Source organism: Sceloporus occidentalis, unplaced genomic scaffold, assembly GCF_023333645.1.
Source record: "Sceloporus occidentalis isolate IW3139 unplaced genomic scaffold, rSceOcc1.0.p SCAF_4, whole genome shotgun sequence".
Taxonomy (NCBI): domain Eukaryota; kingdom Metazoa; phylum Chordata; class Lepidosauria; order Squamata; family Phrynosomatidae; genus Sceloporus; species Sceloporus occidentalis.
The window spans coordinates 79,063,367-79,170,132 of record NW_028316984.1 but is presented as its reverse complement, the minus strand read 5'-3'; the positions used below and the strand labels follow the sequence as shown (position 1 = coordinate 79,170,132).

The 106,766-nt window shown below is 42.4% G+C and overlaps 1 protein-coding gene across 1 annotated transcript; it reads right to left on the bottom strand.

Moving 5' to 3' along the window:
• Window positions 1-10,743: 10,743 nt before the first annotated feature.
• On the bottom strand, window positions 10,744-85,559 carry LOC149314053 (protein Wnt-10a-like). Its single transcript, XM_089523367.1, has 4 exons — window positions 85,313-85,559; window positions 61,452-61,714; window positions 34,986-35,362; window positions 10,744-11,876 (listed from the first exon to the last, which is right to left on the bottom strand). The coding sequence occupies exons 1-4, from the start codon at window positions 85,372-85,374 to the stop codon at window positions 11,409-11,411; spliced, it is 1,170 nt and encodes a 389-aa protein (XP_089379493.1). The 5' UTR covers window positions 85,375-85,559; the 3' UTR covers window positions 10,744-11,408.
• Between the last annotated feature and the right edge of the window lie 21,207 nt (window positions 85,560-106,766).

Genomic DNA, 106,766 nt, shown 5'->3' with positions numbered 1-106,766 from the left:
TGGTGGTCTCTATGTAGATTTGTCTGCAGCTGCATGGTATGCGGTAAACTCCTGCGGCTGTGAGAGGGTCTGTCCTGTCCTTTGCTGAGTGCAGCATTTGCTGGATTTTCTTGGTCAGTTTGTAAACCATTTGGAGGTTGTGTTTCTTCACCACTTTGCCTATTCTTTCTGTGACTCGTTTGATGTATGGTAGAAATATCTTCCCTTTGAGTGGTTGTTTGTCTTCACTCCTCTGGGTTTTTCTGGGTCTGGCAGCCCTTCTGATGCCTGAGCTGGAATAACCATTCACCTGTAGATCCCAGTTTAGGTGCTTCAGTTCATCTTCCAAGAAATGGGCTTTGCAGATGTATTTTGCCTGGTCTACCAGTGTTTTGATTGGGCTTCTTTTTTGTCCTGGGTGATTGTTGGAATTCTTGTACTGGTATCTGTCTGTATGTGTAGGTTTTCTGTATACTGTGTGACCCAAATGTTGGTTCAATTTGCGGATGACTAGGACATCCAAGAACTCAGGTGATATTTGGCCCATGGATGGTTTCTCCCACCTTAGAGGCAGGTCCCTCCAGTTCCTTCAGAGTCACCATTGGCCTCTTGGTTACTTCTCTGACAAATGCCCTTCTTATCCAGCCAATGACTTTTAATGGATGGTCTTTTTCTCCAAGCAGTAATGGCTGAACCCTATCCATTCCATTTTGTAATAAACTATTTAACATAGCTAATTTAGAATATTTACCCAAGCTTGACAGGTGCTTCTCTGCGACTTTATCTCATACTTCTTTTGATAGCTCCTTCGTCTTCATGATGCGGTTTGTTTAGATATGCTCTCCAACAAACTCTTGCACTGCTCAGAAATAGGTGCATTTAACCTGAGATCATGTGGAAGTGAACTGATGTTGATTTCAATCAACAATGCATGTGACTTATGGAAACAGTGGGTAGCATCAGGGCTTATTTATGTATGTCACAGCAAAGGACATGAAATACTTATGCAACCAACAAATCTGTTTTTGTTTACATTACTTTTGTGCCAAAATACACAATATTTTTCACCATCACAAAGTTGATTATCTTGTGCAAATCAAATGGTAACATTGTAAGTTAAATCTATTTGAATTCAAAATAATAACATGACAAAATATGGAGACATCAAAGGGAGGGTGACATAGCCTCCAACTGTCCTGATTTTCAGGGGCAGTCCCAATTCTCTGTCATTTTGCTTTTTCAGATGCTTTAAAATGTTCCACTTTCCCCCTTTGTCCTCAGCTTGCTCAACTGCTACACACTGAGTTCAGAGTGCAAAAGTAGTTTGCATTCAGTTAACTCAGCAGGGGGATAGGAGAGAAGGGGGAAAGAATCTTGCCTTTCCCAGTAGGCCCAACCAACAGCAAAGTGCTGCAGCCTTTCCTATCTTGTATATTCTTCCTCATTAATAGATTTTGCCATTTTGACCACACTCTGATGTGGACTACATGCATCCCACTTTCTAAATGTGAAATGTTGGAGGGTATGGGGTGAATAATTTTTCAACATATTGTAGATTTTATGTATCTATTTGTTGAAATATTTAAAGATAAAAACATAATGAACGCAAATAAGCCCACCTGTATGTTGATGAAATGCAAAGGAAAAGAGTAGAAGGGCAATTTGTTCAAGTTTTTTGTATGTGTATTTTTAAGTGAGGGGGTTGATGGTATTCATTGTTGGGTGCCTTTAACTCATTTTTGACTTATGACAACCCTAATGCAAACCTATCATGGGGATTTCTTGTGACTGTCAAGAGTTGTTCAGAGGAGGTTTGCCATTGCTTTCCCCTGTGACTGAGAGTATATGAATGACTTGCTCAAAGTCACCCAGCAGGTTCACATGGCCAAGTGGGGAATCATACCCTGGTCCCCAGAGTTGTACTTCAACACTCAAACCACTATGCCACACTGGCTTTCTTTATCACCAGAAAAACAACAATATTGCAGTATGAATATGCTCAGGTGAGCATATGAGCATATGAAAGGAGGGGCTCTCCCTCACAAGTTTATTGAATAGCTTTGGTGAGTGTTCCTTTGCTGGACAGTTGTCACAGGAGGCAAGTGCAGAGGGATTAATAGCTAGAACAAGGGGCAGGGCTGCTTTGGGAATGTGCATATCATCTGCGGTGGCCCAGGGAGATCACACGCTCCCAGCCAAAGCTTTTTGCTTTGAGCCTGCAAGTGGATGCTGAGTTCAAAGGGCTGAGGTGTGATTGATGTGTCAGGACAATTCTTCTCCCCCTTCTCCACCACACACACACACCATCCTGGGGAATGAGTGGCTGCCTGTGTAGCATGCTGGTGGAACTGAGGGTTGCCAAGAGACTTTGGGAATTAAGGCAAAAGAGGCTGCACTGTTATGGCCTGCAACAGGGATCACAAGGATATGCTCTCTAGACCACATTTTCTCTCTCTCTCTCTCTCTCTCTCTCTGTGTGTATGTTGTGGTGGTAGAGGAGAGGGGCAAACAACTTGCCTTGCCAGTATTTTCTGAGTTATGGAGACTGTAAGGCAAACCTAAGGCGAACCTGTCATGGGGCTTTCCTGGTCAAGATTTGTTTAGCAGAGGTTTGCCATTGCCTTTCCCTGAGAATGGGAGCATGTGGCTTGCCTAAGATAGGAAGGGATCACAAGGATTTTCTCGCTAGACCACATTTAATAGAGAGGAACATAAGACATTTGCTTCCACAGTGCAGAACAATGACTTACTCCACCATTAGGCTTAGAAAGGCAGCAGATGCTGTTGGGCAGTGAAGGCAGTTCCCAGCTGTTGCTTTTGAACTCCTAACTCTTTCCTACTGCTGGAGGTCAGAACTTGTCCTGAGCCCTCGAAACTAGGATGCTACTCTTAAGCATTAGTTTGTAGTGGTGAAAGTAAATTTCAATTGCCCATCCAGTCAACTTCTGTACATGGGCATGAGAAAAGATACCAGCTTGTCGGTTGTCTCTGGTAACAAGATGTCTCAGGCTTGCCCTTTCTCCCAAGACCACTGGTATGCCCTCAGTTCTGCTGCTCATACTTAATAAAAGAACAAGACATATCCAAAAGCTGGTACTAGAAAAGTGGCATATTCTACCTGCGGCAGCAGCCTGCTAGGCTTGCGTCTGTGAATAAAGGGTGGGGAAGCAGCAAACACAGGGAAAGGCTCACTGAAAGGCAAGGACCATGGGTGGCTTGTAGACAGGCCCGCCTAAAAGAGGTTGGAATCTGTTTCTGCAAGGGAACAAGCAATGAGCAGTAGTACCTGGTGCTGTAAGGAGGTGCCAGGAAAACTAGAAATCTGAGCAGAGATTGGCAACATTGCTTTATTGGTGCTGGCTGGGGAATTCTGTGTGGAGATATAGCCCCTAAAATTATTTTTCCCCAAGCACTGGACAAGTGGGAGAGATTATGTATCTTAATATTTCAGCTGCAGCAAACATTCAAGTTCAGAAAGAGTCTGTGTATAAACACAGAAATAGGTTGGAAAGGGGGAAAGAATAAGACTGCAGTGTCATCATCATCATCATCAGCATCATCATCATCATCATCATCATCATCTTATTCATTTATATCCCGCCTTTCTCCTGATATACGGACTCAAATCCACAGCTTAAATCACAACAAAACCCTAGTGGACAGAATCATTTCCAAGGATTTCCTCTCCACCATCTCTCAGTCTTAAAGGGAAGGGGGGACAGACACATAATACACAGTGCCTGCACCTAGACAGACAATTTATGACCAAATTATCCTGGCTGATTAGTCTGTGCCCAGTTTATACAGACCTACAAGCAGGGAGCCAAAGGCACTAAAAAACATTATGTCCAAGATCATTAAGGCTAAGCTGAAAAAATTTACAAAGAACTCCAGCAAGAACTACAGAGGAGGAGATTTAGAGGCATTTAAAAAAACAACCCAGAAATAACAGCAGTTTGATTTTATAGTAAGGAAGAGTCTGTACCTGATGCTGACTGCTCTAGCACTGCAGAGTTACTGTAGTTTGACACTGCTTTGTCATAGCACCATTCTATGGAATCCTGGGAGTTGTAGTTTGTTGTGCTCTCTGACAGAGACAGAGCTCTTTAACAGAAAAGGTTAAATATCTCACAAAACTACAAGTCCCAGAATTCCATAGCACTGAGTCATGGCAGTTAAAGCGGTATCAAACTGCATCAATTCTGTAATGTAGATGTAGCCTCATTTTCTTGACAAAGGCTCCATGTATTTACAGACTGCATTACAACTGTGTACTTAAGTGTGTTATATTCTTCATTTATATCTGAAAATAAAACAGTTTTTTTTAAAGTTAGCAGATGCAGCTTTCTCAGTCTAGACCAGAGGCAGGGATCTTTCCCAGAAAAAAAAAGGTTTACTGCGCACTGTGATAAAAAGACAGGAGTCCTGTGCTAAAGGAACAGAAGTTCCGTGAAAGGAAGGAAAGATGAAGGGATAGATGGACAACTCAGTTTTTCACTTCTTTCACAACTCCAGTATATGAATACTCTCCAACATTTCACAGATCAAAACAAGAACACAGGTATCCAAGCAGCACTGGGGTGTGGTCAGGATGGCAGAGGTTATTTAATGTGGAGGTGTCCCTAGGGGTGCATATCATACCTGGTGCCCACTGGTGGGACTGAGCTGGATCTGGCTGATCTGTGGGCCAAATGATAAAGAGAGTCTCCTCCCCCTTCTGCCCAACAAGCAGCTGTGCCAGACCTGGAAAAGGTTGTTGAATAAAGGAGGGAGATACTAAAAATGATCTGCACTGTGTGTCAAACATACTAGGTATGCCACTGATTTAATGATGAAGTTCACACAAGGTTGGGGAGATTGCAACAGATTGCTTTTGTCAGAGCCTGGGAAGAGTAAGATTCTGTCTCTTTCTGTCCTCTCCCCATTGCTGACGACAAACCATTATTCCACTTTGAATTTAGGTTTCAGCAGTGGAAGGAGAAGGAGAGAAAAAAGGGACATTTTAAAAAGAGTTGAAAAAGTGGAATGACAGAGGAGTAATTGGGACCTGCCAAATCAGACATTTGGAAGGTATATATACAGGCAGAATTAGGCCTTACTAGTATTGGCCTAAATCCTATTTTAGTTTTGGCAAGAGTAATCTCATTGAATCCTTTAGATTTTTCTATGTGTTGACTCACCTGTTAACAGTGAGTTGAATGGGTCTCCTCTAGTTGGGACACCATCAGGACACCAAGCTAGGAGTGTCATAAAAGTGCAGCATAATTGTTAGTTTATTAAAAATGTAGGCTTGCATTTTTATTGCAGCATAATAGGAGGGCGCTTGTGGCATTTTTTTGGTGTCTCATTCCAAAATAACTCGACAGGACCTGAGTATTATGTACTTTGATATCTATATGTGTATGGATGTGCATATGTGTGAAGCAAGGGACACCATTTGGTCTTAGGCAGCAAAATGTCTTTGGTAAAGCTGTGTGGGGAGCTGGACTTTCTAGGCCAGGAAGAGTCAATTCAACAAACCTATCTGTTCTTGAGCTGTCATTCCCTCTTTTAAAGAAACTGATCTATTAGTTCTTCCAGGTGCTACAAAATAGCAGTAAAAATGTCATTGGGTTACCTACCCAGCCACCTAACTATTTTGACTGAAGTCCCAGAGAAGCCCAGCTTAGACCTTTTCCCAGCTAGAAGGGCCTTCTGGATGATGACATCTCACCCCCCACACAACCCCATTCTCCATCCCTTGACTGACTTCCAGTTGAAAAGAAGCTGACAGCTCAGAATGTGACAAGAAAATACAAACCACCACTACCAACCTGCAGCACCTTAGAGCCTTATGAAACACCATTGCAGGCAGTGCTGCCTTGGCGAGGCCTGCGTGCCCTGCCCACTCTTTCCTTCCCTGTCTGGTGTTCCCTTTGTGTAGCCTCGGGGCCAACATTATAGGCAGGGTGGGGATTTATCAGACAGCACAAGATACCAATAGGATGATTCATCCCCACCCAGCCCATGTAGGGCAAAAGCGGGCAACTAGTCTTGCTTAGTAGGACACAGGCAGCCACTTGCCAGAGGTTTGGAAAATGACTATTTTAGATGGCAGCTCTCAGAATCCTGCAACCAGCATGTCCAGTGTGGGACTCTGGGAGGTGCTTTTCAGAGCCCTACTCCATGGGCTGAGATCCTACATGTGTGAGTAGCTCCACACCCACAACTTCCCCCTCCCCTCTTCTTGGCAGATGTCAAGCCCTACAGGGGCCCCTTCTGCTGTTGCTTATTAGTGGGGAAGGTAAGGGAGGCAATTCAGACCATGGAGAAACATCTAGTCTCAGTCCATAGTGTGTGTGTGTGTAGGAAATAAGGGGCACCCTTTCAAATGGAGTATACCCACATTTTTCTCCCCCCAGGAGCTGAGATTTTCATGGTCTGAATCACCTCCTCCTCCCTCCACTGCAGTAAAAAGGTCCAGTAGGTTCCATATGGGGTCTTGACAGCTGCCAGGTGCACATCTGTTGACATTTCACAGATGAGAAACAGGATACATATGGCCAAGCAACACTAGAGTGTGGTCAGGATTGCAAAGGTTGTGAATGATGAAGAATACACAATCTAGGACATTCTGCAGCAGTTTGCTTTTGCCTGAGTCTACTGGGAAGGGCAAGGTCCCATCCCTTCCTGTCCCCACCTTTTCCTCTCCCCACCTCCTGCTGAATTAATTGAATGCAAATTATTTTTGCATTTTGAACTCAGTTTGACACAATGGATCTGATGAAGGGGAAAAGTGCGAGGAGAGAGGAAGCTGGAACATTTTAAAATAAGTTTTTAAAAAATGAGATGGAGTATTGATGGGAACTCTTCCTGCCAAAGTGGGACAGTTGTAGTACAAGGTCAAGAGAATAGCCCTCTGTCCCCATCCTAAAAGGGACTTATCCAAGTAAGCTGCATTTATATGAACATAAGTCACTAACAGTATGCTGGCCATTCACGGACTCCAAATATTATGCAAGACCTGTCCATTATTTGTGACTCCAAGCTTTCCCATCAAGAGCGACTGTGACTATTCTTAGTAACTGACAGGCAGGGGGCTCCAATTCTTGTCTTGGAAAGAAGGAACTTGGGGGGATATTCTGCACCTTTGTTTTTGCTTCATTTGTATGTGAGCAGTCTTCCCCTTCTGTTAATTGCAGATTTGCTCTCTTCTTGCTCTTTTGTAATAGGGAATTGTTTAAGTTTTCACTTTATGCCACCTTTGTTTCCTAAGAACAACCAGATTCTTGGGCAAGATTGTTGTTGTTAGCTGCCCTCGAGTTGGTTCCGACTCATGGTGAACCCATAAAATCCCTATTCTCCACTGCCTTGCCCAGATCCTGCATGCCCTTACCCACAACCCCCCTCATTGAGTCTATCCATCTGGTTTGTGGTCTTCCTCTCTTTCTTCCAGCCTCCACCTTTCCTAGCATTAGTGTTTTTTGCTAGTGTTCCGTGCCTTCTTATTATGTGGCTAAAATACGATAGTCTCAACTGGATCATCTTTGCTTCCAAGCAGAGCCCTAGTCTGATCTGTTCAAGAACCCATTTGTTTGTCTTCTTGGCTGTCCATGGTATCCTAAGTACTCCAGCAGCACATTTCAAATGAGTTGATTTTCTTTCCGTCTCCTTCTTTTACTATCCTGCTCTCACATCCATACATGGTAACTGGAAATACAATGGCCTGAACGATTCTGACTTTAGTGCTCAGTTGTATGTCTTTGGTCTTTGTTATATTTTCCAGTTCTTTCACAGCTGCCTTTCCCATTCCCAGTCGTCTTCTTATTTCTTGACTGCAGTCTCCATTCTGGTCAATGTTTGATCCTGGGAATTGTTTAACTATTTCAATTTCCTCTTTGTCTAGATTGAATTTGTGTATTTCTTCTGTGGTCATTATTTTTGTTTTCTTTATGTTCAGCCAGAGGATATTTATGAAAAAAATGGATTCAGGGTATAAGTGGATCTCTAATCTGTTAGAGATCCATTTATACCTTAAATCCAACAATTTTGTGAATATCTGCTGGCTCCTGTAATGATCAAGTGAATTCACAAGAAAAGTGACAAGGACTCTAAGAAAGTTATTTTGATGTACATGCTTGGAGACCATCATCTAATGAAATGCATGAAGTGTTATTGCAGGTGTCAAAACATGGTTGATGAAACAAACAATTATTTAATACAGTAGTGAATCCAAAGAGATATAAGAATGCAGGAAATTGCAGCTATAACTGTGATCACATGATTAACAGTGGCCAGTATAGATGATAACAACCACATATCAGTGAAGTCGAAGGCTTTCATGGCCGGCATCCATAGTTTTTTGTGGGTTTTTCGGGCTATGTGGCCATGTTCTAGAAGAGTTTATTCCTGATGTTTCACCAGCATCTGTGGCTGGCATAATAATAAAAATAAAAATAGTATTTATTTATATTCCAAAATATAAAATATTTTTCTCAAAATAATCAAAGTAGATTAAAGGAATATCAAGATAAAATCACATACAATTTTTAAATACAATTAAACCTCCCAACCCAACCCTTCTCCCAATCATAAAATCATTAATCAATCCCTAAAAAGAAATTAAACATTCCAGGACCAATAAAGTAAAAAAAAAAAAAGTTCTGTACTTTCTACATATCACCTCACTGTTTACAATCCCTCCCCCAACTCTCTGTATATATAACTCAGGATAATACTTTGTGCATCTGATGGAGTGGACTGCATTATTTTATGGAAGCTTATGGCATAATAATGTATTTTTAAAAGATGCCAAAATACTTTCCATTACATTTGCCACAACAGACGGACACAGCTATCTCTCTGAGAACCTATGCTCTGCTATGCATTGATGTTAAATTTTTCACAGTCCTTCTATTCTCACTTGGATGTTCATTTTCAAAAGGTTGTGCTGAAGGATTACTGTTCCATGAAGCCTATATCACAGGATTCTGAAGATCTGAAAAGCTGGTCAACATCTCTATGAAGCTACTGGAAGAGAGAGCAAATCCAGGGATGTGGGTTAAAGTGCCTTTAATAGCCTAGGCTGATACACCAGCTGCAGCTCTATCTGGACAGTCACCAACAGCCTCTTGACAGTTGTCCATGCTTTGCTACAACAGTTGTCCATGCTTTGGCTTGATTATTGTAATGCACTGTATGTGAAATGCTCCTTTCAAAATGGTTCAGTAACTTTTATCAATCCTCAGTGGAGGTGCTAGGCTATTAACTGGGACTGATCAGTTTGACTACATGTAATATCAAGGCTTTTTCAGTTTTCAACCTATTTATGGTCCCAATGGAAGAGTTGCTATTCACTTTTAGTTCTCTAAAAAGCTTGGGGCAAAACACCTACAGAAATGTTCCTCTCATACATACCTTCCTGACTTTGTAGGTTATTTTCAGAGGCCCTCTTTCAGGGCTCCCCACTCTTGAAGTTAGGCAGGTGGCTTTGGCTGTGGTGCCTCATTCATAAGGTGTCCTGCCAAGGAGGTCCACCTGGCAAACAGAGAGTTCTCTTTTTGGTGACAAGCAAAACATGACTTCCAGCAACCATGTGTGCATTAATTTGTCATGCTTCTAATAGATAACAGTCCATTAACTATGACCTATGCCATAACTTAATTTGCTGTCAACTCTCCAGGCATTTTAGAATCTAGATTTTGATATTTAGACTAATCTGCAGCATACTAGAACGCTACATTTACATATCTTCTATTGCTTTTCTTTTGTTGATCTTTGTTGTTATTGAGTATGAAAGAATTTTATGGTACTGTGCAGATGAAAATACAGACCAAGATTTTGGAAGGGAGTTGTAGTAGCTATGATCTGTCTCCCAATCCAACTCCCTAAAACGGAGTTTAAAATCCAGGATGTTCTGCACACCAAAGGAGTTCTGGGGCACTGGTAAGTGTGGTTCTGAAGGATAATGTGTCAAGCCCCTTCCCATCAGTAAGCTGAAGTGTAACAAGCAGCACCAGGGATCCCTGTGCAGTCCTGTCTTAACTGTTTGCCACAATACGGTTGGCTGGTGGAGGGGGGCTGGATGCATCATCCTTCAGCATTTTGCTCATGAATGAAGCAGAACTCCTTCAGTTAATGTGGCTGCCGGGTTTTAGGAGCATTTGTGATCACATCAATGGTGCCATGATTGTAAATACCAAAAATTACAAGGTTATAAGTTTGCCTTATGACATTGTAAATACTGAACTGGATTCCACCAGTACTAATAACAAAAAAATGCATATTTATTTCATATTGTGAAGGGTACATAGTCACCCTTATGGACCACCCATCAGAACCCTCTGTACACCTCTCATGGTTAATGTAATGCAAATTGACTGCTGAGCTTGAACTGGGGATGGTCACTCCTGCATTCCCAGGCTCACATAGTATATATACACTCAATTTTTCCAGCCAAAGCATTCTCTGAAGATGCCAGCCACAGATGCTGGCGAAACATCAGAAAGAAACTCTGCTAGAACATGGCCACATAGCCCGAAAAATCCACAAAAAACTGGGGATGGTTTTCTTCAAGAAAGCTCACATCTTACTGGTGCGCTATTCTGTCATTTCTGTATAAATCAAAGTGCCCCCATGAGCTTCAGTGAGTTGCTGTTCAAAGGAAACACCTCACACTTCACCCAAAAAACCTCATGTTTCCAGCAGCCCAACCTCAAACACACACACACACACACACACACGCACAGAATATGTTCATCTCTGTTTCACTTTTATTCTCACAATAATAAAATAACTTAACCACAGTAACTGCTCAAAGTGCCAAAGTGGCACCTGCGTGGGACTCTAGAGACAGTGACTTCTCCACTCCCACACATCAACTGCTTTCTAAGAAATCTGTCTTTCAATAAATTCTGCATTTTAGAAAAATTCCTGAGTAACAGATTTATTCATGACAGCCCAGAATGGTCTGGGGTTCCTCTAATTTGCAACAGGGCAGCTTCTAGCCAGGTGTTTAAAAAGGGGAATTTGGTCTATTGAGTTGTCTGTCACTTAAGGAATTTCACAGTGGAATTTAAACATCATATTAAGGGTCTGCTGCTGAGTGAATTTCAGCATGAGGAACCTCCAGAGGTGGCTCATAGGCCTTGAAACCACAGGGAGAGATGTTAACTGTCAGGAGTGATCAGAGCAAATATCATAGATTTCAGTCAGCCCATCAGTACACAGTTTTTTGTGCTTTTGAGGTGCCAGGCCCACCTCTCTGGAATTGCTCATACACAGGTCAGGCAGGAGGACTGGAAGTGTGAAGGAGATGTGAAACACTATGGTGCTCCAGGCTGCCCAGTCTGTGCCTGCTGCTGGCGCAAGGCTCTGTCCTGTAGTGCCACATGGTCAAAGTGGTGAAGTCATTGGCATGTTCAGTGGGGGAGGGGCGAAAGGGTGGACCATCACTTGCATACACTGACCCACTCTGTCAACCGGCACTCTTCGCAAGCCACGAAGCAGCACCAATGGAACTTGCAATTGCAGCGCTCACTGCGTGTCTGTCGCAGGATATTGTGTCCTCGCCCACAGCACAGGCTCTCACAGTTGTCCATGCCTGGGCTGGTCTTGTTGCAGAGCCGTCCCTGTGTCCCCATGGAGTCCAGCGTTGGTTCCCTCTCACAGAAATCTGGTGATTTCTCAAAGTAGATCAAGTCGCTGACACCAGCCCGACGCCGGTGGCGGCCATGGTTCTGCTCCATCTGTCCTGTGTTCCTGTTGTGGGGACGCATCATCATGGCCCCATAGAAGCGCTCCTTCAGCAGCGATCCTACTAACCGGAACTCAGGGGTTACCTGCCAACATGTCTTCAGCTGACAGCTGCCAGACGTGCCGTGGCACTTGCATTTCCTCCGCATGTTTTCCATCACCACCTGTCCAGGGCATACAGACAGATACTGGTTAATCAAAGTTGCCTGATAATAGAAGAGGCTGGCAAATACAATGGTTTCTTTGTACCTGAGTTTGCAACTTGCTCTCAGTGGGCTACTTGGCTTTGCCATTCCTTGGCAATTAACAGGACTATGCTAGAATAAACTGGGCAATCTTGTCTAGATAAATGGGAGGAGGAGAAGTGTTACACAATTTTTAGATTTGTTTATTTGATTTATTGTCTCCCTGGGGCTCAAGGTGGCTCAGAAGAAGATTTTTAAAAAGATATAAATAAAAACAAAAAAGTTATGATAGTAAAACACAATTAAACAAATTATAATATTAAACCATATTTAACTCAAAAACTAAAAGCCTTGTCATTTTAAAAGAGTACAGCACCCACACATAAAATGCTCTTTGACAGCCAGTGAGGTCAGATGCCAAGAGCCTGTTTGAATGGAAAGGACTTAAGGACAATGGGAAGTAGGGATAGTTCTTGGAAAGTAGTTCCATAGATTGTGAGCTATCTCCAAGAAGACTCTAGTGGCTTGCTCATATTGCTGGGCAACAGAGAGTAACAGCAAAACTCAAACTCTGGCTGCAATCCAACATCCTCTTAGCATTGCATAAAAATCCACATACAGAGATATTCTGTGTTAGCACTCTTCAACCCCCATGCAGACATATGATGGGGTGCTGTTCTGCAATGCACAACCACTGCTGGTACAGCGGCCCCCTGGTATCCACTGGAGTTTGGTTCAAGGGCCACCATCCACAAGGACACCAAAATCCATGGACGCTCAAGTCCTATTAAATACAATTGATAGTAAAATGGTGTCCCTTACATAAAATGGCAAAATCAAGAGGTTTCTTTAATTTTTTTTCACACCATGGGTGCTTTAATCCTATGTCTCCTCTACCTGAATTTGCATACATGATAGTGATTGATTTATGACTATAATATGATTGATTTATGGTGGCATTATGACTGGTTTATGGTGGCATTAAGATTGATTTATGACTGCATTATCATTTGTTTATGATGGTATAAGGATGGATTTATGACCTCTGTATTAATAATTAAAGTAGTGGTAACCCATATATTGGTGTCCAGCCCCCCTCTTTTGTTCTTGTGCAACATCCCAACTTCTAGGGTTGAACCTGAATGTAAGAGCTGGCAGCTCGCACAATTGCCTACATCTCTACTCCAATGTGGCATGCTAATCCAGGTTGGAACAAATACCCATAGCCTAGGGGAATGAAAACTGCTCTGAGATGGGCTGATCCAGGACAGTTTGCAAAGATTTTGGGCCAGGGAGGCGAATGCTGCTGCATTAATGTACACCTGGATTTCAATCAGATCAGTAATCATCACCTATAATGGAGAGAGGAGGGGTCCTTGCTGTGCCCATGGGGTGACAGTGCAAGTTGCCTTTGCCCTTCCCATGATTCAACATAAATAGATACAAATTGTTCCCAGTTGCTATGGTATTTGGTAAGCAGAGGGAGTGGGATAAGGCTAGTTTGTGCAAGGCTGAGTGGGTGCAGCTGCTGTACTACTTGGTTGCATGCAGCAACGTGTGGACAAGGATTATACGGCTGCAAACCCTTCAGGTTGTTGTTTTCAGACTTGCAGAGTGAGCATAAACTTGTTTTTCCCAAAATGTTATGTGTCAGATTTAGAGAAATAAAATGGGGTGTTTTTGTTTAAATAAAAAAGTAGCTTTTAAATTTTAAATATTCTTGTCTTCCCCAATTTCTGTTTTCATGGTGCCTGGCTATAAAACACACTATGGGATAAGAGTTCTTTCTACAACTACAAAGTCAAGACAAAGTGAAGAAACCAAAGTCATGATTTCAGAGAAAGTAACTAGAGCTATAGGACTCTTTAAAAAAAAGGGAGAGGGGGAGAGAGAGAGAGAGAGAGAGAGAGAGAGAGAGAGAGAGAGAGAGAGGAAACTGCAATATGAAGAGCATACTGTAAAATCGTCCCCCTACCCTAAGTAGAAAGATATATGTTTTTAACTTTTAATGTCAAATATCTTTATCACTGATTATATTGCCAAACACAGACAGACAGACAGTAAGTCTGATTTTTCTTTTGAATTCTGAATTCCGAATTTCTGATTCTATGAGAAGAAATATGTGTTTCCAAATCCTGCCTTTCACCAGGGGATTGCCTACTTGTGCTTGACGTTTCTGTTGATCTGAAGTCACTAAATTTGTTTTGGAGTTGGATAGCAAGGTGGATTCACAAAGAGACAGCTCCTCGGATGAATAAAGCATTCATTAGAATTGCAACTGAATTTCCACATAAGTAGGATATTGTGCCTATTCTGTATGTACAACCCTGATCCACACCATTGCCTCTAGTGATAGTCTTCTTATTATATTCAGGGGTAGGCAAGTTGGCCACGTAGCAAAGTAAAATAACATCCAAAACACACAGAACAGTGATACTTTTAGGGCACCAACCAAAATGCACAAGATACATGTTGCAAGTTTTAAAAGCTTCATATGGATTTGCCTGATGAAGAAGCCAATGCTTTGAAAGCTTGCAACATGGATTAGTTGAGGATATGGTGCATGTCATACATATTATATCATGTTTGTTTTTTGTTTTTTAAAATATTACACTCTTGCCATGAGAAGGTGGATCACTAAGTTAATAGAGAAAGGAGATCAACAAATAGGAGCCAAAACAAAGGAAAAATTGAAAGTACACACAAGAAGCATAAGAAAAGTGTAGCCAGTGAATAGAACTGGGGAACAGATTTATATGATGTGAGTGGCCTGTGGAAAAATATCTCCTTCTCTGTTGGGAAGAAAAACCTATGTGTGGCTTGGATGTAGATGCCTCAGCCTCAGCCTAGGGTTTTTTTTTTTAACTTTCTCACTGTAAGAGACTGAACATGATTTTTTTCCATCCACCTGTTACTATGTGCACCATGTGTATGAGCTTTCTGTGCCAGAAAAAAAACCACACCTTCTGGTGCCAAAATTCATCAGAAACATTCCTAAACAGGACAGGGGATAGGCCAGAGGTGGGCAAAATGTGGCTCCATGCAGCACTCTAGATCCACTTTCAGGCCCCCCAGGGTTAAATACCCCCCAATTTTGTTTTTTGCTCCATACAGCTTCTAGGAAGGCATGTGAGGCAATTTTGCCACATTTTTCATCCTCCCTGGGGCATTTTGGGCCCATGAAAGACTTTGTTTAAAGTAGGAAGTGACCCAGAAGATATTTCTGAGTCACTTCTTGTTATAAAAAAAATGCCCTAGACATAATATGGCTTGAGGGACAAAAATGTGACAAAAATTCCCCCGCACCCCCTAGAGAGATTGAAGGCATTTTTGAGGGCAAAATAAAGTTTGGTACTTTTACCGGTTGAGGGTGCAGTTATGGGCTGCGACCCTTCCAAATTTCCTGGAGTGCTAGTGTGGTCCCCTGCGTGCCCCCCCACCCCGAGGTGCACTCCTGGGACAGGAAATGTGTGGTCTTCCAGGTGTTGTTGGAATTTGTAATATGTGTCATGGTACATTAAAGGTAACTGCTCTCTTGCCTTACGTGTATTTTACAGGTACTGAGAAGAGAAAGTCTTTAAAAAGAATACACACACCACAAGAACAAACAAAACAAAAGGGAAGGAAAGCCATGAGTTTTTCTACCCATAAAAATGGATAAGGGAACAAGATCCCTAGACATGGCTCCCTGCATGGGATTATTTTAAGTAGATAATGTAAATCTCTACCTGGGATAGCTTAATGTTTAATTTATCCTAACTCCATTATGTGAGCATTTGATGGGCTGTAAAAGCTTTCTTTCAAGCTTCCATAGTCATATACTCTAAATAGTTTCTTTCCAAGAAAAAGTCTGTGTGTGATGTTGATGGGCCAGGGTTAACTGTGTGGAGACTGGTCAGCAGGGGGTGTATGGCCCTCCACATGTTGCTGGACTTTAGCTCCTATCATTCCTGACTTTTTGTTATGTTGGTTGCAGCTCATGGGACTTGGAGTCCCACAACATCTGGAGGGCGATATAAGCTATCCAGCCCTGTTGGAAGGATTGCCCCTTGTTTAGGCCTAGTGTAGCCTTCGGGTATCCACAGACAATTTTGGTAATGGTAGACCTCATCTGACTGATGATCTCCCAGCGGGATCACAAGTGTGTCCCTTTCCTCTCTAGGACCCGAAAAAGGAAAAGGCTCTTGGCCACCTGAATTTTTATATGAATGGAGGCCCCAGAACAGTGGAAGAGTGTGCTGTTAGCCAAATGTCCTAATCCTATCTAGTTGGTATGTTCCACCTAGCAGAGTATGGATAGCCTATTCTGAATTGGTGGGGAAGAACTGGGGGCCAATCAGACTACCTTTTACCCCGGATCAGGAACCGAATTATGTACGTGAAGTTCATATTCTCCCCGAATCTCCCACAAGCAAATTTGAGTTTTGCATACCTGTTCCAGAGCAAATGCTCCTTAGTGCGGGTCTTTTGGAAGTGGAATAAAAGCTGTATCTTTTGGGGGGGGGGAGAAACGGGTCGGGCAAATATGAACTTGTCCCTGATCATGATCGGGTCAAGTTCAGGGGCATTCAGGGTTAAAATATCCTGAGTGAGGTAGTGAGCACTTGCTTCCAGAGGGATTTGGGTGGGGGGACTGAATCTGCCCAGTTCCATCCAGTGCAAAAAGGTGAGTCTGAATGGGGCCTGAATTTAACTAAGTACCATATATACTTGACTATAAGTTGACCACATATATAAGTCAAGGACAAGTTTGGGGGCCAAAATTATGGATTTTGATATGACCCATGGATAAGTCAAGGGTAAAACTTAGGGACATGTAATGAAGGATGTTAAGAATGAAGCAAAGGAAAACAATGCCAAAGAACTTAAAAAATTCTAGCAGGCATAACTATTTGTACTCATATTAAAGGATGGATGAGAGAGTACAGGGGATCAGTGCTTCCAGGGCAGATTAAACTATTGCCTTTCACCAGGGTTATAGATAGATAGAGAGATAGATGAGTTGAAGTACAGTACTTACATTGACCCGTGAATAAGTCGATTCGAGTTTTTGGGTCAATTTTTAAGCCTAAATTTCTAGACTTCTACATGAGTATATACAGTAAATTGACAACACCAAGCCCAGACACCACACTCAAGGTTGTAGTACAATCTTTGGGCTAGATTAGAGAAATAATGAGGCTCTATAGTCTTGTGCATGCTGCATGACATACAGAGGCTCAGCTACAACTGTAAGATTTCTGTTTTCCCTACAGCTATTCAAAACACAGCAGGAAATCAGTGGCAACCCTAAGTGTACTTACTTAGACCCATTCTTTGAACAACAGATGAGAATCAATAATGAGAGCATAGATTTGGGGAATCTAGTTGTAAAATTCAGGCCTGGAAAATTACTTTTAAAAATAAATTTGTTTCTGTTACACATTACGTTTGTACAATGTCCAAAAAGCAGCTGCTTACATTACTTGTTGCACTGCTCCTTGCTTTTCTGTTAGTTTCTTCTAGAGGAGAAAAACTCATGGGATTGATCAGAGAAAAGAATAAATTTTCTGTCAATAGGCCTCAAGAAGTAGCTTTGGAAAGTAACTGGAAAACACTAATTGTTACAGTACACCAACAAAGTACTGTTATATTACTTTTAAAATATAACTTCACTGCACTCCCTCCTTACCCTCAAATGTAACTCTGTTGCTCATCACTCATTGCCACAAACTCTGGCAACCTTCTGCCCAGACAAGTCACCATTGTCAACCTAATGTGGACCATACTGTAAACTACATTCCAGAGGAAAGCAATGACAAGCCACCTCTAAGTGTTCCTTGCCTAAGAAAATCCTATGAAATTCAGGGAGTCACCATAAACTGACATGCAACTTGTACACACATACACACACATACATGGTTCACTGAACTGCATAAGACAAATGGAGTAAGTATTGCAAAATGCTTAATACACTGAACTTGTAACAGCCTGTATTTATGGCAGTCTTTTCTGTTTGCAAACAAATAATTGTTAATGTCAGGGTGTGAGAGGGAGGTGTTGAATGCACTGTGGACTAGAGCCAAAAGAGGAGCAGACATTATTTTATTTAGCAAATTAAATTTGAGCCACTAATCCTTAAAATTTATATCGTTGGAATAGCTTGGGACCCACCAAGCTGAATCCACACTATCAGCTTGCCAGGTGCTTAACCACCACCTTGTTCTTGCAGTCCCAGTGGTAAATGTCAAGCTCCTGGCAGGACACAGAATAGTGCTTGCTCTGGCAGGTTCCAAAATGTGTAGGCTTGTTTCATGTATCTATTTGCAGACTGTTCCTGTATACAGGTGTATTTCTACATGGCTCCTCTGCATGTTAGATAAGTAAGAGAGCCAGTGTGACATAGTACAGTACTTTGAGCACAGGTCTACCGCTCTGGAGACGAGGGTTTGAATCTCCACTTGGCCATGGAAAACCACTGGGTGAACTTACACAAGTCACATTCTTTCAGCCTCAGCCTAGGTAAGGGCAACCACCCCAACAAATCTTGCCAAGAAAACCCCATGATATGCTCATCTTAGGGTCTCTGTAAATTGAAAACAACTTAAAAGTGAAAATGAATATTTATGTATCTTCTCCATTATCAGTTGTGTTTGACTCTTATCCAAAAGACAGCTGCTCTTCCTGTACCTGAAGCCACACTTCCATAAGATGCAATTTTAAATGTGATGAGACTGAGCTAGATTGACTTCAGGCCACATATGCTTAGCACAGAAATCACATCCATGGTCTTCTACTCTTAATCCAAATGATGACTGCAGGTACTTGCTAATTAACCCCCCCCCCCCATGCTTATTATGTGTTAGTTCAGGGTTGGTTGGTTGGTTTTTATTGTGCAGTTGGACACAAAATGTGTAGTTGGACCCAAAATGGTACAAATGGAAAGTAATCAATATGGAATTAATAATAATAATAATAATAATAATAATAATAATAATAATAATGTTTATTTATATACTGCTTTTCCAAATTAGATCAAAGCGGTGTACAACAGGAAGTACAATACAAGGTAAAACAAACAAACAAACAAACATAACAGGCCTCTCTCCCCCTCAAGATGGTGGTCGGAAGAGGGCTCTTAGTCTTTCAGGCCAGGCCTCTCTCCCCCTCAAGATGGTGGTCGGAAGAGGGCTCTTAGTCTTTCAGGCCCTGGCCTCTCTCTCCCCAAAATGGTGGTTGGAAGGAGGGCTTTTCTTCTTCCAGGCAGGCAGTTGGAGCTAGCCTGCCTCTCTTCCCCCAAGATGGTGGCTGAAGGGAGGGATTGAAATAATGGGGGTCAATAAGACACAAATGCAGTGGAGATAGAGAGATAGGCTGGAATTTTGTGACAGCATGAATATGCAAAACCCCTTTCAGAAGTTGTAAAAGCACTCAGGAGTAATGTAGGCTAAAGTAGTGGTGGAGGCGGGGGAGGTTGTGAGGTCTCAGTTTTGGCAGCTCCTGGCTGCAGGAATAAATGGATAATTTTGTTACTGAACAAATGCAGATTCATAAATTAATAATCACTGCATGGTAGATAGGGAACCAGTGAGGTATAGTGGTTTATGTGTTGAATAGGGCTCTGGGAGACCAGGGTTAAAATCCCTGCTCAATTGTGGAAAGCCAGTAGGTGAGCTTGAGCAAGTCATGGACTCTCACCCTCAAAGGAAGGCCATGGTAACCCCCTTCTGAAAAATCTTACTAAGAAAACCCTGTGATACGTTCACTTTAGAGTCTCCTTAAGTCAGAAATGATTTGAAGATACACAACAACAACAACAACAACAACAACAACAGCGGCAACAATGGCAAATAAGAATGACTGATTCCTAAAAGAACTCACCACTTATATAAAGTGTAAGCAAGGAGCAAAGAAAAGCACATCTTTTATTTAGCTTCTTATTGTGGAGGTGTCTCATGGAACTGTTGGACCAGTTGGAAAATTTTCCTAAATTGCTCAGTCCACCAACTACCTGTGGCTTACATTTTCTTTAAAATACTCTGGGTTTAAATATGTAGAAGTAGCATATATGGAGGGCATTTTGAACTATACCACTTCACATTGGAGATGAAGTTGTAATCTTCACCTTCACAGAAAAATCAATCATCTCAAAAGCAGATTGACTAGATGCTCCATGGCAGAGTATAGGATCCCCCAAGTGATATGGCTACCATGCGTGTTGGGGATTCTGGGAATTGTAGCCCCAAAGTGAAACTTTGCCATGCCTGAGCGGTGTAGCCCAACATTTTGCATGCCAGTAGCAAAAAAAGAAGGGATGTCTATAACTCTCAGAAGCTCCCAAGGGGCAGCTGATTGGTGCCACAGAATGCTGCACAACACAGATTACTGGGATGATTGGGAATATCTATTTGGATGCTGCTCTCTCATCTCGCAGCTGAGAGCTTTCCTAGGGCCACTGCTTGCCAGCTGCCACAGCTGAACAGCATGGATTAACACAGCTGCAACATGCATGACATCTGTTGAACAAGCTCTTTGTACCTTTTGTAAAGGCATGGGAAGGGGGTTGGAAAGTGCATGATGCCAGTGTAGAGAGCAAGCAGGCAGCACTTCTCTGCCCAGATACTATCCAGCTGCTTGCCCAGATTCTATAGTGAGATCAGATCAGACACACACAGAGTCTGCAAGCCAGAATCATCCCCTGCAGTGCAGGAACACTGTAATAAAGGAAATTAGCACCAAATTACAGAGCACTAATAGGCAACTGCCATTATCCCCTTTGCAACCCACCTAGTGGTTTTGAAACCATTTCCTGTGTGCTTCTATGGGAATGGAGATTCCAGCCTGCCAAAGGCACTCTTCCCAAAAGCAGCAGACAGGAGGACAGTGCAGTTAACTCTCAGAGAAATCCCCCAGAGTCACATGTCTTGAAGCAGAGCTACATTACAGAATTCCAGCAATGGAGACAAAATGTTATATTGGTGTGGAAGGGATGCAACAAAGATCGTGCCCACCTACCAGGCAAGAAGTCTGTCTCCTTCTCCTCTCCCCGCTAGCTCAACTCCCACCCACTCCTTCTCGCAGTCCATTATACCCTGTGCTTTAAAGTCCACCTGTTCAAAGGATACCTAATCTCACAAAGAACAGCTGTGCGGTATAATTCTGTTTCATGTTTACATGGATGACGTTACTTCTAAGTAAATGCATACATAGGACTGCAGCTGAAGTGAATTAAGACAAAACCACATGGGAAGAGTCTTTTCTTCAGAATCCACTGCATTTCTGTCACCAAGCCCTGATATCTGCAAGAGGATGCAAGACTTACATTGTGTTCTTGGAAAAAAATCCACAAAAGCAAGCCAGAACTTGGTTTCTGCATCCCTAAAATCCATCCCTTTAAGGACCCATTGGGGGGACCCTGAAGAAATTTTGTCTTGGAGTACAGAAGGCGAGGGGAGTGAATAAATAAAAATTACAAGAAAAAATATTCCTGGTAAATGTTAGGAAAACCTTCCTGACTTTAAGAGTTGTTCACCATGGAATGGACTATCTCAGACTACTGTGCTCTCCTTTTTTGTAGGTCTTTAAACTGAGATTAATGACCAACTTTTGGGAATGCTATAGCTGTGTATTCCTGCATGGCAGGGGCTGGACTAAAGGACTCTTGCAGTCCTCTCCAGCTCTCTGATTTTAAGGGGGAAAGCTTTTAGAACTGAAATAGTAAGTAAATAGTGAGCACTCTCCTACATTACAATTGTTTTTCCACTAGTTCTAAGAAATCCTATTACAATGGCCTTATAGTGGCCTGAATTCTTTTAAGGACATATGCATCTGTAAGTGGCACTTATGCAGGTAGATGTACATTCTTGGCCATGGTTCAGATTGATATTCCCTTCCTCTTTTTGCAGATCCCAATGCCCTGCCCCTGACCTCCTGAAAAAACCCTGAAGCCACCCCACATTGCCATTCCATGCTTTGTGGTGAACAGGTGGGATTGGAGAAGTCTCTGGCTATGTCCTTATGGCCAGACATGAAATGGTGACATGACTGCTGAGATCTGCCAGAATCCTCTCAGGTTAGTGCAGTTGTAATCACTTCACATCTGTCTATGGGGACATAACCAGATGCTTCTCAGATCCTGCCTGCTCATCATGAAGCACAGAATGGCTATGCAAGGCAGTTTCAGGAGCTTTTCAGTAAGTCTTGAGGTGGTGGGGAGGCTATATGTCTCTGCGTAGTTTAGATCTGCATATGGATATTTACGCTACACTGAGAGGATTTTAAACTGCAGCCTATGAGTGTTAATTTCTCATATTCAAGGCAATTATTAAATTATTAAAAATAATCTGCTTTTGATAAGTACTTCATCCCTTTTTCTCAAAAATATTCTTACTCCCAAGCCTGTCACAATAACAAACCTCTGTTCCCACATTCAGATTTGGGTGAGTGTGCGTCTCAGCAGTATGCCCTCATGGACTGCCTATGTCAATGACCTTCAGCGATTCTTACTAGGCGTCCTACTTCATGGAGGACTTTCCTCTGTTATAAGGGAGATCAGAAGACTGTTCTTTGGTTGAGGATCTTTGTTTGAATGGTCACTGAGGCCACTTCTGGCTTAAATATAAAGCACTCTAAGAAGGCAGGACAGAGACTTTGCACTCATCATAACACTCAGCCATGACAATGAGTCCAAAGTTACTACATGCAAATACTGTACCTGCCTGGTCACCACTGTTAGATCAATGGTCCTTTGACAGGGGAGATTACTGCACTAGGGTAAAAGCGTTCCTCAATGTGTTCTCACGGGCGTGAGCCTGGAGCATGATGAGAACCAGAACGCTAGTTTACCGCACGGCGGAATGCTGCCGTCGCCGCCGGGCGTTCCAAATGTGTTCCAGGGACGCCATTTCTGGGAACGGTTCCGTTCCCAGAAATGGCGTCCCTGGAACACATTTGGAGAACGCATTGGGGAACGCTTTTACCCTAGTGCGGTAATCTCCAGGGTCTTTTATGGTAATAACTCTGTACAAACTAGATATGATTGTTGCAGCTTCAGACTGATGTTTTCTGCATACAGGTTGAACAGGTAGGTTGACAAAATGCATCCTTGCCTAACCCCTTTGCCAATGGGGAACCATTCTGTTTCTCCATATTCTGTTCTAACAGTAGCCTCTTGTCCTAAGGACAGATTTATCATCAGGACTATCAACTGTAGTGTCGCCCTCATGTCTTGAAGAGTGTTCCACAGTTTTCATGATCTAAGCCAGGGGTAGGCAACCCTTTTGAGCCGGGGGCCGGGTTGCTGTCCCTCAGACAACTGGGGGGGCCGAAGCAAAAAAAAAAAAAAAAAATTAAATAATTTTTTAAAAAAATTAAATAAATAAATAAACCGGGACAAATGTAGGACAAAATTTTCAAATGGAGGGCACTTTTAAAATAAAAAATGGAAGACACGCAAAAAAAATTGCTGATTTTTTAAAAAAATCTTAAGATAAATGCATGTTTCTGAGGCTTCTATAGACAATTGCCCCACCATGCCCCTCACATGAGACGCCAAAGGCCCCGGCGGCAATCGGTGGCAGGACCGGGCTGGGGCCGGTCCCAAGGCCTCACTGGGCCGCATCCGGCCCGCGGGCCGCAGGTTGCCTATCCCTGATCTAAGCCGTCAAACACTTTGCTAAAGTCTGTAAAGCACATGCTATTTTTTTCCTGGAATTCCTTCTATCGTAGTGTGATTCCTAGTGCCTCTTCTTTTTCTGAACCACATTTGCACCTCTGGATTTCTCTCTCCATAAATGTAATAAATAAATAATAAAACTTTTATTTTTTACCCCGTTTTTTGTAAAAACAATCAAAGCAGCTTACAATATTAAAAAAATACACCATATATACAAAATATCCCCCCTTTAAAAAGAATTAAACAGTTTAAGGTTAAAATTACATGAACAATTAAAACAATAATGGTAGGCAGAGTCATCAGATATATGTGGGGGTTGCTACATAGCCGAGTATTTTATTCTGGGAAGGCCTGCCTTAAGAGATCTGTCTTAACAGCTTTCTTGAAGCTATTTAGATTAGTGATTTGATGGATCTCATCTGGCTGGCCATTCCATAGTCTGGGTATGATTGCAGAAAAAGCCCTCTGGGAGATCGCAGTCAATCTGGTCCTTATAGGCTGCAGTAAGTTCCTCCCAGAGGACCTGAGAGCACGGGGCGGATTGTATGGAAGTAGGCGATCCTTTAAATAAGTTGGGCCCAAGCCATGTAGGGCTTTAAAGGTGATAACCAACACCTTGTATTGTGCCAGTGGAATGACTTTAATATTGGTGTTAGGGTTGCCATAATTGTCCACTAAAACCCAGGACAAAATGTAGGACAAAATCTAGACCAAACTGTAGGACAACTGCAGGACAAAACTCAGCCCAAAATGCAGGATATTTAAGAAAAATGGAGGACCTTAAATGTCCTACATTTTGGGCTGAGTCTTGTCCTGCAGTTGTCCTACAGTTTGGTCTAGATTTTGTTCTACATTTTGTCCCAGGTTTTAGTGGACAATTATGGCAACCCTAGTGTTATATGATCGCTCCTCGATGATCCAGTGATCAACCTGGCTGCCATATTCTGTACCAATTGCAGTTTTCGAACTAGGCACAAGGGTAGCCCCATACAGAGCACATTACAAAAATCAAGTCTTGAGGTTACCAGTGCATGTACTACAGCTTCAAGGTCCCCGGTTCCAGAAAAGTGCACAGCTGGAGTATCAGCTGAAGCTGATGTGTTGCATAGAATACCTGGCTGACCAATCAGAAGGCAGCTGAAGCCCAACCAATAGAATGTGGGCTGGGACTTGTGAAAATTCCATGCTGATAGAGGAGAGAGTGAGTTAGGATTTGGCAATTGAGGGAACAGTTAAGTCCAAGAGAGGACTGTGTTCCAGGAGTTCCTGAGGAAATAGTCAGTAAGGGTTTAGTTTGAGACCAAGAGGCTCTTGCTATGTCCAGAGAGGGACAGTTATGTTTAAAGTGCAGAAGTGAGGGACATATAGGGATAGAGTCCAGTGTTGAGGGACTCCTTATGCACACAGAACTTCAAGAGAGGGAGTTGCTGGGGGGTCATATCCTGAGAGATATTTAGCCTTGGTGGCTGGTATGGGTTTAGGAAAAGAACCTAAAGATAAGGACGGTGTGAGGGTCCTGGATATAGGTTTGTTAATTACAGGAGAGAGTGTGGAGACTGACTGGAAAAGCAGTATGCAAAGGGCTCTTATAGTTCCTTTGAGACTAACTGAAAGTGAGAAATTTGTAGCATGAGCTTTCGTAGACTTGAGTCTTCCTCCTCATACTGTTTGGAGAAGGGAAGCATGGAATTGTAAATGAAACTAGTTACTTTTTTAAAAAAAAAAGGAGGTAAAATTTCCAAAGTCTATGTGCAATAAGGAAAATGTGAAAGGTAGATTGTAGTCACAGAGAGAGAGGGAGAGGGAGAGAGAGAAATGCCTGTTCCCCATAATGTCCAGAGCCAGATACAAAACAATGTAGAGTGGTCTGGCTCTAAAGGATTAAGCAGACAATAAACCTACAGGCATCTTGAAAGTACATATATACACACAGGGCTGTTTCCCTCTTGTCAAAAAGCCATGGGGGGTCAAGTTCAGGGCAGGTTTGTTTACAGGAGGAAGGCTTAACCTGCATTAGAGTCATTAACCTGAATTAGATGCCCTACATTAACACTGCAAGAGGCTTTGAACTGCTAATTTTACCATTCATTCTCAGACTATGATATAAAAGGGGGAGGGAGGGAGAAACACTTCATGTCTGTAATCACTACTGTTGCTGTGAGGAATTAATAAATGGGAAAAGGTGAGAGAATTTCAGCTTGGACATTTTGAAAAGTCGGTTCTAAATTCAGACACTTCTTTAAGAAAAGTCAGTTAAAAACACATAGAATCATGGAATCATAGAATCGTAGAGCTGGAAGAGACCGCAAGGGCCATCCAGTCCAACCCCCTGCCATACAGGAAATCCCAATCAAAGCATCAGGTGGCCATCCAGCCTCTGTTTAAAGACCTCCAAAGAAGGAGACTCCACTACACTCCAAGGGAGTGTGTTCCACTGTCTAATAGCCCTTACTGTCAGGACGTTCCTCCTAATGTTGAGGTGGAATCTCTTTTCCTGCAGTTTGCATCCATTGCTCCGGGTCCTGTTCTCTGGAGCTACAGAAAACAAGCTTGCTTCCTCCTCAATATGACATCGCTTCAAATATTTAAACAGGGCTATCATATCACCTCTTAACCTCCTTTTTTCCAGGCTAAACATCCCCAGGTCCCTAAGTCTTTCTTCACAGGGCATGGTTTCCAGACCCTTCACCATTTTAGTCGCCCTCCTTTGGACACGCTCTAGTTTCTCAATGTCTTTTTTGAATTGTGGTGCCCAGAACTGGATGCAATATTCCAGGTGGGGCCTGACCAAAGCAGAATAGAGTGGCACTATTACTTCCCTTGATCTAGACACTATACTTTTATTGATGCAGCCTAAAATTGCATTGTAATGGTACCGAGGATTAAAACTCAACATGCTGGACTAAATCTCTTGCCTCAAGTCACTTATACATCCCAAATGCTTTATTGTTGCTCTCTCTCATCCAAGACCCTTTGTTGTGCAGCTAATGGGTGGTTCTGGGTACCCTTTCATCTTCAAATCTCTCTGATCTGGCAAAGGTAAGAGAGGCAATTATGGCCCCATGAAGTCCAGCCCCTGTAAACACATGGGAAGAGAGATGTTCCACCAGTGAGCTGGGCGTTTTCCCTGAGGCATATTCAAGCCTCAAGACTACAATATGCTTTTTCCTGACCAAGTACAGCTCAGCAAGGAAACTAGGATGTTGTCACTGCCTAGTGCATTGCAGGAACAACAGAAACAATCCAAGAGGTGTTAACTTGAGCTGATTTTGCATAAGATATAGTGATAATGATGAGTTCTAGATCAAATCTGATAGAACCCCCCACGATATTCTGGCAAAAAAGTTTGCAATTGGCTGAACGGTCAAATCTAAAGGGTGCTCAGCAGTGGCTCCTCTTCATCTGGGGAGAAGTGACCAGTGGGGTGCCACAGGGTTTGGTCCTGGGCCCAGTATTGTTCAATATCTTATCAATGACCTGGATGATAAAACAGAGGGCATGCTTATACAATTTTCAGATGACACCAAATTAGGAGGAATAGCTAATATTCCAGAAGACAGGATCAAAGTTCAAAATGACCTCAATAGATTAGAAAGCTGGGTTAAAACTAAGAAAATGAATTTCAACATGGAGAAATGTTAAGGTACTGCACTTAGGGCAAAAAACTGCATAGATACAGGATGGAGGACACCTGGCTTGACAACAGTACATGTGAAAGGGATCTATGAGTCTTAGTAGACCACAAGGTGAACATGAGATAGCAGTGTGATGCTGCAGCTAAAAAAGCCAATGCAATTCTAGGCTGCATCAATAGAAGTATAGTGTCTAGAACTAGGGAAGTAATAGTACCACTCTATTCTGATTTGATCAGACTTCATCTGGAGTACCACATCCAGTTCTGGGCACCACAATTCAGAAAGGATGCTGGAGCATGTCCAAAGGAGGGTGGCTAAAATGGTGAAACATCTGGAAACCATGTCCTATGAGGAGAGGCATAGGGAACTGGATATGTTTGCCTGGAGAAGAGAAGGTTAAGAGATGATATGATAGCCCTGTTTAAATATTTGAAGGCATGTCATATTGAGGATGGAGCAAGCTTGTTTTCTGCTGCCCCAGGGACTAGGACACAGAGCAATGGATGCAAATTACAGGAAAAGGGATTCCACCTCAACATTAGGAAGAACTTCCCAACAGTAAGAGCTGTTCAATAGTGGAACACACTCCCTCAGAGTGTGGTGGAGTCTCTCTTTGGAGGTATTTAAACAGAGGCTGGAGGGCCATCTGTTGGGTCTGCTTTGATTGTTTAGTCCTGCATGGCAGGGGGTTCAACTGGATGGCCCTTAAGGTCCTTTCCAACTTTATGATTCAATTCTATTCTAAATTCAATGTAACATACAAATACTTCGGCTACTTTTCCTTCCTATAACTGCCACTGTTGAAAAACTAAAATAAGGCAGCCTAGAGGAACCAGATCTGGGAAGCTAAGCAAGATCAGTCCTGGTTAGTACTTGGATGGGAGACTCCCAGTGAATACCAGGTGCTGTAGGCTACATTTCAGAGGAAGGAACTGGCAAAACCACCGGTGACAATTCCTTGTGTAAATTGTACCTTATAAAATTCATGGGATAGGAGGTTTGAAGGCACTTACACACAAATGTGCCTTCAAGTCATCTGTTGACTATTACAAGGTTTTCTTAGGCTAGGAATACTCAGAAGTGGTTTACCATTGCCTTTCCTCTCAATATAGCCTAGAGCATCTGCTATTCCCTGTTGGCTGTCTAAGCACTAACTGGGCCTGACTTTCTTAGCTTCCAAGAACACATGTAGTAAAGCAAATTGATCAGCCAAAGGGTATATGTGATTCTGGGGATAAACAATCCAAGATCATGGCAAACTATGTTATCAATTGTAAATTTTAGGCATATTAAAGATATGCCTAGGCATATTTCAATGATACAGACAGAAAGGTAAGAGAGAAAATGATCATGCTGGGTGAAAGATTCATCAAGAAAGAAGCTATTTTGTCTTGAACCAAGTCACTGTGTATGTAATTTGTCCATGTTAAACAGTATTCTATTTGCACTTGCTGAAGGAACTGGTGCACAACACTATAATCAGAACACTATTTCCCTTAAGTTACCCAAAATATTTGCATTTTTATGTAGTCTTGTTCTCTAAAGTTTGGAATGCACTATACCACTGCTCAAACATCTGCACTGGCTTCCTGCTGTCTTCCCGGCATGATTCAAAGTGATGGTCTTGACCTATAAAAATGAAAGTGAAAATGTGCCCAGTGTGTATTTCTGCTCTTGCACAGAGTATTTCAGCTAGAGAGCTTCTCTTGTGTCTCTCATGAGATTCCATAAGATGCAGCCATGGCAGAGAAAGTGGGGTCAGAGTGCTATAGACTTTATCCACACACCACAATTTATTGCAGTTTGATACCACTTTAACTGCTATATTTCTGTCTTATGGAATCCTGATTTTTGTAGTTTGTTGAGGGATGTAGAATTGATTGACCTACAGCTGTAGGCTGTCCTGGCAAAGAATGCTATATCCCTGAAATCCCAGAATTCCATAGGGAAGAGCCATGCCAGTGAAAATCTTATCAAAATGCTATAACTGCGCACGGTGTCTACACTTATAATTGGGTAGTGTAAAAGAACCAGTGTGGTGTCATAGGGCCCATTCAGACTACGAAAAAAAGCGGTTTTCAAAGCGAATCTTGCACGTGAAGTTCCTACTCACCCCGAATCTCACACAAGCGAATCCGAGGCTTGCACACCCGTTCCGTGGTAAATGGCCCCTAGCGCGGGTCTTTTGAAATCGGCGCAAATGCCGTTTCTTTTGAAAAACCCCGGGTCCTGGGAATGAGAACTTTGGCCTCGATCACAATCGAGGCAAATTGAGGGAGGGATTTAGGTCAGAGGGTGGGCAAAGGGCAAGGCATTTCCTCCCCTCATCGGAGGGGAGGGGGAGGAGGAAAGAGCCCTGGGAAGAAGGGAGCAAGGGAAGGCATTCTTTAGGAGCCTCTTTTCCCTGCATCCCCTGCCCACAGCCCTCTTTTCCCTGCATCCTCTGCCCAAAGCCCTCTGTCACTGGGCATTCCTTCCCTTGCAGGAGGAAAAAATTCAGGTCACTAACGGAGCTCACGTCAGGCAACCCCCCCCCCTTTTCAAATTCAAACCATTTTTTTTGAGCAACTATGCGCATTGTTTATATTCCAGAAGCAGATGGAGCCAGGCTTGCAGTTTATATCTTTGGATTTCCTTGCTTTCTGCAGAGGCGGAAGCTACAAATGTTGCAAACAATCAATGTTACATTTTTACCAATTTTTTTTGAGCAACTATGCGAATGATTTGTCTTCTTGAGCAGATACAGCAAGGGAAGCAAAGGGAAAGCTAATGTTGCTTTTAAAAGCAAAAAAAAAAAAAAAAAAAAAAAAGCATGGCAATCCCATCCTTTGCCTGGGACAGGGGCAGATCTGACCCCAAAGCCCACAGGTTTATAAAAAAAGAGAGAGAGAGAGAGGCATCTCTCTCCCTGCTTCAGCCGCTGAAACCCCTGTGCCTGGCTCTTTAAAAAGGGAGGACACTTCCCCCGATGCCCTGCAAACGTCACCATGACGATAGCTTGATTGGCAGCAGCCAATCTACAGAATGCATTCGATTTCTGTCAAAATGCATTCGATTTCAATTTGTAGTGGGCACTTGCTAACGGAGCGATTCGGGGGAGGGGCATCCGGATCATCCCAGTTCCCTCCATGTCTTTTACCCCAGTATGAATGGGGCCTAGTTTGAGCCTTGGATTAAGACTCTGGTGACCAGGCTTTGAATTCCATCTTGACCATCTAAACCCACTGGATGGCCTTGGGGAAGTCACACTCTCTCAGGCTCAGAGGATGGCAATGGCAACCCCCCCGCCAAAAAAATCTTGCCAAGAAACTCCATGATAGAGTCACCTTAGGGTTGCCATAAGGTGGAAATGACTTAAAGGCACATAATAACAACATACTATTTCAGGTAATCATTTACTGGGATGCAAATGAATCTTGTAGCACCTTTGAGACTGTAGTCCGAAACACACTGCAGAAATAATTCAGTTTGAGGGTGCTTTAACTGCCTTGGCTCAGTGCTAGGGAATCCTGGGAACTGGAGTTTATTGTGGCCCCAGAGCTCTCTGATAAAGAAGCCTGAGGCCCGTTACAGACTGCCCAAAAGGGGCTGTCTCGAGCCGCTGCCGGTTGCAGCGCGGAGGAGTCGCAGCAGCCAAACCGCACGACTCCTCCACGCTGCAAAGAAAGAGTGTGAAAGTCGCACTCCTTCCGGCAACCCAGAAGAGACGCCGCAAGTGCCAAAGCGCGCACTTGCGGTGTCACTTCCGGGCCGTGACGTGCGGACGCAGAGTGTCCGTTATGTCAAAATGGCGGCGGCCGTGTGGAATGGCCGCCGCCATTTGTTACGGACTCTGTCTCTTCCAGACACCCCTTTTTCAAAATGGGACATCCTAAGGATGTCCCTTATGGTGGTATGTAACGCGCCTCAATGTCTCATAAACACTACAGTTCCCCAAATTCCCTAGCATTGAGCCCGGGCAGTTAAAGCGGTCTCAAAGTGGATTATTTCTGCCGTGTGGCTTGGACCTAACTGGAAAAAAAAGAAGTTGGTAGCACGAGCTTTCATAGACTTAAAGTACTTCCTCAGATGCATGTTTGGAATGGCATTCCAAACATAAGCATGAATGCATTTTCATCCCTGCAACTTCAGTGAGACATAACAGCTCAGTTCAATGTATTTTTACTCAGTTATTAAAATAATGACAGCCAGTGTGGTGTAGTGGTTTGAGCATTGGGCTATGACTCTGGAGACCAGGTTTTGAATCCCTGCTTGGCCAGGGAAACCCACTGGGTAACCTTAAACAAGTCATACTCTCTCAGCATCAGAGGAAGGCAATGACAAATGCACTCTGAATAAATCCTGCCAAGAAAACCCCAGGACAGTCATCTCAGGGTTGCCATTAACTGAAAATGACTTGAAGAGGTATAACAACAACAACAACAAAACCCTAAAATCTCACATGAACTTTGATGATAACAGAAACATGAAGTGATTCAGAAAGAGGCTATGGAAGGAGATGAAGCAAGCTGTATCTTTTGCATTCATAAAAGGCCTAAACCCACTGAATCATTGAAAATCCAATCTTGCTTCACTACCTTGATCAGTCCTCATTCCTCCAGTGTCCTTGAGAATACTGGAATGGAGATCTCTCTGGGACAGCAGTGTAAGCTGACCAAAGAAAGGATCAGGCCAAGGAAACATGCACAGCTTAGTGAAATCTTGGAATACACACACACACACCTTCCCTGTCTGCAAAGACTTCCCCATTCTCCTCAAGAAAGGAAGCAAGTCTATGCAAGTCCTCCTTTTTTTCTGATTGCATGTTACAAGAAAAAAACAGTGCATCAGATATATGTTCTTCTATAAGGTTGAGATGACTGAGCAATTTTTGGCAGACTTGAATTTCACTGAAGATGTTCATTGCCATTTCCTCCCTTTAGCAATTATCTTCTTACATCTACCTTTTGTTACTATAAAACCACTTTCTAGTTGCAAGTGATAAATTAGTAATTGTAACTCCACAGGGTTTTCTTGCAGAACTATTAGTTGTGGGGAGTGAAGAGGCTGGAACTTAGCTCAGATGAGGAACAGCCATTAACCCAAAGCTGTATTTTTTCAAGCAAACTTAAATCAATTGAATGATGCCCTTGACTGGATGAGGGCTTTCTCCAACACACAACAGAACTCTTCTTCCAGAAGAGAGTTACTGTGTGAACTGACCTACATCTCAGAACACACCATGGCCAGCTTTGTCATTAGGCAAAGGGAGGTAACTACTTCAGTCAGCAGACACTGTGGGACAGCAGTGGCCGTCTTCCTCGGCCATCCCCCTCAGTGCATCCCCTAAAATAGCTTTCTGTATTCAGGTGTTGTTGAGTACCTTACCCCACTGCCAGTGTTCGAATAAAATTCAATTGTCACCCCGGAAGCAAAATGTTGACTTTGGCCTGTTACAGACAGCCAAAATAAAGCTGCTTCGAGTCACAGTGGAGGTATGGTGATTCAATGATGCATGCGTCCTAAGAGTCCAGGAGCCACACCAAAGCCATGCTCCAGTCCTTAGGGCTGGAGTGTGGCTTTGGTGTGACTTCTGGACTCTTAGGACACATGCATCATTGAATCACCATACCTCCACTGTGACTCGAAGCAGCTTTATTTTGGCTGTCTGTAACAGGCCTTTAGGATATATACCGGTACTATCAATGAACAAAAAGTTGTTATTTAGCTACTTTTGAGCAGAGTTATTCTCAGAATTCTCCATTGCTGAAAAGTAGAAGGGGAGTGATCTTTACAAGTATAGTTCCACCCTCTATAGCCTTAGGGCCATCTCCATCATTTTTCTGTGTTGGCAGCAAACAGCAGAGACTGCACAGAGAAAAGGGAATTTTTAAAGATCACCTCCTCATCTGTTGTACCAGTGGCAATGTTCTGATGGATCTAAAGCAGTGGTTGACAACCTGTGGGTCGGGACCCCTTTGGGGGTCGAATGACCCTTTCATGGGGGTCGCCGAAGACCATTGGAAAACACCTATTTAATTACAGTTATGAAGTAGCAATGAAAATAATTTCATGGGTTTGGGTCACCACAACATGAGGAACTGTATTAAAGGGTCGCAGCATTAGGAAGGTTGGGAACCACTGATCTAAAGCCTTCCACAGATGGAAGGAGCCCTTCTGTCCATGGAAGGCAGATGCTGAATCCAAGCCACTGAGTATGGTGGCCTCTGAAAGGATAGGAAGTATTGCAGAATACACATTTATGGTGCAGAATTGACTTCATCAGTTGCCTTTCAGATAGCAGAGCTACAACTATATAATATCTTCAGTTTGATTATCCCTTCCTGATATGTGAATGGTTCAGGAACTTTAATGATCGTAAACTACTTTTGTATATTCACAAGATGTTTGTGCAGTCACGGTGATCATTATTATGGTTAACAACATTTGATATTGCCCACTAATAATAAGTTCTCTGATTAGAGAGACAAAATTTTAAGTGCATGCAACAAAGTGCCTGAATATGACAACAGCTGGAACTTCAAAGGTCCTGTTTTTAAATAGCTGTTTTTATCAACATAGAGTTGAAGGAAGTGATTGTGAAAGTCAGACATGTGCAGGTGTCAGCTTCCACTGTCACAAGGGCAAACGGGTTTCTCTAGGGTTGAATTTGTTTCCTTGGGCTAATCAGTGATCCCCAAACTATGTCCTTTAAGAGATTTTGGACTTCAGCTCCCAGAAGCCTCAGCCATGTTGGCCAAAAGTCTGGGATTCTGGGAGCTGAAGTCCAAAATCCTTTAAAGAGTATAGTTTGGGGACAACTGGGCTAGGAATTACGCTATATTTTTAGACCCTATGCGCATCTCTTATAAAAAGCAGAGATCCAGCAAGCCACATCGAAACTACCTCACTGGATTAGCAGATCTCATCTAGTTCAGCTTTCACCTACACAGAGTGAGCAGTCAAATGACACAGGAAGCTCACAGGCTCAGAATGACAGAACACCTCTCCTTTGCCTGCCACTCCCATCATGAAGGTTTGAAGGGTGACTGGCATTCCTTTAATATCTAAAGAAAAGTGGCTTTTGCCTGTGAATGATATGGTTAAATCAAGAGAATGCCTGAGGGAGATCCATATTAACTGATTATGCACATGGACTCATTTGACCAAGGTGTTTCTGGGCTTCCCTGAACAGAATCATGGTTGTGAAATAATATTGTTTCCTGTCGAGAATTCTGACATGTGGGTCTAGGCATGTACCTGTGGTACATGAGAAATGTGGTCTAGGCACAAATCCCTCTTCCTCCTCACAGCCACATGGGGTTTTCTTTCTGCAAGTGGACCACCATGTGCTTGTACTTTCCACACTTCTGCATTACCACAATTGTGACTTTGAGCAGTTCTGTAAAGATGAGATGAAATGTCATCATATTGACACCACTTCTCCTGAGAAGCAGGCTACGCTTGTAGTATGGTTTCAGAGACTGCTTTAGGTAGGGACTGGCCACTGGCAGAAGACAAGCCCAGCATCCCCTGGGTGACAGAGGTCTGCACCAGATTGCCCCAAATGTTGGTGAGCTGCCTGCCCTTTCATTGTTTTCACATGCAAAGTGACAACTGCAAGATACCAGCAGAGAGCATCCCTTAGTGATTGCAGCCTAGCACAAACTCTCTTGGGGCAATGGGCTGGATTAGATACTGAGCTGGCACTCACAATCTCTTTATTTTCTGCCTCCCTGGCACAACAGAAACTTCCAAGTATTTATTTGCAAGGTGAAAGCCTTGACTTTCCCCATTCCCCTAACTCTACTTTCAGCTCACCTGCCTGCCAACACGGTTGTTGTGCAGCCTCATGCGGGAGTGGATATCTCGATGGATCTCCCGGGAATCTAGGAAGTCCTTGGAAAACTTCTCCCCATAGTCCACATCAGGGCTGCAGCCTCCCCATTCCCAAGAGTCTTGTAGGCCAGGGGCTTCTGCCGGCATGTGTTCCAAATGTACTCCGTGCATCATCCCCTTGCCTCGGTTCATGGCCTCAAGCTGGAGACGATGCAGCTTGACTCGGAAAGCCTCCTCATCCCCTCGACGCTTCTGGTCACAGCCACAGGACTGCAGCTTGCCCAGGGAGCAGGCATTAGAGACAGCATGCACTACACCTGCAGCTGCAATGGCATAGGCAAAAGCGCTTTCCCGGAAACCTGCAAGAAAGAGCGTATGCTGCATTTAACGTTGTCACCTCTCCTCCCACTGAATTGATGGAGTGCAAACTATTTTTGCACTTTGACCTCAGTTTGCAGCAACTGAAGTAAGGTGCACACTAAGTGGGGGGAGAGGGAAGACAAGAGAGAAGCTGGAACATTTTAAAAGCATCTGAAAAACCAGGAACTCAAGAATTTTGAAACATCTAAAATTTGCCTTGGCTGGTGATACTTTTTCTTCAGCATGGCTTTACCTTAAATTGGTCTTTGAGGCGGGTTATAGAATGCCAAAAAATACGTATTGAATACGTATTAGGGTTAGGAAGGGGCGATGCTTCCGCACCCCCCCTAACCCTAATACATATTCAATACGTACAATAAGGCGGCAGCCGTTCCACACAGCCATCGCCATATTGACATAACGGATGCTCTGCATCCGCACGTGGCGCACCAGAAGTGACACCGCGAGTGTGCCCTTTGGCACTTGCGGCGCCTCTTCCGGGGCCCGAGAAGGAGCGTGATTTCCGTGCTCCTTCCTCTGAGCGTCCGGGAGCCCCGTGGTGTGGCAGCTGTGGCTCCCGGATGCCGCAAGCGGCGGCGGTGGGACAGCGTTGCTTCTCGGCGGTATGTAACCCGCCTGAGTCACTCTCTGGTCTTTCTGCATCAGAGGCCAGGGCCTTTTCATGTGACCCACTTATATTCACCAGTAGATTTGGTATAAACCTAGTTTATTTTGACAGGCAGTTGGTGCTCCGTGGATTATGACAACACCATGAATTTCAGAGGGTTTTCTTAGGTAAGGAATCCTCAGAGGTAGTTTTGCCAGTTCTTTCCTCTGAAATATAGCCCACAGCACCTGATATTCCTCGGTGATCTCCCATCCAAGTATTAACCAGGATGGACCATATTTAGCTTCCCAGATTGGACAGCCTCTGGTTCTTTTACAGTACCTAGGCTAGCACTGCTTAAAATTTGTAAATGTGTAATACTTTTATTACTGTTCTCCATTTTTATTTTAACCTATCAGGAGTGGGGGGCTAGGTCTGAAAAGTAGGAGAAAAATGCCATGTCACTCCTAGGGAATCCTGAGGTCTGCAGTTTTGCCAGGTGCTTAGAATTCCCAGCTCACAAAAAACAAAAACAAACAGCTTCATTTACTAAAGTGTCTAAGCGGTTTACAACTGTAAGCTAACTGCCCCCAACAAGCTGGGTACTCATTTTAGTGACCACGGAAGGATGCAAGCCTGAGTCAAACTTGAGCCCCTGGCTGGTATTGAACCTTAGGGTTTTGAATGAGTGGCTGCAGTACAGGCATTTAACCACTGCCCCACTAGGGCTCCCTAAAACTACAGCACTAAAGCACTCAAAAAGAGAATTCCCAGTTTCTCACCAAACTCCATATTCCAAGATTCCACAGAATGAAGCCAAAACAAAGTGATTTTGAATTATACTCATGAGTAATCCTAGTCTGCCTGAAGCTATTGGACCAGTGATGTCTGCCTTGACAGGACTGTGCATCTTTGAGTGTTTTTACCATGTTAGGTGAAACAGGTAACAACAACAACAATAAGGTGTTTTGTGGATTTGAACTTGAAAGGTGCAGAGCTATGGCTTCCAGGGTGACTCACCAAACATTTGGCCTTTTCCCCACGTGCTCAGGCAGGAGTGTCACGGAAGAAGGGAAGAACACACAACTTAGATTTTGATTGGTATTTCCCCTGAATTTCCCCAGACTCCTGATGTCTCATGCTACTTGTGATAGCTTATGTCTGTAAGAGTCACTAGTCCAGGCTTGGACCAGTTTTTACTAATCCACCAGCCTACAAACTCCAGTGACCCCAAAAGAGACGATCAAATTTATTCTAGTTTAGAAACATATATTGCTTAACCATCTTCAGGAGAGCTCTACTCACCATAAGTGACCTAACAGCAAACCTAGCCTGTGTTTTCAGTATAGGTTTTAGCAGATATTGCTGTGCTGTGTTTTATTCCTTCCATTGCAAGTAGGATAGGACAGAGGTAAAGAGGTGAGCCACAATCCTCTTCTCAGCAGGCATATAGAGAGAAATACCTAGAAGGAGCTGATCACGAAGCACAGGAAGGAATGCCACTTGTCAGACAGGACTGTATATTCATAGGTCTTAAATGAACAGATAAGGAAATCTGGAAATGCATAAATATATATAAAGCTGCCCGTTTGTCTGAAAACAAAGGATATCAATCTGCTTATCAGCCAGAAGAGGAGGGGAAGTCAGAAGGCTGCCTCTTTCTTATCCAGACAACGTACTTTGTATTTTTAAGGGCCAAACAACATGTGACATAGGCAATCCTTGGTCAGATCTCCTAGAATGACTATTTTTATTTGGTTAAAAGCAGGATTATTGTGTGTGTGTAGACAGGCCACAACACCATGGCAAGACCACAACCTTTCATTCAGCTCCACCAAACCCATTTGGCTGCAGGAGGTGAGAAAGGTATTTGACTGAACCTACTTCTTTCCCCCTCCATGATTAAGTTGGAGTGAGAAGTTGGAGTGAAGTTAAGTTGAAGAAAATGCATGGACTTGCCCACATTCCACAGTCCCATCACACAATGCAACTGCTTTTAGTTTTAAGACAAACTGGGATGCCAAATAATGGATCATATCTAGGTTTTGCCTCGAGAAAGAGAAATGATGGGTTGGAACTCAGGCTATTTGTTTTAGAAAGGGGCATCCAATACCCCAACGGTATCACCTATGCTATATCACACAATAGTGGTTGCCAAACTTACTGTACTTCAAGAAGAGTGAATCAACTTGTTTCTCAGAATGTAGAGGATTCTCAGTTCATGCATACCACACATTCAGTTCATGCATGAATACACACAGACAGGTTTGCCTCTTGCACAAATTTTAATTTGGGCCAAAGAGGGCACTAGCATGATGGATCTTTGGGTAGAAAAACAGGGTACAAAAAAGGAAGGACGATTCCTTTCTACAATGCAGTTGTCATTCTGAAGTATAGGAGATTAATAGAGCAAAGACAGCATGTAGCAAAACATGCCTCTTCATACACAAACCTTGTATTGAGCTTGCAATAGGAGTTTATAAAAGCTGCACATGAATGAATGGGGCAAACAGAGGACAGGTGATTCACATTCATTTGAAAGCATTTACAGAGTGATCAACCATCTGAAACTGGACCCAGAGCTGTTCATCACCATATGTGCAAGGTTCTTCTCAGTGGTTCAGTGCCACTGGTTGAGGAAGCATGCCTGTATGTATTTTATGCTTTGCATGGGCACATAGGTATACACAAGATATTTGAGTCTATAAGAATGTGAGGCAATGCCAGTAGCCAAAAATGGGCTGTCTTTGTAGTGCACTGTCTTGTCCAGAAGAGGTGCCACAGCCCCATGGCAGAGTACATATTCTACATCCAGAAAATTCCAGGTTCAAGTTCTGACAGCTCCAGCTAAAAAGTGCTGTGAAAGCTTTCTCTGCCCAAGACCTTGTTGGAGAACAACTGCCAAAGCAGTGTAGGATAGATCCAGTTCAGAATATGGATGTATTTCAGCCACACCTCCCCTGAATATAATCTACTTTACCTCTATGTCACCTCCAACTGATACCCCACATGTAACCTCTCCCTTCATATAAGGCTTCCTACCAAGGTGTGCATCAACACTGTAGAAATAATGCAGTTTGACAAAATTTTAAATGCAGTAGCTCCATTTTGTGGGATTCTGAGATTTGTAGCTTTGCAAGGTCTTTGGCCTTCTCTGCTAAACAGTGCTGGTGACAAAACTACAAATCCCAGGATTCTGTAGGATGGAGCCATGACAGTTACAGTGGAGCCAAGCTGCATTATTGCTACAATGTAGCTGCACCCCCAGTCATTCAGTCTCTTTTTTTCTGAAAGAGCTTACTTGAAATCCTCTGCTGACTGATAGTAGTAGTTCCATACATAAATTGCAGAGAAGAAAAGACATTATACACAAAAATGGAGGACAATCATTTGCCCAATATGCCCATCCAATCTGATATGCATAGATGTGCCTGCACAATCTGGTGTCCAATTGCTTGGTAGCTCTGATGGGCAACTTCAAGGTCCATGCCCCCCTTCTAATGATCCTTTAAACTGCACTTGGACTGGCCCTTCAACAGGAGACTATCCTCTGTAAGGAAGGGTAAACGGTCATACTTAGGATCACTTAGTGTTTACTGGCAGAGTGCAGCAGCTAACTATTGAGTCTAAGGCTGCATTTCCACTGCAGAAATAATGCAGTTTGACACTGCTTTAACTGCCATGGCTAAATGTTATGCAATTCTAAGATTTGTAGTTTGTTTTGGCACCAGAGCTTTTTGATAAAGAAGACTAAATGGCTCACAATTCCATAGCAATCAGCCACAGCAGTTAAAGTGGAGTCAAGTGGCACTATTTCTTCAGGGCAAATGCAGCCTGAGACTACTGGGAAGAAAAACCATGCTAGGAGTTTATTTATTTATTTTATATATTTATTTGGTTAATTGTTCTAACATGCCAATCTTCATTTTAAATGGTGGGCCACAACAAAATATAAAAATGATACAACATATGTCACAACACACAATTAAAACAGCACAGATTCATAAACAAGATTTCAGTGACCATCACATGCTTTAGCTCATCAAATGTTTATCCATGACAATATTCTGCTTCTAGGAGACCTTCCAGACTCACCCATGATGAGCAGTCTGAAAGAGGGGTAAAAGATGGGAACTCTTAGGCACCTTAGAGTCTCACCCACCGCAAAGCTCGCCAGCTATAATTAGAGCACGTTTCTGTTTTTAGCTTTGTTTATGCTCTACAAGATACACTGGAGTCACGCGAGCTTCCACAAGCGAAGAAGCTGCAGGCAGAAATCACCACAGCTCAGCACTGTTTCAATGCACAGAGGGGAATTCCAGCAGTGAGTTTATCAATGAGGGAAGAAGGCAAACCCTACTCAAAACTCTCTTGCCAGGGAAGGTTTTGGGTTACAAGTGTAAGGCATATGCATGCATGCACCCATGACAAAATATGAATATGCGACAAAGTTGGTGTGCTTATCAAGTATGCAAGTAAATTTCAGAGATATAAGATCTGATTAAAGGTAATATTGTTCAAATGTACAAGAGAAAAATAAGCAGAGAGGGGAAAGGATGGCTTTTATAATATTTTGTTGTTACATGCCTTCAAATCATTTCCGACTTATGGCAACCCTAAGGCAAAGCTATTATGGGGTTTTCTTGGCAAAGTTTGTTCAGAGGAGGTTACCATTGCCTTACCGTGAGGCTGAGAGCATGTGATTTGTCCAAGGTCATCCAGCAGTTTCATGGCCAAGCTGGGAATCAAGTCATAGACCACTAATGCAAGCATTAGAGCAAGACAGCAAATTTCAATTTTCATGCACTTAATTTAATGTAAATGTGCAATGACCAACACCTCCTCTATTTGGGAGAGGTATTTATTCTTCAACACATAAGTTGCCTAAGAATGTCTATTCACATCCCCTCTTTCCAATGGTTCATCCTTGAAGAGTTAGAAAGAACTCAAAGGTCTTGTAGTACAACTTTCTTGTTCCAAAGCAAATATTGCCATGGATAACTTGCCAAAGAATGCTATGGTTGCTTTTGCTGAAGTAGTAATCCCATGAAATGTCAACTTTCTAAGACAGATGCAGTGGAACAAGGAGGGAACTTCAGTAATCACTTAGCAGAATTGGTCTTCCTTTTTGTTTAATGGGTCAACATGGCATTTCTGTCTTCAGCCTCTTTTGACAGGTGCTTTCCTCACAGCTGAGCACTGAAGAAACAACTTGAAGGTCAGAAATGAGCCATAGGCTGCTTTCACTCTAGGAGGTTAATATGGAATCACCATGTTTCATTCACTCACATTTTACCACGGGTCTAAACAGTGTCACCTCTAATCTCTGGAATTATCCCAGTGGGTATTCCATCATTCCCTCAGATCTGAGAAAGTGTGGTGTTTCTTTAAATAAATGGAAGAGCAGCGCAAGCCTTTATATGTACAGAACCCCTTCATGCTACACTTCTGTCTTTGTGCTACCCTTCTATGAGATGTAGTTTTGATGTAGGTAGTGATCACAGCATCATAAAGTTGGAAGAGACCACAAGGGCCATCCTGTCCAACCCCCTACCATGTAGGAAGACACCATCAAAGCACTCCCAGAGATGTCTATCCAGCCTCTGTTTAAAAACTTCCAAATAAGGAGACTCCATCACACTCCAACACGTGTTCCCTTGTCAACCAGCTTTTACTGTCAAGAAGTTCCTCTTAATATTTAGGTGGAATCTCTTTTCCTGTAACTTCAGTCCATTGCTCTTTGTCCTTGTCTTTGCAGCAGCAGAAAACAAACGTGCCCCATATGCAATATGATATCCTTTCAAATATTTAAACATGGCTATCATGTCACTTCTTACCTTTCTTTTTCCCAGGCTAAATACACCTAGCTCCCTAAGCCACTCTTCATAGACCATGGTTTCCAGACCTCTCATCATTTTGGTCACCCTTTTCTGGTCATGCTCCAGCCTGTTAATGTTTTTGAATTGTGGTACCCAGAACTGGACGCAGTATTCCAGGAGAGGCGTGAGCTAAGCAGAATAGAGTGGTACTATTACTTCCTTCAGTCTAGACCAGGGGTCGGCAACCTCCGGCCCATGGGCCGGAGGTTGCCCGCGGAGGCCTTTCGGCCGGCCCCTGCCTGCCCCTGCCGCCGCCGCCATGAATTGCGGCTTTTCCCGGCTCCCAGGCGCCACCATTTTGTTTTTCAAAATGGCGGTGAAGTTTTGCACGACCTTCCCCGAGGTCGCATGAGACTTCGCCGCCATTTTGAAAAACAAAATGGTGGCGGCCTAAAGGCGAAGTCTCGCATGACCACAAGAAAGGTCGCATGAAACTTTGCTGAGGCCCGCTGCGGCTGCTGGAGCCCTTGAACAGGGCTCCGGCGGCGGCAGCGGGCCTCTGGGAGTCCCGTTGCCGTCGCTGGGGCCCTCCAAGAGGGCTCCAGTGATGGCAGCGATCCTCTAGGAGGCCCGTTGCTGTCGCCGGGGCCCTCCAAGAGGGCCCCGGCGATGGCAAAAGGGCCTCCCAGAGGCCCGCTGCCACCGCCGGAGCCCCCTTGGAGGGCCCCAGCGACGGCAAAAGGGCCAGCAAAGAGGAGGAGGCCTCCAGTGCTGGCGGCCCTCGCTGGCTTTTTTGCTGGCCTCTGACGGGGCCTGGGGCCCCGTCAGGGGCCAGCAAAGAGGGGGAGGCCTCCAGCACTGGCGGCCCCCACCGGCTTTTTTGCCGGTCTCGGATGGGGCCTAGGGCCCCGGCACGCGGCCCCTCCCCCGGAGGACAGAAGCTCCACCCCCCGGCTTTGGCCCCCCAGTTGTCTGAGGGACAGCAACCCAGCCCCCGGCTCAAAAAGGTTGCCTACCCCTGGTCTAGACCCTATACTCCTATTGATACAGCCTAGAATCACACTGGTGTTTATCACACTGAGGTTTTTGCAGCTCAGATCCGGGGTGACTCCTGGTTCAGCTATACGAATTCACGTTATAATGCACATGTTTTATCACACTTGGTTGCCCTTCCAATGCCCTTCTGAATCGAAGGGGAATCGAATCCAAGGCAAGTCACATGATGCGGATTCATGCAAAGCGGAATGAGTGCACATTGTATTACCACACCGGTGCATACCATGCGGATTCAACTATTCAAATTGGGACCCTTGCACATGCTCAGTGGGGGTCTGAATGCATCCTGAACCTTTGCACTTCCGGGGTTAAGAAGGGAGCCTGGTTACACTTTCACGTGAATGCTAGCCTCACGTGAATGACAGCTTCACGTTTCTTCCTCCCTACTATTTTCCCATTCCTGGCAACCAAATTCAAATGGGTCCTCCGTATCAGAGCCCCCATCCATTTCAGCTACATCTATATCTATCCTCGTGTCATTCTCCTCATCCATTTCAGCCACAGTTACATCTATTCTCCTGTCATTCTCCTCATCCATTTCAGCCACATCTACATCTATCCTCCTGTCATTCTCCTCATTCATTTCAGCGACATCTATATATATCCTCCATGTCAGAGCCCCCATCCATTTATTATTTTTATTAAGGAATTATTGTTATTATTCTTGTTATTGTTATTATTATTATTATTCACTGCAAAATAATCAGTGTAGAAGCTGCAGGTTTACTTGGAAGTAAATCCTTTGGATCTGAAGGAGACCCATTTTGGAGGATTGCAGAAATGATCCGGTTTCCCTTATTCTCCATGCTCCCTAAAATACCACCTCCCTGAATCCAATCTACTCTCCTTCCCTTTTTAACAGCTGCCTTCTCTTAGGTTGCATCCGCACTGGGGAGATAATCCGGTTTTACTCCACTTTCACTGTCCTGGCTCAATGCTATGGAATTCTGGGAACTGTAGTGTCCTGAGACATTGAGCCTTCTCTGCCAGAGAGGTCTGGTGCCTCAGCAAACTAATTATTATTATTATTATTATTATTATTATTATTGTTGTTGTTGTTGTTGTTGTTGTTGTTAAAATAAATTATTATTATTATTATTAATATTTTTAAACAATTTTTGTTTGTTTAATTATAATTATTATAATTATTCACCATGCTCCCTAAAGTACCACCTCCCTGAATCCAATCCACTCTTCTTCCCTTTGTAACAGTTGCCTTCTCTTAGGTTCCATCCACACTTGGGAAATAATCTGGTTTGACTCCACTTTCACTGTCCTTGCTCAGTGCTATGGAATTCTGGGAGTTGGAGTTTGTTGTGGGGTCCTTGGTTCAAGTCTAAGAAATTCTGGGAACTGGAGTTTGTTGCTTCCCCCAGCCTCCGATGGCCCCCTCCGTTGCTCTCATCTCTCTCCCCCAGCCTCCTGTTTCATTCCCTCCATCCCTGTCATCAACCCTTCCGAGCAATGGAAGCCATTGGGGCAAAATTGCAGCACAGCATCATGGGAAATTTGCCTCTTTGGAGGTTTGGAGGGTGTACAGGGATGGAAGCAAAGTTGTATTCCACACCAGACCAATTCGGAATGAAATTGAAGTGAGCTTGAATGTGAATTCTGTGAATTCACTTTTTACCAAATTCACCAAAATGAGGAATCACTTTGGATTTGCTGCGGAAGTGCCACGGAAGGAGCTCCCATAGAAAGGAATCGTGTCTGATAAAACATTCATGTTATAACATGAATTCGCATCGTTGGACCCGCAGTCATGTCGGATCTGAGCTGCAAAAACCTCTGTGTGATAAACGCCACTGTCTTTTTGTGTTGCTGACTCATGTTCAGCTTGTGGTCTATTATGTCTCCTAGACCACTTTCATATGCACTGTTATGGAGCCTGGTGTCACCTATCCTATATCTGTACATTTCATTTTTTTTCTGTAGTACCTTACATTTCATCTTGTTGAAATTCATTTTGTTAGTTTTGGCCCAGCTTTATAACCTGTTAAGATAATTTAGAATCCTAATCCTGTCCTCTAGGGTATTGGCTAGACTTCCTAATTTGGTGTCATTTCCAGATTTGATAAGCATGCCCTTTATTCCATCATCAAAGTCATTGATGAAGATATTGAACAACATGGGACCCAGGACAAAACCCTGTGGCACCCCATTGTAGGCAAGTGAACCACTGACACACAATTCATTACGGCATTGTGGTTGTTGTACTGTTTGCCTACTAAAACTGGAATGCTTTCCAAATATTTTTATTCTCTCTCTCTTTCTCTCTCTCCCTCTCTCTCCCCCACCTCCACTATTCCTCAGATTTATGGGGTCCAGGTTCATGCACAAATATTCTCAAAGAAATATTTAAACATTCATTGTTGTCTGTTCCACAGTCTTTAAGATCTGAATTGCCACTCTCCTTTTCTTTTCTTTTTTTAACTAAATGATCTGAAGGCAGATGGCACAGTTCTCTGCTGAACCTAAGCAGGTCTGGTCCTGTAAGCTGCCAGGAGAGGAGACTGCCTAGGAGGAACCACTGTTAAGCCTCTCTGGCTTGAGGGAAAATGAGGTGGGGAAAAATATTTAGCATCAGCCCCCTGTAAGGAAAGAAACTTTTCAGGAGTTTAGCTGTGGAAAGGGGAGAGAAAAACGAGAGCAGAGCCTTCTGAAAAAAGAATCATGTACCCCCATCCATGAAAATTTCCTTCAGTCTCCAAATTTCTACAACTGCAGACTGAAACACTGAAAACTCTTCATATATAGGATTCTTCTATTTATTGTATTCATATTTTCTTGTGACTTTGCCTGCCCCTCTTCTTTGGATTCCTAAACTATACAGTCACCCTTCCATTTTTGCGGACTTTGAATCCGCATCCCTCACTCATTTGCAGTTGGCAAACGGAAGGGGACAAAATGGGGTGCGTATCCATGGCATGCACTGCCATTCAAGCCAATGGGGCTTGAATACTGGTGATTTTCTGTTTTTGCAGGGGGGTCCAGAACGGATCTCCCACGAAAATGGAGGGGCTACTGTATTTCTAAATCCTCAATTGAAGTTTTAAGTTACTCCAATGCACAATAGTTGCGGGCTGAAGGAAAATATCATTTTGGGGCACAGAATTCTTATGCTGTGGGAGGTTACAATATCCTCATTCTGTTCTCCTGTAGCTATATTCACAGGCCTCTTCATCTTAGACATGCAAATAATGATGTTTGATTATTTGACTACAGTTTTCATTGTCAGGAAAAGAAAGTGCAGCTAGCAAGAGGTGTGAACGGACGGATGATGTTTAAGATGGTAATTAGAGTCTGGCGAAGACAGTGTGGCAGAAGTGATGATCAAAGTGGACATTAGCAGGAAAAACAGCAAAAACACAAACAGAAAAGAATATCAAAGCAAATGTAGAGTCAGGGAAGTTAGGTATTCTGGCAATGAAGAAAAGGTGAAAACAACTTTATGTTGAAACCACAGGGAAGCTAACTGAAGGGCGGTGATCTTTATTAGCTTCTTGGGAAATATTTATTGTGAGGCATATGGAATTTTTTTTAAAGTGTGCAACTCATTCTGCTGTTATTGCTGCTAAACAGTGATACAGTAACAATTACATGATACCAAACAATTTTAAAGGCTTAATCTCAGGGCAAAAGAAAGTGTTGCATTAGGAGATCTGTGATCGGAAGGCTTATGGTTTGTTTTTACATCAGTGGTAACTATGGAAAGAGCTGCACAATTTGTTTCAGTACCGCAGTACTGGAAATGAAGAGTTTACACTAGAGTGTGAACTAAGTGGCCCTCTAGATCTTTTTGAATGAAAAGATCCAGAAAAATAGCCAATAGTGATGAATGATGAGAGATGGGATCAAACAATTTCTGGAACACTACATGATCACACCTTCCAAAATTTCACAGATGAAAAACAAAACAAAGGAGACCAAGCAACATCAGAGTATGGTAAAGATGGCAAAAAATTTAAGGAGAAAGAACAAGCTAAAAGAAGCTGCAGCAGTTTGCTTTTGCCTGAATAGACATGTAAGAGCAAGATTCTGCTCCCTCCTCTCCTGTCCTCCCACTGAGTTAATGGAGTACAAACTAGTTTTGCACTTTGAACTCAGGTTGCAACAATTAAAGTAAGTAGAAGACAAAAGGAGAAAGTGGAGGAGAAAGAAACTGGAACATTTTAAAAGCAGCTGAAAAAGTAGAACAACATTAATTGGGGGGATTAATTGGTATGGTCCCTACCAAATTGGGACAGTTGGAAGGTATGCATGATTTCCACCCTTGTTTTACCTCTTCTATTTTTTCCAGTTTAAAGCTCAACCCTTCCTGTCCACAAGAAGCTGTTCTTTGCTCCATGGAGGAAAATATAAAAGATCCATCTAATTACAAATTTCGTAGTATCTCGTTTACTTTGACATTCAGCTCTCCAACACAGTAGAGAAAGACGAACCCTCTACTCAATCCCATTCCTCACTGATCATCTCATTCAGAAATGAACAGCATGTAGCCCTCCAGAAATTGTTGGACCACTAATCTCATCAGTCCTAGCCAGAATAACCGATGGTAAGTAATGTTGGGAGTTGCAGTCTGATAGCATCTGAAAGGGCACACTTTACCCACTCCTGATATAACACATGAGTTCTTCCTTTCCTGTATCTCTCAACAGTAACAGCTGAACTACAAACCAGAATATAAAGGAAAAGTACATAGGTGTTTATGGTAAGGGCCCTCTAGCATAGAGCTCATTTGCCCTAGAATAGGATGATTCAGGACACACCATATTCTGAATGTACACAAGGCTGATTGATTGATTTCATATCCCATTTTTCTCCCAGGATGGACTGGAATTCAGTGACTGGGATTAAATAGGTCCATTGTTAATTTGCTACATATTATGTTTTGCCAGTTTCTTTGGACCCTTTCACACTACATGATCATAGCACTGTGGTTCCACTAACAGCTATGTCTGCCTCCTATGGAATGCTAGGACTTGTAGTTTGGTCAGAGACACCAGAGGAGCTCCCTGTTTGAGGAATCTAAAGGCTTCTCCCTAAATTCCCAATCTCAGGATTCCTTGGGTTGGAACAATGGCATTTAAAATGGAATCATAACATAGTGGTGTGAAAGGCTCTTAGATATCTTGTCATCTGCCTTGTGTCAAATAAAATTGACCAAATATGATTAAATATTAACAATTAGGCAGATTTAAAGGCTAATTCTGAGATCCTGCTGTGCTGGCTGGCCACAGTGCCTCTGCTACATTGATGTAATTCAATCTATAATTCTATGATGTTACACCACGACATAAATGTGATCAGAGGTGAGAAGTAACAAATTATCAATTATTGGTGGGTTGAGTGGTATTAACCAAAGCATAATGGAGCAACATTTCAAAAGTACTATAACAAGTAATGATAAACGGTTTTGATATAACAAGTAATCCATCTAGTTATTTTTCCAAGTTTTTTTGGAAGGAAATTTTGAAGGAGCTTTTCAAGTTTTATCCCATTCTTTTAGACAATCATAGTATTTGAAGGGTAAGTGAAGTAGGCATGTTGCTGGGGGTATGTGCAGGTGGAAAGAAGAAAAGTAATGCAGCATCAAATGGGGCAAAACCTCATCATACAGATTGTTAAATACTGTACTTGAAGGACAACACTACCAAATTGTTTGTGTATTCCTGCATGGCAGGGGGGGTTGGACTGGATGACTCTCGTGGTCTCTTCCAACTCTATGATTCTATGAAACCTGGCCATTTCCAAGTGTGTTGAGTACAGACCACACCCACCCCAGCCAGCAATCTGATTGTAGGACTTCTACACATCTAGAAAAGGCCAGGTTTAAAGAGGCAACTTAAATTCCCCAAATAGCATTTTTGAAAGCTCCAACAACAAAATGTGCCACTTGGGGGCAATGGAATCAACCAAAGCTTTATCTGTCTTTCTCTCTTAGGCACTATGGTTTCTGACAGTAACAATGGTTAAGAGAACTCCAACCTGATATCCTAAAAATCCTCTCTGCCTATTATAACACAAACAAATTATTTTTTTGATCTTACTGTATTTCATAAAATGTGTAGAACTTTCTCTAAAGATGTTGCAATCTCTGAATGTGACCCTACTCATACCCAACAGCAAATCTGAAAGCTAAGCAATAGTGCAGAAAGAATAGATAGTACTTTTGACAAAAACATGCAGAGTTTATCTGACAGCCCAGCAGTCATAACACTGCATAATATGAGTGTCACTACTGTTCCCAGACATAAGTTTTGCTCATCAGTCTGTGCTGTGGGCAAGAATTCCATCCACAACAACTTCACAGAACCCGTCCAAAGCTCCACTTCATACATAAAGCATCTCTTGTGTTGGAGACCCTTGTGATCAGCAACACTGAAACTGTTTTTAAGGTGTACATGTATGTGGAGAGGGTCTTAACATTAGCAGTTATTTATTTTTCCTACTAGCAGGTACTTACAAGGGGAAGGTAAATTACATTCCTTTCCATTATCAAATGTGAAAATTTGTACAAGCACAATGTGTACTCAGAAGTTCTCTCCATGTGCTGAATGTGCACATGAGTTGAATGTGCACAGGGCTCAAGGACAATAGCTGTCTTATTATTTCTTAGTGCTACTGGCCTATGGCTTATAAACATAGCTAGCCACGTTTCCCCTGTGACAAGCCTGGCAAAGATCTTTTGCCCTAAACAGGCAGTGACAGGAAATCACAGCCTTTAAAAAGCCCCTTGAGGCATTTTGATGGGAAAATTGATGGTGAGGGGGTAGGGGACCCTCAAGGCTATAAAACTGGGTAGGAAAGAACCAGAGAGTGGCTGCCAGTCAATGTTGCTAATACCAGAGGAACAACCAATCAACAATTAGCTTTACAGATTTTATTGGGACTATAACACAGGTAAACAATTACAGATATATCATTACAATGTTCTGTTGAAAGTCAGGAGTCACATTCTGGCAAGTAGATAAAATGGCTGATCAATATATGTCACTCCAGAATGAGCCATTTGATGTTGGTGGTGCAATACTATTGTCTTTGTTGCAAATTAAAAATATTGAGCTAGGGGTCTGACTCAGTATAAGGCATTTTATCACTTGTTATGTTACAGTCATAATGTAACTTGCAGAAGTTACGCCTTGGGAATTAAAATAAATTAACTACAAGTACCTCATTATTTGCAACCAGTTATATCCAAGTCCTGGTAGTACTATTTCTTGCATAACGGCCACTCAAACTCACAGACAAGCAATGCCTGCTGCAATTCCTGGTTCTATTCAATCCTCAGAGGCACAGAAGCTATATCCCTTAATTCACCTGGCCAGGAGTCATACTTAGAAGCATAATCTTTTCCTCCTTGATAAGGCTTTTCCTTTGCTTACCCTGGTTTGTTCCTGCAACCCCAGCTGTAGCAATGGAGAGGAGGTTCCTGGTGAATGTTTGGGCCTGGATCCCTGAAGTAGTGGACTCTGAGAAATGATCCCTGGTGATATTTCTTTGCTATTCTGGGTCTGTTGTTGCTTTGGCTGGCTGTCCAATCAAAGTGCTCCCTTTCATCAGGTTTCCTATCACCAGAGATGACATTTGTGTGTCTTCCAACATCCAGTACAGTGATAGGGAATTTGTGATCCTCTAAATGTTTTGTGTTGGGCTGTGTTGCCACTGGCTAGGGCAGATGGGTGTTGGGCAAGTCACACATTCTTATCCTCAGGAGAAGGCAATGACAAACCTCCTCTGATCAAATTATGCCAAGAAATCCCCATGATAGGTTTGCCTTAGGGTCACCATAAGTCTGAAACTACTTGAAGTAAGGGCTGTTTGACAGTGGAAGAAACTCCTTCGGAGTGTAGTGGAATCTCCTTCCTTGGAGGTTTTTAAACAGAGGCTGGATGGCCATCTGTTGGGGATGCTTTTGAGATTTCCTGCATGGCAGGGGATTGGACTGGATGGCCCTTGCAGTCCCTTCCAACTGAGATTCTATGATGGCACACAACAACATCAATGGCAGATTATAACTCCATGGTGTGACCAACTTTTGAGTCAGCATAAAACACTTTATAAGCTCCACTCTTCCTCTGCTATAGTAACTTCACCCATTTTGGCTCCATATATCTGCCTTTTGTACTGCAAATGCAATGGTAATGTCATTGCTGGCAGAAATCCACAATGCAGGCGTAACATTGTATTTGGCTGGCACGGTGGAATTTATCCCTGCCCAGTGGCTGTGATTCAAGTATAGGATCACACTGTACATGCCCTTCACAGGATGCAGCCGCCCAGCTGCCACCATCCTGTTTCCCACAGAGCCTAACTTTATGACAGGTTGCCCCAGGAACTGTACCAACCACAAAATAGCAACATGAACTGGAGCAGCCTGCTGGGAACAAGTAGGCAACAGAAGGCTCAGTAAGTCTGTTTTATCAGGGAAATATGTTGACAAGAAATGCTCATGCTTGTGGCTTTAACGTAAAAACAGATGCACCTATTTTCTTGTTGTTAACTACTGGCAAATGAAACACTGCTGGAGGGTTCCAGAGACCCACAAACAGAGAGGAGAAGCAATCTACACACCCACCATAGCAGCAATCCTGCATAACAGATACAATTGTGTGACATCTTGAAGCATACAAAATTTAAATCTTACTTTTTGTTCTTCTTGCATCTGAGCAAGTAGACCAAGTCTACAAACATTTTTGCTTCTAGATCTACTTTCACATAATTAGCATCAAAGGTGCAACAAGATCCCTTTGCATACTTTCTGTTCATCTGCAACTTATGGTTATGGCCCATCTCTGGCTAACTGTCTAACCAGGTGTGTTCCTCCAGATACCTCAGCTAGCCACAGTGTGTCCTAGCTCAGTGCTCCCCAGAGAGGTCAAGTCTTCCTCTCTGGCCTTGTCAAACCAGGGGTGATGTCCTTTTTGGGTTGGAAGGAGAGCTTGCCTTGGCCCCTGTGTGCTGTTGCCTACACTGCTTACCTTATTCTACTCCTCCCAGGACCATGCAGCAGCAGCAGCAGCCGCCAGCCAGTTGAAACTTGTCTCCCATTCCCTCTCCTCTGCCCCTCCTCCCTCTTTCCCTAATTAAACTGCAGGTGAACCCGCCAGGGACTGGCAACAGGCCAGACTTTCAGCTCTTGCCTGCAGATCACAACTTGCCTCCCTCCATCTTCCAAAGCAGCAGCACCCCCAGCTTCCCTCCCCAACCTATCTCACTAGCTGCAGGGGACTATATTGTGGAGACAGAGACAAGAGCCTGCTCTTCTTTGGATGTGTCATCCAAAGAACATTGTCCATTAGTTATTCTTAACACTAAAAATGTGCATTTCCCCCTGCATCACAACAAACCTGCGATATGGATCACCCTCTCCTCTCCACTGTACAGATAGACACTGGGAGAAACAGTAAGGCCCACAAGGTCACAACATAGGCCCATGTCTTCACAGATGTTTGGCAACAGAGCAAACAAATAAATAAGCCAGCCAGCCTAAGCATGGTAAACAAGTTCTGATTAAATAATGAGGCTTTCACTGAAGCATTTTCAGGAGCTCCTAATCTTGCCCGATACAAGCTGCTCTCTCTCACATGACAGCATTGACAAACAACCATGTTCTTAGATAACGGAATTATAATAATGCAGCACCTTTGAGACTAACTGAAAGATAGAAGTTGGTTGCATGAGTTTCCCTTGACTTGAGCTAACTTCCTCAGATGCTTGAAGTGGAGGGGAAAGCCAAGGGATAGACCCATATATCAACCTGTGTGTGAGAATGTCTATAGGAATGCAAAACTTTGTTGGTGTGGAGATGAGGTGACAAGTTTAGTTTTAACAATGGTGGTGGTGGGGAGACAAGGCAAGGATGTTGCCTAAAGCCAATGTTAGTAAAGAACCATATGAGTGAATATTGGGATGTAGTGTGGTTCTTGGCCAGATGTGATGAACTGGTCAAGAGGGCCCCTATGAGACTGGGTGGTTAGCTGGTATTATAATGTGTGTAGTAGGCCAGGAAACCACTGTTTCTGTTCAACCCACTACTGTTGGACTGTAGTTTGTTGATACACTCCAATTTTACTGTTCCTCTTTCCAGTCTTCCTTTGTAGTCTTTTTGTTCATGGACTCCTGTTCTGAGGTCCAAGATTCTGCAACTTACTTACTTTCTTTCTTTCTTTCTTTCTTTCTTTCTTTCTTTCTTTCCATATTCCCATTCCTAATGTCTGCTTTATGGCATTTCTATGGACATTCTCATACAGAGACTGCTATATAGGTCCTGGGTTTTCCACTCCACCACATGCATCTGAGGAAGTAGGCTCAAGTCTGCAAAAGTTCATGCTACCAACCTTTCCCTTTCAGTTAGTCTGAAAGGTGCTACAAGATCCTTTTGCATACTGATTTTCCAGATTAACACAGTTATGTCTTTGAAGTTAAAACAGAAGCTGTATATGCTTTGGTTGGCCTTATGTAGCCAGTAGCTGGAACCAAGTCAACCAACCAGAGTTTTGAGAAAGTACTTTCCTTGGGCTACAGCTCCTAGAACATATCTCCTCCAGCAGCATGGCCACTGGACCTTGTGGTTAGGAGATTCTGACAACTGCAATCCTAACAAGTCAGTTTTCTAGGCTTTGAAACAGACAGAAAAAGTGTTCTGATCTCCTCGTTGATAAGCAAATACATAATACAGTCAGCCCTTCTTATACACGGATTTAAGCATACACTGTTTGAAAATGTTCAAAAAAAGTACAAATTTTAAATACCAAACCTTGATTTTCCATTTTTTATAAGGGACACCATTTTGCTATATCATTATATTTTATGGGACTTGAGCATCCACGGATTTTGTTATCCATGGGGGATCTTGGAACCAAACTCCAGCATATAACAAGGGTCCACTGTAATCCAATACATATACAAATACATAATAATCCAAGTCCAGTCCAAGAATTGATTCTTTGATTCAAGACTTCAAGACAGGCCACAAAAAGTTATTCTGTATTATCTACAAGCTGAGAACAACTTTCAGATAATTTGGGCATTCTGTGTATACTCATCTATAGGTTGACCTCATGTATAAGTCAAGAGTAGGTTTTGGGGCCAAAATTATGGTCTTGATATGACCCATGGATAAGTTGAGTGTAAAGCAAAAGATCTAAAGGATGAAGCAAAGGCTGTAACAAAGGATCTAAAGAACGAAGCAAAGGAAAACAGAACTTTCAAAATTCAAGCAGACATAATTGTTTGTGCTCATACTAAAGGCTGGCTGGATGGGGAGGGGGGGGGCTGTCAGTCCTTCCAGGACAGATTAAGCTCTTGCCTTTCACCAGGGGATGGTTCTTTTTTATATAAGACTTCAAGTACCGTACTTACATTGACTCTTGGATAAGTCAACTCAGGTTTTTTGGACAATTTTTTGACTAAAATTTCTGGACTTTTAAAGGAGTATACTATACAGAATGTTCTTGAACTATATGTGAAGTAAAATAACATGCTAATATCAACTGGTACCAACCATGACATAGACCAACAAACAGCTAGCTAATCTTTTCATTTGTTCCTTTTCTGATCTCTGTTTTCTCTTTGCTATCACATTATTTTCTAACTACCCCACTCCCTCTGCCTCACCTTGGTTGCATCTGCACTGCAAAATTAATGCAGTTTGACATCTCTTTAACTGCTTGGGTAAATGCTATGCAATTCTGGGATTTGTAGTTTTGTGAGATATTTAGCCCTCTCTACCAGAGAGCTCTGGTGCTGAAATAAATTACAAATTCCAGGATTCCATAGGATGGAACCATAGTAGTTATAGTAGTGTCATGCGACATTAATTCTGCAGTGTCACAGCAGCCCCAAACATTTTTCCATAAAAATGAAAAAAGCGTTCCCACTTGAGGCTTTTAGGGATAGTGTGGTGACACATATATTTAGCATTGCTGTTCAAGGTGTCTTGATGTTTATTGGTTATTTTAATAATTGTAATGTTTTATTTTTACATTTATCTTCATACTGTTACCTGCCTTGTGCTATTGTTTTTAGTGAAAAAGCAGGATGAAATCATACTGAATAAGTAAAAATAAATTGATACATAAAAATGGAACAGAAGTAAGTGATTTGCACAATATGGAGCCACATAAACCTGTAGCTCACCTGGAAGAGGGTGAGATGAGAGTGAAAGGTAGAGAAAACAGGACATTTGTAGAGGAAGGGAAACTGAAAATAAACTATTCACATTAAAACCAAACAAAAAAGAGATGGACACAAGCATGTACCATCTCCATACACGGTGGCTTTCCATGCAACACTGAAGTAGCAATAGGTTTTGCACAAGTTATTTGTGCTTTCCTTTTCTATGCTTCTGTTATCTTGGGTGAAATGTAAAAGTATGCCTCTTCCACCTCAGACTTTTCTACCTTACTGCCGTCTGGATGCTTTCTAATACAACTCTCATCATCCTTATGCAAAGGGATCTTGCAGCACCTATGCGAAACAGCAGTCTACATTCGCCCGTTTTAACTCCAGAGCCCCCAAACCGTGCACCGTCCCTCCGGAGTAAAAAGAACCCGGTGTTTCTGGGTTCTTTTTGCAGTGCTGGAGTGACGTCGTGCGTGCACCACTGGTGCACTCATGATGTAAGTGATGTGCGGACGCTGTGTGTCGCTTATGTCAAAATGGCGGTGCCCATATGGATGGGACTCTGCCATTACTCCGCTGCCGCACCATGCTAGTGTTAGGGACTGTGCGGTTTGTGCGCAGTCCCTAACCCTAGTATCGGCACCAGCATGGTGCATTCAGCCTCTCTGTTCCAGGCCTTTCAGACTAACTGAGCAAAAGACGTTGTGGCATAAACTTTTATAGACTTAAATCATAGACCAAGTCTATGAAAGATGTATCTGAGGAAGTAGACCAAGTCTATGAAAGCTTATGCTACAACATATTTTGCTCAGCTATTCTCAAAGGTGCTACAAGATCCCTTTGCATATTGATAGCCCAGACTAACATGGCTAGGGGTTTATCCACGCTGCAGAATTAAAGCAGTGTGGCACCACATTTAACCACGATGTCTCTGTCCTACAGAATCCTGGGATTTGTAGTTTGGCAAGGTATTCAGTCTGGCTTGCCAGAGAGTTCTGGTGCCTCACTACTATTGAACAAATTCTATGGAGTGTATTTGATTATGGTCAAGTTTGAAGTATCATATCCACCTGCAAGTATCAAAACAGGAACCAATAGCTAATCATTGCTAAAAAGTAAGTTTTTTAAAATGTGAAAAGATGGATCTGATTTTACACACATACAAATACTATTTCACTATAACTCTATTTTTTAAAAGAGAGAGAGAGAGAGAGAGAGAGAGCGGGCGGAGGAGGAGGAGAAAGGAAGGAGCCATTTTTGTTCCAATATATCTTTGAATAAAAAAGAAACCTATTCTGAGGTGGGAATAAAATGTTGCAACTGGTGCTGGCAACTGCCAGATAGACTGGGACAACAGAAATCATAATGTCATTTGTATATTTTAACGAACTCCAAGAACTATTGCAGTGTATGCCACAACTTCCCAGCTCCTTTGTCCCATCTGGAGGAGTCCTTTAAGTAGCATTAATCATTGAAATAAACTCCTGTGATGCTGATAGGGAAACAAAAAACATGGTATTCTTAAAAATATACATTGTACAATTGAATAACTTGAAAGAACCATAATGTGTACCTGGGGAAGAAGAATAAAATAGATGACTTCACCTCGCTTCTACACCTAAGTATTCAAAAATTTATTCTTTTTCTGTTCCATCTATGCCTGTGCCAGACCACTGTCCTGTTAAGGAGTTTCACAGCAACACATTACACAGTGCAACAAGAGGCCTATATTAAGAGGCATATTGGGGGACATTTCTTTGTTGTATTAAAAATGTTTTGAAGCTCTGATTCAAGGCATTATGGCATGTACTTCCAGGTTGCCAAAGCTCTGAAAATGGTAACTCTCTTGGGAGGAACTTCTCATATTTCTCTGGGAGCACATGGCCCCAAGTTGCTTACAGGCTGTGAGGCAAGGTGCACCTAGACATTATGAAGTGCATTCCCATGCTACAACATTGCTTTGTATGTACCTTTTCCAGGTTTTTCCATTAATTACATCCAAATTATTGGGACTGTGGTGGCCATCCAATTTAGTTTCCCCACCAGAGTGCCAGACTTGGAAGAAGTTTGGTCTCCTGTAACCAGCTCCCAGGCCTTTAGAGATGGTTGGGTTCCCCCCCTCACTTGTTCAGAAGAGGAGATGATGAGGCGTAAAAGATCAGGGACTAGTGGGGGGAGGGAAGGAAGGAGTGATCTACAAATTATTTAAAGTGAGAAGCACGCATGGTTGAACTGATGGAAGCAGATGTGGGAAAAGGCATGAAAGATTCAAGGGATCTGTCACTTTAAGTTACTAAGAAGCAACTCGGTAAGCACAATAAATCTCCAAGTAATACTAACCAAGATAAAGTTCACCTCCACCCTAGAAACAGCATTAGTGCAAGTGACAAGGTGCTCATGTGTCCCTCCCATCACTCTGCACATGCACATCTCTGTTGTGGTTCAAGCATTGCAAAGGGTGTGCCAATGGACCACTGTTTTGCTTTTGAAATATATAACAGCTGTAAACAGGTGTGAAACTCTTGTTCTGTTATTCCGGCAAACACTACAGAAAAGGCCAAGGTTTCATCCGTTTTTATGGTCCCAATCTCCCAAAACAATGGCATTGGAAGCTCAAAGTGGTGGTCTGTGGACTAGTGTTGGTCTGAAAACTATTGGCGACTGGTTTATAGGGAGATTCCAAGGAAAAAATAGAGTTGTAGTTAATGGGAACAAATATGATAGCAGTGCCTGGCACATTGAGAAAAACTGCCCAACATTCCCTCACATTGAGATATCTCAAGAAGTGGTGTATAGAGGACTGTGATGCTGGATAGGTGAGGGACAAGCAGGACATATGGCATTGGTTTGATTTAACAAGAGCACAGGGCAGACATGTTTAGCACTACAGATTTTAAATTTACAGTCCTAGGCACATTTACTTGGAAATGAATTTATCAATGTGACTTTGGTGCAGCTTCCGAATTCTTAGGATGCATGTATCATTTAAACAGCATACCTCCAAAGTGACCTGAAGCAGCTTTATTTTGGCCTGTCTGTATGGGCCCCATGGTTCCCAGGTTCCTAAGTCATGACAACAGTGAAAAAAATGATATCAGAACAATAAAGAATATCTATACTGTGTTAGGTTTACTTTATAATGTTCAGAATTAGACAAAAGATCTAATTCTTGGTATTAATGGTTGAGCACTGAGAGTGTTTTGGTGTCCCAAATCAGCTGTTGGGACCTATCCTTGTCTCACATGCTTTTGGCATGTGGCTTTCATGGGAAAAGAAATTCAGTACAATATTTAAGTGTGACCAGCACCACAAGCCCTCAAACTGGACTAGATCAGAGGCCTTCTATCTGAGATAAAAGAAGGAATTTGCAGTCAAGCATGACACTTCCTTTTAATTTTGTATGGAGCTGGGATTGTTGTATGATGCACATTGGGTACTGGACTGTTTTTCAGTTGGCCTCTGAAAGAATTAGTTTTTGATAAGCAGTACAAGTCTAATAGAATAGTAGGTCAATCAACACTAATGGCTTGTTTTTAATGCTGCCTGTAATGTGTATGCAAGCATTAACAATACTGCAGCAGATTTACAAAACGGGAAACACTCAATGCTGGAAATGTGACAAACCAGGTGCCTCTTTTATTCACACAGTATTTGATGGAAATGCCAGGCAGACAAAAATACTGGGACAAGATCCACAATCAATAATGGAAATCCTACAAATAAAATTTTCTAAGAATGCTTTTCTATTTTGCTGAATATGACATGCACTCTAGAATCTAAAATTGAAAACAAACATGAATCTTATTATATATGGTATCCATGGCAAGGATCCTATACACAAAGTATTGGAAACAAAAACAGCTTCCATCAACAGAAGAATGGATTATTAAGTTAAGAGAGGCAATGAACATGGATATCTGGAGTTAAGGAAAAGCTAACTATTAACATTCTGAAGATAAGAATTTTGGGCAAATTTCAGTTTTTTAATTTTTCATTATGGTGAACCAAATTATTTAGGAAGTTAAACTATAGAACACTAATAGGATCACTAAGCTAAGCGTCTACATTTTTAGTGTAGTATTTGGGGGAAAAGATGCTAGAAGATGAACGTAGTGATTTGTAAGAATGTTTGATTTTTTTTAATTTTTTTTTTGATGGAGTGTTCCTTTAAAATGTTTGCTCTCATGGGGAAAAAACCAATTCTGCAGAAGGCACAGAGCTAATGTTTGAATTGTTTTTGGTGGAGAATATGGCAAAGGACCTGTGCTAAGTGAAAATCTCACACGATATGAAAAGGTAAATCCATGATTCAATGTTTTGAGAAGCAAAAAATAAATAAATAAAAAAAAAAAGGCAAGCAGTTTTACAGGTGTATGTCTCTTGTTGTGCCTAAATATCAAAGAAAGCAAACAAGGAGATAAGCACAGCCATTTGTGGAAAAACTTCTGAAGACAAGAACTGAATACAAGCTCTCCCCACTGAGAGCTAAGCCAAGAGTCTACAAGGTGACAAAACTGGGTGCTACATATTTTGATGAACATTTCTGAGGCTACATTGACATACAACAGGAAAAGAAGACGCTCAATAGAACTGCACAAACAACAGAGGGCAGTTTAATTTTTTTTGTTATTTGCACATCCGGAGAGACACCCAATTCCTTTCAAACTTAAGTACTCAGGCTATGAACCATCCCCTATGGCAATGCTTTGTTACAGTTAGTTATGAAATGTTTCCTTAGGGTTTTCCATTTGATAACCATCTGAGGTTCCTGTCTTTCCACATCTATCGTCAACACAATGTCTTCAGGCCAGAAGGATTGCTAGAATGATGTATGCTTCTAGGTTCACATAATGTATCTCATCTTCTCTGTGCAGATCTAGGACATTACCACACGAGCCCCATTTTTGCCATAATCATACTTATTAAAGAAAACAGAATTCTACCTATTTGTGAGCAGCCATTATGGTGGGTCTTCTCAATCACATGATTAAGGCTGCTTCCGCCATCGCCCTCTCTTCCTGTCTCCCCCTTAAACCTACCTCCCTGCCCTATGTCACAATGAATAATACAAAGATCTACTTTTTTCATCACTGTAATGAATAATGACAACAAATCACACTTTTGAAAAAAATCACTGATGAGTAATAGAAATAAATTATCTTTGAAAAGTAGAATCATAGAGTTTGAAGAGACCACAAGGACCACCCAGTCCAGTCCTGCCATGCAGGAACACAGAATCAAGGCACTCCCAACAGATGGCCATCCAGCCTGTTTTGAAAGCCTCCAAAGAAGGAGACTCCATGCATTCTGAGGTAGTGTATTCCACTGTTGAACAGCTCTTACTGTCAGGACGTTCTTCCTAATGTTGTGCTGGATTCTCTTTTCCTGTAGTTTGAATCCAGTGGATTGTGTTCTAGCTTTTGGAGCAGCAGAAAACAAGCTTGCTCCACCCTCAATATGATATCCCTTCAAATATTTAAACATGACTATCATGACACTTCTTAACTTTCTCTTCTCCAGGCTAAACATACCCAGCTCCCTAAGCTGCTCCTCATAGAGCATGATTTCCAGACCTTTCTGCATTTTGGTCTCCCTCCTCTGGACATGCTCCAGCTTGTCAAGTAAAGTTCCTAGTTCTGTTTAAAACCAGTGGCAGCTGACAATGTTCATGCCAATAGGATGGTGAATTTGCACTGGGTTTTGGGGATAGATCTGGCACTTTGATTAACTTGCCTAATCTGAAACCTCACAAGGATTCACCATTCTACTGACATGGAAGTCCCCACTCCTCACTGTTTAAAACACATTGATGGACCTCAGTATTCTAGTAACTCACACAAGATGCAGAGACGTAGCCATGATTTTAGGAAGGGGGGGGGGTTCAGACTAAGTGCCACCATTATATTGGGGCTTGGGTGCAGCTGCGCAGCAGCATGTACCATTCATTTTTCTAACGGAAGAGGGGGGTCCAGACCCCAAGAACCCCCCCCCCCCTTGGCTACCTCCCTGCAAGACTGAAATCAACCTAGATTTCAATGGGATCAACTGCTGTGGGATGGGATTTCCATTTCTTTTAGTTTGTAGATTTAATTCAAGTATACTTTTAATTGGCTGCCATTTAAAAAATATTTTTGTTATATTATTTATGGATATTAGTTATTATTAGTTGCTGGATATTGATGGATGTTGCTCTGGTTAATTTGTAATGGGAAGGTGGATATAATTGTTATAAATACATAAGTAAATAAACTCTGAAGAAGCCTCTGCATCTCAGGTAATTAAAATGCTTAAAACTCCGAGAAACAGGATCAGATTTATGGGGGGGGGGGGGGGGGGAGGGGAATCCAACCCCATCATTTTTTTAAAAAAAAATTGATTTTATTTTATCTGTAGTCAACCATGCATTTGCTAAGATATGGTAATGTTGCTTCCTCAGGGATTCAACAGAGCCTCTGGAAGCAAGAGGAGAGGGGCTCTTACCTCTGCTGAAGATTATGCTTTCGTAGGGAATCTTGTTCTTGGTCTCCAGGCTGGAGCAATTCCAGCGCTGGTCACGGAACTGGTGCTGACATTCGTGGATGGCAATCTGGATGCCTTGAATGGCAGAAGCTGTCACATCAGGATTCCGCACACAGACCTCCAGTTGTCGCCGTGTCAGACCAGGTAAAGTCAGGCAGACTGTGTTGGCATTAAGTACAGGTTCCAGTGGCAACCTGAGGCCCAGGATCTCGTTTGAGAAGGAGCTGGGAAGAAAACAGAGGGACAATCAGCAAAGCCAACATCCTAAACACATTCCAGAAGAAAAAAGATTTTTAAAAAGCACAAACTGAAAGCAAATGCCAAATTCTAGGTATGGTGCCTACTGCTGTAATTGTGACTGGTACTGGCTCTGTAAGCTGTTCATCATAATGAATATTTTTCAGTAACAGAAACTTACAGTCTCTTTTAATGACTGCTTATAGATCTTGATTGTTCTTAAAGGTAACTAATTCCAAACTGAACGTAAAGAAATACATTTGGTTTGATTTTGATATGTGAAACAGCTTCTGCACTGGCTGCAAAGATTCCATGTTGCCTACTATATTTCTTTAGGTGAAGAACTAAGAAAATATTATACTGAAGGATCATGTTTTATAGGCAGTTGTTTTCCATGAACACACATTTCCTTTTACTTTTAAGTACAGGTATTTACAAAGCTTAGCCTAAATCCTCACAAGCCCCTGTGCAGTTTGCGGGACAAATGATATAAAATGTATACATTTGAAACTACACATAAAATTGCGTACATTTCAACCAATGGATTTTAAAAGTGTGTATTTTGGAAAAGTACATACAACAATGTTTCATTCAAAAATGCTTGAAGAATGGTTGTGTGCCTTCAAGTTGTTTCTGACTTATGGTTACCCTACGGCGACCCTCTCATGGGATTTTCTAGGGCTGAGAGTGTGTGAACTACCCAACATCACCCACTGGGTTTCCATGGCCAAGCAGAGAACCAAACTCTAGTGTCCAGAATCATAACTGAATGCTCAAACCACTGCACAATACTGGTTCTCATTTGAAAAATATTTACATACAGAACTAACAAATGCTTCAAAATGTGTACCTTTGAAAAGTGAAGACAAAAATACACACATAAGATATATATATATATTCAAACATGTACACATCAATACATAGAAATTTTCATGCAAACCAGAAAAAAAGGCAACCCAATGTGGAAACAAAACAGAACATAACAGTTGAAAAATGAGAAACTCAGAAAAATCAGTCTTGACACATTTGCCCAGGTCCATCAATTATACACCCAATGACCCTAAAACTGACTTTTTGAAGAGGTACCACAGTAGTGGATTCTGCCATTTTTTAAAATTTACATAACAGAAAATATCTCTGCACACTGCTCCTAATCCCAAAGCCATAAATATTCTGTGGAGCAGATAGCTACTGCATAGTTTTGTCCTGTGTTTGCCCTCAAATGATATGTGTCACAAAGTAGACAGCACAGGTGATCAGCTCACTAATTCAAAGAAGAATGTTATATGCAAAATCTGTTTCTGCTCAGGATAGAGGACCCATGATGGAGAAGGACTGCTGTCTCCAATGAAATCATTATCTCCTGATTCCAATTGTAATCTACAGATCTTTTCCAGTTTTTAGAAAGCATATGAAAGCCTTGGAGTACAACTTTTGATATTAATGAGAATGGAACATTCAAATTAACAACATCTGTATGACAACATGCCAAAAGTAGGTATGGGGAGATAAACTAGATAGTAAGATACCTTGAATAAATACAGTCACCCACCCAGTTCCATGGATATCTGATCCATGGATTCAAGCATCCACGGGTTGAAAATATTTTTAAAATATATGAATTCCAAAAAGCAAACTTTGATTTTGCCATTTTATATAAGGAACATCATCATATTATGGCACTGTGTATAATGGGACTTGAGCAGCCATGGACTGTGGTGTCTGAATTTCAAAGAGCTTTAAAGACCAATCTCTTCTGGCAGGTTTAGCCAGATTATTTTTAATAGATTGTTTTTAAATTCTAAATTTTAAATGAATGTTAAATGTGGATTGTTTTAATGTGTGTACATCTTATGTGTCCCTTTAAACTGATGTGTATTTTAGCTGATATGGTGTGTCTGTTACTTGTTGTTGTTCCCCGTCTTGATCCATTGGGAGAGGCAGGTAAGAAATGAGGAGGAGGAGGAGGCCAGGCTCCTTGGGTTTCTGGGTTGTTTAATGTGACTTGCAACTCCAGCAGGAACTAGGTCTCTGTCTTGTTTCTCAACAGTTCAGAGAGATCTTGTAAGGTTGTTTCTCTGTTGTTGAGGGAATACAAGGTAGAAAACAAACTGCTGCCAAGTTCACACATTATGCTAAACCAGCATGGATCAAAGTGTGGAGTTTATTTAGCTGCTTCTGCTGAAAGCAAAAACAACTGGGCAGAGGGAGCCAGTATGCTGAATGGTTCTTAAGGTTCGGTGGTAATCCTGGCTTGCTGTGACATCTAAATGAACCAAAAGCCCCACTGTAGAGCCAATGCCCAAAGCAAGAAAGCCCCATTCATCCATTGGGCAGTGAGACATATAAAAATGAATCATTATGGTGCTTACCCTGTTGTCCCATGAAACAATCAAGCCTGGACAACATACACAAAAAAATATCATAACCACATACTTTTCCAATCATTCCATCTTCACAATATGAATTATTAGAATAGAAAAGCTTGCCTAGAATGGTTTTGTTTGCATTTTCTCCAGGAGGATAACCTTTGTTGTTTTTGTTGTTAACCACCCTCAAGTCGATTTCAACCCATGGCGACCCTATTGGTGAGGCATCTCCAAGACTCCCTGTCCTCCACTTTTCTGCTTAGGTTCAGCAAAGTCATACCCATGACCTTAATAGGGTCCATCCATCATGTGATCTTCCTCTCTTTCTACTTCCCTTCACCTTTCCTAGCATTATTGTTTTTTCTAATGAATCATGCCTTCTCAGGATGTGTCTGAAGTATGACAGAGGCTGTTTTGTCATCTTGGCTTCCATGGAGATTTCTGGCTTGATCTGCTCCCATTTGTCTGTCTTCTTGGCTGTCCATGGAACCCTCAGCACTCTTCTCCAGCACCACATCTCCACTGAATGGATTTTCCTCCTATCTTCTTTATTAATTGTCCAGCTCTCACATCCCTACATGGTAATAGGGAATACAATGATTTGTATGATTCTAACTTTTGTACTCAGCTGTATAACCTACTAAAAGATAATTCATCTCAGCCTCTTCAGGGCCAAACCATACACTGTATGGAAATATGAGTGAAAATCGAACACCCCACTGAATACACTGATCTCTTTTGATGTCAGAAATTATGTAGCTTATCGCTCACCTTTTTAAACCAGCTCCAGTATCCTGGGTTGGAACCGGGGTGCAGGATGGAGGTGGGAATTAAATTGCTGTCAAACCACTGGCTGTCATCAGCCTGGGTCCCAGCCACATTTCGCCAGCACTTTTTAGAAGTCAGAAGCTTTTCAACTTCTACAAAGTGCTGGCAGAGTGTGGCTGGGACCCAGCTGGGACCCGGGTTGATGGCAGCCAGCAGTTTGGCAGCAATTTAGTGAGCAATAATCCCTGCCTCCATTCCATGTTCTAGCTCCAGCCTGGGAAGCTCGCCAGTTTAAAAAGGTGAGCTATAAGCTCATCAGTCAGGTCAGCCTAGTTAATACACGAATGGGAGACCACCAGGAGGGATTACCAGGAATTTCCAGGAAGAGCAAGAGAGGAAGTCTGGCACAAATCCTGGAGATCTGCTGCAGCCAGTCAGAGCAGACAACATTGGCCTGGATGAAGCAATGGTCTAACTCAGTATAAGCCCTCATAGGCCAGCAGCCTATGTATTGTAGATGAGGACAAAAACCCTTTGGGGAGGGAGCAATTGGAAAGACAGTGAAGAAACAATGGGTAGGATGCCCTCAGTTCTTGCCTCTTCATTTCTCTGCTCCAAATTGCCCCTCTGAGTAGTTTATCTTCTCTCTTCAAAGGGTTTTCAGTGTATGTCTCCCCATACAAAAAGCCGCAAGGAGAAAAGGCCACTTGAGTGCATTTTGCATTTGGGAAATGGTTGAGAAAAATAGGGGGCACACCTCCCTCACCCAAAGAAGCTTCTCCCCATCCAAAAGTGCTATCAGGCTGTCATTATATACATTTGCATCTAATGCAAATTGGAGTTCTCCTTGTGGGTGGCCATCATCTCTCCTTCTGGGTGGCCTATACAGTAGCAATACTCTCAGCTACTTTGAAATATATCACAATTAGTAGCATTGTATGCAGTACCTGAATGCAGTATGTGTAACCTGACAGAGAAGAAAACCAGATGAAAAACATTTTAGCCAGTCTTATCTAGAGAAAAAGTACCTCAGTTTCCAATATGGCCACACAAGGGAGGGGCAGATCTTATAGAACAATCTTACTTAGAAATCATTCCTACTCAGAAGAACCTACTTCCAGGTCTGCATGTATGGGATTACAAATGTAGCTGTTTAGCAGAAGTCTGTCCCATGTAATATTCCATTTTGATTTGTAATTACAGTTGGTCCTCCTTATCCATGGATTCAGGATCCTGGAACCAAACCCCAATGGATAACAAGGAACCACTGTACAGTATTGCTAATGCTTCTTATGAAGTGGATGGGGAGAGAACAAAAGTTAAAACTGAAGAGGGGAAAATATGTTGTCTTACTCCAACAGGCCATTCATGAAATACATAACTAAAACCTTATTTCAAATAATAAGGTTACATTGCTGTTGTTGCGTGCCTCCAAGTCATTTCCAGCTTATGGTGACCCTATCACAGGGTTTTCTTGGTAAGACTTTTTCAGAGGGGGTTTGCCTGTGCCTTCCTCTGAATTTGTGAGAGTGTAATTTGTCCAAGGTCACCCAGTGAGCTTCCATGTCCAAGATGGGATTTGAACCCTGACCAAACTCTTTGATCAAAGGCAAAAGAGCAATGGATTGTATTTCCTGAGTTGTAGCCCAATGCTCAAATCACCACATCATGCTGGTTCTCTCAAGGTCACATAGCTCTATTTTAAAAGATTGGGTGTATCCACACTGCACAATGATAATAATAATAATAATAATAATAATAATAATAATAATAAGTTTTATTTCTATACCGCTATTCCAAAATTAGATCACAGCGGTGTACAAAACGTTCAATATACAATACAGGATAAAAATACAATGATCAATACACAATTCATACAAAGGTTAATAAAACATTACAGAATACACATTCCACATTAAAACCGATAAAACACAACCACGCCAGCTGGAATATTTGAAGTTATCACATAATTATAGGGAAGGATCATGTTAACATGGGACTTCAGGGAAAGCTTGATGAAATAAAAAAGTTTTCAATCTCTCTTTAAAGAGATCTAAAGTGGAGGTGGCACAGAGATCCTCTGGAAGGGTGTTTCAGGTCCCAGGTGCCGAGATGGAAAAAGCTCTCTGTGAGGTTGACTTATATCTGGAGGAAGGGATTCTCAACAGATCCTTACCAGATGACCTGAGAGTGTGGGGCAGATTATATGGGGAGAGGCGGTCCTCCAAGTACCCTGGGCCCAAGCCATTTAGGGCTTTATAGGTCATAACCAACACCTTGTATTGTGCCCGGAAGCGAACAGGCAGCCAATGAAGGTCTTTCAAGATCGGTGTTATGTGGTTGGCCCTGGAACATCCAGAGACCAACCTGGCTGCCATATTTTGAACTATTTGAAGCTTCCGAGTTTGGTAGAAGGGTTGCCCCACGTAGAGCACATTGCAGAAATCCAATCGAGAGGTTACCAGAGCATGTACCACACTTTCAAGGTCCCCCCGGTCGAGGTAGGGTCGCAGTTGGCGTATCAGCCGAAGCTGATAGCAGGTGCCTCTGACCGTCGCATCTACCTGAGAAGTCAAGTGGAGCGACGAGTCCAGGAGCACCCCCAAGCTGCGGACTGAGTCCTTCAGGGGAAGCGTGACCCCATTCAGGACCGGTGGACAAATTACCTCACCCCGACCAGGAGAGCCTATCACAAGCACTTCCGTTTTCTCTGGATTCAAGCTGAGTTTGTTTTCCCTCATCCAGCCCATTACCGACTCCAGACAGGCATTTAGAGGAGAGATGCCATCCCTAGTCACTGCATCAGTCGGAGGCACAGAGAAACATATTTGGGTGTCATCAGCATACTGATAACACCGCGCCCCGTGTCTCCGGATGATCTCACCCAGCGGTTTCATGTAGATGTTAAATAGCATGGGGGACAGAATGGCTCCCTGAGGGACACCAGATGTAAGTTCCCTCCTGTTGGAGCACACGTCCCCCAGATGCACCATCTGGAATCTACCTGAGAGGTAGGAACGGAACCACTGGAGTGCAGTGCCTCCGATTCCCAGCTCCCCCAGGCGTTCCAGAAGGATACCATGGTCAATGTTATAGAAAGCCGCTGAGATGCCCAAAAGCACTAACAGGGTCACGCTTCCCCTGTCCATGCCCAGATGGAGATCATCGACTAAGGCGACCATGGCCGTCTCAAATCCATAGCCCACCCGGAAGCCAGTTTGAAATGGGTCTAGAAAATCTGTTTCTTCCAAGACCCCTTGAAGCTGGAAAACGACCGCTCTCTCGATCACCTTCCCCAGGAAAGGCAGCAGTGATACGGTCTATAGTTATTCCGGGATAGGGGGTCCAGGGAGGGCTTTTTTAGCAATGGTTTTACTATTGCTGTCTTTAGACTTGATGGAAATTGTCCCTCCCTGAAGGATGAATTAATTATACGGAGGAGCAGTTTGAGATCACTTTAACTGCTATGATCCCATCTTATAGAATTTTGGGGTTTATAGTTTGTTGACATACAAAGGATTCTTTTCTGGAGAGCTCTAGTGCCTGTTTATTGTTGTTGCTTGCTTTCAAGTCATTTCTGATATGGTGACCCTAATGGAACCTAATTGCCTTCATAAACTGCAGTCCCAGAGATTCCATAGAATGGAGTCATGACAGTTAAAGTGGTATAACTCTGTAGTATGGATACACACTCTTTTGGCTGTTCTAGGGAGAGACTTCTCCATAACATTATTCTTAACAGCAGTAACAGCAAAGGCCCCAAACATTAACAGAATGGGAAAGCACAAGGGGATATTGACATCTACTTTTTGCATTTTCAGATATTGACAAATCACCACAAATGATTGTTGCCTAACTGTTTTTGCTAGCAGTCCCTATTGCCAAATATTGTTTGCTATGTTCTTCTGGCAAATTTTCCAAAGTTCATCTATGCCATTTTGAGACATTCTGCTAAATGCCCACAGTGTTTGACATCACAAAGATTTGTGATTAATCGTAAACTTTCACTCTGGATTACCTACATTTTCTGCATTTGGGGCATTTGCACCTGTGGAAATGATTGTCTTCATGCTAAATAAATCTCTGCCCTTTTCAACTGACCTGCCATCCAGTAATAATTTTGTGGTTTGATTTGGATCCTTATCTATACTTTGTAAAAGGGAGAAGCCCAGCCCATACTCCTGTTCCTGAATATTCCCAGCCTTTCTGCAACCACCCCATCTGTAAACAGTCTAGTGAGTAACCAGTCCAGGTGAACAGAGAGAGAGAGAGAGAGAGAGAGAGAATGAGAGACGCAGGTTAATAGAGAAGAAGGCTTTAATTACACAGCAAAGTGCTCCCTTTGGCGGTTTTAAAAATAGGGACTCCTGAGCCTCTAATGACTCAATTTGAGGGGAGATGCAAAGGTGGTTGTAACTCACTAATGACAGTCCTTGATCAAAGGCAGAAGAGCAATGAATTGTATCCTCTACTCTTGATGGGTCACAGGTACCCCATTTACCTGTACATATCGCCCTGTTCCCCCAGTTAGAGAATTATCTCTTCCATAAACAATATATACCACTCTGGGTTTGCCCACAGAGTACCTGATTCAGGCAGGCTTGTACAATTCTATACCCTCCATCTGTCCTGATTTGGTATGGACCATCCTGATGAATCCTCTGTCATTCTACTTTTTCAGCTATCATTAAAATGTCCCAGTTTCTCTCTCGTTCTTTCATTTTCCCCTTTGTCCTCAGCTTACTTCTATTGGTGCAAACTTAAATTCAAAGTAGTTTTTACTTTATTAACTCAGTTTAGGAAGAGGAGGGCAGAAACTTGACCTTCCTTGTAGGCTCAGGATAAAGCGACCGATGCAGCCTTTCCTAGCTTGTTTTTATCTCCTCATTAATAACTCTTGCCATCTTAACTATGCATATCCCATCTGAGAAATATTTGACAAAATGCAACTGAGCTTCTACCCAGACAAATATAACCCACTCATATGGTAGCCCATTCAAGGTTTACTGAAGTTGTTTTTTCTTGGCTACTTGGGCTTGCAATTACAAGGTAGTACACAGGACAGAGGGAGAAAAGATACATGCAGGCCAGCATAGATAATTAGTGAAGTTCTTTTGCCTTGATTGGATAGTCCCAAGCTTTGTGGGTCTGTTTCAGAGTATACTTTTGTGACTAAAATTACCATGCAGAATACATGTGGCAGCTCCCAGGGATAATCTATGTCACATTCCTAACCATATGGCAAATGCATAGCAAGATGGTGAGCATGTATTGCATAAGAGCATGAGTGACAAATCCAGATTCCTATGGAGCATTTTCCCACACCCTGCCACCATTCTATTAGGGTTGATGCTCAAGTTGTTAGTTTCACTAGAAAACTAGGCTCTGATGCATTTAATGGCTGTGTGGGCGGGAAGCTTCCACCAAATGGGACTTTTCCTTGCATCATACTATATATCTTCTTTCTGCAAGATATGATCCTGCCTTTCACTAAATATGACAACATTATACTAGTACAGTATAATATGACAACACTATACTATACTATTCTTAAAAGGGATTCTATGCCTTTAATACCTGTATGGCAACCAAAGGTTCAGTGACTTGAGGTGAGTCTATTAATGGCAAAGAGATAATTCTTGCATGCAACTCAAAGTGCTGTTTAAGGAACTGGTGAAGGCCTTGGGTTGGTGTATAGCTGTTTGTCTGGCAGCTTGGGCTAAATGAGAATTGTTTACATGTAACCCAAAATTAGTAAATTAAGAAAGCTGGGCTTTAAAATAATTATCATTATTTTCATTTCTATTTAGGCCATCACAAAAGTGAGTACACATAGACTAATAAATATTTATGTGGGCAGGTAATTTCTATGGGCTTATTTATAAGGCTACACCAAGCCTCTGTTTGAATAGTGAAAACATGACTATGCTACAAAATAAAGTTGGGTAAATTGTTGTTGGTTCCTCCCAAAGAACTGTGGGTATTGTTCCACATGGAGGCTAGATAATTCTTCAGTATGTTCCTTATAAGTCCTAAAAATTTCTAGAGCTACTTATGTTCTCTTTCTGGGAAGAGGCTTATTAAGCAATCTTGTACTCAACTTTTGTAAACGGCAATAAAATGCCACCACATGCTACTGGCCAAATGGCAATAGCATCCGTTTCCTGTTGACTCTGGTGAAGTTGGTGAAAATACAGGAAAAAGGGTTAAAATAGCAGATGCCTCATCATCAAATCCACCTATCAAACCTACCTACTAAAATCCACATACTCTTTGCAACACATACACTTATATTACAGCATATAGAACACCACCAGAGCAGTTCTAATCTACCCTATTGTTGTCTCCAAGTCTCCAGATCTCCCCATAGGAAGACGCTCAAAGCCCCTTACACTGCCCACACCCACTATGTTGGAGTACCCTGCACAGAAGAAGAAGGAAAGTAAGTTCACACAACACAGCACCCACAAACCTCTCAAAGCAGGAGAGCAAACATAGCCCTTCTGGGACAAGGATTCAGAGCCCAACCAGAGAAAGAAATTTGCGTTTTCCAAAGAGAAGGACATGGATAATGCCATATAAATATAAACTGATAGCTTTGCTCAGTGCACAAGGTTGAGAAGTGGAAGATAGGATTTTGAGGGATGTATTAACATTGTTTATATACCTACCCAAAAGCAATCACATCATAGACAAATGAGAAGATCCCAGCATCTAAAACCACACAATCAGCACCTCAGAATAGTTTTCTAAATAGTTCTCTGACTACTCAGCAACAGATAAAAATAAAACACATCATGGGACCTGCAACCTTAGTCCACACACATAGATACCAGGGCACACTGTAGTTGCAAAATCAATCAATCAAATCTTCTATCAATTTTATTTATTTATGTTTTTTTAAAAAAATCATGCTCCCATAAGTCCCACTACAAGCACAAAGGCAGTGCTGGGAGGGGAGGGATGGTGGATCTACCAAAAACTGAGGAGGGATGGTAAACACCCCTCTGCCATTAGTCCCACCCCTACAGAATGATGTGATTCAGATCTGTTGTTCCCACTTCTTGAACACGCTTTGAAATCTATTCTTTTGAAAAGAACTGCCAAAGAACTAGTGTCAAGAAAGTGCGGGTTTTTTTTGCGTTTGCCTCACTTCATCGCAACTGAAACTGATCATACTAGGATCAGAACCAGTTTCAAATGGGAACAATGGCCATATAACCCGATCAGCTATTTGCTTTAAATCATAGTGGGAACACAACCATGGTGTTGGATCCGTGGTTAGGATACCCTCATGCATTGCATAACTGTGTGCAATTGTATGGGAGTTTGATTGGAGCAAGTGGGTTGGTAATTCTGTGAAGAAGAGTTGCAAGTATCCTGGTATCAGTTAGTAGTCATGGGGTTTCTAGTATGCATGGATATGGGAAATATTTTCTACCTGTAGGAGGGCTACCTTTGGAGAGCAAGGCGAGAACCAAGGGCTCCCCAAGATGGCCCAATAATTCCAACAAATGCTGGGCTAATGCTGTTCCTGGGTTGCATGACTTGTAGCAGTTGTTCCCACCATGCATCCCCTCAGGGTTCATCCATGCCCAAAATATGCTGGGCTTTTGATCTTTTCTTTTCTTTTCTTGCTTGCTTCTATTTGAAGTGTGGTGTGGGTTTGGTTTCCTCCCCTCCCCGGAAATGTAATGAAGGAAGATCAGAAGAGACTCTCCATGAATATGCCCCATCCAAGTACCATCAGTTGTGGTACTGCCCAAAAGTGAAGGAGGAATGTGACAGTAGAGCCTGATGTGAGAATTAACTTCTGTCTGTATTGGAATGCCCCAGGAGTAAAAAAACAAAAACCCACCACCCCAAAAAATCACAACTTGTCCCAGAAATTCACCAGAAACATATCAGGGCAGGAGGTAAGTCATATGGATCTTTAAAAAAATACTCCACCAGATCCCAAGGCTTTTGGCCAGTCAGGGTGAATCCCAAGAGAGTAAGTTACTTGACATGACAAGCTGAACCTGCTGAGATTTTGTATTCTATGCAACTATTAGAGGTACAAGAGCCTGGTCTTCTGTTGCACTTTATCATTCTAAAGTGGCACACCTGGACCGTCTCAACACAGAATTAACTTGCAGGTAAGGATAAATGCTTCCCTGCTGCTAAAAGAAATGAATGTTACAACAAAGCAGTTGTGGCAAGACAATGAATTTATATAAGTCAACCCTCCTTAGGTCAGTGCTTTGCAAATGCCTTGAGCTACACCACAGTTCACACTATCCCCAACATATGTGTCTATGGGACATGTGATCTGATGTTGGTGATGGAAGTTGCAGTTCTCTGCTTAGGCCACCAGGAGGGAGTGCCAAGTTGGGGAGAGCTGCTACACAGCAATAGGGGATGTCTAGGTGAACACCTTGATCCTGGCAGCTGTCCTGTGTGGTGAAGCACAGAGCTGCCCATAGCAGTCTTTTAATTGGGAAACTTTCCTGTACTGGACCGATTCCACCCAACTAAGCTAGCCATTGGATCTTCCTATTCAGAAAGTAATACTGAAGCCTTTCTGTCTTCAGTTGAACCTTGTCTATGTAACGTCTTTCTGAGCCTAGGTGTGTTCTTTGATTATCAAGTGCTGTCTCTCTGTTGTTTTATCCAAATTTCTGCTTTGTTTCTTGACCCACTCTCCTGGTCTGTTCTTCATTCCTGAGGTGATCTTTGGTCCTGAAGTTTGCCTTCTACCATGATTTTTAAAGCTCATTCACACCAAACCATTATAACATGATGCCAGGCCTGTATCTCATGGAGTCCTGGGGTTTATCATTTGGGGAGGCACCAGAGGAGCTCTCTGGCTAAGGATACCAAACGACTCTCTCTAAACTGCTAATCCCAGGATTCTGTAGAATGGATCCATGGCAGTTAAAGTGGAATCATAGTGCTATAATGGTGTAGTGTGAAAGGGCTCCTGATTTCTTGTTCACCATAGGCTGCTGTCTGTGATTCAGCCTTGACAGGGAGACAGTTGCAAATGCAATACGTATACTTCATAGCAAGTATATGCCCTTCCCTTCCTTATCTCTGTGGGGTGCTCCTGGCCATCCCAGTTTTAGGACAGAGTAAGAGTTGCTGTTGGATGCTCATGTTTGGAATCCACAGTGAGGTGATACCTGTAGGTTTCCTAGCCAAAAAAGTATTGTCTATCTGTTCAAAATATCCAGGTGTCTTCTGGCACTAGACTGGTTTTGTGCCAAGTTCCCCTCACCAGAGTTCCTACTTATGAATTTTCAGTGTCTAAGTCATGGGGCCAAAATGTTACAGCCAGGTATTTTGTCATCTGAGCTGAGGTCTACAATGCTAAATTATTTCACCTTGAAATTGTTACTACATTTCAAAGTAACAACTTAATTGGTCTTCAGCTGAAATATTTCACCTAGAAATTGTCTTAAATTTTGAACTTGTTTGGGTGCTTTAAAAAAAACCACTCATACCATTTAAAGATATAGCTGTTGGTCTGTAGAATCACCTTTGAGACTAACTGAAAGGAAAAAGTTGGCAGCATGATCTTTTGTAGAATAAAATCTACTTATGCATCTGAGGAAGTAGACTTTAGTCTACAAAAGCTCATGCTGCCAACTTCTTTCTTGCCGTTAGTCTCAAAGGTGCTTTTAAAAAACAAACAAACAAACTTAAATTTAAATTTTTATTTTTTTTAAAAAAATAGTTTTTATTTTTAAAATATTTTTATTCTTTTTATTTTAAAATTTTCTTTAAAAACATCACTTTTTACCAAATTTTCACTTCAACCACATGGAACTATGTATATGTAAATACATTTAGGCTGTGTGTATGATATTGTAATTTAAAGCTATAATTTTAATTTTGATAGTTGTTTATGTCACAACTATTGCCGTTATATTCAGTGATATATAGGAATTGCTATGAATGAGTAACATTAGTACAAAAAAAAATTACTAAGGATTCTATATGGTGTGGTATGGGAGGAGGTCAATTGGGGAGGGGGGGTAACATCATGAGTTACCACATCAGGTGACACCAACCCTAGTGATGCCACTAAGTTTATCCACTAGCTTTGGTTCTCTCTTATTCCTGCTGTGGGACCTTCTAACAACTGATCAAGTTGCTGCTCTCCCACATCTGTAACAGCTGCCAGCTGTACACAGTAACAGAGCAATGTCCTAAGCCACCAGGCTATGGGGCTGAGTTGAGAAGGCCCCTATGAACACCGTATTGGCAAATCACCCACACCCATCCCATGCTCCCTGCAAAAGTAGAGGGTGAGAATAATCAGTTCATCTCTAGTTTCTATACTGCTGATGTGTTATGTAACAAAATGAATCACCACATGCTACATTTTGTCATGCTTATGTGTGCAGTGGCTATTCCCCATCTCCCCAAATTTCCCTGTACAACAGAAGCAGCTGTCAGACTGGTATAAAATGTCACTGAAGGCTATGATCTGATGCATGAGAAATCATTCTGAACCTCCTCATGCTGCCTCCATTCTGCCCATCCATGTTAGACATTCTGTTGACATATCTCAAGTTCTGGTGGCATAACAGTCCTTCTGCCAAAGCCTATGGCCAGTCAGCCAGCATAATTAAAATACAGCAGTGTTCTGTTATTTTAGAATGTTTCCCTTAACATCTTCAGTTCTATAAAACAACTTGCTGTTCCTTTGTCCCTTGCCCACCTTTTAATTGCTTTTCAATGTTATCCCTTGTTCTATTGATCTACACATGGTCATAGCTGAAAGAGTTCCATAGGATGGAAAAGTTTAAGTTTTGGTTGTTAATTTTCAGTCCCAGTGGTGTCATTGCAGTTGGGGTCTCCTGATGTGGGTGCCCAGAAAGGGCTGTGTGTGTGGGGGGGGGGGGGAGGAGAGACTGCCTCATCCACCCTGTCTTTTGGTGCCTCACTTGCCTGCACCCAACTGGCCAGTTGCTGCCCAGCCAGACCACTGTTGGGTGGTGGTGCTGTGGCCTCCGGATGACCCATTCAGGGTCTGGCGTGGCTGCTGGGTGAGAGAAAGTGGGGGTGGTGCCCTTTCTTGCTTGCCCAACATCTGTGCCAATCCCACCCCCAATGTGGGCTGCGTGTGTGCGCACACACACACACACACACACACACACACACCAGACTCCTAGTGACACACCTGTCCACTGCTTCCCAAGTTTTAACATCAATCCTATAAAGTTTTTCTTTAGACATATATAGAGGTAGTTCTGGGATCCTCACTGTAGAGACCACAACGACACTTCATCTGCCAAGCTCCTTCCTGAATATTGTTTGAATTTTAAAAAAAATTAACGTATGTTTGTGGTGGAGTCATGCTACAAAGGAAAGCACCAGCCTCAGTACCATTTCTGTTCCAATAATGATTCTGGGCTGCATGTAAGCCTAGAAGCCTTCTTAGAAAAATAAAATGAAAAGGCATGGGGCTTTAGTCCCAGTCTACCCAGGAACATGAGAAGCAGACTTCTAAAAGGTTGGTAGGAAGTGTTTTGCCCAGGATTGGGGTTTTTGGTGTGATCTTATTTGTTAGCTGATCAGTTTGATATAGTTTTACATGCACATGTGTTTATCTGATATACAGTCAGCCAGCCCTCTGTATACAGATATTCTGATACCATCCAGAATTTGAAAACATTTTTTTAAAGAATCCAGAGATCAAACCTTGATTTTCTCATTTTATATAAGGGACAGCATTTTACTAAGCCATTCTATATAATGGGACTTGAGCATCCAAGATTTGGTATCCACAGGGGCCACTGGAACCAAACCCCAGTGGATACCAAAGGCCCCACTGTATTTTGCTATGTGTGTTTCCTGGAGGGTAGGTATTGTATGTAGTGTGTGCCTTGTGACTGTTCTGTGCATATATATTACTCTGAACATCATCTCTTCGCCATCTATGAAATGGGTTTTGTGGGTTGTCATTTATGGTTCAGATGTGGTTCAGAGTGCACCTCTGTCTTTCTTGTTCAAGGCACTTGTTTGTGAACTCATCACTTTACATTCTGTGCAGTGGAGGAGAAAACTGTGGATTCAAAAGAGTGTTTTTGTTTTCTGTTTTGGAACACAGAAGCCACCTCTGCCTTGGACTTAGGTTCTTGCCAAGTTATTTTTCTTCCAGTCTCTACATTTTGCTGTCTAGGTAATGGGTGGTCCCATTTTCCCACTATGGCAGATATTTCAGAAAGGAGCAAGTTTCCACCCAGGCAATAATTTTGTCAGACACTCAAAGTTCCAAATGTGCCTACATAATCCATTCTTTTATCTACACTTAAGATTCAGCATATGGTCCATCCAGCGCAGTTAAGAAGACCTCAAGCCAAGCAGCCCAAATTCATACGTGGTGAATGGCTGCCTTCATGCTTCTCCAGGGACCGCACACAAAATAACCTCCACCTTTGTTTCTTGTAAAACTAAAGTGTAGTAGCCAATCTGCAATACACCACTTCAACATACCCAGATAAAATGCTGCAATCTGATTACCAAGCATCAGATGCTTTGTGTTCACGGCTGCATTGTAACTAAATGGAGAAAACTAGGATTCCCTGGCTCTATACTCAGATAATTACTGAGGGGTGCTAGGATCTCTCCTTGATTTATTTAAAAGGAAGGCAGAGATATTCTCTTTCTATTCAATTGTGAAAGAAATAGTATGTTTTCAGGGGTAACCAATCCTTTGCAATTCTAAGCATAATTATTAATAGGTAATGACCTGATATGAGAGCCAGCATGATGTAGTGTTTTGAGTGTTGGACTATGACTCTGGAGCACAGGGTTTGAATTCTGGCCTCATTCCCACTATCTGTTTGCAAATTGTTCTGAAGTGGTTTAAATGATCCCGGTTCGCATTGAAGTGATTCAGAGAGGGGGGCTATGCGCTAGACCCATTTAATCCATGTCTTTTTGATGCTGATTTTTTCTGCATCTTTTTGGATGAATTGATTCTATGCAAGTGTGAACCAGATGCTGATTGGAATCAATTTCAAGAATTGATTTGAAGAAGTGAATTCATGAATCAATTCAGTGTCGGTGTGAACAAGATGAAGATTGGAATTGATTTACTATGATGTGATAAGGGGTCGCCGGGTGGGGAAGGGGAAATTAACAAAATGTGTCTGCCCACCCTTTGACCCTCTCCCTCTTTCTTGGCCCAGTGCTGAAGTACGTAAATGCGATTGCAGTGATGGACAGAGGGGAAAGAATCCTGCTGAAAACTCTTAAAATTGAACCAATTCATTTGCCAATGTGAACTACAAGTGGGTTATTTTGAGAGGCTCCCGGAGGAAATAGTGTAAACTGAATCAATTCATTTGTCAATGTGAAGCACAAGTGGGTTATTTTATTTTGTTTTACAGCCAGAAAATGCAATCGGGGCAAATGTAGTGTGAACCACACTCTGCTGCTGAACTGATCCATTGATTTGGATCGCAAAGATATTTATTTGTAAGTGAGAATGAGGCCTCTGACTCAGCCATGAAACCCATTGAGTGACCCTGGACAAGTCACACTCTCTAAAGATGGCAATGGCAAAACCCTCTGAAGAAGCTTGCCAAGAAATCCCTTTGACAGGTATGCCTTAGGTCGCCATAAGTTGGAAACAACCTGAAGGAACACAACAACAACAACGACCTCTTACTGCAATGCAGTTCTTACTGGCACCTAACATACTTAAGAATAAGGCTGGTAGATGCCTTGTGTGTTTGTGTGCCCCCAGAAATATGTTTGCAATAGATAGGAGCAGCTTACCTTTCTCCAGCTAATGTTTCCAGAATAATTATAACCTCACATCATTGTTTTTCAACTCCACCCAGATCACATTAATGAAATGCTCTCAGTAATGATGATGGCATGACTGGGCCATGGAGATATGAAAGTAACATACTAGCTGCCTTCAGTCCCTGAAGTAAGCACTATAACATGTAGTCCTCCGGATGTTGCTGGACTGTAATTCCCAGCATTCCTTACAATTGGCAGTGCTGGTTAGAGCTGCTGAGAATGGTAGACCAACAACATCTGGACAGTTGCATGATTCCTTTCCTTGTCCTATAACTTTCTCTTAATGTTGGGACTGTCAATGGACAAGGAAAAAACAAACAAATACCACCACAGCTTGGTCAATTCTTGTGATTTTAACCATATCTTGTTCTGTGGAAATCTCATTCTGATTGCAAAGAATAGGAGCAGAAAGTAACCCAGAAAGGGAAGAAATAATTATTCAGTGCAATTAAACATTATTTTTCATGCGTCCCTCCCTACTCACCCCTTACCCCAGGTTAAAATGCTCATCCAGTAGGGTCTAGCTAGCAAATGGAAATTTGGAATTGACTAGCAGACTTGGGTTCAAGTCTCATCTCTGATAAGAGCCCAGGATATGGTGTAAGGCATCACTAAACCCATAAGGAGGCATCACCATAAAATGGAGATTGTGGTTAATGTAATAGCAACACAGTAAAGATCAAGAAGTGGGAGGCTATAGGAGAATGGCTCATGTTGTCTTTCAGACCTGCATTACAGTAACTCGGCTTGTATTCTTGCACACTCCTTTCATAGCTACATAAGATGATGACAAAAATATATGCTCTTTCATCAAATTGCTTTATCCATATAAATGTGTAAGACTACTCTAAGCAGAAACACATAATAATAATAATAATAATAATAATAATAATAAGTTTTATTTGTTAACCGCTTTTCCAAATGATCAAAGTGGTGTACAACACGAATTGCAATAACAAGAAAACATGGGAATAAAAATTGCAATACAAATAAAACTTCAATAAAAAATTACAAAATACCGATAAAACCATCACAGTATACACAATATAACAAATCCAACTAGCAAGTGTGGACGATAATACATTCATATTGGGGGGGGGGGGGTAGTCAGGTGTTGTTAGAGACATCAGGGAAAGCTTGCTCAAACAGAAAGGTCTTAAGTCTCTTTTTAAAGAGGTCCAACTGTGTCCATGAATATGTATAATCAACACACACATTTTCCTTGCAAGCTATTGAATCTTGATATTCTTCTACATATGTGTGATAATACATGTCAAATATATTTTTCCAGGCTTTCATCTGGGACATTTGCAAATGTGTCACAAATTCAATACACCAAGCTTTCTTTCCCATCCAGAACTTAATGGAGATTGCCAATCAGAAATGTCTGGCTGTCCCTATTTTTTTTAAACCTTATTCCAGTTACCTGGGATAAGTATTCATGGGCTGGACTGAATTTCCTTATTCTGTTCCCAAGGTGTTCCTAGATGCATGCATTTTAGTGTTGAGAAGCAAATGTTAGGCTCAGGAAATAACTCCAGCCAGTTTCACTTATCCTATTTTGCAGGCAAGTCTCCTGTGCTATCCTAGCTGAACAAAAATTGGTCTCCCTTAAATCTTACCTGCCATATAACCCACAAAATCTGATATCTCTTCAGCTCCCCTGTACAGACTACTCTCTCTATGTCAGAAAAAAGATTTCCTTACTATCCTTCTTTCTAGCCTCCTGTCTGTACTCATGTAACAATACCCCCCCCCCCCCCCAAACACACACACGTTATTCTATGGTGCTAAAACATAAGGACATGGGGATCTAAAAAGACTAGCAAGATTTGGAGATAGGAAGGATGAAGAGTCCAGAAGGACGGTTTACCATGTTTGAATCTGTTTGACCTGCACTCCCCCAGCCCCAACACACACACACACACATGCACACACGCACACACTCACACACACTCAGACACTGCCTACACCATAGCAGTAAATGAGTTGAAACATGATTTCACGCTGAAAGGCCCGCAGGTCACAGGCTGTGGTTGCTGCTGCTTTAATTAATACAAGTTCCAACGGTAATAAATTATATTGGGGAGGTGGGGGGCAGGGTGGGAGAACCAGCCCAGAAACAGATCTATTAAAAGCAAAACAAGGCAAAACAGGAGGAATATATATTATTAACTCTTCCTTGGATTTAACACAAAAATTTTGTGGTAGAGGAAGACAGTTGATGACAGCTCATAATGATGAGCTGTGCAAAGGAAGAGTCTCTCTCTTCATCAAATGACCTTGTTCACCTTCTGTTAGATTCAGGATAAATGAAAGATGTTTCCAAGTCATCATAAGATCACACTTCTATTGGCAACCATCTGCTTTGACAAACTACATGTACGAGTTAGCATCTTTCCAATGGAGACTATAGGCTCAAGCTCTTGAAAGAGGCTCCTTTCTCTCACCTTCATCTCTATTTTTATAAATATATAAATAAATAAATGTGTCATGTGTAAATTCTCAAACTTGATCACTATTTCTAGTCTTCAGACTTTGACCACCATCAAAGATAGACTTTTATTGGCTCTACCTTAGCAGATATGCAGTAAGCACAATATAGTAAGCACACAGTAATGCATAAAATAGATCCCATTACTGCAGCTCTCTGCTGACTTTCTGCTGATCATTATGTGATGGTGAGGTAGGCAACATGTGGCCACTCCTAAGCTGATGCACTGAAGATCCTATCACACCTACTATTGGCTAACCTAGCAATCACTGACAGGCATTGCAGTAAAATAATACAAGTCTCTAGTGGAAACAAAAAGAGCAGGAGGAGGAACAGGAACACCACTATCATCCTTACCATCATGCAACATTAAAGTTGCTATCTTCCCAAAGCCTAAAGATACCTTTTTTGATTTTTATTTGGACTGAATAGTTTAACCATCTGTTTTCAGACTCCCAGAGTAGACATGCTTTTAGCCATCCATTGTCTTCTACCTGTTTGGTTATACGTTCTACATGCCCTCAGCATGGACTGATTATCTTATAGTAGTAGGCAGCAAGGCTTGGGCTTTCACTCCCATAGAGAAACATAACTGCATTCTAGGCAATACCACCCAACCTCATTAAGTATACAAATCTGATTGCAATGAGGTCAATCACTTGTATATTTCAATTATACCATTTCTAACTTGCTTACATCTGTGAACTTAGCAATGGTATCTTGATTTAGGAGTCCCCGGAAAAGGTAGGCATTTGAAATGTGGTGCTGGAGAAGAGTTCTACAGAGGATTGTAAAAAGACAAATGAATAGGTCTTAGAGCAAACAAAGCCTGAAATCTTCCTAGAAGCCAAGACGACTAAAGTGTAGCTGTCATACTTTAGACATATATCATGGCACAACATAACTCATTAGAAAAGACAAAAATGCTGAGTGAAATGGAAGGTGGTAGGAAAAGAGGAAAAGGAAGGTGAGTTGATTCAATCAAGAAAGCCACAGCTCTGAGTTTGGAAGTCCTGAAGAGGGCAGGGGATATTCTTGGGGATCTCTCATTTGTAGGGTCCTCAAAAATGAAAGTCCACTTGAAGACAAAGTACAAACAACAAAGAAAAGGAACACCCCTTCTGGCAAAGCATCAAATTTAGCACCACAGCCCAACACAGAACCTCCAGATATTTTGAACTACAGCTCTTAATGGTCAGGAATTATGGGAGTGTGAATCCCAAGTATCTGGTTAGCGCTGGTTTGCTCACCCTTATCCTGGAAACAGGAGACTCCAGGACCTGGTTCTCTGAAGGGAGGAGCATGTGCACGATCTCCCATGTGGGGAAGCCTGGACAGATATATGACCCAAGGTGTTAGGAAGCACTCACTTCCCTCAAATCCCATTCCAAGGGATGACTAATACCTTGCACCCATACAAAGGAGTGAAAGAGACTGTTTGTTACTTTGCATACTTCTGCAAAGGGAAGGGACAGGCTCAAGGGCTCCCAGGAGTTAGGGCTCAGGCCCCTGCCAAATCCAAAGACTCTCTTTGAGCCCCAGAGCAACCAGGCCCATTCAGAAGGGAGGTGTGTCTGCTCTTTGGCAGTGATTGGCTTCTAGCCCTCAAGGAAGGGAAGAAAAAACGATTAAGACATTGTGTGTCTTTCATAACAAGGCGGCTCGGAACAGCCCGGCATTTCTGCTTCATGAGAGTGTTCTCTGCATGCCGTGGCGCATGCCTTTCATCCAAGCATCTCCAAGCCTCTTCCAAACACGATGCTGAGTGATAGATTAATGAATTTATCCTCTTTCCTCCTTTTTTTTAAAATGAAATGTTTCCAATCTGCTGAGCATTTGAGCAACAGAAAGCAAACATCTTACTCTCCATTTTAAAAACAATGAGACACAGAGAGGGAAGGAAGGGACTGCTTACTTCAGAACACTACAAAAACTACAAGTCCAAAGCAAACACAAGCAATCCCATTCTTCCACTTGACCTCAACTTTTCTCCTTCAAGTGGAAATACAACTGTTTTTCACCCTTGATGCTTTGAATATGAGCTCTTCCTTATGGCTGGGATAGAAACTGGTGGCTGCATCCTCATTCAAAGTTTCCTGTCCTCCATCCCATACATGGATTTTCACTATCCTCTGACAATGTCACCTCTGAAGCCCTTTTGAGATTAATGCATTTTCTCTTCTGATGCATTTTCTGTTCTAATGCCGCAAGCCTTATTTATTTATTCATTTGTGTATTAATTTATTCCCTCCTCTGCCTCTTCATGCCTTCCCATTCCTAAGGGCTCAACTCTTGTCTCATTTTTATCACAGTGCACACTGATCTTGTCTTGTTTTATCTCAATGCAAACCTACAAAAGAAAGTTAAGGGGAAAGCAACTTGGGAGGGTGACTCAAAGCCACCCAAGAGAATGGCTAAGAAGGAGCAGGGAATTTGAGAATCGCCTCCCCAGGCCCAGACCCAGCACTCTCACAATATGCCTCAAGTCTGATCAGATAAGGCAGGCTGGTTCTGCAGCACTTTCACACAGAATTTTTAAACTGGGTGGTTGCAGTGAAACTCTTGTTGAACTCCTGGGACTCCAGAAGGATCCCACAACCCCAAATAGACTGCTGCCTAATCCCAAAATATGCAAAGTTTCTTGACAGGTTAGCCTTGAAACGGAATACCACCAAGGATGTTAGAGAGCAGGATAATTCTACCTAAGCCATAGCAGAGAGCCATAGGTGGGATATGAATGGCGTCTAGTACAATTGATTTGGGGAGCAATTGCAATCTTGATCAGTTCCTGCGCTTTGATCCCACACATCAGAAGGCTTGTGCATTGATGAAAGAGAAGAGAGGGGCAGGTGGTTTAGTCTCCCAAATGAATGAATTTCTGGGGAGTTAGGGCGAGCTGTTATAATGAAAAGAGCAATCGTTGGAGTGGCACCTTATAAAGAGTAATAGAATCTGGTAGGCTCCACAAGGGCTGTCTAGCGCAACCCCTGCCATGCAGGAACACACAACTAAAGAACTATTGAAAGATGCCCAACCTCAGTTTCAAGACCCCCAAAGAGTCCACCACCCCAAGGCAGTTTATTCCACCCTTGAGCAGCTCTTATATGAAGGTTCCTCCTAACATGAATTTACCACCGGCTTCTATGGACTGTGGCTCTCTTCATCATACATTTCGATGGGCTGCAGTCCACAGAAAGTTTGCGCCACATAAAACTTCGTTCGCTTTTGCGATGCCCCTCGTTTCATTGTTGGTTGAAGTGGAGGAATGGAGTGATTACAGCGGTATTGAAAGAGCTACCCACTGCCTCCAGCAACCTGGGTTTGGGTTTTTGCATTGACATAATAGACACCAGTCCATCTTGTCCCTAAGACCAAGGTGGAGTTTGCTCTCTCTCCGTGACAGTAGATGATGCCTAGGTTGGGTGCCCAGCTCTGAGAAGGGAGTTCCCTTAACTGGCAAGTCGGAGCAAAGGCCCCCGGGAGCCTGATCTCCCCGTTTCCTCTTCACACCATTTTCTGCCTCCTGACTCGGGATCTTCCTGGCTGCACTCAGCTCCTGACACTCTCCCCGAACCCCCTCCAATGCTTTCATGTCAAAGCAAATGCCCCCCGGCGAGAACTGCACGATTAGGGATGGCCCAGCAGAGGACTCCGGGGGGGAGAGGGCAGCCCAGATTAGAAGGGGGGGGGCAATAATCCGGAAGACTAGAAGGACCCCCCCCCCCCCGAAAAGAGACAAAGCTGCTTCGACGCTGCATTCCTGGCAGAGGGGCCATTATAGCAGGAGGGGGAGGCCATGGGTCAGTCATCCCCTCTGGAAGTTGGGGGGTGGTTGTCAAAATCGGGCTGGAAAAAGTCTGGCCACCCACATTGCAGAATTAATTCGGTTTGATACCGCTGCAACTGGCGTGGCTCAATGCTCTGGGATGTTGGGAATTGTAGTTTGTTGCGGCCCCAGAGCTCCGCTCTACAATTCCCAACATCCCAGAGCATTGAGCCACGCCAGTTGCAGCGGTGTCAAACCGAATTAATTCTGCAATGTGAGTGGAGTAGCTAATCGAAAGATAGGATAGGGTTTGGAAGGCGGGGGAGCTTGAGAAAACCAAGCCCCCAAGAGGAAAGGAAAGGAGAGGGGACCTTCTTCTTACCTTTGGCCCCAGAGGCTGAGGAGAAGCAGGGGGCCCAGCCAGAGCCAGAGAGTCTGCCCCATCCTGGAGGTCGGAGGAGGAAGAAGAAGACGAAGAAGTTTCTTCCCCGGCCGCTGCTTTCTCTCTTTGGTGGGCGAAGATCGGGAGGCTCCTCTCGGCGGGTCTCACTCTTGGCTGTCGTAGGGCTCCCTACTCCTGGCCCTGGCTCCTGCTCTTTGGGGACCTCATGGGTCGCCTGGCATCGAGAGGGGCTCCCTGCCTGGTCCCTCTGACTAGAGATCCATAGGTCTGTCTGTATGAATATGTATGCATGCGTATATATATATGTGTGTGTGTGTGTGTTTAGATATATCTGGTTGTGTGTTTGTATATGTGTGCGTGTAGATCCCTGTGAGCAGAGGGGACCCCCTTTTCCCCAGCCCTTGAAGCCCCAGCTCCAGCGGGGTCCCTCGGGGGCTCTTCGGCCTCTCCTCCTTCAGCAGGGCAGGGGGCTTGGGGAGAGAGGTCGGGGAGGCAGCAGAAGTGCCACCACCAGCAGCACCACCAGCAGCAGCGCCTGGATCTCGAGATCGTCGGGGAGCTGGGTGCGGAGGGGTCCTCCTCCTCCTCTGCCCCCCATGGGAGAGAGAGAGAGAGAGAGAAAGAGAGAGCGGAGGGAAGGCGGAGGAGAGGCGAGGGAAGGAGGCTGGCAAAGACCTCTCCCTCCCTTCCTCCCCTGCCGCTCCCTATCTCGGTCCACTCCCTTTTCTCGGGGTAACTTTGGAGCCCCCCCTTTCCCAGCCACCGAAGTTAGAGGCTGCCCTTTTTCTCCAAGGGGTGGGTTGGCAAAGGAGGGAAGGGAAGGGTCAGGATGGGCACAGAGGGCGCCAGAGGGGGAGCCCACCGCTTGCCCCGACACCCTGCATGATGGCACCCACAGGGCAAAGGGGCAGCCTTCCCTTCCCCTTCCCTTTCTCCTTCCTCTTCTTCTTCCTGGGTTGGGATGAGAGGCAGACAGACACACACACACAGCCCCTCACCCGGTGTCACACTCTCTCAGCCTCGGGGGAAGGCCAGGAGCCACTCTCGCCGCTGGAACAAAGCTTGCCAAGAAAACCCCCTTGAGCCTGAGATTAAATTCTTTGCCTATAGTCTTTCCCATCTGCACAACTTTGCGGGTTTTTCCTTTCGCTGTCGATCTTGCAGAGACCCCAGCTTCTTGTTAGAAAGTTACAAAGGCAGGCACTCAACAGCAACAGCAACGACACTTGCAAGGCAGCACCGTCCAAGCCACTGTTTGGGATGCCAGAGGCGGACAGGGAAAGAAGTGGACTGAAGGAAAACCAGCTCCTCTGAGATGGGGGCTGGATGGAGAAGAGTCCAGAGGACAGCCCAAAGGATAAGCAAAATGGGTCCTAGCACATGACATAACACAACATGACGTGAGAATGCTAAATGCTGAGTTCCCCTACCTTGGGCCAAACAGTGATTAGAATAGGGACTGTAGTCGAGATATAAGAAGAAGGCAAGGAATGGGAAGGGCAGCCAGGAAAGAATTAGGAAAGATCCTTAAATGTAAAGATATCCAACTGAGCAGGAAAGTTACACTCACACAAGCCATTGTTTTCTCTACTCTCGTAAGAGCTGGACAGTGAGGAAGGCAGATAGGGAAAAAAATCCGTTCATTTGAGATGTGATCCTGGAGAAGAGTGCCGAGGATACCTGAGAGAAAGAGCTTTCAACAGTGGAAGATACTCCCTCCGTGAGTGGTGGAGTCTCCTTCATTGGAGGTTTTTAAACAGAGGCTGGATGACCATCTGTTGGGGGTGATTTGATTGTGAGTTCCTGCATGGCAGAATGAGGTTGGACTGGGTAGCCCTTGTGGTCTCTTACAACTCTATGAGGATTATCACTCTCATCATTATCTATGACTCTATGATTCTACTGTGGACAGCCAAAAAGACAAGCAAATGGATCCTAGAAGAGATCAGGCCAGAACTCGCCCTGTAAGCCAAGATGCTCAAATTGAGGCTGTCGTATGTTGGCCACATCATGAGAAAGCATGATTCATTAGAAAAGATGATAATGTTAGGAAAGGTTGAAGATAATAGAGAGAGAAGGAGGCTGCATGCTAGGTGGATGGACTCAGTCAAGGAGGCCACAGCCTAAGTTCACAAGATCTAAGCGGAGCAGTGGATAGAGGGGGCTTGGAGTTGTCTCATCCACATGGTTGCCTTAAGTCAGGGTTGACTCCACAGCCCTTAACAACAACAAATACAGGTACAGGCTATTCACACAACTACCACATTCAGGACTGGAACTTACAAATGGTGAGACAAATGCAGAAACCAAGTGCATGCAACAAAATATGGTCAACACACTTTTGACAACCATTTCCAACCAACCTGCCGCTGCGTTCTTTCCATAGTTAACAAGTATGCCCTGGACATGGATAGAGACCTATACTGCATAGCATGCAGCAACATAAAACATATAATGTCAAGGATGCCATTCAGACTCGTAGAATTCAAAAACCTAGTCATGGTTGTCTGTGAAATCAGTATGCAAAGGGATTGTGTAGTGCCTTTGAGATTAACTGAAAGAAGTTGGTTGCATGAGCTTTCCTACACTTGAGCCTACTTCCTCAAGTTTAGAAAGCTCATGCTACCAATTTCTCTCTTCCAGTTAGTCTCAAAGGTGCTACCAGGTCCTTTTGCATATATTCAGATATGTGACTTTCTAGCCACAAGTTTAGCCTTGCCTAAATGTTCAAGGGTGATAAGGTGGGGCTTGCCACTTCTTTTTCTCAACAGTCAGCTGGGCTAACTGATCTGTGGCCTTTCTCATGAGGCCTTGTGAGTATCTGGGAACAGTTTAAGTTCTGTGACCCAACATTAACGGCCTAAATACCCTAAAGGCAGCAGAGCCTGTCTGAACATGGAAGCTAAGCAGAGTCAAACTGGTTACAGCTTGTATGAGAGACCAGCAATGAATAACAGGTACTGTAGGCTTTGTTTCAGAGGAAGGAACTGGCAAAACCATCTCTGAAGATTCCTTGCTCAAGAAAACCTGTAAAAGCCATAGCATCACTGTAAGTTGATAGGTCATTTGAAGGCACTCACAACACACACACACACACACACACAGAGAATGAATTCAAAATTGTTCTTTGAAATAACAATCATGAAAAGATGCTAAAGCAAATCAAGCCTAAAATTTCACTAAAAACCAAAATGACTAAACTATGGCTATCATATTTTGGGCATATGAGAAAAAAATGACTCACTGAAAAAGATACTATTTGCTGGAGATGTGGATGGCAATATAAAAAAGGAAGACCACATTATAGATGGACTGACTCAGTAAAGTTTGAATTTACTGAGCAATACCTGAGCAGGGCAGTTAATAACAAGACTCTTGGGGGTCTCTCATTCCTAAGTTCACTTAAGTTGAAACTGATTTGGTGGCACACAAGTAAGGAGATATCCTGATAAATTTGATGGGTTGATTCCTACAACAGCACAGGCCTTTTCAAAATGCTGTTTGAGATGTACCTCCCCCTGTCCATAGTCAATAAAAGCGAATGCTTTCCTTTCATGTGCTACTACAGACAAATATTGTAAGCTTCCATGTCTGCTTCCATTGTTCAGGATAAGCACTGAGGTTATACTGGCTCAGGAGATCTTTGGAAATTTACAATCATGGACCAGAACATACATGGCTTTAGTCTCCTGCAGCCTTCCTGTCCCTTCATATTTTAAAGATTAAGAAAGACCTTAATTTTTTCTTGGTAAAACTGGTTCAATATGAATGAAATGAAATGAATGAAATTCTTTATTATGGTCAAAGACCAAATATGAAAACCCAAGTTTTTGACTAAGGCTGCATCTGCACTGCAGAAATAATGAAGTTTGACACCACTTTAACAGACATAGCTCAATGCTAATGAATTCTGGGATTTGTAATTTTGTGAACTATTTAGCCTTCTCTGTCAGAGGGGTCTGGTGCCACAACAAACTACATATCCCAGGATTCCATACCACTGAACCATGACAGTTAAAGTGGTGTCCGGCTGAATTGTTTCTGCAGTGCAGATGCAGCCTTGGTCAAAAACGTGGGTTTTCATATTGGGCCAGTTTGATCAAGAAAAGATTAAAGTGAGGATAAAGCTGGAGAAGAACCGTATAAACTACCCCAAGTGCCTTGGAAGAAGGACAGCACGGAATATGCAATCAATATTAACAAAATTAAATTAAAATTCATATGATAAATTATTTTTTAGAAATACAGTTAACAGAGCTGGTAGAAGTGAATACATATTTTTTCTGTTTATTTTTCTGCATGCTAACTTGTGTGTCTGTAGTCTTCTGTTCCCCAATAAACCGCTTTTGATACTTGTGGTTTTTCCTGAGAATTCAAGGGGTTTGGTATTGGCATTGCTCAACTTTGAGACCTCATGAGTTGAATCCACATGAAAGTTTGGAAGGTGGACAGATGTGCATGCAGGGTACGTATGCCCCCTCTGACCATCTCCTGCTGTGACTAGATGAATCTGCTGTTCAATGGGTATACACAAAATTGGAGCAAAAGTAACACTTGGAAAATCATTAGAGAGTTTTCCATTGAATGGGAAGGACATAAATCAGGGGTGGCAATCATGTGGTACTTGCAACAGTGATGGACTGCAGCTCTAAGCACCCCTAGTCAATCTAGCTGGTGGTGAGAAATGTTGGGAGTTATAGTCCAACAACATCTGGAGAAGGAGAAGGAAGAAGAGGATATAACAAATAAACATTAATACAGAATTATAAGGTGCTCAGATGCTTTGCATACATTATCTTGGTTAATCCTTGTAATATCCCAGATAAATCCATAATGCTGGTAGGGGACAGTCTTGAAAGTGGTTTGCTGAAGGTTACCATGTGTGTTCATGGCAAAGAACAAGATGTAAACAAGGCCCTGCTGGTCCAACCCAAACTGTGATTCTGAAGGTTTCCCAGCATCATGCACTATTTTCATCAGATAAATAGAGTTTGAGACGGGGGTTATCACAAAACTATGGAAAAAAGGAATTATTTTGGTGGACTGAGTTAAAACTAAAAATAAAGTTGACAACACTTTTTAGGGATTAGCACACATTAAGACAAACCTTTGCAAAGCCAAATCAGAAGAAATAATAATAAAAAAACCTTACCCACTGATTTTTATCTCAACAAATGTCTGTTGAAAACCCATACGCAGAAGTAATTTGTAGTTCCATCCTTAGATAAAGAATGCTTGCCTGCAAACTTTGCAGTCCTTTTACCTGTCAGAAGAAAGACTCTCTGCATGCCAGGCACATGTTCTGTCATTAAGCTATGGACTCTCCTTATGCGTTTTTTTTGGATACCTAGTGGAACGTCTGGACTTGGGAAAAACAGAGAAGGCAGGTCAAAGTTAGTTAGGGTTTAGAGTCAGAGATGAAGCTTGTTTTTCTTTAAAATTGCCTATTGGCATGTGCTTTTCTGCATAACTAATAGAGCTCTGATATACTGCACCAGCACTGGATGAAAATAAAAGGCTTCTTATCTTTTAGGTGTGACTATGTATGACTATTATCCTTTGAGTCTTCACTGTTGGTAGTGAAGATTAAGAACCTAGTAACTTTCCTCAGAGAGCTTGTTTAGGACACTATTTAGAAAGACAGTAGGGATCTTGTTTATTTTCTGATATGTCTATATTGTGTGCCTATACTAAAAATAAGGGCTTTTGCCTTGGGAGGGTTGAATAACTCTGGCTCCAGTCTCCAGCAGTCCTCAAATAAGCAGATACATTGCCTACCCTCTAGTGCACTACTAGTAGTCCTTTGGACACCTAGAAGTATATCAGGGAGCAAAATCCCATTTAAAGAGGAAAATGTTCAAAATCCAGATATTTCTTCAACATGAAGCACAGAATCTTTGTTCTTTCCTTCAGAGTTTTATATAGTTGTATCTCATTTTAACATTCTCTTTCCACACATTTCTGCCCTATTCTTGATGTTTGTCCCTCCATTGCTGCCTGCTTTGAATTGCTCCCTTCAATACTCCTTTATACCTCATATGCTTTAATCATGTTCCTTTAGCACCCATATGGTGTCATATCTTTTCCTTTTTTTGTTCCCATACTGTGAAGTTTTTGGTTTAATAATCCTCACCCCCAGATAAAACATTTTATGTGCATTTGTTGTTATTGAGTGCCTTCAAGTTGTTTCAGGCTTATGGTGATGCTATCATGGGGTTTTCCAGGACTGAAAGTGTGTGGCTCACTCACAGTCACTCAACAGGTTTCCATGGCCAAATGGGGAATCAACCCCAGATCCCCAGAGCTGTATTACAATGCTCAAACCACTACAACATGCTGACTCTCTTTTATGTGCATCCTGTCTGTAAAGAGCCATAAAGATGCCATACATTGTTATCAATACTAATAATTATATTTAGTACACTAATATTGAAAGGCCCTTGTAATAATAATAATAATAATAATAATAATAATAACAACTTTTATTTGTATACCGCTTTTCCTCCAGATCAAAGTGGTTCACGGTATACCGATTATGTGACACATGTCACAGTACAAAGCAATATAGTACCTCAATAATTACATTAACAATTACATACAATTCAATAAAAACCTAAAAACCATATACAAAGCAGTTAAAACTATTGGTTGTGGTTGGACATCGTAATCTAAAGAGAGTCGGGAGGGGGGGTATGCTACCTGAAAGAGGTAGGTTTTCAATGCCTTTTTGAAGGCTTCTAATGTGGGGCAGAGTCAGATCTTTTCTGGAATTGTATGTATCTTTGACATTTCTGACACATGCTGAAGAAATAACCCATTCTTCATAGAATTAGAAAAAACCACAAGGGCCATCCACTGCTACCCCTGCCATGCAGGAATACACAATCAAAGCACCTCGGACAGATGGCCATCCAGCCTCTGTTTAAAAACGGCCAAAGAAGGAGACTTCATTACTCTTCAAGGGAGTGTGCGCCACTGTCGAACATCTCTCTCAGGAAGTTCCTCCTAATGTTGAGGTGGAATCTCTTCCTGTAGTTTGAATACTAAGCAGCTGGCCAAATGTTTGGTTTTTTTTAATGGACCAGTTTCCCCCATTTGCACACAGTACTTTGAATCATGTCCATAGTTATCAGAAGCAAAAGGCTGAATACTAACTTAGAGCATCTTTAGTCCAGAGCTGATCCTGCCATGTAGCTGAATGAACAATCTGTTCCAAACAAGTTGCCTAGTACAGAGTCCCTGTGCTTTTAATGATTGCATAGAAGAGCAACATCTGCTGAAATTGCCTCATCTACACAACTGTTAACAGGAATCCTGTCCTGTTTTTTTCACCTGACAATTCTAACTTCAGGTGGCAAAGAACCAGGATGGCTGGGAAGACAAAAAAGGCAAGAATTAACAAATGAATGGCACAGTAATATATATATATATATATATTGGGCAGGAGGTAGATAGCTAGGGCAGCTGCCTCATGTGTTGTGTGTGTAAGTAGTGTGTTATATTTTAAAGTCATTTATTGTAGTTATATTTTAAATATGTTTTAAAATGTTTTTAGCTGTCTTCATGTTCTTAATAATAATGATAATTAATTATTTCTAATTTTTTCAAATTAACATTTTAACTGGATCTTTTTAAATTTGTTGTAAGCTGCTTTAAATCCCATTTTGGGAGAAAGGTGGAATCTAAATAAAAATAAATAAATAAATAAATAAAGTGTGCCCTTTAATTATACTGATTCAGGGTCCTTCCCATATGGTGTATGTGAGGTTAGAAAATGTGATGGTTTTAGAAGGGTAGATCAAAATAGTTCTCATTGCAACAAAGATTAGGGACTGCTTTTCTAAATCTAAGAAGACGCAACATGGTCACAGCCCTTTCAAAAGAAAACGGAAAATACGTGTTTTAACTCCCACACTTTAAACATAGGTCCAAAACACACTGCAGAAGTAATCCAGTTTGAGACTGCTTTAGCTGCCCTGGCTCAATGCTAGGAAGTTCTAGGGACTGCAGTATTTGTGTGACATTTTGTCTTCTCTGTCAGAGAGCTCTGGTGCCACAATAAACTACAGTTCCCAGGATTTCATAACACTGAGTCAGGGCAGTTAATGCGGTCTCAAACTGGATTATTTCTGAAGTATCTTTTGGACCACAGGTTCAGTTTAATAGGTTTCCATTCTTCTGCTGAACTTTTACTATTTTTCTCTTCCTACATATTAATTTTGTTCAATATGTAGTTGCACTGTTTTTAATTGTTCTTTTTGTTTCTCTCTCTTCTAGAGTGGCTTAAAAAAGGAATAATCCTTCAGGGAGAGGTACATTAAAAAAAATCCTCTTAAAAGTGTTCCTAGCAGTGATGATGGGTGGCTTCCAGGTCAGTGGCATGTTGAATCTGGTCTGGGTTTAGTCCTGAATTTATAAGGAGCTGTCCAAGGTGCTGAAATTTGTGGCGGGGAAGGATAGGGTCAGCTCGGCAGGTAGTGCCTTTAAAGTTCAATCTGAAACTCAGAGCAGATTCACTATCCTACTAACATAAATGCCACCAATCACCATTTTTGGAACTTTTAACCTGTTTGAGTCAGAAAGCAATTAGGAGGTTGAATTCAGCTCTCTTCCCACCATTTTTCTTTTTACTTTATGATTAAATTCCTGTGCCTATTTGAGCAGAAATAAATAGTTTAGGATTTGGACTATACATAATGTTAAGCACATCTTTGAATTCCATGCTAGGGATTCCTCTTTTCTGAAAAAACCAAAACCAAAACCCAACCAAAAACACTAAAAAGTCTATCAGAGCTGCTTGACATACTGACATACTCTCCAGAATTAGAATGTTTAGTTTCAAAAAGAAATGGTTACCATTGCAATTCCAAAGCCTTCACCTCACCTCCAAGTCGTTAGTTGTGGTTAATACTGCAGTGTTTAAAAAGTGAATTCATATGCAAAAGGAATTAATTTTCTTCAATCAAATGTTAAAATCAGGATCTCACAAGCCACCAGTTGTGGCACAAAACACACCTGCTGTGTGTATGTGTGCAAATATCCCTGACCATACCTGACCACAGTGGACATGGAAAAGTGGGCATCAACCAGAATTGGCTAGAATGGCAGTGGTTTTTTGCTCTACTATTTACAGGTGTCTAAATCATCAGTTTCAGGTTATAATCACAACCTTTGTATAAATGGGCTGTGCTGGATGTTTAAATGTGGTGCACCAAGGCAGTTGCTAGCTCTGCATTTTTCCAACCAGGCAAAGATCCATGTTTTTCTATAACTGTGATGGGAGCTGTTATTACCTGAGGCTATGACTGGCCTATAACCTTATAACTCTATCCTTGACCCTCATGTAGGCAGCTGCTCTGCTGCCAAGGATGCCCTCATTCTGGGGAATAACCACAAGCCAGCAGTTCTGCCTAGCAGAGCTTCATAACAATTTCATCAGCCTTCTCCCGAAGGGGGAGCACTCTGGGAGTAAGAGGCAGCAGAAAGCCCCAAGAAGCAACGTAACCATTGGAGAGGAGATTGTAGAATCATAGAGTCATAGAATCGTAGAGTTGGAAGAGGCCACAAGGGCCATCCAGTCCAACCCCCTGCCATGCAGGAAATCTCAAAGCATCCCCGACAGATGGCCATCCAGCCTCTGTTTAAAGACCTACCAGGAAGGAGACTCCACCACTCTCTGAGTTCACCAAACCCTTGCCCTAGGGTGTTACGGGATCTTTTCTTCTTGAGGTTTGTATGAATGAATGAATTATGGGCTTCTGGGTACAGCATTATTATTATTATTACTATTGTTGTTGTTGTTGTTGTTGTTTATATTCCGCTTTTTCACAAAGGAATCAAAGCAGATTCCAACAGTATAAATAAAACATCAAACAATTAAAAGTTACAGTTTTAAACCCCCCAAACCCCCCAAACCCCCCAACACTTTGTACCTTGTCTGGAAACCGATAGGCAGCCAGTGGAGAGATTTTAGTACTGGTGTAATATGGGCACTGGATGTGCCAGTGACCTGCCTGGCTGCCATATTTTGTACCAATTGAAGTTTCCGAACTTGGCACGATTCAAGAGAAATGCAGGATATAAATAAATTAAACTAAAAACAAACCTAAGACATTTTTGGTAGGCATGCCTCAAGGAACACTTACAGTTCTTTGATTCTGTGAACAGAAAATATTATGTGAAGTCGAAGGCTTTTATGGCCAGCATCCATTGTTTTTTTTTTTTTTTTGGGGGGGGGGGTGTTGGGCTATGTGGCCATGTTCTGGAAGGGTTTATTCCTGGTGTTTCACCTGCATCTTCAGAATCCCAGCCACAGATGCAGGTGAAATGTCAGGAATAAACTCTTCTAGAACATGGCCACATAGCCCCAAAACCCCACAATAAACTAGAGAATATTTTGATTTTTACCCCAGGAACATTGGTGTGAGGCTAAAACTACACAAATAGACCCAAATTACATCAGTACGCTAAACCCCTAAACTCGCATGAGTATGCTGACATAGGCAGCTGTGACAGGAGAAAAAGGCCTTGGAGGCAGAGACCATGAAGAAACTAAGGCAATGGAGAAGTGGGCTGCTCAGAACCAGCTGATTTTGACTGACATCCCTCATTACCACCTTATTCTGCACCTCAGGACTCCAGCCATGGAAAGCAAAGACTTTCCTTCCTCAAAGCACCCACCAATACATTAAATGAACAAGAGTCACCTCCCTTCCATCAACCTCAGGTTTCAATTGCCTTCTCACTTCCCATAAGAGGAACTGAAATGTCTTAAAATGTCCAGACAGTTTGGCAAAACACAGATGTAATTCTGTACCCACAGCAAACCTTCACCCTATTTCATAGAATCAGTTGCATAATGTTCAAGCTATAGTGTGGTAGATAGGAATGAGAAAAAGTATATGAGATTAGGAGTGCTGAATGTGCAGCTTATAGGTGGCATACATAGGCCTGGGACAGTCTGCCCAAAAAGGGCAGCCTGCCAGTGGCCTTTTTTCCTCCAGAGGGAAGCTGCAACTGCCAAACCACGCCGCTTCCCTCCGGAGGAAAAAAGAACCCGAGAAAAGTGGGTTCTTTTTAAGCCGCAAGGGCGGCATAACTAATATGCCACTGGTGCACTCATTATGTAAGCATTGCATGGCAATGTGCAGATGCCATGTGGCGCTTACATAACAATGGCGGCACCTGTGTACACAGGACACCGTGGTTCTAGGGTTAGGGTCTGTGCGGTTGCTGCGTGGTCCCTAACCCTAGAACCGGCACTGGTACACCACTTTATGGTGGTATGTACCATGCCGTGGCTCCCTTTTTTGGACGGAAAATGCATTTCCTCATCCCCGCCGCAAACACTTCCTAGGTGTGCAGTTTTGCCTCTCCTGGGCCATTTTACAAGGTCTCATTCTTTTGGGAAAAGGTGGCTCCTGGGGTTAAAATGGTGCAGAAGAGTTAAAAATGCCTTCTAGGAGTGTTGGGAGGGCATGGGGGGAGAGATTCTCCTCTAAGTTCTCTTGGGGAGACAATGTGCCCATCAAAGCCTCAGCACTTGTCCACTCCTAAACTGGGTGGAAAAGGAACGAATAAAAACTCTCCTGTTTCTATACTCCCTTTCCTAGAATCAGCAGTATGTACTTGGTTGAGGTTGCAAGACCTCAACCTCTTTGGTCTGTTGTTCCTGGCCAATGAGAAGAGGCTCTGCTAAGGCTGGCCTAAGGAAACAGCAATAAAAGAAGAGTTCCTACACCTCTGAAAACTCAAAGCTTCAGCATACTTTTTAGTAACTATTGCATCATGTTCAATGTGTCATGAGGAAGACTGAGAGCCAGTATGGTACAGTGGCTTCAGTGCTAGACTAGGACCCCAGGAGACCAGGATTTAAATTCCTACTCAGAAATGGAAACCCTCTGGAAGACCATGGGCAAATAACCTTCTCTCAGACTTAGAAGACCATAGCAAACCTCCTCTGAATATGTCCCATAAAAAAAAACAACAACCTATGATAGGGTCACTGTATGTCAGAGCTAATTTAGAAATACATAACAAATGAAGGAGGTGTATATGAATGAGGGGAAAAAAGGTGATAGCAAGAGGAATCATAGAATCATAGAGTTGGGAGAGACCACAAGGGCCATCCAGTCCAACCCCATTCTGCCATGCAGGAACTCTAAATCAAAGCATCCCCAACAAATGGCCATCCAGCCTCTGTTTAAAGACCTCCAAGGAAGGAGACTCCACCACTCTCCAAGGGAGTGTGTTCCACTGTCGAACAGCCCTTACTGTCAGGAAGTTCCTCCTAATGTTGAGGTGGAATCTCTTTTCCTGGAGCTTGCATCCATTGCTCTGGGTCCTGTTCTCTGGAGCAGCAGGAAACAAGCTTGCTCCATCCTCAATTTGACAACTCTTCAAATATTTAAACAGGGCTATCATATCACTTCTTAACCTTCTCTTCTCCAGGCTAAACATACTCAGCTCCATAAGTCGTTCCTCATAGGGCATGGTTTCCAGAGTCTTCACCATTGTAGTCACCCTCCTTTGGACACACTCCAGTTTCTCAACATCCTTTTTGAATTTTGGTGTGAGGACCTGGACTCAGTATTCCAGGTGGGGCCCGACCAAAGCAGAATAGAGTGGCACTATTACTTCCCTTGATCGAGACTCTGTACTTCTATTGATGCAGCCTAAAATCACATTGGCCTTTTTAGCTGCTGTAGAATATCAGTGTGAGATTTGGAAGGCAAACAATACTCATATGTGAGCTGCTGTAAGAGGGAATCTGGAAAAGCAATTTGCTCATTGCTCAGTCTATGGCTGATTGAATGGGAGACTGCCTAACAATCATATGCAAACTGCACAGAGCTCCCTGAAGGAAGAGTCAAGTATAACTGTGACACATGGCCATATTCCAGCCCTGCGCACTCACTAGTATGATCAGAAAATATGAATACATGTACACGCACAGACAGACAGACAGATGTACCCTTCTAACTTGCATTGTTGAGTATCATATCATCGCATGCAGTATAAGTCTACTTCTTAAAGTAGTTAAAAGTACACATTTACACTGAAGATCTTAAATATATTAGAAAATAAAACAAGCCAATGAAGGTGAGAAGATAATAGAAATAGCTGTACTGAAAGGGTACGTGTGTGCACACTAGCACATGTACACACACATCTCATCCAGCTGGATTACAAGTTATGTATAAGATTTGCACAGCCTGACTACAAGTTACTTATATGACTTCAACATATGAATGCAGTCTACAGTCAAACAACAGATCATTTTCATTTTATAATGAAACAATATTTTGTGTATGGGTTCAGATCTTAATCAGCTAAAGAATCAAGTAGAGCAATAGCCACAGAAAATAATACTCCTCTGAACTGAACTCATATTGTTCAATATTGGATGGAGAGGAAAACAAATGAAGACCTCAGGCCAAGAAAAGAGGAGACAACAACTCACTCTTCAATGTGCATTATTTCACTTGAAGTTATTCTTTGCATTTTGTATCTACCTAGAGATATTTTGTCTTTCTGCCTTCTTTTTAATAACAGAACGAGGGACAACTGAAGCTGCCACCATCTAGGTGAAGTCAAATGGTTTGGATGTTCAATAATGAGGATGAATTTGAAGCTAGTTTTGCTTTCCTGTGACCAGAACCGAAACTATCTTATATTCCACTTCCCCAGACCGGAAATCCACACTACACAATTCCAGCAGTTTGGTACCACTTTAAGTGCCATGGCTCCAACCTACAGAAACTTGTGATTTATAGTTTGATGAGGTACTTAGAATTCTATAGTGCACTCCCCAGAACTGCAACATTAGCACTGTAGAGCTCTTGGGCACAGAAAATTCTAAATACTGTATATCATGCAAGGGCCATCTAGTTCTCCATTCTCTTTCTCACTGCAGTCAGCTAGATGCCTATGGGCAGTCCAGAGGGAGGGCAGGGAAGGAATAGCTCTCCTTCAGTGTTGCTCCCTATGGGTTAAAGAACTTATTAGACACCATCACAGCTAATACATAGCTTCTGATAGACTTATCCTTCATGAGTGGCACTAATTCTCTTCTGTATCATTTTTACTGAACTACCTTAAAATAAATTTCCTCTTTCCCTAAGTCATTCAAAGGAGTTTTTGCTATATATAATTATATCTAAAAATTGATTAATCGGGTTAGTTGATCATTTAGGATACTGCTGTATGTCCTTTCCATCAGTTAAACTCATATCTTTCCTTGAGGAAACTCGTCAAAATGAACCAGGAGCCACCTTTTATCCTAAGGAAACATTTTTACTCCCGAGAACATCTAGACAAAAGTGAATTCCATGACTAAAGATAGGCATGTGTCTTTTTCTAATTCTCAGTTCTGTTTTACCTACAGGGCAATAGTTCAGGGCAACACAGATTACTATGAGAGGCCTTTAATCTCTTTTAGTGATCTAGAGATCCCTGATAAAACAAAATAGCACATAAGCAATAAACAGACCGTCTTGAACAGCACAACAGCTGATTCACAGAAAGCACTGGATTTTCTCCCCAGACTTCCCAGAGACTTTCTAATCAGTGATCCTAAGATGAAGATGGGTATGGGCAGAAGAAACAATTGGCAGTGCTATGAACAGAAAGGCTCCAAGTTCATTCTATTGAAAACAACCCACTGTGGGGCTCTGGTCAGGTCCCAGCTAAAGCCACTACTCCAGTGTCACAGATAATTGTTGTTTTCTCAGGAATAATACTGGCTGAAAACTAGCCATCATTTTTTTTAGTCCCTCTCAGTTTCTCTTGCCTAGGGTTACCATACTTCTGGTTTGGTCAGGTTTTATCCAGATTCTAGGCATGGGACTTAATGTTTGTTTGGGACCTCATCTGTCCCAGATTCCAAACTTTGATTTTAAAACAAAAAATGGGGCATATTGCACAATAAGGCACATTATGAGGGTGCAAGATGAGGCAAGGGAGGGAACAGGGTGAAAAAGAGCAGTGGTGGGAGAGGTAGTGTGTGAGAAGCAAGAGAGGGTGCATTTTAAAGACATGAAAAGGAGATGAAGACAAGGGAGAGTGAGCAGTATGAGTAACTGTATTTAAGAAGCAAAGTAGAAGCATATTTAGAAACATTTATAAATGTTTCACCAAGAGAATAAATGTTTGATTTCTTGTAATATAGTACAGTGGGTCCTTCTTATCCACTGGGGTTTGGTTCCAGGACTCCCCATGGATAACAAAACCCGTGGATGCTCACGTCCAATGAAATACAATGGCATAGCAAAATGGTGTCCCTTACATAAAATGGCAAAATCAAGGCTTGCTGTTTGGAGTTTATACTTTCCTTGAATATTTTCAAGCCATGGGTGCTTGAATCCATGGATAAAAAATCTGTGGATAAAGAGGGCTGACTGTAATTAACAACAAACCTATGAGCTGTCACATCAACTTCAACTTACTGTGACTCAGGTCTAATCTGCACTGCTGAAATAATGGAAATTGATACTGCTTTAACTGCCATGGCTCAATGCTATGGAATTCTGGGATGTGAAATATTTAGCCTTCCCTGTCAGAAAGCTCTACAAATCCCAGAATTCCATAGCATTGAGCCATGGCAATTAAAGCAGTGCCAAACTGTATTATTCCTGTAGTGCAGGTGGAGCAAAAATGCATGAGATACCTTCAAGAGACTTTTTTAGTAACAGCCCTGCTATGGTTTTGCAAATTCAAGGCTTCCTTTATTGCACCTATCCACCTATAATGGTCCTTGTTTCCCTACTGCCTTCAAGCTTTTCAAGCATTTTCTTCTTTTCCAGTGAGCCATGTTGTCTCACACTATATTCAAGGTACAATAGCCTCAGATCAATCATTTTGCCTTCTAGGAGGAAGTCAAGCTTGATTTGCTTTCAGATCCATCTATTTTAGTTTTTTTTGGCAGTCCATGCATCTGTAGCACTCTCCTCCAGTACTACATTTCAGATCAGTTTATCTTCAGTCCTGCTAGCTTTCTTCACTGTTCAGTTTTAACAACCGGACAAGGAGGTCAGAAATACTATGGCATGGATGATTTTAACTTTCATATTCAGTGATTACACTTAAGGATCTTCTCTAGTTCCTCCATAATTGCCCTTCAAAGTTTGAGTCTTCTTCTGATGTCTTGACTACAGTCTCTATCTTGATTTAAGACTACGTCAAGATAAAGAAAAGCTGTTTAGAAAATTTTAGATTTTAGTGATTCATGCTTCTTACATTTCATGTTTCTACTATGTGCATTGCTGAGCTTCAAATGTTCCTTTCACATCTCACCAGGACAGCAGTTGAGTCTCCATTTAGCTTGTGTTCTGTTGTGTCATTTGACACAGCACTATTTGTACCTGTCCTTTGCTCTTCCTTAGAAGCAGGCTGAGTACCTTTTTCTTCCAGCTCTATCTCTTGCTTCACTTTGGATGTTGGTGATGATGATAATTTTATTCATTTGTGTCCCACCTTTCTTATGAAAAGAGGACTCAAAGTGACTAACAACATATTTAAAACAATAAAAATTGAAAACAATACAAAAGCATTAAAATTATAAATATAAGTTTTAAAAAGCAATTAAACAATTCTTGGAGTTAGAACATTAAACATTAAAATATTAAAAGACATTAGCAGCCCATACAGAGTGGTGTTATACTCTGGCCTAAGGGCAGACTGAGGGCTAAGTACCCACATAACGCATGCCCCGACACTGCCCTGACGCCACTGTCATGCCGTGCACCCAACTGTATGGTAGATGGCTTAACAGTGCTCCTTTGGCACTGCATCCAGATGACACAGTGCCAAAAGGAGCACCATGGTGGCAAAGGCACCCTTTCTGCTTTTTGTGGCTCCTTTTTGTACTGCAGAAATACGAGATTGAGGCCATGGCATGTAGTTGCCATGGCCCTGGTCCGGCACTGAAAGAGGTGGCTGCAGGCTGCCCCTTGCAGTCTGTTTAGTCCCTAGAAGACTATATTTCAACCTTAAAAACAAAATTGCACATCATTAAAAGCCCAATCATAGTTAGTTGTTAAAACCCTGGTGGTACAGTAATGTTTTGAGAAGCCATTGGAAGAAGTGCAAGGATGGGGCGTTCCAAGGGAGTTCCAGAGTTTGGGAGCAGTCCCCAAGAGGACCCTCTCCCTTGTTCCTACCAAACAAACCTGTGAAGGTGGTGGGACTTCACCAGATGATCTTAAAAGTCTAATGGGCTCATAAAGGGAGATATGGTCCTTCACAATACCTGGACCCAAGCTGTATAGACTTTATAGGTCATCACGAACACTTTGGATTGTGTGCAGAAATGGACTGGTAGCCAATGGAGCTGTTGCAACAAAGGAATTGTGTGCTCCTTCTAACCAGATCCAGTTAACAACTTGGTTGCAGTTCTTTAGACCAACTGAAGTTTCTGAGCACATTTCAAAGGGAGCTCCATGTAGAGTGCAAACAGGATGTAATGAAGGCATGCACTGCCATGGCCAGATCCAACTTGTCTAGGAACAGGTGCATTTGGTATACTAGTGTTAATTGGGCAAAAGAACTGTGCTGAAACCTTGGTTTCCAGGTTCAGAGATGAATCCAGGAGTACCCCCAAACTGTGATCCTTTGCTTACAAGGGGAATGCAGCCTCTACTAACAGGCTGGATCCCTATACCCAGATCTGTCTTTCAAGTGCACAGGAGGACCTCTCTTTGGCTGGATTAAACTTCAATTTGTTTGCCCTCATCCCATCCAGGCACTGTTTTAGCAAAGGAACATATTCCTTGGAATTTAGATGGAAAGGAGTAATAGAAAGAGATATCGTCAGCATGATGCTGACCCCAAAACTCTAGACCACCTCTCTCAATGGATTCATATAGATATTAAATAGCATAGGGGACAAGACTGAACCCTGAAGGGCTCCACAGACCAATAGCCTAGGGGACCTGAGCAGGAATCGCCCAGTGGAGGGAGAGGAATTGATTTTTCTCATCAGACTCTTGTAAAGGTAAAGAAGTGATTTACCAATGTCTCTTTCTCTGTACTATTAACAAGAATTTGCTAAACTGCCACTGCTGGTGTTTCTAAGAGGTCCCCTTCTAGCATCACCTCCCACTACTGCTACTTCCCAATAGCTTCACTTCACTATTAGTTTCATTGCCTTCATAATTCGAACCAATTAGAACTACTTTTCTCTTCTTTTCTTTTCTCATTTCTTCTACTGATGCACTAGTTATTCCCTGAAGAGGAAGGGTGAATTTTAATCTGGTGTCTCCACTTTGAGCTTTCTAGGAGTCTGGGCTCTTGATAGAATCTATCCTCCTGGTGATATCAGCTTCTTGGATACACTCAAACTTCAGTACCATATTAGGGTGGGCATCCAAAAGAGACAAAATTATTGAGTGATATAATCTTTAATAAAATTATTAATAAGGAGATTTCCCCCTTCATATTTGTAATTTTAAAAGAATTTGCATTCAAGGAATTTTCAATTGCGGGGGAGACAGAAAAGGAGAAAAGAAAAGACTACTGTTCTTCAGGCTGTCCTTGTTTTTCTGTCCTTCCCTCTCCCCCCCCCCCCCCATACTTTTTGGAATCACCCCCACTGCTGCTCCAGAATCCCCAATACTGTTAGCCTCCTTGCTGGATAACAGCTAGGATCACCTGAGGATACTACCTGGTCAGGCCCAGAGCCCTCCCTGCCAGTGGGTGACCACAACAGCTTCTTTGAAAAGAGCAGATGTTTTGGGGGATCCTAAACACACACATCAACATCCATTCAAATATGAAGGCAAGTTCTTTGATCCGCCTCCAAGCGTTAATGAGATAATTGGTTCCAAGTGAAGATATCCCCTTCCTGCTGCTGTTTACTAAAGCCAAAGTGCTGACTTTACAGTCACTCTAGCAACAAGTTGATTTCCCTAGCATCATTTCCCTTAAACTCTTTTTCCTTACAATAGTTCTTCTGCCAAGCGCTAAGCTGCATAACAGCATGATAGGAGGTGTGTGAAGAACACATATTCATCCTCTCACAGGCTCCCATAACAGGGTTATGTTCATATCATTGTGTATGTTCTGGTATTCTCTAGATATGGATATGTGATTCTGTTCAGAGCTTGGATAAGTTTCTTTGTTGGAAAGAGAAATCCCAGAATCACCCAGCTAGTACAACCAGCATGTCCTAAAAGGAACTTTTCTGAGTTATGTTCTTTTATTCTGTGAATACACACTCATAGTATGTAATATTTCTGTTCATCATTGAGTGAAGGACTTGGACTTGGATGGGAGACTGCCAATGAACACCAGGTGCTATACAGTATTTCAGAGGAAGGATTTGCAAAACCACCTCTGAGGATTCCTTGTCAAGAAAACCTTATGAAATTCATGGATTGCCATACATTGACAGGTGAATTGAAGGAACACATACAAAGACATAAGTCTGGCCAACCTTGTTTAATTTACAGACTTGTTTAATTTCAGGCTCTTGTGTTCATCTTATTTCATTTTCTGGTTGTGAAGTTCCTGTAATATTGCTCATTTTTTATACTAATGGTTGCACTACAATTAATTTTACCTTTACAAATGGTTAAATTTGTTAAATTTTTGAATGTTAAATTTAAAATAGGTACCATTGCAAACTTCAAAAGGCACATTGCTCCTTCTGAAGGCTTCCAGAAGAGGCGATTCACTCCAACCCTTGGGTAGGTGGAGAGGGGGAGAAAACAGCACTCTGTGGAGTCCAGATGGGTCAAGGGCTATAAAAACAGCATGGAGGACCAGATCCAGCCCCAAGAAACATGCTTTTGTCTACCTTTGCCCTAAGGGAAAACTATCTGCTAGGGTAAAGTTTTAGTACATGTACCTGCCATTCTTTTGCATCAGTTGCAGTTTCCCCTGGTGGTTAAAAAAATTATTATCCTGAAAAGAAAATGCATGCATCTGTATAAAACAAGTAGTTTGGGTGGAAACTGAAGGATATATTTTGAGATAACATACTAATAGATTTAAGGAGTCTGAAGAGTGATTTTGAAAGTTTTAGCAAAAACAAAACAAAACTGCCAATCAGTTTTTCCAAACCAAAGGTTGCAGCATTACATGGATGCCTTCTGACCACACCTCCAGGTCAGATGGATTATTAATGGGCATGTCATTGAACAGGTCAACATTTCACATTAAGATTATCACACCACCAGCTTTTTTGTGATCTGGGCACGGGCTGAGATCAGGCTGGGACCGTGTCTTATCGCACAGTTCCATGTCAAGATAATTCCCATCCCATCCTTCTCCTGTTCCTGGCTAAAAATGCTTCTTTTCTATCAGTGGGAGGTGTTCCAACTGGGGATGGGATGGTAATGATCTGGACACGGAGCTGTGCAATAGCACATGTTCCCTGCCCGGTTTCAGCTTGTGCCCAGATCGGGAAAAAGGGAATGCGATAATTTGGCATATTTGGAGATATTTTCTCAAGAAAAATGCTCCTGGCTACCTCAGATTACAGTTACTAAAGGCAAAAGGTTAAGGAACATCTTGAGTAATGCTGAGCTTTACCTGGGGCATAGGTGGAAACTTAGTAGCTCCAGCACTCAGAATATTCACAGAACAGATGACCTTACAGCCCTTACATGAAACTAAGATAAGTGATCATCAGTATCTTTAAAATTGCCTTTTAAGATCTCTGTTTTCAGGCACTCTGGTAGCCCACGTGAAAGGTGAAATAGACTTTAATATATATATTGTGGTATGTGCTCTTAAATCCCTCATTCTGTATTGACTTAAGCTTTTGCCTTATGAGCAATTCTGAACATCCTGAAAAGTACTTCCTTTTACACATACACATATGAACTAGTTCAAAGATATAGCTATGTTAGTCTGTAGAATAAGTATGTAGAGAGATCTTGTAGCACCTTTGAGACTAACCAAAGAAAGAAGTTGGCAGCATGAGCTTTCATAGACTTAAGTCTACTTCCTCAGATGCATTTGGACCCCCAAATGCATCTGAGGAAGTAGACTTAAGTCTACGAAAGCTCATGCTGCCATCTTCTTTCTTTGGTTAGTCTCAAAGATGCTACAAGATCTCTCTACATAGATATGAACCAACTGCACCAATGTGCACATTTAGATCACCATTGTAACCTTAATTTATGTACTTGGGGGCTGTACAGACTGGCATCTTTGCCTGGCCTGGGGGCAGTCAGGGTGTGGCATCTACACAATACATGCCCCAACTCCACCCCCAGACCAGTGTGACACTGCGTGCTGCACCACACAGTGTGTGACATCACGGTGCTCTTCTGGCACTGCATCTATATGATACAGCACCAAAAAACATGAAAAAGCCATGGTGTCATGGCTATGGTACCCTTTCCATGGTGCAGAAAGGACACACTTTTTGCAGTTCCTTTTTGCACAGTGGAAAGGTGAGATCAGGGCCATAGCATGTGGTTGCTAC

Bases quoted from the DNA above. Each gene is read 5' to 3' on its own strand.
- LOC149314053 (XM_089523367.1), bottom strand. From the start codon at position 85,374: ATGGGGCAGACTCTCTGGCTCTGGCTGGGCCCCCTGCTTCTCCTCAGC. The intron at 61,715-85,312 runs GTAAGAAGAAGG...TTTTCTTCCCAG, and splicing joins CTCAGCCTCTGGGGCCAAAG to CTCCTTCTCAAACGAGATCC. The intron at 11,877-34,985 runs GTGAGCTGAAAG...TGCCCTGGACAG, and splicing joins ACAACCGTGTTGGCAGGCAG to GTGGTGATGGAAAACATGCG.